Source organism: Callospermophilus lateralis, unplaced genomic scaffold, assembly GCF_048772815.1.
Source record: "Callospermophilus lateralis isolate mCalLat2 unplaced genomic scaffold, mCalLat2.hap1 Scaffold_112, whole genome shotgun sequence".
NCBI classification, from domain to species: domain Eukaryota; kingdom Metazoa; phylum Chordata; class Mammalia; order Rodentia; family Sciuridae; genus Callospermophilus; species Callospermophilus lateralis.
In genome coordinates, this window is record NW_027511460.1 from 3965756 (window position 1) to 4109934 (window position 144179).

Below are 144179 nucleotides of genomic sequence, written 5' to 3' on the forward strand. Positions count from 1 at the left end.
AGTCCCCAAATAAAAGAAGCTTGGGTTTCCAGTTATTTACCTGGATATGAACATAGGAGAAACACCCTCCTGCATAGTCACTTGGGTGCTTGGATCCCTCCCCTGCAGTTAGATAAGGAATGCTGGCTGAGGGGGACACTGCGTTAGACTGAAAGGGACTCAAAAGAGAAATTTTGTCCTGGGCCCGACACTGCCCACATCGCGCCCTCCAACCAGGAGACACGATGGGCTTCTTTGCCCTGGAAAGACTGCAGTGGGGCCCCACATCATGAAAATGAGGCTACTCCTGATACTGGTTGCTGGAGAAGTCAGTCTGGGTGAACTTCCTAAGCAGAAAGCCTCATGCTCGCTGCTCCAGCGGACTCTCTCTGGCACCCCCATCCACACACGCAGGATCTACTACATCCTGATGTCTACTTCTGCCAGCACCAGGTGTGGCCTGTGACCCTGAGGGCCACATTTCCTGGAATGACAGTGAGGACACATTAAAGGAAATGTGCCGATGTAGGGGGAGACAGCACTCAGCTGCCCCTGAGCTATTTTCCACATTACTGGTAATATTGTGTGGTCCCAGGAGGCTCATAGCGCTGCTGAACATCTCCAGGTCCCCCAGACCTGCCCAGACCCATCAGAAAAGCCAAAGGGTGACATCCATCAGCTCAGGAGCAGGGCTTCCAGACAGGATCCACACAAATGAAATGCAGAAGGAAGGGCCAGACCCAGCTTGTCCCTCAGACAGTCTGAAACAGAAACATGGAGCAACAGGGACACACAGGCCTCCCTGTCTGGTTTGAGAGGTTCTAGCAAAGTGCCCCTGTACCAATCAACATCCACTGAAATGCCACAATTGTCACGTTGCTTCTTTGGGTCAAGTGGGATGCTGTCTTTCAACAACCTGTGTCCCCCTTTATCACCTCTGTTTCCTTGTGACTAGGGGACTCTGTGGGAGAGCAGAAAAGGAGAGGAAGGAGGAAAGGGTACCAACCGCAAGGTCCCCACTGATGTACCTGGATACTTAGTGTGACTTAGGGAATGCTGTGCCTTCTTGTCAACCAGATCTTGGTGGAAGAAAAAGGCAACATTCTCCTGAGCAAAGAGATGTAACAAGGCTTGGCCAAGGGACAAGGGCGGGATGTCAGCTCTTACTTGCCCCTGGGTCACTGGTATGCCAACCACAGTATAGAGCACTGGAGGTTCTGTCTAAAGAAAGAAGGACAGAGGTAGAAGGGAGACATCTAAAGTGGTTCTTACAGCAAAATTTAACTGCCTCTCAGTTTTTTTTCCAAATGGACCCTTTTGAATAGAGATTGGAGATAGATAGATATATAGGCATTGATGTAGACAAAAGTACAGATATGATGACTATTTTCAAACCAAAAATATCAGGACACGTACTCCAGGAATGGTGTGGAATATCCGGGATGTGGGCTTTCCTAGGGTGTATTGGCCTGTGATCATTCCAGATGTGAGGAAGAGTAGAGTGGCTGGGCAAGGATCCCAGGGAGAGACAGTGAGCTAGTGAGATGCCTCCTTTCCTTTGGAGACAAAGAAGACCATCTTATTCAAGGCCGGCTGACTCTGTTCACAGAGGCTCCATCATCTTCAAAATATTCAAAGCTCCCAGCCTTTGTTTCCTCTCCACAGTGGCTAATCACCTTTCTCGATAGTCAACCAATGGTTCCTTCCTCTCTTAACCAGAATGTTGCTGGAATAACGCAATATTTCAAGCTTAATAGCTTGTCCTTATGCAGAGATTTCACCGATTTCAGAGCTGAGGTACCTGGAAAAATGGAGATGCTCTGAAAACCAGGGTGTCTTGGGGCAAAGGATTCTGATTGGACAGCAGGACACACAGTGAAGACCAAGAAGAAAAATCTCAGAGGCCCTTACCATGTAGTTTGGGGCTAACTTGCCAGTCAATCTGGGCCTGGGGCTGGAGACCCTGTATCCAACTCCTATACACCCCCTGTTGGGTGCAGGTGAGCATATCCAAGTATGTGGATATACTGGGCACACTGAACACACCCCTCTGGTCTCTGATGGACCACTTCAGCTTTATAACTCTGTTACAGGCACACATTAGCAGATGTCTCATCCTGCAATGCTTGGCAAAAAGATCAAGTAGACTCCAAGCAATAATTACCCATTCGTTATGAGCCAAGAGTCTCCTATCTGCTCTGTCCTAAATCAAATTTAGTCTTGAGTGGCAAAACTGAAGAAAAAAAGGAACCAGATCATGGCCTGGAAAGAAAAACACATTATCTAAGATGTCTCTCTCGGTCCTATAAAAATAATGTACATCTACATGTGTGCACTGACAAATGGATGGGGAAATTGAGCACACATATAAACATGGCTGCTAAATCTGGACTCTGGGGAAATTCTGGGTCTTCCAAAAGTGAAGGAATTCCTGTAAATATTTTTAACTCTTTTTAAAGAGGTCATTCTGAGAGGGAGAGCCAGGATTGATGTAATAGGAGTAGCCACCTGCTCTTCCTCTCTTCCCATTTGCTGGTAGAACCTCAAGGCAGTAGGTTCGTTGGAACCCAGTTTTAGAAAGAGATGTGACTATTTATAAACCCAGAAAATTGAAGTGTCTTAATCCAATGCAGGGGGGTGAGAAGAAGAACTAACAAGGTTTAGAAACCTACAGAGCAGAAAATAGCTTCCCACAATATAATGCCTCCATTAATGAAGCATTTAATATGTGCCAGCAGTGTACAAACTAGTTCCCATTTTTCTATCTTTTAATTGTCACAGTAGTCCTTAAGTTTATTTTACCCTCTTAATGATAAAGAAACAATATCATGGTCATGGTCACAGAGTTAAAGGACTAACACTTGATGATATCTGTACATTACAGTAGTGCCCTGCTTATTCACAGGTGTTTCATTTAAATACCCTAAGTAGATGCTTGAAACTGCATATTGTTCTGATCCCAACATGTACTATGTTTATTCCTATACAAATAGACCTATGATAAAGTTTAATTTAAAAACTGGGCACAGCCAGGCACAGTGGCACATGCCTGTAAATCCCTGCTGGGATTAATCCCAAGCTCAAGAGGCTGAGGTAGGAGTATCACAAGTTCAAAGCCAGCCTCAGCAACTTAGCAAGGTGCTAAGCAACTCAGTGAGACCATGTCTCTAAATAAAATACAAAAAGGGGCTTGGGATGTGGCTTAGTGGTTAAGGTTTATAAAAATAAAAATTGGGCACAGTAAGAGATTAAATATAATTATTGATAATAAGATAGAATAAGTATAATGAGATACTGTCGTAAAAGTAGTATAAATGTGGAAATGTGTGTGTGTTCTCTCTCTTAAAATATTTATGTACTGTTCTCATTCTTCTTCTTGCGATGACATGAGATGATACAATGCCTATACAATAAGATGAAGTGAGGCAAATGTTATAAGCATTACAACATAGCATTAGGCTACCACATAAGAATTACTTACACACAAGCACTACAATACCATAACCATCAATCTGATAAATGAGATGGCTGCTAAGTGATTAATGGGCAGGTAGCATATACACTGTGGATACTATGGGCCATCCAGGAGGTCATGAGATTTACCATGCTACTCAGAATGGGGCACAATTTTAAACTTTTGAATCATTTATTTCTGTAATTTTCCATTTAATATTTTTTTGGATGACCACTGATACAAGTAACAGAAACAGTAAAAAGTGAAACTGTAGATAAGGGGGATCACTACTATACTTAAAAATTACTACATTGTGACATGATAAGTTAGTTTTAGTCCACGCCCAAGGATGTTGTAATGAGAAATGAATACCCCAGCCAGGTGTGGTGGCACGTGCCTATAATCCCAGCAATGCAGGAGGCTTAGGCAAGAGGATCACAACTTTGAGGTCATCCTGAGCAACTTAGTGAGACCCTGTCTCAAAATAAAAAAAAAAAATGAAAAGAACTGGGAATGTGGCTAAGTGGTAAAGTGCCCTTGGGTCCAATGCCCAGTACCATATGCACACACACAAATTTAAAAAAAGAAAGAAAGAAAAAGATATCCAAGGTGGTAAGTTGGCTTTTGAAAGTGTTCCTTCTGCATCTACTCTGTTTCAACCACACTTTCCCCAAAAGGCACTACTGGGTTTGTTAAAGAGCATAAGAGAGGCTAGCAATAATTTTCACTGGGAAGTTAAATGGTGCCAAAGACAAATGATTGTTTAGAAATACTGTCCTGGAATCTCTGCCTATGGACATGAGAATCTGGCAAACCCAGAGACTATTGGGGCTCCGTTTTTACGTAGGGCTCTATTAGTTCTGGGTTCTAGCTCTCAAAGTCCTCTGCCCTATGATCCTAGTAGAAGGAGAACTGAAACTTGCACCCAAAGTACGGTTGTAGCTGCCTCCGAAGCCTTCCCTCCCATGGCCTCTGCAGAGTCAGAGATGGTGTTTCACTTCTTTCACTTGCAGAAAATGGTAATAGTGTTGCCACACTCAAGGGTCTCTGCCTGCCACATGCCCTATGGGCCCTCTGTCCAGCAGGGAGAGGGTGGGTTAAGGTGACCCACCACCTCAGCAGACTAGCTGGGGCAGACAGGAGGACCCTCTCTGAGCTTCCAGAACAGGCTGAGTGGCTGTTGTGCCTGTAGACTGACGAAGACCCGTAGGAGTGGGAGAACTGAGTCTGCAGGGACCAGAATGCAGCAGAAGAGAGTGGAGGATGGGGAGACATTTCGCTGCCACCTACCTGTAATCACTGGAAGCTGAGCCCCCAAATGATCTGACCACGGGGCATGGCCAAGCTGGCACAGGTCAGGTGGCGCTGCCAGGTCTGTCTGACTCCAAGGTCTATCCTGGGTCTTCAGGGCTCCTCTGCTTCTTGGGCCCAAAGAAGGTGAATCAATGGTTACTTGTCAAGCCCAGAAGCAACACTCTCCAGAAAATGCCATGCCAAAAGGTTCTGTCCTTGGTGGCTATGCTGTTTCATATTTTTATCAGTAATTTGAATGGAGACAGGTAGTCACATTTATCAAATTTGCAGATGACAAATCCCAGGGCTTGTGAAGGTCAAATGATATAATATGAGAGCAGTCGTGTGGCATTACGGGAAGGCTCAACCCTCTGAAAGGAATAACAAAGTTTAAAGATATCTTGGCAGCCAGGAACAGGGTCCAAACCAGACCCCAGAAAGAAATTTTATGTGATTAAAAAAAAAAAGTTCAAAATTTAAATTTCAAAAATGAATCGATAAAGTACCAGACAGATGACACAAGTTCACGTAAGACATGTACAAAATGGGAGTGAGGTAGGACTGCCCCTAGTTCCTGGGGAAGCTTCTGACCAAGAACCCAGACATACCGTGACTTGACTTTGGACTTGGCGCTCTCTGCACAGCGCAGACTGTGACCTGCCAGGTAGATGTGGAGCCAGCCCCAACTGCAACGTGGAAATGCAATAAAAGAGAGAATCCTCCGTGGGTGCCACCAAAGTTGGGTTGTTCCCATTCCCTACAAATGTTCCAAACTTGCCAGCCCAGCCAGGATATTTGGCTCAGAGACAATGGGTGGGAAGAGAGTTGGTAAGAGCCTGAAATTGAAGATCTTCTTCACAGACGATGGTAGAGTGGGGGAGGGAGAACATGAAAATAGAGCATCTACTGCCAAGCCACAGCAGTATGTGCCCTTAAAGAAAAATCTCTTTATTTCCATGAATTTCATTTTGATGTTTTCCTTTATTTTTAATTTTTCACCTTTGTGGAATCTGAGTAACTTTCTGCCCAACACAACAGGAAGTCAGTCAAATTTAGTGAAGTTTTCGTATGGATAGAAAGTATCAGGAGCTCCTATGTGCCTATCAGGAAATGGGGTAAGTCTGTAGTCAGGACCCCAACTCATTGGATGCTCCACTCCCCATGCATTAGGGAGCAATAATAGTTAAAAGCAAGAATAAAAGCCACAGCATAGCCATCACCACATGCAGACTTCTCCATGAAACTACTTCCGGCTTCCTGAATTCTCAGGGTTGCTACAGGATATGTAATGCCCTCTACTGTCCCGACATTCTAATATTCCTCTTTGCAAGTACAGAAAACCCAGCTGAAGGTGAAAAGGGAGAGAAGAAAATCAAACAACTTTATATTGGGTCCAAAGGGAGCTGTAACTCTTTGTGAGGCAATGACTGCTTTTGAGAAATTTGCAATTAAGTAGATGAAAATCCCATAAATATGAGTCAATAAATTACAAATTACCAGGAAAATCTTGGCAGTCTGAATTTTTCAACAGTCTCTAAGTAAACTATTGTCTTTTTACAAAAGCACTCAGACTTGGCTAATGCCTGGAATGTGGAGAAGGCTACTTGCAAAATTGATTAGTGGGTTAAAAACTCTTCCACGTCTAGCAATATTTTAAAGTTTGCAAATATAATTTTTAGGTGAAATGTCATTCTTTCAAAACAATATGTGCCAGGGAAATGTTATTTGACATTTCTAGAAAATTAGTTTCTATTTTTGGCCATGTGATATTCCTTAGGCTTTTTACTCTAGTTCTCGTGAACACTCCAAAAATGGGCCTCATCAAATTAAAGTGGGAACTCTTACATCACTTTAAATCCTAGAAGCAAATAAAATACCATTTCACTTGTTAATGATAGTAATATAAATACAGTGTATACCAAGTACTTCATGAGTTTCAGTATCTGCCAAGAATGGCCGGTCTTGCTAATATTTACAAGAGGAGGATGGACGGCAGCGAGTTCCTCATGTGTCAGGGCTGGGATGGCAATGCTGGCTCTCTCCCACTACCCCCGCACCCAGATGGGGCTCACCAACAGCCCAGATTCTCTGTCCATTTACCCCTGTGCCTGGTCACCATCCTATGTCAGAGCATTAGACTCATTTCTAGGATCTTCACATCTGACCATAGAAGCTGTCACCCGCCGAAGGCATCTAATAACCTCCCAGTCAATAAGAAGTCTTCAAATGAAAAATAAGAAGAGGATTCAAGGAAAGCAGGAATAATAGAGATTCCCTACCTTTTTTCAGGCTTGGGGACAGCCTTGGAGAGGACTCAGCTACCCAGGCCTGGAGGCCCCACCACACTGGAGAGTGCGCAGGGACTATAACCAGGACGCCCAGGGTGGTGTCCACTGCTCCAGCTCAGTCCTACCCACATGTCATTATGGTTAGGTTGCTTCCTTTCTTGGGGTCCCAGGTCCTGCCCTCTGTCCCCCTGTAAGGAAATGCTGTACCACCAGATAAACTGGGGGAAACTGCAGAGATTCCTGAGATCAGAAGTGCAGTTACACCAATATCCCACATGCTGAGAACAGTTGAGAAATGAATAAGGCTGGAGACAGAGGTGTGAGCAAGGAGGAACAGACATCCTGCCACCTCTGTGGGGATCTTGAAAGGTTAATACCCCCAAAACGCCCCAGTCCCTGCTCCTACCCACAAGAGAGCTCCCAGAACAGCCATGTTCCTTAGACATTCACAAATGATCCAGAGGACAGAGCAGATCCATCGTCCCATTTGCAACTGTATAGACATATTGCAGCTAAAGTTTTTTGATTCATTGTACATAAATGGAGCAGAATTTTTCACTTCTTTGGTTGTGCATGAAGTAGAGTCACACCATTTGTGCAATGATACATGTGCCTAGGGTCATGATATCTGTCTCGATCCACCATCTTTCCTACCTCTTTGCCCCCTCCCAAGTTCCTCCACTCATCCCATGCCCCTCCCATTATGAATTAGCATCCACTTACAAGAGAAAACATTCAGCACCAAAACAACAAACAACCCAATCAATAAATGGGCTAAGGAGCTGAACATACACTTCCCAGAAGACTACACACACACACACACACACACACACACACACACACACACACAAACATACAATCAATCAACAAATATATGAAAAAAAATGTTCAACATCTCTATTAATTAGAGAAATGTAAATCAAAACTTCTCTAAGATTTCATCTTACTCCAGTCAGAATGACAGTTATCAAGAACATAAGAAACAATAAGTGTTGGCAAGGATGTGGAGGAAGAGGCACACTCATACACTGCTAGTTGGATTGCAAATTGATGCAGCCAATCTGGAAAGGAGTATGGAGATTCCTTAGAAAACTTGGAATGGAACCATCATTTGACCCAGCTATTCCACTCCTCAGTCTATCGCCAAAGGACTTGACTCTAATATGTTAACCCATCAATTTTTCCCCACATATTGGAAAGAGAAGGAATAAAAACTAGTCGAGTGTCTACTAGCACTAGGCTGTGTTTGGTATTTTAATTCAAATGTCTTCACCATAGATGTGCAAAACAAAAGTACAAGACTATAGTGTAGATCCTGTGACACCTTGGAAAGACCATCCCTCCTAAATTTAGGCAGTAAAATAATAACTCTTTATACCAAGCCACAGCTGTCTAGTGGCTAGATCCTTCCCAAGGGCCTTGGGTACGCAGACTGACTCCTACTACCCAGGATGTGGAATTAGACAAACTAAACATCATTCCTCAGGAGTAAGGTCAAAATTTTAATCACCATCTCTTAGCTCATGGTGGAGGTTATTTCACTAGATCATGCCAATTACAGTGAGTGCTCAGTGAACTGGGGGCACGTACCAAGAAAGGGAACAAGCTCAGGTGCAGATAAAGGTTGGTCATTTGCCATTGACGTCCTTATTAGAGTTTGCTCTGTGATAGCCAAAGTAGTATTCAGCCTCCTGGGACCTTTTCTTTTCCATTGGAAAATAGCAGGGCTCTCACAGGGGCACCCTGGAGTGCTATCAGAGTAATCTCAAGTAAATCGTTCAAGATGGTATGTTTAATTCAAAACACGGACCACTTGAAAATGTAAAAATCCACCTGTGGGTCTTCTTGCTTCTTTACCAAGCTTCTGCCAGATCGCAGAGGGAACTGCTAAAGTCTACAACTGGGATCGGAAGCAAACAGCAGGGTAAGCACGAAAGGCAGCTGCTAGAAACACAAGAGCCTCACATTTGCCGGCCTGCAGTCACCTCCAACTGCAAATTCCATATGGGCCTCAAGCCACCATGTCCAGAGAAGAAAGCACCACCCCTCACCTGACATGCACCCCCAAACCTGGTCTCACTCTAGAAATTTCTACCTCCATAAACCTTCCACTAGCTACCCAAGCTGGACACCTGCAGGGCATCCCCAACTCCCTCTCCCTTGTTCCCACCACCTGCACCACCATATACAACATCTGTTACGGTAGAGCCTCTGTACCTCTCAAATATGACCTTCGATCAGCCCCCCTCTTGGGTCTCCCCTGGGTTGCTAGAGTCGCTTCACTGCCAACTCTTGTCCACATGAACCCCATCGAGGTCTGTCCACTACGTGAATCTGACTGTGTTAATTGTTTTACTTGGAAATCTTAGAGCCCAGCCACTGCCTGCCAGATAAATCCCTTGGCTGGACACTTACACAGGTCTTGGCACAGCCTCTGATACACATCACACTCAGCTTTGAACTACTGCAGGTGGCCCAAGGGCTGTGTTTTTTCACCTCTTCTTACCTGTCTGTGTTGCTTCCTCCACCTGAAACCTCTTCTCCTGATTAGATGCTCCCTGCTTCTGCAGGAGGTCTTCTCAATGCTCTGCTTTTCATATCTGACAGGTGCCAATCTTACAATTACCAGGGTACTCTCCTCATGCCCCCATCTCATGCCGCATTGCCCCTAAATTCTCTATTCACCTTTGTGCTGGGGCTACACTGCACTATAAGCTCCTTATTGACAGGAACCATATCTCTCATCTGTGTCCCACCAACTCTAGCATGCACAGTACCTAGCACACAGTGGGCCTCAACAAATACTGCCCAAACTCACTGATTGATCAATTAGGTGGTTAAGCATTCCATCACATCCCATCTAACCTCCCTATCTAAATTAGATGGAGCACAGTGAAAGGCGGACATAGAGGGAGGTCATGACCTCTTTCCTTTCTCCAAAGTCCCTGGTTTAACCTACTACTATCAGTACTGGGATCCACCCTCACCCCCCAACACGCAGGTCTTTTCTTCTGTGCTAACCCTTCCCTCCCCCATTGTCTCCTGATACCCCAATTACACTCTCCTTTCTGATCCTCAGCAAGTGACTTTTGCCCCTTATAGCTCTTCCCCAAAGCAGCAAACACAGGAGCTGGTAAAGGTCTCAGGTGAGAGGCCCAGTTCCGTCTTCATTCTCTCTCTCTTGATCTTCCCTGACTCTGTGTGCAAATACAATCTGCGTGTAAACAGAATCTAGTGACTCTCACCAGGTCCTTGAATATGTATGACCACATTCATGTTCACCTCCAGGCTGCAGATGGGGGACAGCAAGGGCTTATTTCCAGCCTTCAAGAAAGAGAAATTGAGGCCTAGGCCAGAAAAAACTCGCTGGAAGATATTCAGCAGATCTGGGATTAGAAGCTAGGTCTCCCTATTCCCTGGCCAGGACATAATACTTCTTCAATTGCTCTGAAAATGAAAACCTCAGGATTATTCTGCAGGAGGAAAAGGCGGGACGCCTGGAGGAGCTGGAGCCACATATCCCACAAGCTACATTCAGAGGACACCATAACTTACATAAACGATTTCCTATTACACCACAATTTCACTGCAACATTACAGTCTTTGCCGCTTCCTTGAAGTGCTCTCTTTGTTGTTCTCCTGTGCAGATTCCCCAGAAAGGAGAATCAAATATGGTCCGAGCAGGAAAACAAACCACATGACACCGGCAGCCCCAGATTCTCCTTCCACGTGATCCAACTAAGCAAGACCAAAGAGAATGCGAAGAATAGTCACCCATGGACCAGAGCCCTTTCCCACCTGCCCTCTTCCCAAGACTCTGCTGTGTCCCTGCAAATAGGATTCCTTTTCTAAAAGAAAGAAAGAAAGAAAGAAAGCCAACAGTTTATGAAGAAGAAATGAAGTGGCAATTTCCCAGCATGGCTGGGAATCAATACAAGCTGTTGTCAGGATTTTCCAAAGTCAAGAGCGACAGAGCTCCAGTGCTTGACTTACAACTGCTTCATCATAGCAAGATATTTTTAATTTAAAACTCACTGCAGTTGGGTTTGAACTCAGCTGGGACTTGATTTACTGCTAATTCATTTCTCCAATTCCTATAATTCTAAACTCAGTCACCAAACAGTTTAATGCTGATAGAATCACCAGTGCAATGCTTTATGAATGGGCACCAGGGGAATTTTGTTAGTAAGTGTGTGTTAGCAACTGTTATTCACTTTGGAATGGAGCGCAGTGCTTGGGCAAAGCATGGCAGAGGCCCTACAATTGGGCAAGTGAGTTATTAGAGGGTGTTCCCAGATGATCCAAACCCAGACATCTCTGAAGTGATACCCTCCTTTACCCCAACTCTTTCTCTCTCACAGACACATCATTACCTATGTAAAATGGTCCCAGGCAGTGACAGTGATCCCCATGGGAAATGCCTAACTTTACTCTCTGGGTCACTACCTAATGATGAAAAACAGGAACATACTCTCTAATCAGAAACCTTCAGCCCTCTCTAGAGCAGCAAAATCTACCCACCCCACCACCAGGAGAAAATTTGTTTCAACCATCCAAAATTTACATCTTAATAACTCAACCCTCCTTTGTTAATTTGATCAAGAACATTTATCCTTGTCAGTTATATTGAAGCCTCTTATTCAATAAGTGTAGCTGGAAAAAAATGGAGAAGGTGAATGTCATTACTCACATATTTTGCAAACATCCATCTTGATCTGTAATGAATAATAATAATAATAATAATAATAATAATAATAATAATAAAAGTGCTACTTGTTGGAAACAAGTCCAGAATCTGTCAGCCGCATTCACACTTCTTGAAACAATCCCTTTAGAAAATGGATACCTGAAGGCAGATCACAGAGCCACGGTCACTGAAGTTATATGGGATTTCACAGTCATCTCTGGGATTCTCAAAAGCAAATGACAAGAATAGGAGGCAGGCAGCACCTATGAAAGTTGGGCCTCACGGGTCTCCATTACACCACCTCAGTGAATTCATTTTCCTGTTTTTCTTTTCTTCCTTCAAACTGAACTTGAACTTGAAAGCTTCCAGTTGAAGGCCAGCATCTTCCAAAATGCTTTCTGTCAAACACTTGTTCCAGGATGTCATCAGGTTGAAATACACCCACACAGAGGGACCCTCCACCCCTAAATAAACTAAAAACAGCCAGCTAAGAATTAGCAGGCTTCCCAAGGGCAGGTGTCCTTCCCATTATTCAATGCCTACTGGGCATTTCAAGTCTCCACAAGGAAGACACAACTCAAGGTAACTGCAGAACGTACTTGGCCCTGGAATGTTTTCCGGGAGAGGTGCCTTGTGGACTGATCTTTGGAATACCCTGGGAAATGCAGCTGGATCATCCCTCTCAATCCACTGACACCCAACCCATAGTAAGTTTCACACAGAAAGCAAGACCAATTCCATGCCCATCCATGCGAAAACACCACTGTGCCCTCCCTCCCCTCAAGCCACCCTCACCCGGGACATGGTAGGGTGACTGATGAGCTCAGCCTGAACTGATCTCCAGCTTAATCCTCTGAAATAGGTCAGTGGGTCTGCCTTGATATGCTCCAATCCAAGCCAGCTGCACAGCAGGGTCCCGCCATGTCCTTGCCTAGTTTTGCCTTTTTAATGTGTTCTTCTCCACCTTGTCTACTGCAATGTACAGAGTCAGCAAATATTTATTAATCACTTCCAGGAGGATAGGATCTGGGTTGAGCATAAAGTACAAAAAAACCTAAGAAATGGTCCCTCTCAATCTAAGACGTAAAGATACACAGTCATCTTTGTCATTAACAGGAAATTGGTTGCAGGACTCCCCATAGAAACCAAAACCTGAAGATACTCAGGACCCTTGAATAAAATGGTATAGTATTTGCACATAACCTATGCATACCTTCTTGTATACTTTAAATTATCTCTTGATTACTTAAAATACTCAGTTCAATGGAAATGCTATGTAAACAGTTGTTATATGGCATTGTTTAGGGAATAATGAAAAGAACAAAAGTCCATACACATTCAATACAGACGCAGTTGTTTATTATTTTCAGTCCACAGTTCATTGAATCCTCAGGTGTGGAATTCACTAATATGGAGGGTCAGCTATACATAATTTCAATTGTCATCACTACCCGTTCAGCAGCAGCTTCTTTGCCATTATGAAAAAGTATGAAGTGAGTTCCTGATTGCACAAGAGCTTGCTTCAGGTAGGGGCTGGCCCTACTGCCTGCCCTCAGGAGCCAGAATGGTCAGGGAGACCCAGGTCTCTCCAGGTCAGCGTGTTGCTCACATTGGTCAGCAGTTAAGGGCAAGTGCATTTAGGGGAGGAAGAACAGGGGTCGGTATCTAAAGGGGAAGACAGCTGAGACAGAGGTCTTGAGCATAGTGCAACCATCAGTCCTTTGCCCAGCCTGACCTTCAAGGGGCTTCATAGCATAAAAGTTAGTTTTTGTTATTGTTATTTTTAATGCAGGGAAGGGCAGACCTGGCTAGAAGCAATGACTTTTGGAAAAATATTCATGCATAAATTTACTCTGTTTGATTTTATTTCAATGCTTAGAATATTTCTTAACACCAGGAGAGTAGCAGAGGTCATTTGCCCTCTTTATGCAGAACCAGCTCCTTTATGCAGAACCAGCTCCTTATCCCTGGTTCCCAGTTGATGCACCTGCCCCTGATTTGTCCCCATGTCGGGCATCATGCCCCCCACCTCTTTGGTCTGCTTCTCGCGAAGGTGGCCCCAGTGATGCTCTTGTCTTCCTACAGCTCCTGCTGCTTCTCCACTTGCAGAGGTAAAGGCGGATCTCCTATAAGGGCCCCCCTTTCAGGCAACACTAGGAAGAACCCCACCTTATGGACCTGAGCTTGGTGCTTATCTTGACCTTGTATAACAAGGTCAAGTTGAAGGGGTTGGTTCCTCGTGGGGTGGCCTCTGACTAGTGAGTGGCAGCAGATTGGAAGGACCCACAGATGAATGCCTGGCTGTGCCTACCCTCCACTCTGTTCTGAGACCATGTGTTTCCATCAGACCTCTTCTTCTACATCCTGAGTGATCAAGCCTACAGCTGGGTTCCCACTAAGCTTGACTAGCTCAGGAGTGTTTGTTTGCCTTCCTTCCCCTCTCTGTCCATTCCCTTTCACTAGTGCCCCCCCTGCAGCCCCACCCCTCAGTAAAGTGATATTATATGAGCTTCCAGGGAAGCCAAGCTGAGACTGGGGTGAGGGACAGACAGGCCTGGGTGCAAGCCCAGCCCCCAGCTTTACCCAGAACATCTGCTGTATTTGAGAATCCCATGCAGAATCTCACTTGACAAGAGGACATACAGATTTAAATGTTTTTTTTTTTTTTTAAATCACTTACCTAGAACGACCTCCTCATTTCATAACTAGTAATGCTGAAACCCAAAGTGACGCCTTAGCTGCTAAGGGACAGAGCTGGGATTCCTACATTTTCCTGTGTCCAGAGACTACCTCTTCCTACAACATCAGTGCTTTGCAAGCAAGAGAACTTATAGAACAGGATTCTTCTATGAACCTAAGAAAATGTGCACATGCTTGAGAAAGTCTACTGCCTGCAAAGGTCAAGGGGAAGAGTAGGGCATGGAGACAGCTGAGCAATGTGGAGGCTGGAGGTAGATGGCTGCTTACCTGACACAATTCAGCTTGAGAACCTAGGGCCCGCACAATCCCCCAAACCCAAAGTCAAGAATGAAGGTGTGTGGACATTCGTATGTGCAGCTATGAAACTCCTTAATCCAGTGTTTCTCAGTAGATGCCATAGTATGTCTACTTGGGTGGTTTCACAATCCCTTCTAATGTGTTAAAGGCTCTGAGAAGTCCTGCAACAAGGAACTGCTTTAGGTTTGCTTTACCCCCAAGGTTTTTTTTTTTTTTTTTTTTAACTTATTAGACATGGAAACTTTTGTGTGTTACACCAATTCACATCGCACAGAATAACTTTGGGAAGGTTTGCTCTCTTATAGACATCACCTTCAGGACGAAAGGCTGAGGAGATGGCAAGAGAGAAAATGGATACCACTGATCCCTGCAGTGTGAGTGACATTGAGCACAGGCTGATGCAAGTGCCATCCCACCCCCATGCCCTCCTCTCTTTCTCTACTCCCTCCATCTGAAGAAGCACAACCAGCTCTGCTTTGCTTAGTTTCCCTCCTCTTGACCTCGGGCTGAATCCAAGGTCCACTTGTCCACCCTCTAGGTCTAGGCTCACATGGCTCCAGGGAAAAAGAGCTGGGCTCACACAAGAGCTTCATGAGTGTCAGACAGGAACAGTTTGAAGAAATGACCAGGAACGCTTTGGAGTGGCTGTGATCTTCCTTCCTAAATTCCCAGGACCTCTTCCTCCATTGCTTCTCTTCTCACACTCCCTAATGAAAAGATTCTTCCCTGTAAAACCTGGGGAATTGATTGTGCTAGGCCATGGTGAGTGCGCTGACTGCAGAGACAAGATCCTCTTAACTGGTGATCTGTTTTGTGTCGGAGTGACAAAACATCCTAAAATCCAATTTGCTGTTGAGAATCCTGGTTCGTGGAGAAGACATGGTGTAGAGGAGGGGATTGCCCATGCTTAGCAGCCCAGAGAGGATGCCCGACAGTTCAAAAACCCCTGTTGGTTTAAGAAGGTGTAGTTTCTGCCACTCTGTGGCCTCTGAAGAGGTGATGAAATTCTAAATGCACCCCTTCTAGCCACTCCAAGTTTGGCAGAACTTTCACTCACTTTAGAGCAGAGAGGAGAAGCCAAATAAATAATGCATGGAATGAAAATTTATCTTTTGAAGAAAAGAAAAAACAAAACAAAACAAAAAAAACTAACTAAACACCAGGACCTTACTTGTGACTACTCCCTAAAATGTGCAGAGAAGAGGGGCTGAGCTTTCACCCTCACTTTGGGGTAGGACAGCACCCAACCTGGTCTACGGTGATCTCAGGACCTTATTGCCCACATCTCTCAGCATCGAGGTGTGATTCCTCAGGCCTCACCCCAGCCTGTGTCATTGCAGGTCCTGATTCTTTTCTCTACACTTCTGGGTCTCTGACAAAATTCTGCTGGACTCTATAGGCCATTAGCACAGATTTCTAATGAGCCCTGCCCCAGCTACCATCAGGTTTGGGCACCCAGCCTGGCATGACATCCATGACAGAGATTCTTTCCTGCCTCTGGATTCCAAATTCTAGAATCCTAGAGTTAGTGAATGAGTAGCACAACGGTAAGAATCCTTGCCCAAGAGTGAACCAGCCATGGGAAGCTTTGAAACCTGGGGCCTGCAGCATCTCACTGAAGCCCTTTCCCAGCCTACATTCTACAACCCCTACCTCACACAGTCACTTTCAGGATTCAATGAGAAAGCACCATTTCCACAGCACCAGGATTTCCAAGCAGTCAGTAAGGAGAGCCAGACTCCCACTACACTTAGAGCATTCAAGAAAGAAAACCAGAGATGGGGACTTCACTCATTTCCTCCCCCTTAATTTTTTCCAGGAGAAAACTGGAGATGCCAAACAGAGTAACACTCACCCTCAGGAAGAGAACATTCTTCTGGAAAGATGCTTACAACTTTACACCACAGCCAAGGATAACACTCATCTCCCTTTGAGAATGGGGTTGGGGACATTGAGGCTCAAAGAAAAAATCTGGTCAGAGATAATCCAAGGGCAAAACTAGGGCCAGATATTCTCACCTGGACCCCGCACTCTCACCCAACACTGGGAAGCATCTTGCTGAGAGCATACATTGTCAGGTGGCCAGCAGCAGAGTGACCAGGGGCCATGGCCAGGTCAGACTACTTAGGGCTGAGCTGTGGCTCCACCACTTGGTGGCCGTGTGACTTTGGACAAAGTCCTTAGCCTCCCTCATCTCAGTGTCATCCTGGAAAACATGGAGATAGCATTAGCAACTGTCTTTCTGGACAGTTCTGAGGAATAAATGAGCCAACCTGTGTGAATTACTTGAATGATGTCTCTCCCATCGCTGCATAAATACTGGCCACTGTTATCATTATTAATTCATATTATTTTCCATTCCCTTGTGTTCATAAGGACTAACACCAACACTAATGTCCTCACAGCCTCTTCCCCAGAGAAACTGATGCCCCATGATGGTAGGACAGGGATCCTCCTGTAGACTCCAGGAGCTTTTCCTGGAAGCTGCTTCATACCAGTCAGAGAAGCAGCTTGCTCCTTCTAGGACAAGCCTCTGCTGAGGAGCCCATCCGCCTGGTCCACCTTCCCTTGAAGGTCCGTCCCTTACCACCTGGCAGCAAAGCCCCTTCCAGTCTTCCCACTGGCTCCACCTTCCTGCCACAACTAGAATGCTGCAGCCTGGGCAGCAAGGACAGGAGACCCAAGACTAAGTCTGGACCCTGAGAGGGGATCAGGTGGGCTTTCTGGGGGAGGGAGTGGTGAGACTCACAGCTTTTAAAGAGACAGTGTCCGCAGGGCTCTGTGTGGACTGAGCCATGCTCAATGGAGCCTCCAGGGCAATTACCCTAATCACGTGCCTCTCCCAAACAGCCTTTTGATTTATTAACGCGACATCTTTTTAAAATGCCGCTCTTAAATATAAATAACACTTAATCATCCAGCTGTCATTAAATTCATGTTATATTGATTTCTTGGAGTGCCTCAAATTTGAAGGCAAATGGGCAGGCGGAAATGCTTACAAAGCCAAGAGGTGGATTAGCAAGGGGGCAGCAGGAAACCAGGAAGAAGAAAAAAGGGATGTCATGGGAGAGAAATCAACCCTGTTCAGAAGCCCAGGGTCAGAACCAGTTTCAATATGGGTAGCACCGGACACAAATCAGAGGAGCGGAGAGGATGGTACATCTGTTGCACAGACTAATAATCGCAGTTAAGATCATGATCGGCTGTCGGTAATGGGTAATGTTGCCGCCCCGTCATGGCCAGTCACAGAGCCACTCCAACAGGTCTCTGATGTGCATTGTCTGTGCGGTGCCTTCTCAGGGTGAGAATGGGGAGAAGCAGCTAAGAAATGCCCCCTAGCTGACTATGAGGAGACAGGCTTGCTGCAATTTCTTTGCATCAAAGCCAGGTGATAACTATGAGCTAAGAGTAGTTACTAAGCCATCCCCCCAGTCCCCACCCCCAGGACTGCTGCTGCCCTAGAAAGCCCCCCACTCAATTCCCAGCAGCCCTCATTGTGATTAAAAGGATCCGGAGGCCAAGTGTAGGCAGAGTCTGCCTTTGCAGATTTCCCTGTCTGCAGGGAGCTGGAGCTGGGGCTGCAAGAATAGGAGAGGCACGGAGAAGCAGAAAGGAAGCAAGTTGGCTGCCTCGATTCCTCCGGAAATGTTTGCAGAGCGTCAGTGAGCATCCAGGATGAAGTCCGGGAGGACAGAGGGAGCCCTGGGATTCCGGGAAGGAGCTGCTATGGGGGTCCCACACCTCGTGTTCTTGGGTGAGCAGCGGGAACACAATCCAGCAACAGTGAGGGGCGTGGAGAGGATCCTTTGTGCCTGGGGCTTTTCCAGGGTGGCTAACTCCCTTCCTAGTGAGGAAGACCCTGGAGAACTTGGAGGGAAGGCGTCAGAAGAGGTATGGAGGGAGAGTGACCCTGCAGCATATCCAGGGCTGGGCAATGAAGCCAGGAAAAAAAAAATTAGAAGATGTATATCCAGCTTTACAGAGATGTTAATTAATGCCTGACTTGGCCTAGAAACCAAACTGGTACCCTTTGAATAGTGCAGAAAGTGTGGGGGATTTTTGGACCCTGGTATTCAGCTTATAAGCAGCATAATGAGTGTTGACTTGGCATTAAAATGACAGCTCCTGAGACTGCAAATACGCAAGAAAGGAAAGACAGGATGTCGGGAAGCAGAGAAAGGAGCTGAGGTCTGGGAGGGACAAATCAGGAAGATCTGCACCTTAACTTTTGCCCCTTCCATGTCCCATGAGGATGTTACACTGTTACTGGAACTCACTATTCCTACCGTAAACCATGTGCTGCCCTGCCCTATGTGTTGGTGGGATCTCCCTGTCCACGAACTCAAGGGTATGCATGTGGAGACTGCTGGTTTTCCACAGCCCAGAAAACAGAGATGGACCCCACTATCACACATGGTGGGACTGATTGAACACATTTGACTAGACTCCAAGAACACGTATGTCTATCTGCATGCGTGTGCACACACCCACCATTCTTAAAAAGAAAATAATATTTCTTCCTCCATGGACTGAGCTCTCCCCAGCCTGAGAGCTCTGCTTTATTCCATCTACCCTTTTCAATCAATCAAAGGGCAGCTCACACTGCACAGCAGGAATACAATCTCCCTCCTGGGGCGTCTGCTCTTCTTCCCAGCCTAGCCAGAAACATTTGCAGGAACTGAAAACTTTGAAAATAGAGCTGGGGGTATAGAAAAAGCCCTCTATTTCCACATCCATCTTCAGGATTTTTAAAAGCAACCCCAATTCTGTGCCCAGCACTGAGGCCTTCTTGTTCAAAAGAATATTTGCTCCCTGCCCCTCGTGTTCCAGAAGGCTTCTAACCTATTTCTCCCATTAGTGGGCTTGTGGGACACTCTGACCACATGACTTATATAGAGGGTGAAAGCTTATTCCTTTCTTGGAGGGGACAGGTTGCCCAAAAAGCCATCCCAGAGAGACAGCTATAGAAATATAGAAGTTTGTTATATGGATATTCAACCCTGAAATAATGAAATACTGTTTTATTTGACTCTCCCACTCTTCTTACAATAACTGAACCCCTAAATGAGTTACTCTTAGGCAGCTAAGATGGGAACTAAGAAAATGCCCCTCTAGAACCTCAACTACCTTCTTCCTCCTCCTGGAAAAGTTTGAAAATGAGCAGCTGTGAAACTCCAACCTGAGAGAAAAGGAAAAGGAAAGTTTCTGGGAAATAAAACCTGGAAGCACTGGCTTCTGGAGAGATTTCTATTCTCAGGAGCAGCCAGGGCTCTGGGGGACACTGCCAGACCCGAGAATACCTCATGGGGGGGGCATTGTTCACGTGGTCATGAGAGAGAGGACCTTCCCTTGAAGACTACTCCCCTCTGGTTCTGGCTCCTAGGTCTTTTTCTCAAACCTACACCTCCAAAGGCATGTGACAGGTGTTGGCCAGAGACAGGGGAAAGGGTAGGGAGGTGAGAGGGAGACCCAAGTCCGGAGTCCCAAGCTCTGCCTGCTTATGTCTCCTAGCGACTGGGGATGTGGATAAGGTCAAACCTTTTAAGGAGGCTCTGACCCAGGCACCTTCCCTAGACAAGCCACACACACCCCAGCGACACGATGCTGAAACCCCTTCCTGCCTGAAATCCCGGCGCATTCCCGGGAAGCAGTGCCACGCTTTGGAAAGGCGTTTGTGCTGCCTCTTACTGGGGAAACGCAGTGTCTTTTCCATATGCACCGCCCTACAGAACTGCAGCCCCATCCGCCTATGTGGCCTCCTCCTGGTGAGCGGGGCTACCACACTCTCCAAAATTCTGTCCGAATATCTGTCAGTCTGCCTCTCATTAAAACCTCAGGGTGTCCAAAGGTCACAGAGCAGCGATCGCGTTGGGCGGGTCTCCCAAGACCTCCCATGACTTCTCCCGTTTTAAAAACCAGCTAGAGATAAAAGGGGCTGGAAACTGAAATATCGCTCCCTCATCCTACCCGGGTGGGAGGGAGAGCCATTCATACACCGAATCCCACCCTGAAAGTCCTGGGTAAGAGAAGTCTGAGCCCCGGAGCTTAAGAGGAGAAAGAACCCGGGAAATCCCTGCTCTGGCCGCACTGCACCTATGCCAGTGTCCAGGTGGGACGTGGGCAGGTGCGTGAGCGCAGTGTGTGCCTGTGTGTATTTGTGTGTGCGCGTGTTTGTGTGTGTGCAACGGGATGGCTCCGGGGCAGGGAGGACTCCCGGACCAGACCCGGTATCTTCGCCTGTGCTACCTTCGCAGCCCGCCCGGCCCCGCATCCCAGCCAATCGGTTCCTTACCTGGAAGCACCGCATTGACACTGCAGATGGTGCCTGTGCCGCTGCCTCTCGCCCTCCTCTGAACGTGTGCGTGTGCGCGCGTGTGGCTGCCTCCTCCAGCCCCAGCCCCGAACGCAAATACTCCACCTAGGCACAGGGAAGCCGGGAGCAGCCAAAGAAAGCGGAGGGGGCCAAATCAGAGCCTGCGGGGTTTGACAGTTCCTCTTGCAGCGTCCAAGGTGGGCGTAATGTCCAACAAAAAGGTCGGAAAATGTGGATGAATTCCAAGCACCCCTTTCCTCCACCTAGCCCCTGAGCCCAAGCAGCAGCGGCGGCTCTCGGGGGCTGCAATGGTGACACGGGGCTGCCCCCCTTCGTCCCCACCCCCGCGGGCTGAATGTCCTTGATGCCAAGCGGGCACAGCAGCGTCACTCCGCACCGCCCATGCTCGCCTGGTCGGGCCGCTGCCCGGGCGCGGCGAGTGCACTGGGGATCACTCTCAGCGCCTCTGGGTGCCTGACTGGGCAGCGGCTGCCGCCCCGCCCCGGCAGTCCGCTGGCGATTGCGCCACTGCTGCCCCCGCCCCTGCCGAGGGACTCGTGGGGGAGTTCCCAGGGGCTGGGGCTGGGGCTGGGGGGCCGCGGGAGCCACCGGCTGCTCCCCTGGGAGGCGCGGGGCTGCAGGGGTGGTGGCAGCTGCAGCTGCGGCTGGCGCTGCGGCGGCCGAGAGTGCGGCCGCGGTCCGAGCCCGGCCTCCCGGGCGCGCCCCCGGCCCCCCGGGCGGGCTGCTCGCAAAGTTTGCAGGGGGCAGGGAGCCAGGCCACCGCCGGCTCTGCTGCCGCCGGAGCTCCAGGGCTGCCTGCTGCCGCCGCGGCTCGCTGCTGCTGTGCATTGAAGCCCGGCCAAGCGCTGCAAATACTCCAGCTGCCTGGCGCTCTCTGCGTCCTCCTCTCCTCCCTCCCGCCCTCCCTGCTTCCCTTCCTCCCTCCCTCTCCTCGCCTCCTCCCCTCTCCGCCTCCCGCCGCCGCTCCCTCTCTGGCTCCCTCTCGCTGGCTCGGAGCTCGCGGCTGACATCTAGACCGAGGGAGAACGGCGGGCAGAGGGGGCAGGGGGCGCCTCCCCATAGGCACACACCCGCCGCCGCGGGTTTGCCCGCTCCCCCCAGCGCGGATGTGTGCAGACACCCTCCTGGGTCCCCTTGGCTTGACCCGAGACATCCTGACCATGGTGATGTGGGATAGAGGGGTGCAGACACAGAAACACCCGCGCATGATGCGCACTCGGGGCAAGGCACATTCAGCCACCTCCAAAGGCGGTGATGTGGGAGTGGACAATCTCATCCGAGGGACCGAGGGTCAGAGATGACATAAGGCACTCCCCAACACCAAAGTATACACACATATCTAATCAGAACCCCCCTAGCCCCCCCCCCAACGAAGGCACCCCTGTGTGGCACCCGAAGTCACCCCGGACCAAGGACTGAAGACCTGGGAGAGAGAGCATGAATGCCAGGTGCCCCAGAGCTTGCTGGTTACCTGACTTGTCCAATGATGTCTACATGATGAGGCTGGACTGGCTGTTCTTTGAAACCCTAGATCCTAGACTACATCCTAAACAATGATGGTATCAGGGTAGTTTCAGAAAGCCCCCAGAAAGAAATCAGAGGTGCTCTGGTTTAAAAAGCTTTCGGACAGGGAGGAAATAGAGGAGAACAGGAAGTGAAACCCTTGCATAGACCCCCCCCCATGAGCCCCATCCACCAAAAGAAATCTCAGGGGTGCCCACCTTGTTTACTCAACTCTGGAAGTGCATCCCTCACCCCTGCTCCTACCATAGTTCCAGAGAAGTGGCATAGTCTTCCCCGGATGGACACCCATCAAAGATGTCCATGGTTTCATCTCCTCCCCACATGTCCTTTCTCCCACCTAACTTTTCCTCACACCCAGAACTTCCTGCCCACTATTCTCCCTCCCATCCAAACATCTCAAAACCTTCTTATTAGGTGGGAATGACTGACAACAGCATAAAATCCAACACCTTCCCATAGAGGTTATATTTTCACAGAAATCAAAGTTGTAAACTAGGGAGACTTTGAAACGAGCTGTGAGATGAGAGGTTATACAAGTCCCGAAGTGGGCAACACATGTGGGTCAGGCTGGACTTACCCACACAGGACTTTGCTGAAACTGCTCTCACCGAGAAGGTGATGAATCAAACCCGAGCAGGAGGAATCCAATGTTTGATTCTTTGGTTCAAGGGTATTCCAGGAGACAGCGTGGAGCCCTGTTACTCTCCAGTTCTCCTCTGAGTATTACATGACCCAGAGGCGGCAAGGAGTCATCTTATTAGCTTACGTTAATACATTGATCTGACTCCTCTCTTCTCAGAAACACTGGATCCCAGACTCTAGATAAAGCACACAATATCAAGTTAGTTTCAGAAGTACATAGAAACATATTACAAAATAACTCAATGCTGCTGCTTCTTTCACATCATTCTGGGGCTGAGGAAGCCTGCGGCCAAATGTCTGTCTATGCAGGACGGAGACCAGCATGAGTCCAGCAAGACATCTTGGATAAAGAATCTAAGGGGCCCCCCTCTCAGGGCTTGTAAACCAGGCCTCTGTGGGTCCTGGCCCCATGTCCAGGGGTCTCCTCTAATTTTGCTGCATGGCACTATTATAGGCCATGCCCAGAGATGACATCAAGATAGTCCTACAGAAAACCCTATTGGGTTTCTTAAGGAATATATATATCAATCAATGTGTGTGCAATGGAGTCTTTTCAAATGCCTGTTTGCCTCGGAGCTTTCAGGATATGCTATAAAAACATTGAAAGGAGAGGGAAGTAGGAAAACAGCCCTTGCTCCCTTCTCAGTCATTCCAGTGTGTAGTTTTAATACCATCTGATTGTTTTTTCTGCCTGTTGTAACTCTATGTGTGTGTGTGTGTGTGTGTAAGAATATAGCTGCAAGTTCCAGACCCATTTCCTGATGGATGGACGGGAAGTCACGGACTGTTTTTCAGAGGTGGCAAATAAAATGTGTTTATTATTCTTTATCTGCCGTCTAGCATGTGGTGTCATTTATTTTCATTGAGAGAAATGAATGTCATGAGGTGTCTGAAGAGTCATATCAGAGCTGAATAATGGGGAAGAAGTGTGCAGAAAGCGGGGTGACAATGGGCAGGTGAGGGACACCCCCCCGCATACCCAGTTCTCCTGTTCTTAATGGGGGCCCTACCTCACACTGCCTTTCCTGTCCTTCCATTGAATGACACAGGTGAAAGGCACGGGAAGGGGCAGTGACAGTGTAATGGAAGAGCAGGAAGGGTCAAACTAACTCCCTCCTGCAGCTTGTTAGTGGACTATTGGACTTGCTCCCTCAACTCTGGAGAAAGGGATGAGGGGGCTGAAGGTCTCTGTGCTGCAGGTAAAACCCCTGTGTCCTGTTCCTGGCTCTGCAACTGCCCAGCGCTCTCATTTGGAGAAGGCCATGTGCTTCCAGTGAGACTCCATCCCTCACCTGCCACATTTACCCCTAGCAGTGACAGTCAAGGAAAGCACTATCTATTGGTGTTTTTTGAGACCCTAAGGTAAGGACACTGCCCACGTGAGGATTTAGTATCTCTTTTCAGGTGAACATGGCTTTTTTTTTTAAATTTCAAAGGGCACATCACAATGAGGGCAGGCCCTCTGCTATTTTGACCCATCTCTGAATAAAAGCATTTCGAAAAGAAGAGCCACACGACCTTTTGGGTGTATTGGTACAAGCCCTCCAGCTCCCACACCTCTGCCACCCACGGCAGCTGGTGAGGGGGAAGGGAGACCCTCCAGGGCAGTCTAGCTGCTCCCTGAGGGCACTGTTCTGTGAGTCACCTGCTCTACCTCTAGCCTGTCATTGCCTGGCCCCATGGTCACAAGAGGGAGAAGTAAATGGCATTTTGCTCCACAGACTCCTATTTTCTAAAAAGCCTATTTTTTGTGTGAGATTTTGGTTGTGGTTTATTGCCATGTTTGGGGAGAAAAGTACTGGCTCATCTCTCACAGCTGAATAAAAAGGGCCAGATTTAATAGGATGGAGAAGAAATGCTCATTTTCCCTCACTTAACTAGTCCCATTTTATTAGCGTAGAAACAGCAACACTGTTTTAAACCCAGATTTGCCCGTTAAACAAATCGCCAGAGCCTGGTGGTGCTAGAGAGGAATGTTTTCTCCAAGAGCTGCCCCATGACTGGGCCTGCAGGGCTCGGGATGAAACCTCAGGCCGGCTGCAGCTTGAAAACCTACATTGTGGCGCCACCTGCAGGAGAGCAGAAATATCAACATTATCCCAAATCTCAGCCAGGAATGGGAGGGAAGAGGAGCCTGGCACAGTGGTGTTTCCCTGCTCACGCTAGGCCAGAGTTATGGACAGAAAGAAGGATCCCGACTGCCCACTGACCCCTATGTCCTGCATGAGTCACCAGATGGCTTCCCTATAGCCAGTACCGTTCAATTAGCATCCTCCTTGGAAGCTGCCATTTCTAGGGATCCATCCTTGGCAGCTCTAGAGATTGTCAATTGATTCAAACTTATTCTTTCCTTGGTTTACTAAGAGGCTAAGTTCCCAATCCAGGAGTTCTGTCTTCAGGATTTCAGGCCACATGATAGGAACCCAGAAGTAACCCTTGGAAATAGGCAGGGAGAGGAACATCCCCTGGCCACCCCAGTCCCTAGCTGTGGATTGAACTCTGTGGTCGAACTGCTTCAGGATTAACCAGCCACTGGATGTAAATAGGATCAGATATTGACATCTGTATCTCAACCCCAGTATTCTCTGCTCTTCTAAGGCTTTGGCCCCCGGTGATGTCCCCCTTACCAGTCAGAGACTCCCAGTGGTAATAGTGCTTAGGAGTCCATCATGTTAGTCTCCATAGGTCTCCTCACTGTGTCCACTGCCCACGAGCCATTTGATGGGAGGACATCTCGATATTGTCAGCAATGCTGTGTCCTTCTAAGGACACCATGTGGCTATAGTGCTGTATGTGGTCAGCTCTGCAGCTCTGCTGTGGCTTTCTGGGCCACATGGGGGTGGATACCAAGATAAGGAGGGTCCCCCATTCCCAAAAAGAGAGGGAGAGAAAGAGAGTGTGCATAAGTCTTCGTCCTCCAGGCCTCAAACAGCTCCTGCCTCCCATGGCCCAAATCTTATTCCCTTTCTCCCCACAACCCTTCCTCCACTACCACCTCTACACAATCATTCCTTCTTTTTCATCTAAGAAGCAAATTGATCTTTTCAATGGCAGAAGTCAAAAGTTAGAGGAAGCAGTGGGGTGAAGGGAGATGGGAGAGGAAATGATCTGACCTAATTCCAGTGGCCAGAATTAACAGTGTCCCAGATCTGGCCAGATCCATGTCTTGCTACAACAAAAACCATAAATATAAATACTTTAGCGTGACCCTTCTTGTAGGTTTAATCCTAGAAGGCACAAAGTCCCACAGTAGGCCTGAATTCCAAGGACTGCAGGAAGCTTCAGGCTCTTTCAGAAAACCTCCATCTTGGCATCACCATTTCATTTGCCAAGTGGTTTAAGTGAGACACTTGGCCTCCCTGGGATACAAATAGCACAAAGGCCCCCAGTTGTTTCCTGGTAGTGAAGATGGATTTATATTGGTGGATTGGACGCTCTTGTCTGGTAGCAGAGGGAACATGGGTGACTGGGTGTTCTGACTATATCTATCTAAGGCACTATGGTACACAGCCTCCAAAATGGCCCCAGTGAGCCTCACCCATTGCTATATTCATGCCTTCATGCAGACCCCTCCCACACTGAATCAGAGCTGATGTAAATGACCAAGAAATTACTGCAGAAGGGACAGTGTGTTCAAAGCTAGGTTGAAAGACATTTCAGTGCCCAGCTCTGTATTTTGCAACACTTAGGGGTGGCTGTGGGGTAAGAAAGTGAGGCCACCAACAAGAACCAGCACCAACTTGTCGGGCCCAAGAGGGAGCCACCTTGTAAACAAATCCTCCAGCCCCAAAATCTTCAGATGTTTCCAGCCTTCAAAATCTTTCAAACGAGGCCCAAGACATTGTGAAATACAAACAATATATTGTTTTAGGATGAATTTTTATGCAGCAGAACTTGGTGAATACAATGGCTTGCAGAGAGAAATCATTCCCCTGGCTTTATTTGCCTCTTTATCTTATTATTTGAGCCCATTTGGCTACAGAATAAGAAGGACAAAAGGGGGCATGTCTGACATGTCATATTCCCATATGAGGCAGGACTGGAGCAGGTAGTTGGACTGTCAGGACCTCCCTTCGGGGCTCCAGGGTTAAGCCTCTTAGCACATTTCAGTCTGCTCCATGAAAATGAGAGAACCCAGCCCCCAGGGCTGGAAGGCATCTGCCTATAGAGTGCTGGAGTCCAGTGCTCCTGTGAAGTGTTCTATCTTCAGGTCCGGGGTGTGAGTGATCAGAGATATCCAAGAATGGTGTGGAAAGCATTCTGTGTGCCCTGTGCATTTCAGCAAGCTGTCTGGCTCCTGCCCCTGATAGACAGCTTTCCGGGGGCCAGGTTGCTTGGACCCTAGTGTGATACCTTGTGTCTGCTGAGCACCAGTCCCCTTGGGGCTAAAAACATTTCCTGCACATGATCCTGACCCTCACCATACTGCAGGGCAGGAGAGAGGTCCAAGGACACTATGGTTGACAGAAAGTACCGCAAACAGAAACCAAGCAAGACTGGAAGCTGATAGTCCACATTTTCTTCCCCCAATTTCAATGAGGACCTTCTTGCATAGCCTTCTCTCCTCAGTCCTCAGCAGAGACTGAGAGTTAGTAGGACCAAGGCCAACACAAGGGTTGGGAGGCAGGGGAAGTAAAGAGGAAGAGGAAGAAGGGGGGACGTTCTTGTCCCGAGTCAGAATAGAAAGAGAGCCAAGACGTTCCTCAGGGAGGTCGTGGGCACAATTCTCAGGCCTAAGGTGACCTCTTCCCTCTTAAATGTCTCCACAGGCCTCTGTACTGTTCCCATTCTCCTTCTGGCTCTATTTTCCTAGCCAGACCACATTCGTGTACCTCTGTTTTTAAAGTGCTTCCTCCCCAAACACAGGGGCTGACTGTAGACTTTGCAAGTATGAGGTGCCCTTGGGAAGTTCAGAGGGAGCAGTGGCCACCAAAATCCCAAGGCCACTATGGTGTGCAGTGGCAAATGAGGGTTTGGGAGAGCCAACTATGCACATCTCTCCTTAGCTCCTCTTTCAGTGGAACCCTGCTGGCGGTCAGAAACCAGCCACTATGGAAGTGTTTACATCGTGGCAATCAGGTACTCTTATTTTTGTGGAGACCCAGTTATTTACCACTTGCCAGCACACCACTGGTGAGGGCCAAGGACAAACCAGGTATAGCGGGTCAATCCCCAACAAGCCTTCACAACCGGTCAGGAAAGTTTTCACAGGAAAAAATTATTAATTTTTTGTTATTATAATAAAATACCAGAGACTGGGTAACTTTATAAAGAAAAGAGGTTTATTTAGGTCACAGTTCTAGAGATTACAGTGCATGGTGTCTGCCTTAGCTCAGCCCTGGTGAGGACCTGGTGATGTGTGGCATACAATCCCAATAAGAGTATACAATAGGGAGAGATCACATTGCCAGACAGGAAGCCAAAGAGACTAGCGAGTGGTCAGGCTGATTCTCTTTTAACAACCCTCTTGCAAAAATTAACTCAGGGATCTCAAGAAAACAACCATAATCCCTTTCCAGGGCAGTGCTGCCAATGACCTTAGAGTCTCCCACTCAGCTCCACTTCTTAAAGATCTTCCCAACTCTACACTGCATGCTGAGAACTAAGCCTCCAACACAGGAATACTTGGAAGATGTCCTCAAGCCATATCCAAATCAGAGCCCCATCAGGGACACCAATACATCAGTCTAGATCACTATTGTTACAACCAAAGTTAGGGTTCTCTTCTGCCTACACGCCACATTTTCAATATAAGAAAATGTAAAAAGGTAAATATATACTGTTTCTATTTGCTGTTTTCCCTAAGTTCTATATTCAAGGAGCCTAACTCTCATTTTTTTTCACACTAGAATCAAGAAGGAACATGATTCCCTTTCATTGATAAATAAACTGAGGCAAAGATGTTGATCTGACCTGGCTCAGGTTATACAGGAAGCTCAAAATGTACACGTGTTAATGCCTCTCGTTCCCTTCCTCCACTTCAAACTTAAGAGTAACACCCTGGGTTTGGCATAAATTCTGTTTTCATTCCTTCCAAGCCCAGCTGTTATAATTATGGTCCACCCCTAAGGTAGAACCCAGTACAGATTTACAAGATGAGCCAAATCCACATATACCCCTCTGAACAACAGCAGCAAGAAGTGCAGAAGAGTGTCTTGGGATAGACACTTGCCTATTTCTAAGTATACAGAAGGGTGTGCTCATATCTACATAGGCTTACATATGCAGAACATTTTTGGAAGGGTGCAAAAAGAAGCTCAACAGCGGAAACCTCAGTGCTGGAGGCAGAGTGATATATATTTTATTGTTTTATGGTATCCTTTGTTCTTTTTGACATTTTATCATGTGCAAGTACTACATTCTCCATTTTTTGAAACGGCTCGTTAAAATATGAACAACAACAAAAAAATACTGCTGCTAAAAGGATTTTCATCCATCTTCATGCCAGTCCCCTGTTCTCTCGAATCTCAAACCCAGCCAACCACTCCTCCATCCCATCTGTATCGGATTCAGACTTGCCTTTGTTCTAGATTACTATTCTGTGATCCACAGTGCTCCTCTTTTGTCGGGTGCTACGGGGGTCACACAGCAGCCTGCCTGCTCTGGTGTGATGTGGTTAATGCCCCAGAGAGAACACCCTCATCTCTCATCTCCCAGAGACCAGCCAAAGCCTGTTTGGCCCGAGGACCCCTGACTGGCACAGGAGATTCCAGGGCATCCTTCCTATGCTAAAGCAAGTAAATTTAGATCAAGTCAAAGTAAATATTCTTCTGCACTAGGGTCTGTCCACTCATGACAACCAACACCCAGAGACAGTACAGGCTCAAAATAGGATAAGGGCAGGAAACACTTAGATGACAACAGGAGAAAGCTTGGTATTGTTATTCTTCTTATCAGGAACTGCGTAGGGAGAGGCAAAGAAAGGCTAGAGATGGGTAAATGTTATTTGAGTTTTGCAAAACAGGAAAAAAAATCAAGTTCTGAAAACTACAAACAAATGAACATGGCCAGAAATTGATGTTGAATCCGTAAAAGGAAGGAAACTGATTCTTTAGAAACTGATGTGGTCGATTACTTGGAGTAAGCCTGAAATCTATAAGCTATGATGAGATGTACACTGGGTGGCTTGAACAGCATATGTTTATTTTTTTAGTTTTGGAAGCTGGAAATTGGAGATCTGGGGGCGAGCATGGAGGGGTTCTTGGTGAAGACTCTCTTCCTGGTTATGTTCTCACATGTTCATGCGGGTGGGGTAGGGGGTGCATCTTAATTGTCTCTTCCTCTTTTCTAAGGTCATCAACCTATTATAGGTGGGCGCTCCAACCTCAAGACCTCATCTAAACCTCATCCCAAGACTTCATCTACAAATACCATCCACAATGGGGGATGAGGCTTCAACATATGTATTTAGGGGAAACACTAACCTTTAGTTCATAGCAGTCATGTCTCATTCAGTACCCCCAAAAAACTGTGAGGCTTTTAGGTTCAGGAAACATAAGAGAGATTATATATATTTAAAATGCATTGATTTAACTGGGGATTTAACCTAGAGTTGCTCTTTGTATTTTTTTTTAATATTTTTCAGAGACAAGGTTTTGCTAAGTTGCTTTTTAAAATATTTTATTCAGAGACAAGGTTTTGCCAAGTTGCTTTTTTAAATATTTTGTTCAGAGACAAGGTTTTGCTAAGTTGCTGAGACTGGCTTTGAAGTTGTGATCCTCCTGGCTCAGGCACCCAAGTCGCTGGGATTACAGGCATGTGTCTCCATGCCCAGCTTGATAGCCTTTTAAATAAAATTCTCATAGAACATGAAGCAACATGGGATGGTAAATTAATTGACTCAATGGTTAAACCCCAAGGATGTTCATTAATGCATCAAAGACAACATGAGGAAAGGTTTATTTCGAGATGTGTGTCAGAGCTCTCCCAAACTAATCCTCTTCTACACATTTACTGATAACTTGGATAAAGGTAAAGGAAACATGATCATCAAATTTATCTATGACTATAGTAAAATGAAAACATTAAGCATCAATATTTACAATGTTTCTCCCTCCTAACGATAAAGGAAGCTTTGTTCGATATTGGGTATTTGGTGGGGAGGTTCTAGAGCATTGTGGCATTGGCTTGGGGTATCATATTAAGGAGCGCAAAAGGTCAAAGAAGGTAAACAGAGCTATGTTTGAAAATATATGGAGCTTTCCAGAAAAAAAAGCATTTGGTAATGGAGAGGAGTATACAACAGGAGCCAGGGAGGGAAGCAGGAGAAAGAATGGGAACTGCCAGGCAGGGCAAGCTGTGAGGACAAGGAACCCAAGGAGAGCTGAGCTGCAGCCGAGAAGGTTTGTAGGAAGTCTTCCAGAGCATACAACACACTCCCCCTCTTAGGTGCTTCCTTCGTCTTTCCAAGAGGACATAGTAAAGAAACGGTCACTTTTCAATGCTTTGAAGGGGTTGATTTTGCATTTCTTCTGGATACCTCATCAGGTTGCAGGGGTTCTTAAGTCAGCAGCAAACTTCTTGCTCTTCCTTATTCAGACTCCAAATTCAGGATCAGCAATGAAAAATCAACTGTAATCAACTGTGCTTGCTCCTACCTATGGGAAAGCTTTAACAAAATGCAGTGTGATCTGGATCTAACCAAAGTCCTATATGTGACTGTAGAGAAAAACTTTGCAAGTATAGGACCAAAGAGACATGACCACAGGTTTTTTTTTTTTTTTTTTTTTTTTTTTTAGTACAAGCTAAAGTTGCAATAAGCTCAATATGAATCAACAGTGAGATGCTGCCAAAATCAATGGGCTCATAATCTACATTAATAGAGAGTGGAGTCCCAAAGGGAGCCATGATGGTACGACTTCACTTTGAGATAGACCATAATTGTGTTATTGTATCCTGCCCAATGTCCCTCACTTGATGATAAATTTGAGCAGATTAAGATGACAATGGCCAAACTCAAAAAGAAAGGAAGCAATCAAGAGAACTGGAGATGTTCATCTTGCGTTAGCATCAAATATTTGGGGATCTGCCAAGGGCAAGCATTGCTTTGTGAGTCCTACATAACTTCGACATGGAAGGAGGACCAATGAATGGCATTTATCTTATGTAGAGACATTTTGGCCCTGTATGAGGAATATCTTTCTAATAAAGTTCTCTGAGGACAGAACATATTTCTTTGGGTGGTAGTGAGATCTCCACAATTTGATGTGTTTAGGAAAGAACAAGGTAGTGCTTCCATGAAGATGGGAATTTGAATTAAATGACTTCAGATGTCCTGAAGGGTCTGAAATGTTGGTTGTGTCTATGGTCATATCCATCTCAGTACCAGAAGCTTTGCATGGTTTAATTTTGCATCTTCATTGATTTGAACTGAAATGTTTTTGAGGTAATGCCTAGGCAAGATAACTGATATCCCACCCAAGGCCACCATGAAGGAGGGAGGTCAAGGATGAAGTCAGAACCACTGAGTCAAAGAGTGAGAGGAAGCCAATGAGTGGGCGCAGAGCCCCATGAGACCCCACTCTTCCCTGCTCTTTCACAGACACAATTCACCAGGCACAGGTCCCCCGCCAGCACTAGCCAATGTGGAGCAATCATCCGATTACTTCCCCAGGATGCACATGTAATTCCCTTTAGTTTTCAATCCTGCCCTCTATCCCATGTCCCCACGGTCCCAAGTCTTTCTCCTTTGTGGGCCCTGATTGCTTCTGTCTTCCTTTTTATGAGGTGGTGTGTCCCTTCCCTGGAGTGGGGGTGTGTCTTTCTATTCCTCCATTCCTGCTCCCCTTTAGCCTCAGAAGCTTTCTATAGCTAATAAGGGCCTAAGAGGCTGGGGATCTCAGTGACTCAGGGCGTCTCAGTTAATTGGTGTCACATCAGGTAGCTTCATCTTATCCACTGATCATAAACCTAGAGTCAGGGTGGGCATTTGTCCTACCCCTGCCCACACTGTGGACACTTGACACACTTTAAATAGTGACTGTTACTTCCTCCTCTGGTTTGTCTCGAATGGCCTGAGCGATGATATCCTCACCTCTCCCCTGGGGGAAGTGATTCCATCATCAAGCTCTCGTCTCTGGGAGGGACTGTGCTTGCTCCTACTGCAGAAGCTCCAGACATTCAGTCTAAGTGTCCCTTGGTCATTCCCAACCATGCTTCCTCCATGCTACCAGCAGTTTCAACACCCACATCATTTTCTGCGGCCAACAAACGTCCCCAGTGATGTTATCAACACCTTTCAGGAGTGGAATCATTTTACCTCCTGATAACTCATGCTTAAATTCAGGCAAATAAACTAAATGAAGAGAGAACACATCTTGAAAGAGAAAGGAAAAGAAGAGAGAGACACAGAAGGAAGAAAGGATAAGATAGTGACAATGACAAGGACATCTTCCAGATACCACAGATTTTCATGGGTCTATAAAGGCTTTTAAATTTTTTATTTTTTTACATTTCATTGTAATTGTACAGAAAAACATGCCAACAGGATATTATGTATAACTCATATCATGTTTAGAAGCATCCGTTAAGAAAACAAATACATTATGGTATGCCTACCAGATGGCACTGTGCTGCAGATCAAAGCTGTTTCAGCCCCAGTTGCTCCCCTCAGGGGTTTCCAGGTGAGGGGGGATGTAAACATAAGCATGGGCATGGTGCTTATGTGAGATACAAGTGTTCACCTGTGGCATGAAGTTGTAAGGGAGAGTGTGTCATCCAGAGAGCAATTCTTCTTAACTCAGACCACAATACCATATTCAAATTATAACTATATTTTTTATTAATAGTGTCTCTGCTGTTTCAATATTTTAAAACTCATCTCAATGAAAAATAGTAACAGTAATATATGTTCTTCTAAGTTAGGGTTTTAAACTGTAAAAGTTGATGATGGCACAATATTTAATTAGCACATTACACAGAAAGCTGATGGCGCTGCCTTTTATTATCCCCAGTTCATAAATATTGAAGTATTTCCTTGGGGAACAAATCCAAGGACTCAGATGAGCTGGTACCTCAGACTCACTCACTCTTTTTTATGTCCTGGTCATGTGAACATTCTGAGCTCCTAGGATACGCCAGGCGCTGCATTAGGTGCTGGGGACAAAGTGGAGCTCATGGCCGATGAGGTCCTTGCTCAAGTGCAATGTGCATTCTGGGGAGAAGCAAGAATTAACGAGTTAAATGAAGGAGCAAGATCACTTCTGGTTGTGGTGAGTCCTAGGAAGAAAACGAGAATTTGGTACAGTGATAAGTGGAGCCTCGCAGGTGAGGAGAGACTCCAAGGCGATGACATAGGAGGACTTAGAGGCCGGAAGGAGCCAGACAGGTGAAGAGAATAGCAAAGAGAGGAAGGAGGGGGTTCAAAGGTCCCAACAGAGGGGGCTGTGCAGGAAGAATAATATTTGATTCTAAGGAAAGCTTGTATTGAGAACCATCAAAGGGTCATTTTGGGTGGGAAGAACCACACAGAGGAAAAAGATGGGAGGAACCATCAACACTCAAGTGCACACAGAGTGATATGTCATGGAAGGTGATGCAAAAGTGTTCGAAAATCAGTCATAGCTCTAGGAAGATCTTTAGGTCACATGACTTCTTATGCCATATGGGATTGAGCCTGGTCCCATAAAAATTAGTGTGTAGACGAGGCACCAAAGGAAACCGAGGAGAAGAGTAAAGATGGACAATATGAATGAGAAATAGAGGCTGGGTCCGTTGGGAAGGCTTTTTTGTCTGCATTCATCTCATGGAAGCAGCATGGAGGTAGGTGATTTCTGGTTCAGTACAGGGATTAGGGAGGTTGGCAGCAGCCTGTTTCCTTTAGCAAAGGAGCCATGTCTCATTCTTGGCAAGTTGGCTATTTACCCTCGGACTTAGTTCCTCATGGCCAGAAGAGGACTGGTCTCAGCTTTGGGGATCCCCCACCACATCATCATATTTAGGATACACAGAGAGGAGAAAAAGGGTTTTACTAACATTGATTTGGACAAGCCAAGAGTGGGAGTCATCCCCTGCAGACACAATCAACATGGGAGCCTTGGGATGGAAGTCAGAGGGAATGGTGGGCCAGGGAACCCCAGGGCTGTGCCTCAGGACCCACGTGGAAGGCAGAGGGTAGGAGCAAGAAGAGAGGCTCTGGAATGGGAAGAGCCAGGATCTGCAGTCCAAAGACATGGGTCACAACCCCAGCTCTGAGCAAATCACTAAAGCCATGTCAGCCACCATTCTTCCTCTATAACACAAGAGCGACAACAGCTACGTGTCAAGCAGACTGTGAGGATTGGAAATTGCCAGAGTGGGTGGGCTATGAGCACCTAGCATCTGCCCACAACTTCATGGGGATGCAGGGAGAAAATAACTTCTGTCTCTATTTATTTTTCTCAGCTTTTAAAATTACATACAGTTATGCATATATTATAGTATACATAATACATTACAATAGCATATACATAACTCATAAATAAATACATGTACATATGTTGGGAGTGCTCAAAAAAATTTACTCATAAAGACCCAAAGTTTTTAGGTTTGGAACATGTTTTTAAAATGAAATGACATAAAGTACTTAGTACGGGAGTGGGTACCTATTGGGCCCTTCAAAAAGGCTGTCTGTGTTCTCCCTTTCAACTGTACACATAATTTCTAATGGCAAGGACAGGCATCTGTCACACTCCTTTCTAACTCCACTCACAAAAACTGTATATAATGTGCTTCTTTGGGCACCTCAGATCCCTCTCCCATGAAAGAGGATTACAAGCACCATCCAATAAAACAGTCCCAAGGGCTTTATCCTTTAGCATCCCAGTCCCTAGTGTCCCCTCTTTCCACTGCTGTCCATCTTTGGAATTTTCTTTGACTGGTGGGCACTTTCAGGAAGGGATACATGAAGGAAGGAGAGGAGGGGAAATAAAACCAGGCAGGGAGCTGACCCGCTAGCTCAGGAAGGAAAAGTCCCCTCCAGGAGGGGAGGATTGAAACTCGAGATCTAGGCATTAACAGTGCAAGTCAGTTCTCCCTGGGAACCCTGCCTCCTATTAGCAGAAAAATGAGAATTTCTGGCCTCTACTCTCCATCTGCCTCATCTTTCTCTGTAAGTACTCCAGGCACTTCTTGTTCTTCCTCCTAGGATCACCTTAATGGCAGGCAAGAGACAGAAATGGGGGGCACACACTGGAGAAACTGAATTACAAGGTCACTTGGTGGCTCCACTAGGATATGCCCAGGAGACCTAATTTGTGATTCAAATCACTTTTCTTATTAAAAGCACAAAGATAGCCAGGGATGGTGTCCCATGCCTTTAATCCCAGTGGCTTGGGAGCCTGAGGCAGAAGGATCACAAGTTCAAAGCCAGCTTTGGTAATTTAGCAAGGCCCTAAGCAACTTAGCGAGACCCTGTTTCTAAATAAAATATAAAAAATTGTCTGGGGAGGTGGCTCAGTGGTTAAGTGTCCCCTGAGTTCAATCCCAGGATCCAACAAAAGACAAAAATGCACACACACACACACACACACACACACACACACAAAGATAAAACCCCTTTTATAAATCTGAGGCCCTTCCATAGTATCCTTCAGATATACCTGCTGCATGGACACTGTTCACTTATGCACATTCATCCCTACCCCACAAAAGCTTTGGGGTTTGCCATGAAAAATCCACATTAAATTCTCAAGGAACAATTTGATTGGGTCCCCTTTAAAGGAGCTGCTGATAAAGAAATGGACTTGCTGAAGAAACAGGGAAAGAAGCCTCCAGAACAGCACGGTCTTTCATACTGTGGTTGTCCAGCTGAAGCCCCCTCAAATGAACTGAGAGAAAATTCTAATGGAATTACACATGGGACTAGATCAGGGGCTGCCACAGAAAGATAAACATCAAGGCAAGGCTAAGGCAGTTAATCAAAAATAAACCTCCTACATGTCTAGTTTTATTTTTTTCCTGAAAAGGGGGAAAAAAATTAAAGCCAAGACCTTCCTTAGTTTGCCACAGATACCACTTCACTTGCCTTGATGCTATTTTTTCCAAAAAATTTGGTGGAGAGGTTCCCCCGCCCACACACACACACATCTCTGAAAGTGAATTAAATTAGGAAGAGTGACCCACCCACCTATGTTTACGGTGACATAAATGGCACCATGGCAAACGTCTCAGAAGATAAACCACACACGGATTAATTCCTGGAAATGATATAGTGCTTATCTGTTTTGTTTAGGCTCAATTTTAACAAGATAAAATCACTGGGCCCTGTGATCTGCCACGGGTGAAGCTGTTTCCCTGCACAATTGACATGCAATGTGGGCTGTAGGGGAATATGAATTAGCATGTGGCAGCTGGCAGTCGCCTGCTTTCCCTACCCAGCTCCAACCTGGCTGGGTTAGTCACGCCTTCAGAGAACAGCTCTCAAGTCTCAAGCAGGGAAAAAAGAAATCCATATCATAATAATTTGTTACCTTTTAGGCCTCGTGATATGTTCTGACTCATTCTAAAATTAAATAAATGTAGTGACACCTCCCCTGATGGCTGGGGACACCTTGGGTGCATCTATCAGAGCTTGCTTCTACAAGTAGAAGAGATGGATTCCTCTCTTGGGCAAAAATGGAGTTTAACTGGAAAAACATCAGGACTCAGAAAAGCAGAACGTCAGGAAGTTCGGAAGAGGGACCAGTGAGACCACCAGCAACCACCCTGCAGGGACAAGCTGGTCTAGTGATGCTACAGCGCAGGAAAGCAGAGTGGCTTCCGTGGGCGGCTGCACTCACCCAGGAGACAGAGCCCAGGAGGACACGGTCTAAGGCACATGTCCAGCACTGCCTCACTGGAGACAGAAGGAGTTGGTAGAGAAAGAGAATAGAGTGCTTTCTGCCAAGGAAGTACCACCCAATGGGGGAGTTCCCAAAAGAGAGATTAGGTGCTCATCAAAACAGGTTGGAAGAAGAGACACCCCAAAACTGATCAGAGGCTGATATACTATGCCTACAAAGAGTAAGTTTGAGAACCCATGGTGTCTGAGCATCAGGTGGGAGGCAGTCTGCAGTATGGAAAGAGACTGAAGGATGAATCTGGAGGTGTAGACCTACCTTGGGTGTCACTACTAGTTAAACTGATTTTCTTTAAGCTCATTGTTATGGATTTAGCTGTATCCCCCCACCCCCCAAATTTGTATGCCAAAGTTCTCATACCCCACTACCTTAGAACGTGACTTATTTGGAAATAGGATCACTGCAGATGTAATTAGTTAAGATGATGTCATACTGGAGTAGGCGGGCTCCTAATCCAATTTGACTGGTGTCCTCATAAACCGGAAATTTAGACCCTGATACACAGAGGGAGATTGCTGTGCTCTCCCTAATTGAAGTTATTTTGTCATAAGTCAAGGAAACAAGAGAAAAGCTTGGTAGCATGACCCTGCCAACAACCTGAGCTTGGTCTCTCTGCCTCCTGACTGTGTGACCGTAAATTTCTACTCACAAAAGCTACTCAGTTTGTGTGTGGTACTTGGTTATAAGCACCACTGGGAAACTCAGACATTCTCTATCATCAGGTGATGCTGTTAGAATAGATCTGTAGCTTTCAAACTATTTGAGTCTTAACTTGACTTTGATATTGGGTCTCAGAGTCCTAAAGCTTCTTGGCAGCACCCTTTGAAAACCATGGGGCCAGGTGATCTCTAAGGTCCCTTTAGCTGTCATTCTTTATATCAAAGACCCTTTCAATTTTGACAAATGATTGTTCAAAAATTTGGAAAGAATGTTCAAACACAAAGAGTGTTCTCCAGCTGTGTGGAAAATTAGGCCCCTGCTTGGCCCCCTGTAGACCACCATCCACACCCATCCCATCAGTTTCATCAGGCACAGATTCCTGGAAGGAGGAGTTTACTCCATCCATGAGCCAGAAAGTATAGAAATTTCTTGGTCTGCTCCTGTGACACTTCCACTCAGACATTTATATCTTTTCTGGGCTTGGATATCAGAGATTGGTGTCTCATTTTAGATCATGGTCATCTGCTCAAGCTCCCCAGTGGTACAGTCAGTTGAAAGGCTCTGTCACCTACCATTCCCCTACCTCCCTGCATGACTCCCAGCGTCCAGTGGTGAAGTCCAGTACCTCAAAGAACAATAGACACCACTTTGAAATTATTACTGTGTCCTATTTTTCCATCTTTAAACAGAGAAAGAAAGATCATGGTATCATCGATATTGGGGCTGGGGGATACTAGGCATCATACCATCCTTGATTACAAGTCTATCAGAATCCTCCAGATGGGAAGATTTCATTGTGGAGACTGGATTACTAATTATTCATATGTCTCCCAGGCTACACTGGAGGGCCATGAGAATGGGGACCATTGTGCTCATCAGTTTTGAATCCTCAGATACAAATGAATAAACCGTAAGTACTGGGAAGACCTGAACAGCTATCTTCCTCCTGAGGCTCACATTATTTTATAAGCTGGAAAGGCATACATTCACAACATTCAGACACAAAGTCACAAAGGGAGGGACCTTGTCCAGATAGACTTGCCCAAGTTGAGTCAGTCACAATCTTAATAAATAGGTGATCCTGACACAAAGATAGAGGTTGCTGATCTCTTTCCTGCCCCAAGTATTGTTATAAAATTGATTCATCCCTCCACAAAAAGTTTAAAAAGGAGCAAAATGAACTGATTAATGTGCTCCATCTAGACCCCAAAATTATCTTTTCCACGTTCATAGATGTCATGAAATTCCACTCAATTCTAGTTATATCAGTATGCCTCTCCTGATAATAAAACATATATACCTATAGTACCATCATCACATGTATAAAATTAATAACTCCATAGATATTACCTAACACTCAATTTTCCCTTGTTTTATAGTTGTGTTGCATATTTCTTTTATTCAGAATGTGTTTTATAGTTGTTGCTGTTGCTTTGTCCAATCAAGATTCCAAATTCACAGATTATACTTGGTTGTAGCATCTTTGTCTTCCAGTACAGTCCTTCAATTTCTTTCTTCATGACTATGGCTTTGTGAAGAACCCAACCTAATGGTTTTATGGGATGCTTTACATTTCTGACTTGTTTAATTGTCTCCCCCATGATGCTCTTTAACTTGTCCCTCAATCCTCTTGAGATGGCTACCATCTTGACCTACCAAAAACTCTTGAGTGTGGACTTTGGTTAAGAGAAAAATAGGAACACTAATCACTAGGATATATAAAAAACTAAAAAAATCTTCTCTCTCACACACACACAAAACAAATAACCCAATCAATAAATGGGTCAAGGAACTGAACAGATACTTCTCAGAAGATGATATACAATCAGTCAACAAATATATGAAAAAATGTTCAACATCGCTAGCAATTAGAGAAATGCAAATCAAAACTAAGATCTCATCTCACTCCAGTCAGAATGGCAGCTATTAAGAATACAAACAACAATAAGTGCTAGTGAGGATGTGAGGAGAAGGGTATACTCATACATTGCTGGTGGGACTGCAAATTGGAGTAACCAAACAGGGAAGCAGTATGGAGGTTCCTTGGAAAACTTGGAATGGACCCACAATTTGACCCAGCTATCCCACTCCCCAAAGGACTTAAAAACAGCATACTATAGTAACAAAACCACATCAATGTTTATAGCAGCACAATTCATAAGAGCTAAATTGTGGAGCCAACCTAGATACCCTTCAGTAAATTAATGGATAAAGAAACTGTGGGTATATATAAACAATGAAATATTACTCAGCATTAAAAAAGAATAAAATCTTTTATGCTAAGTGAAATAAGCCAAACCTAAATGACAAAATGCTGAATGTTTTATGAGGATGCGATCCATAAGGGGAATGGGGAGAGGGGGAGCATGGGAGAAATGGAGGAACTTTAGATAGGGCAAAGGGGAGGGAGGGAAATGGAGGGGACAGGGGAGTAGGACAGATGGCGGAATGAAATGGACATCATTACCCCAAGTACATGTATGAAGACACAAATGGTGTGAGTCTACTTTGTTTATGACCAGAGACATGAAAATTTGTGCTGTATGTGTACTATGAATTGAAATGCATTCTGCTGTAATATATTGCAAATTAGAATAAATAAATATTTTTTTAAAAAAAAAAGAGAAATGGGACTGAACGTTCCCAGGATCCCTCTCCACAAAAATGCAGGCTCCATGCCAGCAGTTCCCCATGACACAGCCATCCAATGTCCAGTCTTGCTGAGCCACTGCTCCAGGACACTGGGAAGAAGTGCCTGGTGCCTTTGAGGTTGGAGTGAACACAGCTGGAAACATACATAATACCCCATAAAAGACCATGAAGATTTAAAAGTTTCTCAGTGATTTATGTCTCTTTAATTAAGAGCTTTTAAGCTTTAATTAAAAAGTTACAGAAGTTGTCTTTACTTCTGAAAAATGTGTTTATGGTTGACTGCTTTAGAGAATTATGCCTTCAGAACCCTGGGTTGGTTCTATGCTAGAGTCCTTGAGCTCATTGTCAGGGTAGGGGGAAGGAGGTCAGTGAGAAATGCCATTAAAATGGGAAGCTGTGACAACTTTCATTACTTTTTGATGATTGTGCAATAATTTTTCATGATAAATCATCTCATTAAATCTACAAACTTGGAGGCAGAATCTAAATGCCATGGTCCTGAAAAACAGAACACATATACACACATACATTGGAACCTGGTCTTACAGGGATCTGTCTTCTCTCTGAGGATACAGGAAAAAAAAAGTTTATATTTTATTACTAAACTTCCAGTTGGTTCTCAGGTCACTCACTTTGGTGCACCATTGTGAAGAGCTTTAATGTGGACTTCCACACACTGTCCACCAACACCAGCTTCCACTTCTGAAACCAGATGTAACCCCTGACTGGCCGATTGTCACTTGCCCAGTACCCTGAATCCTGGAATCCCTATTTGGCATTATAATCTCTTTCCTTTGAATTCTGTGGTATTTATTTTAATAATAATTCACTTTAACTTTTCCCTCTCCTCCTTTGCATTATATTATTTATGCCCATGCCTATCTCTCCTGTCTTGGCTTCTCTACAAGACCACACCTCATCTCTCTGGACCCCAGCCAGATAGAAATGGCTACAGCAACCTTTGTATCTCTATTCTATCATGAACAAAATCATTTCAAAATATCTAAATAATTCTATTCCATTTTCTAAGCAAACTATGTCCCTCTCCTTTATTGAATTGTAAATCCTGATGACAACAATTTGGTCATCTCTTTTTTCTTTTCTGTTCTGCCTAACATTAGGTCAAAGAATTGATTCAGCCAGACTCCTAACTCATGACACATTCAATCCTGCATGGTCTATATATTTATGTGTTCCTGTTTCTCCCCTTTCCCAATCCTGTTATCTTGATCACTGACAACCATTCTAAGGAAGCGAATGAAATTCTTTTATTTATTTGCATTCTTATAAAATGTGTAGACCTTTTGTGCATTTAGAATTTTAATTTGCTCCATTCTGTTTATTATTCCTTTTACTCAATGTTATGCTTTGGAGACCCATCCATGTCTCTACATGTATATACACTCTGTAACTTTTAACTTCTACTAGGATTCCATATTCTGCTTTTAGTGCATTGTACATTTTTCACTCCCCATTAAGAGACACTCAGATTGCTTTTAACTACCCTCAGGTACCTGTAAAATGGAATTTCTGGATTATAGGGTTAACAAGTATTTATGACTAAGCTGTGCTATGTTACCCTTAAAAACATCTTCCCTTAAAAACACTGAGGTGCCATGGCACCTGTGACCCCAGTGACTTGGGAGCCCCAGATAGGAGGATTGCATGTTTGAGGCCAGCCAAAGCAACTTTAGTGATAGCTTGTCTCAAAATAAAATAAATAAATGAAAAGGGCTGGAGGTGTACCTTAGTGGTAAAGCACCTTGAGTTAAATCTCCAATACTTACTAAATAAATAAATAAATATCGGCAATGCTATACATCCTTACTGGTGGAGAAGGAGAATTTTCCTTATTTCTCCACACCCTAAAAAGCATTATCTGACTTTCTAATTTTTGTCAGTTTCATAGACTAAAGTGATATTTTAATTCTCATTAAAAAATTAGATTTGGATTTCCTCTACATACACCGGGTTTCATTTTGGGTTAACATTTTGGGTTTCCTCTTCTATAATTTACTGTTCCTAACTTATTCCCATGTTTTCTTTGGAGTTCTTATCTTTTGCTTGTTGACTTGTAAGAATTTCCTATGAATTCTAGACAGTAGGTTTTGTTCATTTTAGTCACAGAAAAACATCGTCTCCCAATTGTCATCTGTGAGTTAATTGTCCATGGTACCTTCCATTCAATAGAAATTAAAATTTTTATATGAATATGATTAAATGCAACAGTTTCTGCCTAATATTTTAAATTTTGCTGAAGAAGTCTTGTCTTAGCCTAGCTCTCAAAAGTAGTCTTCTAAACCTTACAGTTTAAACTTACGCTTTTTTACTTAGGTCCTTAATTCAATTCACTCTTGTTCAGGGCATTACCTAAGAATCTAGCTTAATGCTCTGCTGTAGTAAGTAGATGTACCCAAGTACATTAATTGACCCATCTTTCTCCTCATTCATTTGAGAGCCACCTACACTGTATTTGAGTTCTCACCTCAACACAGGGCTCTTTCTGGGCCACACTGATCCACCGATCTTTGTCCTTGTCCAACTACTCCACTGTGTCTTTCTAATGTGTCTTGATGTCTGGTAGGTATTCCTACTTACCCTTCCATTTCAAAGTTGATCTAGCTTTGTGGTTGGGCCACTACCTTCCATATACACTTGAGAGTAGATTATTAAGTTCCTTAAATAAATTGAAATTTAGATTCAAAATTGCAATAAATTGGTTAATTGGACATAAATTCACATCTTTAATATGCTGAAATTTCATATTTGGGCAATGCATTTGTTTTTTATTCAGACTAAATTTTCTGGACCTTGTGACAGTATTAACTTTTTCTCTGAAAATGACTCAGATATTGTTAATTCCTGGTTACTTTTCATGCTAATAAGAATATCCTGTTTTTAAAATATTTTGTATTTTATTATTGTTGTAGAAAAATGCTATTTTAATACAGTAGATCTGTGGTCCAAAAATCTTTTGTTTATTATAACAGTTTTTCTTGTATTGTCAAGGTAAATGATCATGACATCTGCAAATGATAACACTTTTCTCTCTTACTTTCAGCTCTTAGACCTCTAATTTATTTTCTTGATTTATAGCTGTATTGTCTTAAACAGTGACAGTGATAATTTGGAACTCTTATTCTATCCTCAGTCTTAAAAGAAATGTATCCAAAATTTCTCCAATAAAGATTTTTACTATATACTTTAAGTGTAAGACTTTCACCAGTGTAAAGAGTTCTATTCCATCCCAGTTTGCTAAGAATTTTGTCATGAATAGTCATTGAACCTTATCAAATAATTTTTCTGCATCAATTAAGATAATGGCATGAACTTTCTCCTTAATCTATTGATTCGGTAAATTACATTGATAGATTTTTCTAATGTTAAGCCATCCTGCTTTCCTAGAATAAAATCTACTTGATCATGATATATTTTAATATACTGATGAATTTAGTTGGCCAGTATTTTAGTTGGCATTTTTGTACTTACATTCCTAAATGAAATATGCCTACATTTTTCTTGTTTTTTATATTGGGCTTATCTCATTTGAAACAAAGATTACACTAATCTCAGAAATCAGGCTGTATAGTTTTATTCTTTTTCTCTTCCCTGGAATAGCATATACATGCCCAGCAAGGTGGTGCACACCTGTAACCCTAGCTGATCAGGAGGCTAAGAGAGGAGAATTGCAAGTTCAAAGCCAGCCTAAGCAATGGTGAAGCGCTAAGTAACTCAGTGAGACTGTGTTTCTAAATAAAATACAAAATAGGGCTGGGAATGTGGCTCAGAGGTCGAGTGCCCCTGAGTTCAATCCCCAGTAGCTCCCCCCACCCCTGAAAAAAGAATAGCATATACATAAGGTTGGAATTCCCAGTTACTTGAATGGGAATTACCAGTTACTAGAATGAAGCATAATGAAACATAAAACTATCTGGGACAGGATTTTGAAAGAATAAGAGGTCTTTGGCTACCATTCTAATTTCTTTTTATTATTTTAATTACATTCTCTAATTTTTTTTATCTTGAGTCAATTTTGGCATTTCATATTTTCTAAAAATGTATCCATTATATCTTGCCTGTAATTATTCACAGTACTTTTATTATTTTGATCCCTGCTTTATCTCTAGTAATTCCTTTTTTATTCCATATTTTATTTATTTGTATCTTCTTTTTTTGTCTTAAATAGTCTGTTCAGAAGACTATGATCTGGGAGTGTAGCTCTATGATAGAGTGTTTGCCTAGCTTTTGCAAGGCCCTGAGTTCAATCCCAACACTCTCAACACACACACACACACACACACACACACACACACACACACACATAATTTCAGAGGTCTAGCTATTTTACTATTAATATCAAAGAAACAGCATTTCATTTTATTGATTAATATATAAAATATACAATTATAATTTTTCTCTTGTTCTCAGTCTTATTGATGTATGCCCTTTTGTTTTTTATTTACTTTTTGTTTCTTTGGTTCAACTCCATAGTATGCTCTTTTTTTTGATGTTATCATCTCCAGATCTCAGCATACACTTAGTGTTCAGAAGCTTTTTATCAAATATTTATTTAAAAAATGAATAAATTATAAATACCTTGAGATCAGATAATATGTCTTGTCCATCTTCCTTGAGATTGGGAAATGTCTTATCCACCTTCAAAGTCCTCCAAATACCTACTGTACTCCCTAGTAATAGGAAACCTCAGTACTTTTGAGAATATTTACGAAGGGAATATTTAATATAAATAAATACACTTCTGTCTAAAGGAACCCCCAGGGGTCATCTAATAAAATTTTCTGAGTCAAAAGCAAAAAAAAAAAACAAAAAACAAAAAAACAAATAGCCACATATGATGGTGATCCTCCATTCTTTTCCTCCTCGTTGGTGATAATGCCCCTAATTTCAGTCAGATATACAAACATTTGGAAGAAAGACTAAGGGACCAGATTCTGGCCAATGGGATATAAGTGAAAATGCCGGGTATGACCGGGGAAAATGTAAAGGGGAAGACATGTGTCCTTTTTCTTCCTCTTTTCTCATCTTGCTTTCTGGAATCTGTGTATAATGATTAGGGTTCTAGTAGTTCCAGGGAATTAGGTGACGCCCTTGGCAATAAAAGCCCTCTACATGATAGAGCAACAAGGCAAAGTGCCCAGCTTCTGTGTTTCTGGAAGCTTCCATGGTAGCCCCAGATGATCATTTTTAAGAGTGCTCCTATTTAAGATCCCATTTTGGTTCTTTTGGTGGGGAAGTAAGCAAAGCATCTTTGACCTGTAGCTGAACAACGTGACTAATTAGAGTAAATTAGATTAGTAACTGACTCAGTGTGTGCATGTCAATCTTTCCCGAAAAATGTTCTTCCTCATATAACAAAGACCTAAGAGAAGCTGATGTTATAACCACATTTCATACATGGGAAAAGCAATGAGGGAGCTGAGAGTAAGATCATTCCTTGATCTCACTCAGACCTCAATTTGCTAGATAACTTTATTGCTTCTCAACTAAATCAATGAGAAGAAGGCTGGTCCCAAAGGTTCTCACCATAGAAGAGTCCAGGGTTTCTCATGGAAACTCCCAATAATCGGTAGCTCTAGTGATTGCCAGGGCAAAGTTCAAGTGAACCTCAATTTTTCAGTCTGAAATTTCTGAATCTGAAATGATTTTTCTCTGGTTGAACTCTCTGACTAACTAGATAATTAGGTTCCCAGTTCTTAAGAAAGTCAAAGACACTTAAATAAAAATATGAAAACCTAGCTCAACCTTTGTGGCTAATGAGCTTGACTCTCAAAGGGCTACTCCACCTCCTTTTATATGATCTGGGGTTTGGAGTTCACCATCAGTCATGGTTTTGCAGGGAGATTTTGAAGTTCAAATCAGAACAAGCTCCCTTCCTGGATGACATCTAATGCTCCGTAATCTATACAATCAATAGGCCATGTTGCCTCTGTCACTCCATCAACTTCTTCAAGACCCTGTGGCCTCCTTGGGTGCTTCTTAGAATGCCTTCTCAAAACCAACATCAAAATCAGCTGAGATTCAGAGTTAAACAGGACTTAAATGGGAATGAAATCATGGCTTTTATTTTAGCAGGAGGCAAGTTTAAATGCAAGACCAAAGCAAGCATTATTTGGCAGATCATAATTCTACTCTTTCTTCCCAAGTCCCAGAGCTGGTCCTCAGGCACAGGGAGGTTTGGGCCTGCAGAACAGATGTTTACCTGACTAAAAAGACAGTTACTCAGGATCCAAAAGGGCCTGACCACCTTCTCAGCCAGGGAAAGGAGTGCAAGAGAGACCAGAACCATGAGAATTAGCCTTGGATGCAGATCTTACACCATGGAGAGACACGGCCAAAGAGATGTCAGACTGTTACCACTTTACCTGTTAGTGGAAGCCCCCTTTGCCCATGGAGAAGCCAGCAAGAGGTAAAAAGGTATTTCTGACACTGACAGGAAGTGTTTGTACAATCCTGTGAACCAGAAGAGTCATTGAGAAATAAAGAGAATTTCTCCCCTCCCATAACCCCAAATTCCCAATACATATGCTCATCAATCATTTACAATTGATTAATTAATACAAAAATAAAATAGGGCTGGGGGTGTAGCTTAATGGTTGAGCACTCACCTAGCATGCATGAGGCCCTGGGTCCACTTCCTAGCACCACAAAAAAAATAAAATAAAAAATAAAGACAAATTCTCAAATACCCAGAAAAGGGGTCTTAGCCTGGAAATGAAGGTGTTAAAAAACTTGAACCAGCTCTCTTTCTTTTCCATGCCATGTTTCTATACTTCTCATAGCCAGTTTGCTGGTTTAAATTTTCCTTCAAGTAGTTCCCACACTATTGCGGCTGGTAGTTTAAATATCTAAAAGAAACGGCATAGACTGCTGGGATCTGTATTCGCTTTCTTGAAAAAAAAATATCAAATGGACTGCAGAGAATTAGGTGGAATTAATTCACCCTGGGAAGAGAGGAGCCGAGCTGCTTCTGTCTCGTGGTTTATAAGGTCACCAGAATCCCTTGTTGGGAATTATTCTTCCGTAAATCACTTCTGCCCAGCTACTTCGGCAGCCCTGAGTTGCAGATAATCCAGACAGTGTCTGGTCTCAGATCAGAAGCTCCCCTGACCTCCCCTACAAGGATTCTGACACCAGCTTTGGCTGCAGGAAGAAGTGGGGGCCCCTAATATGCACCAACTTTTTTGATCACCTTCAGACCAGAATTCAGCTTCACAGATAAATGCTTTGGGTAGAAGTCACTGCTAAAAATACAGACTCCAAGGTAGGCAAGGACCCCTGCACCCCAGGATCAATTTCGACGGCATGCCGGAGGGTGGAGTGTACATTAGGACTTGGGAGCTTGGGTGGCCAACTCCAATCAAGGATGCTACGCTCCCACTGCTGAGGGCTGGTGAGCATTTGTAGGTTTTCTGTGCATATGTTTTTGCATTTAAAAAAATATGTCACACTGATTAATCCATCTTTAACTGAAAATTATTTGGCATTGGACAAATGACTTTATTCTGAGTGGGGGACTTAGTTTCAAGTAGATATAAATTAAAACCCTACATCTGCTACATGTCAATAATGCCTTTGAGCAAAAGATACAATCACACTGAACCTGTTTCTCTACAAGTATATGGAGAATGCTAATTCACACTTCACAAGGTTGTGATGAGAATTGTAAAAATAACACAGAGCCAGGTACAGTGTCACACACCTGTAATCCCAGAGGCTTGGGAGGCTGAGGCAGGAGGATATCAAGTTCAAAGCCAGCACTCAGCAAAAGCGAGGCACTAAGCAACTCAGTGAGACCCTGTTTCTAAATAAAATACAAAAGGGCCTGGGGATGTGTCTCAGTGGTTGAGGGCCCCTGAGTTAAATCCCCAGTACCAAATAAAATAAAATAAAATAACACAAAGTGCATAGCAGACCACCTAGCTGTATTAGGCTCTAGTTGAGGTTATTTGACCAGCTATTTCTATCTGAGAAGTCTCCGTGTCTCCTCTCCAGAGATATAGGGTGGGTGCTGGGGTTCTATGGTCTAGGGTGGGCACACACACCATGCCAGGCCAATAAGAGTGCCCTCCCACCACCAGATTTAGCACTGGATGGGTGCTGAGAGAGATGAGCCTCCCTCTGGATAGTGGGCTACAAAAATCCACTAGCTCAGGAGATGATGGGGACCCCATGCTCTTCCAAGAACCTGGGGCAGAGGGAGAAGTCAGTCTTCATATATAGAGAGGAGGATCACAGATCTATGGAGAGGACAGGGGAGATGGAGAGCAGGTCACCTTCAAGTCCCTGCCTTCTAATTTAACTTTATCTGTGGGCTCCAGGAAGCCCACACCTGTGTGTCCTCATAAGAAAGTTGTCTCCCTTGTTAGCTTGTGGTGGCTCTTATTACAGGGAATAGAACACTGGTCTATCTCATTATTCAATAAACAGTAAATATCAACTATGTAAAATGAGAGAATTGGCCAAGAAGAGAGGCTATCTGTTTTCCACCCAGCCTCCCCCGCACCCCACCTCTAACTGAATATAACTGGTTCCTGGGAGCCCTTCACCATCTACATCTTCTACAGCTACCTCAACCTAAACTTGCTATTCACTGATTCATGCATGTGATAAGCCATTTCTCTGTGGGCAGGAACCATGACATACCTCTAGTTCCACATGCAAATGGCTGCACCTCTCAGCCCTGTCCCTGCACCAGACTCTGTCCCTGGCCACAACCCCTTGCTGGGACCTCACCCATGTGCTCCTGCACTTCTCTCTTTATCCCAGCCATGGCTGTCCCTTCTTTTTTGACTCCTGTTCTAGTGGTACAGAGCAGCCCAGCCTTGGCACCACCCAAGAAAGGGGAACTTTTAAAAGCCAAACATCCTCAGTACTCACAGTAAAATTCACAAATCTGTGGCTCCCTGATGAGCATTCCCCAGGACTCATCTCATATAACTCCTGTGATAACTTGCAACATTGACAGTTATTGGCCACATTTTGTTGATATAGAACCTGAGGTGCAGAGAGGATAAGTAATTTATTCAAGATCACACAGGTAGGAAATGGCAAAGCTAAGATCCAAACCCATGGCTGTGTCATGCCAAAACCACTCACAGTTTTGGAGGCTCGAGTTCATGGCTGGTCAGCCCCAATTTTAGGGGACCTGTGGCAAGGCACACATCATGGCAGAAACATGTGGCAGAATAAAACTGCTCCTTTTATGTCCAGGAAGCAGAGAGAAAGAGGAAGTAGCCAGGGACCCACTATCCCCTCTGAGGTCCTGCCCTCCTGTCTCCCACCCTGTGACATAAGGGCCTCCCATTAGGTCTCACCTCTCAAAGATTCCACAATCTCCCAATAGAACTACCCTGGGGACCAAGCTCTTGGGAGACTTTCCAGATCCAAACTAGAGCAGAAGGTAATCTAAAGTCAGACAGGTGGTTGTGACATCAGATGGGACAGTTGTGGCTTATGACATACTCAGGGAACTGAGGTAGCCCACTGCTGCTTGAGGGATGGTCCATGTGCATTTTATACCTTCTTAGAATGCTCAGTTCTGCCACAGCCATTTTCTGCATTCACATAGTGCTTCTAGAGGCTAAATCACATGTAAGTAAATGTGAAATTCATGTTATGCTCAAATCATTCCTTAATCCATCAATTGCGTTGGAACAGATTTGCGTTTCCAAAACAAGCATGATTGCAGAGCCGGGTGAACATTCAAACTCACACAGGGAGTCAGTGCTAGAGCCCGGTGCAGCGGACATGTAACTCTCCTGAATTGCAGGGTCCAATCCACTTTTAGCCCAGAATCAATGAGGAGGTTCTGATAGTGTGGCAAAAGTTTCATTAGTCATAAAGCAACTCAAACCTTCATAGATGGAGAATTATCTGCCTTCAACATAAGAAGAAATAAATCCCAAGAAACAAGCAATATCTGAAATTGAGCCAAACAGCATCAAGCACATGTCCCCAAATGAATTCACCCCATCCCTGAGCCTTCCACACCTAAGTGTTAAGCGGGATAAAAATTGGCATTCTGCAATGGGATTTCTGAATCGTGATCCTGGATGCACTTTTGAGTCACCAAATCAAGGGTAAACAGTGTTCAACATTGAAATGGCCGAGGAAGGAAAATAGACTGATAACTTTTAAAAAGGAGTTGTAACAAGCCTGACCCAAACAAGGATTTTAGACAATCCACAGTAAACCAGTAAACCTACACCCGGAACATCCCTGTTCTAGGAGGCTAGCTGGCACCTGTCCACGGCAGGTATGACTTCTGAGCACACAAGGTGTCTCAGCTTAGAGTTCTGGAGAAATCTCCTGTGTATTCAACTGGTCTAAAGTGAAGCTTCCTCTCTCTCCCTTCCTCATTCTCCCCCACAAACCTGGTGCCACTGGCTTCCCTGGAGGCAGACAGGGCTTTTCCCACCTCCCCAGGAGCAGCAGAGTTTACAACAGAATAGCAGCCACAGTCTGTACTGAGCAGACAAGGAATCAAGGGGATGTTTCATAGATGGAGAGATGAGCGGTTCTGAAGTGTAATAAGCAGGCTAAGAGGATGGGAGCTTTCTACCTTTGATGAAGAGCCATAAGAGGGCCCCACGTGAGCTCTGATAGCAGTGATTACTGTGTAATGGGACCGTTCCCGAGCTGATGGCTTCTTCCAACCTAGAAGTTCCAATCAGGGCACTTTACTCACATTAACTAATTAAGCCTCCTGTGTTCCCAGAGAAGCTCAGAAGCATTATGTTCTGGAAAGAGGAAGGTCCCCAGCAGCACCTCATCACCATCGATACCATCATCACCATCATCATCATCATCCCTCAGGGGCCATGCTGGGGGCTATAAAAAGCCAACTGGACACATATAGTCCTCCAGGGGTTTAAGTGTTTTAGAGACAGAATAATAGCTCACTCCTACATGCATTTATTTACCTATCAACATATTATTACTGTGGTCATTAACCCTGTTCTGGATTAGCGTAAGGGCTACAGGTGGAATGCTAAGACAGAGTCCCCACACTCAAGGAGCACCCAGTCTAACAGCAAAGGCAAAATAAACTGCAAGGGTGACAACTGAAGTGCCCAAGAGAAAGTTGCCCCAAGATTCTAGTTACCTGAGAAAGAAATAAGGTAAGGGCCCTCAGCCTCCTGTCACTCACCCCATGTTCAGTTCATCATCAAAACTGCCCTGGCTTGAGGAGAGTGAAGGGGAGGGTAGGAATGAAAGTACCATGAATCGGACTTTATTTCCGTATGTGCATATATGATTGTGTGACCTGTGTATCTCTACATCAGGTACAACCAGGCGAATGAGAAGGTATACTCCATTTATGTATGATGGGTCAAAATGCATTCTACTGTCATGTATAACTAATTAGAACAAATTTAAAAATATTTTTTTTAAAAATTGCCCTGTCTTTCCTCTCAAAGTGACTCACATCTGCCCCTCATGCCACTGCCTTGGTTTTAGGCCCTCGGGGACCTTGGAATAGCTTCAAAACTAGACTATCCCAGTGCAATCTGATGGAGGCCAAAACCTGAAGGAGTCACTCAGTCCACTGGCCAAAATTTTTCCTTGTCCCCAGGCCCACAGTCAGGGTGGACCTTCCTCTGGGAATTCCATGGGTCTCACTGCTCCCTGGAAGAGCTGGGCACGGCCACACTCCAAGGCCTTGCTTCAGCCTGTCCCGCCTGCCTGGGTGACCCTTCCTCCCCTCGTCAACCTGCTGCAATGCTACTTGTGCCTGAAGGCCCAGCTCAATGCCTGCATGAGTGACATCTCCACACTGCTCCTTCCCACTCCAAGCAGGGTTCAGCACATCTTGATTATTCATTTTAAAAGTTTTATCATAATTATTTGTTTGAATGTATATTTAGACTCCAAAGTCCTTGAAGGCAGAGCCAGTCTCCCAATGCTGGGTCAGTGACTGACACAGAGGAGGGATTGGTGGGTGGAAGGAATGGTCAGGGACAAACTGCCTGCTTCCAGAATTTGTGCCCAAGGCCCCTCCCAGCACATGAACTGCTCTATCACATGACCATAAGCCCCACAGTATAAAGAACCATCCTTCCTTCACATATGGCTGACTACATCAGCCTGTGGTTTGTGGGAAATATTCTAGCAAGAGGTGGTCCCTCTGCCAACCCTCTGGTCACCACTGTCCTTTGTAGCTGAAGGTTGGATGGGGTCAGAGTGGGGTTGGCAGCCATTACTAATAAGCAATGGTTACAGAAGTCCTACCACATAGGGCTCCTTTACCCTCATTTACTTAGATTAATAAATACTGTCATCACATTTTATAAGTGAATGAGCAGCCTCTCTCGAGGTACCACAGCTGGGATTTGAACCCGTGGCTGCTGACTCAGAGCTGGGGTTCATTCTGCCACTCTAAGTTGCCTCCCAGCAGCAATGGAAGGGGGCAGCCTGTGGCCTGTGGAGGGCAGTTTGGACAGCATTGCCTCTGTATCCTGTAAGCCCCAAACTCCATGAAAACTGGTTTTTATTTACCTTATATGGTGAAAAGAGAGGTGCCCATTTTTTTTTCCCATTTCTGCAGACTCTAACAGACGGGTGCTAATTTGTAAGTGCAAATTGTCTGGCTTCAGTTCTATCTACCATCTGCCTGCGTGAACTAGTGAAACCAGGGTGACTTGTAATTCTGCCAGTTCTCTTCCCAAGGTCCTTCCATCCCTTCAGATGAGTTCACCCTCTTCCTATTTTAAGACAGAGCTTTGCAGAGCAGGGCACTTATGGAACTCTTCCAAGGACCAGAGCAGAAAGTGATAAGATGAAACCAAAGCAGTCATGCAGACAAAACCCTCCAGCGAGATGCCAGGACACCCAGGCTGGCTGCGTTCCTCCTAGGGAATTTCTGGAGGAGGGGCAATGAGTCACTACAACTCTCTGGGCCTCAGTTTCTCTGCCAAACCACTAGCACTTGGAGTCCCTGAAAATAGAATGTGGAGCGGTGCTGTGCCTGTGGTCTGACTGCCCTGCTGTTGCTGCTGATCTGTGCACAGGTGTTTGCAGGGACCATCCCCCAAACTTTTCATTCTCATAGTCCTAAAGGAGCCCTCTAAACTCCTCTGGAAGATTCTCTCTACTCCCCCAACCCCTGCTAAAAATAAAGGGCTGGGTTTCATCTCATTCAGAACACAGCTAGGACACAGCTGCTGGAGGTTCTACCTCACTGCTCTCAGCAGCACCTTCCCCAATAGCCAGCCTCCAAAATGGTAAGAGGGTCCTAAGGCTCAGAGAAGCAATTTGCCCTACCAAAGCACAGCCTTTAAACCCCAGGTGTCATTCATTATAATCTGAAGGAAGACTTTTCATTCCTTCACCTAAGCTCTTCCTTTCCTGCTGGTTTCCACTTTCTTTTCTGCATCTTGTAGGAAATAATCACCCATATGATAAAGGCCTGGATTCCCCCTTCAGTGTGCTGATTCTGTTTCTCAAAGAGACAAGTGTCTGGATACCTGCAAGGTGGGTGAGCAGACATGTGGGTGGCCCATGGAAGTGGTTTCCTACCTGATTCCACAAGGAAAGGAGACTTTCTCACATGCTCAGGAACCTCCTTTCCTCCCTCCTCCTGTGCTGGACTCCCCAGCCCCAGCCACATGCCCCCCCCCCCCCCGAATTCCCAAATCTCTGAGACTGGCAAATGAGCCAGTCCCTCCACCAGCCGCCAAGTTAATTTTATAAAGTCTCTCTTTTACAAACTAAGAGGGAAAGTTGGCTGTTTCATTTGGTGGTTTTCTTTAGCAACACTGAAATGTCTAACATCTAAATGTGTGGTGTTTGCGAACTTAAATATGTCGCCTCTGGATGAGCCATTCCTGAGGAACATCTGCTCTCCAGAGGAGCAGTAGTGAGAAACCACAAAGTTGCATGTCTTGTCTTTCCGTAAAGAAACGAAAGGTGTTTCTCTCCCCCTCAAAGTAACAGCTCCTTCTCACTGCACATCAAAACTCCAGCCTTTGGCAAACACGCCTGAACACTTCCAAATCTAAGTGCGGGTGCAGAACTTCAGGCTTCTTAAGTGACATTCCTCAGTCCCGGGCTCCATCATAACTTCCAACCATCTCTTAGGAATCTCTGAGTTCAAGGAGGCTACTGCACTGTGCCTGCACCATAGCTTCCCCCACAAGGCATTAAGCATGGTGACCTGGAAGATGGGCTCCATGCAAATCTCCTCATCCATAGCATCTGGCCTAGAACTTGAAAATTCTGTCTAAGGCTGCCGACAAGTTAGCATGGAAGGGATACCAGTTCAAAGAGAAGTGCAGATGGTTACAGTGAGGACAGAGCCCTCAAGAAGAGACATGGGGCAATAGAACAGACCCTAGAATTTTAACCTTCTTGATGATACTTCAGCTAGACATAGATTCAATGGCATGTTACAGGCAACTCAAGTAAGAGATGTCAACATGCAGGGTACATTCTTTCATGTAAAAAAAAATCTGAAGGCAGAGAGATAACGAGTCCAGAGTAATCATGAAACCATCAGAAACCAAAGCTGCTCCTGACTTTGTGCTGTCATGTTCAAGGTAACCTCAAGGTCATTGGCATTCAAAGATGGCTCTTTTGAGCAACTGCTATTGCACAGTATTCTAGGGAGCAAGAAGATAGGAACACAAGAGCAAATGTCCCCTTGACATATCTGCAAGCCAAGTCGACTCTATTTTGGCAACTGGACCCCAAAGATGAGACATTTCTGCTTATATCTCAGCAGCTAGAACTTAGTCACTAGCCACTCCTAACTGCATGGGCACTAGGAAATAGCCTCTTAGCTGGATGCATTGTGACCTTGAAGAACTTGGGCTTCTCCTCTAAAGAAAGAGGAACAATGGATAAGAGAGGCCACCTGGCAGCCTCTGTGACAGCTCAGCTTTCCATCTACAAAATATGTTCATCCTGACTCTTACTCAATGTCACCACTATTGACATTTGGGGATAGATACATCTTTATTGTAAGTGTGTGTGTTGGAGACTATCCTGTGTATTATGTTTGGCAGCATCCCTGGCCACTAACCACTAGATGCGAGTAGCCACACCACTGTTCCAGAAGTTGGGGCATCAAATAATATCTCTAGACATTGCTCAATGTCCCAGGATGACAAAAATCACTCCTGGGTGAGAAACCCTGATTTATATCAAAAGGACATTATAATGAGATTATAGACATGGTATCCATAAGAAATAGTGTGTGTGTGTGTGTGTGTGTGTGTATACACTTTAAAATAGTATTCAAATATATTAATAGATACCTATTTACCTAGATATAGTAATGCATGAGAATGGAATTAATCTTTATGCTTTATTGGAAAGGACCTTGAGAGATGTTAAATCAGATGTTCTCTATGATGCACCCAAAGTTCCAAAGAGTCAACACAGAGGGCACACAGGAAACTGACCTGATAGCCATTCTTCTCAAGAGGTTGCAGCTAAGTACAGTGATGCATGCCTATAATCCCAACAACTCAGGAGGCTGAGGCAGGAGGATCCCAATTTTGAGGTCAGCCTCAGCAACTTAGTGAGACCCTAAGCACCCTTGAGAGATCTTGTCTCAAAAATAAAAAATAGAAAGTATAGGGCTATAGCTCACTGGTAAAGCACCTCTGGGTTCAATTTCTAACACTGCATCTCCCCTCACCCCCAGGGAAAAAAAAAGACTCCAGAGGTTGTCCTAAAGAGAAAATGACCTTGGACCTCATATAATATTCTCCCTCCCTGGACTCCAGCACACCTTGGGCTGTCCCATCTCAGGCCTCCAGATCAGCTACCCCTGCCTGGGCCCCTTTTCCTCTGCTCTGTGCATAGCTGAGTCCTCATCCTGCCAGGATCTGCTTCAAAGTCATTGCCTAAAATTGACCACAAATCTAAATAAACCTGCTCCCCCCTCTGAATCACCCACGTCACAGTTCATACATGTGTATTCATCAACTCACTTTTTATTATGCCTCTCCTCATTATATTGTGGCTTCTATTAAGGTAGAGACCATGTCTCTTCAGTCACCGGCATGCACCTATATTTATCAGCACCTGGCACCTGCCAGGAAACATTTGATGAACAAATGAGTGTGGTAATGAGGGCGAGTAAGAGGGCATGTGTGGTGTGGGAGGGAGAGGGCAAGTGGGAATGGGAGGACCTGGGATATAGACCAGGACAAAGGCCTCAGCTAAGTCCAGGATGACCAATCAGTAGCAAGGGTGAGGTTCACTCAGACTTCTTAATTCCAAGTCATAGTAGATATTTGTGCATATGTATACCTAGAATAGAAAAACAAAACATGATTACCAGAGCCTACAATATGATACAGGCAATAAAGCATGCATTTTCATAATAATAATTAATATAAAAAGTGCTAAAGTGTACATTTATATATATATATATATTTTTTTTTTCTTTTCTTTTTTTTTCCTTCATTTTGGTGCTGGGGATCAATCCCAAGGCCTTGTAAATCTACCACTGAGCTACATCTCCAATCCCTAAAGTTGGAAAATGTATAATATTTTAAGATTTATTTTTATTAGTGCATTATAGTTACACATAATATTGGGGCTCATTTTGACAAAATTACACAGGTACAGAAAATAATTTTCTCCAATTCATCCTCCACTCCTTCCTCTTTCCCTCCCCTCTTCCTTCCTCCTGTCCTCCTTCCTCTACTCTGCTGATCTTTCTTCTATTTGTTTATAGTTTTTTAAATTAGTGCATTGTGAATACATATAAAGGTGAAAGTCACTCTGGCATATTCACGTGCCACCATTCATGTGCATCACATATGTGCATAGGAACGTTTGGTCAGATTCATTTCACCATTCCTCCCTCTTCCCACCCTTTCTCCCTCCCCCTCAATCCCCTTTCTCTACTCCACTGATTTGGCTTCCAATTTCGTGAGATTCCTAGCCCCCCCCCCTTATTTAACTCTAGCTTTCACATAGGAGAGAATGCTTCAACACCTGACTATCTGAGTCTGCTTATCTCGCTTAGCATGATGTTCTCAGGTTTCCATCCATTTACCAGCAAATGCCATAATTTCATTCTTCTTTACGCGTGAGTAAAAAAAAACTCCATTGTGTATATTTTAAATATAAAACAAGTAAAATAAAAAGAGAAAAAAGCACAACATTTCTGAAGGTGGAGCGTTTACTTTTAACTATGGGCATGCAACTTCAACGGCAATGTTGGCGGGGGTGTTCTAGGATGCGTAGGAGCTGGGTAGGTGAAAGATGGGGATACCTCCTAAAAGGAAGACCAACTTAGGTAAGGCAACCTGTGTGCGAAAGCTCAGGCCTTTCCTGAGCATGTAGTTATCCCAGCAGTGTCCAGTAGAAATGTAATATGAGTCACCAGGTAATGTCAAATTTTCTAGTAGCCACATTAAGAAAGTAAAAAGAGGGACTGGAGGTGTAGCTCAGTGCCAGAACTCTTGCTTAGCATGATTGAGGCCCTGGGTTCAATCCCCAGCACGTGCGGGGCGGGGGAGAGAGGGCGTGGAAGAGGGAGAGAGAGAGAGATAAGTGAGTAAAGCCAGCTAACTTCAATGCTATAATTTACTTAACATATCCAAAATAGAACCATTCCAACATGTAAAAAGTTACTGAGATGCATACTAGCCACATTTCAAGTGCTGAGTAGCTATATGTGGTAGAGTAACTATATGCAGCCATGTATTGAACCTGCTAGTCCACGTGGCCCAGGCCCACCCTGGGAAGACAACAGAATGAGGCAGATGGAGAGGGAGTTGGAACAGGCTTTTCCAATACTTTTTTCATGATGCAAGTTACCAGAAATGAAGCTCAAAGATGGGGAGGCACACAAGACTGAGGGAACATCCTCCAGAGCAGAGGTTTATAAATGCAAGACTCACAGGGATGGTGCCCAGGCCCGGCTGAGAGGATGCAGACAAGCAGCCTCAACTGTGGGTAATGATTTGACTGCCTGCCACAACTGACAGACAGAGGGATCTGGCCCAATTGGGCTAATGAGAAATTTCCAAGGAACTTGGGACTCATTCAGTTTAGTTGGATCTCTTCAATGGAGGAGATGTAAATACCAGGGAGATGCAGGAGGTACCTCCCACCACAGAAATGAGCAGCAGAAAAACAAGTGGCAGAGAAAGAGAAGGAAGCAGATGTGCAGGGAGAGGCTAAGATGGCTGTAAGAAGGCCTTGTATCCCCATCAGTTTTCAAGGTCAAGCTTCTGAGCATCCCCTGAACTTCTGAGCATCCCCTGAACTTCTGATCTTTGGTTTTATGATATGTCCCTTACCCTTGAGTTAAAATCAGACTAACTTCCTCTCCCTCTCTCTCTCTCTCTCTCTCTCTCTCTCTCTCTCTCTCTCTGTGTGTGTGTGTGTGTGTGTGTGTGTGTGTGTGTGTGTGTTCTCCCTCCGCTGTTTCTTTTAGCTGCCCACTTCTTTACTCATTTCAGAATATTGGTTTCTGTTCTTGCAATTAAAGATTTAGAAAGTCCTGAAAGACTGTCAGCACAGTCTTCTCATCCTGAGCTGGGCAGCTCATCCTGAGCTGGGCAGAAGGCAGAAGGTAGAAGGAATCCACATGAGAGATGAAATTGCCAGGATTTGACAATGGACAGGAGAGAAAGGGGTGCTACATCAGCCTGGGTGACTGGAAAATAGATGGTGTCCATCGTGGAGGAGAGGGAGGAAGCCAGTCTCTGAGGGGAAATGGTGCTGTGTTCTGTAAAAGATGTGGACACTCAACCTTCTGCCTTGCCTGCAGCTGTAGAGATCCTGGGAGCCTGTGCCCTGGATGAGGGGGACATATGGGGCTGGACTCCTCCTGCTCATCCCCAGGCTCACCGGAACCCAGGCCCGGCAGTTTCCAGGGCCTTGGGATCACAGGCTTTCATCTCCATGGCTTTGGATACAGTGAAGTGTCATTTCTGGTCCTTACTCTAGGATCTGTCTCCTGATCCACATAGCTACCACTGACATCTGCTCCTTTTTCCTGCACCTTCTCCCCTCCTTGATCTTCCTCTCTGTTTATGGTTTAGAAATGAAGCATCCCCAAAACTCATGTGTGAGACAATGGGAAAATATTCAGAAGTGAAATGATTAGATCACGAGAGTTGTAACCTATTTAGTGAATTAACCCACTGCTGGATTAACTGGGTGGTAACTGCAGGCAGCCAGGGGTGTGGCCAGAGGAAGTAGGGCACTGGAGATGTGACTTTGGGTTATATTTTGTCTCTCTCTCTCTCTCTGTTTCCCGGTTGCTATGTGCTCTTTCCTTCACCCCATTCTTCTGCCACGATGCTCTGCCTCACCTCGAGCCCAGAGCTATGCAGTTAGCCAACCATGAACTGAACCTCTGAAAATGTAAACTAAAATAAACTTCTCCTCCTCTATTTTTTTTCAAGCATTTTTGTCACAGTGACAAAAAGCTAACTGAAACACTTCTCTTCAGCAGCTATGGACAGGAAATAACTGTCTTTCTTGTCCCAAATGTAGAGAGCTCATTGTAACCAGAATAAAAACAGACAGACTCTGTGGTGTCAGCTTCTAACAATTTGTACAACCACACATGCACACACACACACATGCACACACACACATTCACTCTCTCTCCTCCCTCCTTCAATCCCTCCACCTCTTCCCTCCCTTCATGTAATCGAATTAGCCATAAGGCACTTCTCCCTCACTTTATCCTTCTGTCTGTCTCTCCCCCTTTTCCTTCCCTCCTTCATTACTCTCTCCATCAGCTAGATTTATACAGTAACCCTCTTTCCTTGGAGTGAATCTTTCAAAGACTCTGGCCACTACAGGAAAAGCAATGGCAGGTGACATCTGAATTCCCTGGCTCTGCTGCCCTTGGGTCTCCAGACTGAGGCAGAATTCTCTCCCTGACCTCACACTGCACCCACACCATGCAACTGCTTGCTTACAAATGCACTCCACCTCTTTGCAGTGTTTCTGCAAAGTGCTCAGCTGCTTTTGCATTTGCTACAGAAAAAGAGAGGAGAAAAGACATTTACCCTAATTCTACCCTGTCTCAGCCTCCAAGGACTTTCTGGGTATTGAGTTTATAAGCTGATGAAAAGTGAATGATGATCATGATCAGAATTTCATGGCCAAGGAAACCAAGTCAATGTGCTCTCTGGGTTAAGGATTTTCAAAGAGCTCTCAGCATTCACAACCTAAGGTTCTCTGGGTTCTCTTCTCCGCCCAGTGGACTCTAAACATTTTTGATTGCTTGCCCCATCTGTAGAACTTTTTTGAGCATCCACCTCCAGTATATACATATTTATTTATTTATAATTATAATCACGTACAACCACATGTCCAAAATTATGTATATTATAAATAGACATACTCATTATAATGGAAGTAACAGACACACTCAGAAAATAGAAATTGTAAAAGAAGATAAAGAATGAACATAAGTAGACATTTCATTATGTTCTCTCTGCACCCTGTGGATCATCTCATGCACCTCCTGGGCACGTGCTTGATCATCTTGTGCACCTCCTAGGCACACATCTGCTTTGAAGCCTCTCTGGAATTGCCCATCAACCTCTTCACAGCTCCTTCACAGATAATCTCTATTTCAGTTCCCTTCCTGCACACACACTTCCCCTTGAAGTCCAGAGTGGCTGCATGAATTTCTTTGTCCAATCAATGGGTCAATTCCGACTGGGCATCAAGAACTATGACTTTTCTTCTTTTTTAATGGCACAACAGAGCCTGAAACCTCCTGTTGGAATATGTCTCATAAGAGGATCATCCCAAATGTCTTGAGTGGCTAAAATGAGCAGACATTGCCACCCATTTTGGATTGGAAGATTGGAAGCTTTTGTTACTGCAGCACAAACTAACTTATCTTAACTAATCCTATTTTGAAGAACATAAGCACCATTGTGATTGTGGTCATGGGCTTGTTCTCTGAGATCTGATCTCTCCTAGCAGTCTCACTGAGATGATACTCCTTGGTAGTGATGATAAGCCACTGCACCATGGAGGAGGAAGAGCAGGGAACATGGGATGAAGATGAAGAAATAGCTCAGAGTCAGAAGACGAAAAACAGAGATCGAGAAGGCACCATCTGGGAAGATTTAGCCCAGGAATTGATGGGCATTTTCCACTGTGGTCCAAAAGCTATGAGGATCCCTGGCTAATAAGCTCCAAGCCACAGAGTGAAAGATGACACTGTAATCCTGGTTTCTGCATGTTGTGTGCCTTCCTAATAAAAAGAAGTTCGATTTCAGGCCAAAACAGGAATTTCTCCCTTTTAAGGCTATTCTTTCAACTCTCAAGACAGTGGATCTCTGTCACTTAGAAGTTTCCAGGAGAATTAAGTAGAAAAATACCTAGTTAACTGAGGTTACCTCTCCATGGAATCTAGAACACTGACAGCCCATTTCCCAAATGCCTCCCAGATTATTGACCCAAGCTATTGAATTTCACTGTGGAGTCCCAAGTGGTTAGAAAGAGGAGATTAGGAATTTGGAATTGTCTTTTAAATCTAATAAGATTTAACATATTGGTCCAAATACCCTAACTGAAACTAAATAGCAATAGAACTTTTTTTTTTCCTATCTCAAATAAACAGACTGCAGGTCTTGGGCTGGTAGGGCAACTCCACTGCATAAAATTATTCCAAATGTGTTCTTTTTCCTCTGCCACCTTTACAATTGAGCTTCTATCACCTGGGTCTAAAATGGCTGTTCCAGTTACCACCTCCATGCCTACATTCTATTCAATAGGAATAGCAGAAGAAAGGTATACCCTTCATGTTACAGGCATAAACTAGAAGTTATATACATTACTTCTGCTCACATATCATGAACCAGGATTTAGTCATATGGCCAAACTTAGCTGCAAGGAATCCTGGGAAATGTAAGTCTCCTGCTATTATTTAAAAAAGAAGAGGAGAAGGGATACCTATGGCTGGCTGGTATGCTGTGTGGCCTTCTTCAGGAAGCCTTTCTCCGACCTCCTCCTAGCCCCTGAGCTTTCATGGTGCCCAGAGCATTCATTGCAATTCACTGAGTTTTATTTACTCCTCTATGTCCACTAGATGAAGCTCCATAAAGGCAGAGCTGCACTCATCCTGTTTATCCTTGTATCCCAGGCACTTTGTAAGGACTTGATGAATGTGCATGGGAGTCCTTCCTTATCCTCACCCATGGTTTTGTTTTCCCTGGCTTCAGTTATCCCTGGCTATTGAACCCTACATATACAGTACAATAAGATATTTTGAAAAAGAAAACCCATGTTCATATAAAGTTTTTATTGCAATATATTATTTTTTAAGACCTTTATTAACAGATGCTTGCAGTTTGTTGACTTTTTTGAAAAAAAAATCAAGTTGTAAATTTTTATTACAAATTAAAAATGAAGTTCTTAAAAATCTCAACTTGGCCAGATATGAAGCAATATATTATTATAATTGGTCTAGCTTATTATTTTTAATCTCAGTATTACTGTGTTTAATTTGTAAATTAAACTTTATCATAGATATGTATGTATAGGATAAAGCATGTATAGGGTTCGAACTATCTACAGTTTCAGATATCCACTGGGGATTCTAGAATTTAATCCCCCTTCCCACTCCTGAAAAGGGGGACAACTGTATTGACTAAGTGAATTATTATGCAAATGAGTATGTGAAAATTCAATCCTGAGGAACCTCTGACTGTTTCTCTTTCTCTCCCTTCTTCCCCGGTTCTGTCAAGCTTCACCTACCCTATCTCTCCATCTTTCCTTCCCCTTCTCCAGGCCTGGCATCTTGTGGTGTTAATGTATGTGGAAAGGAGGAGGAGAGAGACAAGAAGCAGAAGATGAAAGTTGGGGGACAGTGTTCAACTAATCAGGCTTCATGAGGGAAGTGGATAGGAAAGAAAAGTGGACTTATGAAGTATCAGCATGGACTTCTGGGCATTAGAAAACCATGCAGAGGATGTAAACTATTTGGGAAATGTTTAAATTTATTCACCTGTGTTTACAGGATCCAGACATCACTTGGTGAGTGGACAGGCTATGGCTCAGAGGGAAGGAAAATGTCAGCAAAGTAGAAATCCCAGAAAGCCTTCTTCACAAAGATTTCTGCCCACTGAAATCTTAGGAGAAATAAACAAATCTGCAAAACACTGTCAGTGGTTCTCAACTGTTTTCAGGTTGGCTGAGCTTGGAAAGTGTGCTTGTCTCTGCAGAGCCCCCTGAGATGTTTGTATCCTTAATTCCATTTACAAATCAACAATTTTAGTTAAAGACAACAGGATTATATCATAATACAAATCACAATATCATGCCCATGCATACATGTCCAAAAAGGTCAGTCATCAAAATTAAACTAAAAAACTATTTCTGAAGTTTACTGTTAGTATTCATTTGCTCCTGGTCATTGACTTTATTGATGTTTTCTGTCTGTGCTTCCTGGTTTGTGAGCAAAAATTTCAAAAATCAAAGGAAAAGTACATGGAGAAACACAAAAATTGGAGAATATTAATTCACTAATTTTTTGGCAATTAAGAAAATATGTCTAGAGTATAAGCTCTAAAAACAAAATGGCAATAACTGTCTTATCCATTGCTACTGCAGCTCCTAGTAGAGTGTCCAGAATATTCTAGATACTAAACAATTATGCGTGGCCAACGACTTTATTTTAGGTATGGAACCTCACTCCAAGTGCTGAAGCATTTGAGAACTCCTGCACAATAGCAGCAGTCCTTGACAGTTTTCTTGATGAACTCTTCCTTATGGTTAGTAAATTCAAGACTATAAGGCCACATTATCCCTTAAGACAAAAGGACACTCCCAATATGCATGATTTTTTTTAACTCCAACTACTCCTGTGACTTTTGAAGTGACCTTGGATAAGTGGTCTACTGCTGAGCAGTTAGGTGGATCCCTGATTTGGGGGTCCAACCATTAGAATGTCAGTGGAGGGAGGTGTGCACTGCACACATGAAAACCTTCCACACACCATCTTCTACGTTCTTTTCCCCTCCACTGCTCTGATACAAATAGGTGAGCTAAACTTGGAAGCCATACATTGAAGATGGCAAAAACACAGAGAAAAGATGCCTGAGTGCTGGAAAAACAACTTGGAAGAGAGAGACTCACAATCCAAAACACCTGTTTAGATTTAATGTGAGCATGAGACAAACTTCTCTCATGTTTGAGCATTTGAGGGCCTGTTTGTCTACCTAGTCATCATATACAGTGGAAATTTCTTCATAAAAAGTTTGCAAAAAAAACATCAAGGCCCAGTTTTCTAACATTTTAGGTATATCTCCCAGGACAGAACATTCCACCTTAGGAACCATATAAATATTTATGAGCTATCTGAAGTCAGAAACCCTTGGATTTTTTTTTTTTCTTAGTTTGGCTAAGAAAGGAATTTAATCCATTTTCCAGTCTCTACTGTAACCTGTAAAGGACCATTTAATGGAAGACTGGTTGTGGATCAGTGCTTCAGGCTTGGGGACTGTTCCTTGAAAATGTCCTGTGAGCCATCAGGGTCAATTACTGCAGAAAGTCTGGATGCTACAAAATTGTTTCATCTGAGGTCAAAGATTCACAGAATGGCATTTGCTGTTATAATGCCGCCCACGAGCTCCGGGCCAGGGCTGAAGCTACCACATGGTTATCTGTTGAGATTGACTTTCTGTGGAGCAGAGAAAGTGCCTTAGGTAGAGTCATGGCCAGCATTTCTGAAGAGGCACAGCTGCCTAGCTGGGTAGCTACCAAAAGCTATTTGTGTAGGCTGTTGCCCTGTGGCTATCAAAGGAAACCAGCCCTCCCCTCCAGATGACCTGCCACCCACCCAGCTCCTTTCCTATTATGTGTAAGAACTAGAATTAAGGTCACCATACCCTGGTTGCATTCCAATAACAGCAACAAGCTGTCTATGCCTCTGGTTGCCACTGGGAAGGGTGAACCTTTAGAGAGTCTCACCCAAAAGTCAACTGCAAAAGTTAGAAAAGATCAAGTAGCCAAGTGATTTCACTCCTTCCACCAAAGCAGCAGTTTTCAGACAATCAAATAAAGCATAGAGAAGCAAACCCATCTGGAGGCAGTGAGGAAGACCCAGGATCACTCACTCCCTTATGAGCTTCAAATTGGTACCCTTGGACCCTGCAGAGTATAGTTTTTAAATGGCACATCCAAAGACTCTTCCTAGTGGATGGGCCTAGTGGCCCATCCAAAGTTCTAGCAAGAAGCAACCTCCAGTGTACACAGCTCTGTCCCCAGAAGTGGCAGCCAAGCAAATCTGAATGTGGAAATCTTACTGGACTACAAAGACATTCTTCTTATCTGCTTTCTGCCTCTTGGATTCGCAGCATCTGCTGAGCATCCCACACATGGCTGGTACTTCATATCCAGGGAATGAAAGAATAAAAAAAGCTTCCCTTTTATATTGCAATTGGAAACATTCACAGGAAATTGGCTACATAACACTTCACAGTTGATAGGACATTTCTCACTATATTGTCTCATTCAGTCCCCAGACCCCATTGTGAGAGAGGAAAGACAGAGATCATCATCCTGTTAGTAGAAACTGAATTTCAGAGAGAAAGAGATGACGTACTCAAGACCACACAGTCAAGGGCAGTTGTAGGTATGGGGTCACATCTTCAGGCTCTGAGTACTGAATGATCTTTCTACTACCTTCACCATTGAGATTCTTTGATGGTAACAAATCATTAGGTAGGGGTGCTAGTAGCCTCTTATTCATTAAGATCTCAGCAACAGGCAAAGCTCAGATGGACTCCAATCTTTGGCCAATAAGGATATGCCTGGCTGGTTATCTCATTAGCTGCAGGTTCTGTCTCTTTACACTGAGAAAAGTGACCCCAGCTCCACAAGCATAGATCATAGACCCCACAACAGAGTCTAAATGCTCATGGCGGAGGTCACTGTGGGTATAGAATAGGAGCAGATCAGAACCGCCTCACCCTCCTGACATAGAAACCAACACAAAACCCAAGTCAAACTGTACATGGAAAGTCACATCTGGGTGTTACTCAATCTTGGAAAAGGAAGCATTAAGCTTGAAAGCTACAATTCCTGGGTCCTGGTGTAAGTCATGAACTTGGTCCATAAAACTCACAAGTTGCTAATTTAGTGTTTAGTGTCTAAGATTTAAACAACAGCCCCATCAGCAAATTTTGCAAAGGCTGACCTATCTAGACTCCCCATAGCCTGCCTGCTAAGAGTGTAGAATCAAATTCACCATAAACCCTACATCTAAGTCAGTCCTCAAGCATGAGCAGGAGGTGTGAGTACAGGGGGGTCTTGTGTACTAGACAATAAAAGCTCAAGTCATGGGACTTTCATTAAAGTCTCATACTTTTAGATTGCCCAGGGTCTTCTCCTCATCTAAAGTAGAGCATATAACTCCTTCTCCATGAATGACCAATGCTATGAATGCATTTTTGCCAACAGAAAACTGAGCCCCAATAATACAAAAATATATTTGACCCTCAAGGTCCTTCTTTCTTTTATTCTTCAAATTTCTCCTCTATTTGCTTTTTTCATCTCAAAAGTGAGAGCCAATTTCCAAGAAACTAAATCCCTCATGATGGGGCACAGACCAATGATTTAAGATTGGGAGGATTAGAGGATGCTGAATCCTCCCTCTCTGGGTTGAGGGTTGTACAATCACATAATGAAGGACACCCCCACCCCACCCCCCACACAGACACCTCCTGAGCCCAGCACAATTCTGGAGCTTGAAGGAACACGGTTAGGATGATCAGGGGGTCACTAGCTTTTTCTTTCTGAATTTTGTGGCCCTAAAATGCAACTATCTCCCTATCCTGCTAAGGTATATGATCTGAGCTCATCTCTCACAAAACTGACTACACAATAATTTAAATGTTTTAAATTTCCCCCTCTTTCTGGGCACCCAGTTCTCACACAATTGACACAGACACTGCAGATCACTTGGCATATCCAGCACCAGAGAAGAACCTCACAGAATATGGGAACAGGTAAGAGAGGCAGAATGGCTGTGTGGAGTTCTAGATGACTAAGGGCCTGAGATTCCCCTGGCCACTCATCAATTGCTTGGCTCACGTGCACGTGGCATGTTGTATTCTGTGCCCAACACTATGCTGGACACTGTGGGATGCACAGAAGTAAAACAATTTATAACAACAGCAACAAAAGGCCTGTTATTGAAGAGGCCAGACAAACAGAGAGAGGATACTGAGGTCAGAATCCCAGATCAACAAAACGTGTTCATATATGCTACATACTGAATACAGGATCTGCTCCAGGTACTGAGACACAGCGAAGCCCAAGACAGACAAAAACCTCCTCCCTCATGAAGCTTACATTCTAGCAGGATATGTATTTCAGGGTTTGATTGTGGAGTTCAGAAAATAAAAAAAAAAAAAACATCAATACTGTAGAGAAGAGATCCAGATGGCTAAGGTAAAAGTTTCAAGCAGATCTTCTCCCCACAGTCTTTTTTTTCAAGCCCATCTCAAACTGAATTCATCACTATGTCCTCCACCCATGAACCCAGTCTCATCACTATCTACCCAGTCTTAGTAGCAAGAAACCTGAAGCATACCAGATAATTTACAATCAGGCTTGTCATGTAGCTCTTGCCTCCTAAATGCCTCTGAAATCTGTTTCCTCTGCGACAACCCAGTTCAAGCCATCATCATTTCATACCTACTATGGTGGATTCTGTCACACACAGCCTAGGTCCCTCTTTAATGAAAGATTTGCTGCCTCGGCTCTGGGAGTGCTGTTGGCACCCAGCCTCCAGCTGTCAGACCCTTCAGATTTTGCTGCTGCTGCAGAAATTTAGCTTCTCCAAGGTTCGTGAATTTCAGTTTTCATGCAGAGAACTATTTGATCCAAGGTTGGTGCCTTCAACCCAGGACTGTTCCCAAGAGCCGCTATTCTAGTTCCAGAGCTTCCTTTGGGGCTAGCTGAGGCTGCAGTTGGTCCTTCATCACAGCAGGGCACGTTCTTCTGCCTCCTCCCTTCTACAGGTGCTGATCTCAAGGGTCCTCCTGAAATGAGCACCCTGCCTGGTGGAATCCAACTTGTGATTCCAAGAAAATTGCAGAGCCGCCTCCGGACTTTTATGCTTCTGCTCAATGCTTCACCAATCTTTATCTCTGATTACCTACAAAAACATGATATTTCTAACTTTTAAGATTTAACTTTTACTTTTATTGAAGTACTACAGAGATAATGAAATCAAATATAACTTAAGGATTAGACAGAAGAATGGTGCTCCCTTCCCCGACCCACACCTTCACCTTTTGCCATTCGTTTTCACATTTCTGAATAATGCTTATGCTTTTACTTGTTGACATTTTTTAGTTTTAGATATCTGTTGACTTCCTACTCTGGAAGATGACAGTTTAGATCATTTAAACACACACACACATTTTTTTTTTCTCTCTTCATTCTCCTGAAATTGTGAAGTCGCAGTTTTAATTGTTTTTTTTTCTTGTTTTGACTCTGTCTTTTCACAGCTGACCCATGTTTTATACTGTGATTTACTTCTTTTCCTGTACATTTTTGCTTGTTTGTTTTCCTGGGTTACTTTATTTGCTTAGGTATTGTGTACTTTTCAGTATTAGAATCTGAATGTATGTGTCCTCGCGAAATTCACATGTTGGAATTAAGACTCACTGTGCGAGGATTAAGAGGTGGGACCTTTGAGAGTTGTTTAGGCAACAAGGATTCGGCATTCATGAGTGGGATCAGTGCCCTTGTAAAAGGGTTTGAGGAAATTGCCCTTAGTCAGTTCTACCATATAAGACTCAGTGTTCATCCCTTCCACTCTGTGAGGATTCAGCAAGGAGGCGCCACCTTTGAACAGAGAACAGCACTCACCACCCAACAAATCTGCTGGTGCCTTGATCTTGGATTTTCCTGACTTCAGAACTGTGAGAAAATAAATTTCAATTCTTTATAAATTATCCAGCTAAGGTATTTTGTTTTACCAGCAAGAATGGAGTAAGAGGCCTTTACTAATTCCTCTCTAAACTCTCTGCCAGAATACTTCTCAATATGCCCAAACACACCTGGTAATCAGTCTACTGAATGTCTTTCTTTTTGGAGGGCTGGGGATGTGGCCCAGTGGTAGACTGCCTGCCTAGCAGGCACAAGCTGCCATCCTGGGGAAAAATATTCTTCTTTTTGGAAACATCCTTCCTGGAGATCTCCCCTCTTTTTTTCAATATGGGCTAAAGCCCTCTGATGCCACTCAATAGTCCTCATTCTTGTAGAACACATTTTCTGGCAGTTACCTGATAAAGGGTACCTAGGAGGTCATTTTTGAGACTTGCATTTCAGAACACTGACTCTAGCTGCATACTTTAGGTAGTTTGGCTGGATATAGAATTCTAGGGTCTACACCATATTGCTTCAGAATGCTGAAAATATGGCTCATATCTTAACTTTCAATATTGTTGATGAGAAAACTGTTGACTCCTATACTTTAATGTTTCTCTCTCTCTCTCTCTCTCTCTCTCTCTCTCTCTCTCTCTCTCTCTCTCTCTGTGTGTGCGTGTGTGTGTGTGTGTGTGTCCTCTCTTCATCTCTCTCATTTCCTCTTCTACTTTTCTAAATATATTTTATCCAGATTCGGGATGTCCTGAAATTTCTTTTTATCTTTCACTTCTTGTTTGGACTTAATTTCTTGAAGGGTTTCCTCAATTTTATCTTATGATTTTTTTGTTAGATTTATTTCTGTTCTCTTATTTTTAATTTCTGAGAGCTTATTCTCTGCAATGTCTTGTTTTAATGTTTTCTGTTCTTTTTTTTCTTAAATACAGTGTCTTGTCTTACATCTCAAAGTATTTTAATAATAGGAATACTTTTGTTTTTCTTCTATACTAAGCCTTAAATTTGTTTCTTCTGAATTCTTTCTAGTTTACTGAGTTCAAATTTTGTCTGTTAAAATTTTTCATCCAATGTCTGATGGCCTCGCCTACTTATTTACATTCAAAAGTGAGGTAATCAGATGCTAACTGGAAGTTCCATTATTGGATTTCCCATTGACTTTAGCATACGGTGATTATTTGGGGAGTAGGCCTTTTGGTTTGGAGACCCCAAATGTTGATACCTTTAGATCCTTTATCTTGGATGGATTGCTTTACTCAGAGAAGAATCCTTGGAACTCCTCTTTGGGGCAGATAAGCCTAATTACTGGTTTTATGGAAAGCTAAATGGGAGCAAGAGGATGAGGTTGTCTTTAAGTCCCCCTATGGCTTTAAGACCACAGACTCTCCAGAGACTAAAGCTATATTCCTGTGCTGGGAATGTAGACAACAACCTGGCGTGCAGAGTTGGAAAGAGAATCTGGTTGGAATTATTCCATAAACCTAATGCTGAGTGTACATTAGGATCACCTGGGGAACATTTTTAAAACTGCTATTTCTGGACCCTCTGCTGAACCAATTAAATTTGAGTCTCTCCTTGGCTGGGATTTAGCTCAGTGGTAGAGTGTTTGCCTAGTATGTGTGAGGCACTGGGTTCGATTCTCAGCACTGCATATAAATAAATTTAAAAAGGCCCATTGATAATATATATATATATATATATATATATATATATATATATATATATATATATATATATATATATATATTTGATTCTCTCAGGGTAAGGTTCTGACAAGTATATTTTGAAACTCTCCCAGGAAAATCATGCATTCTGAGGACTGCAAACCCTGGCTCTATCTACTGATCTTTATAAATATGTTCAACCATTTCTTCCATTACTGGTCACAATGTATTTTTCTTTTTTTTTTTGGCAGGGGGTAAGGTGCAGTACTGGGGATTGAGCTCAGGGGCACTTGACCACTGAGCCACATCCCCAACCCTATTTTATGTATTTAGAGAAGGGTCTCATTGGGTTGCTTAGGGCCTCACCATTGCTGAGGCTGGCTTTGAACTCAAAATCATTCTGTCTCAGCCTCCCGAGCCACTGGGACTGGCCACAATATCTTAGCTAATATAATCAAATAAAATAGAATGGGTGGTATAAACAATGGAAGGTTACTCTCTCACAGTTCTGAAGGCTAGAAGTCCAAGATTAAGATTCTAGATAATTTGATTTCTGGTAAAAGTTATCTTCCTGGCTTGCAGATGGCCTTATGTGGCCTTTCTTCTGTGCATGCATGGACAGAGTTGTCTAGTGTCTCTTTTTATAAGGAAATTAAGCATATCAGGTTAGGAGTCCACCTTCATGATCTCAATTCATCTTAATTATCTCCTAAATGTCCTATCTTCAAATACAGTCACTTTTGGGATAGGGCTTCACCATATGAATGGGAGGACACAATTCATTCAATAGCACACAGTCTATAAAAAGACAACTTCAGAGGAAATCATTACCTTTGATCCCTGGTTGTTTCTGCAAATCAATTTGCTTCTTCTTGACTTCTCCCTAACATAGTTTAAGCTTTATCTGCACTGATAAGTCATTTGTGCCCATTACTTTTCCCCTTAACAATTTTGTACGCATTGCTTGCCCTTTTAAAATATCCTTTATAGTCATTTCAGTGAAGTTTGGGGAAAGAGTAGAAATAAATGCAAGTGTTCAATCTGTAACTTTACCTATTATTTCTTAAGAATGACATTTCTAAACCTCAATCTTTATTATGACTCATTTCTAACTAAAACCTTTCAATATCTCCCTGTGACATACAGAAAGAACTTTCAAACTTTTTAACCAATTCACCCATAGTGGCAGAAAAGAATTAACATGTGTATTCCGAAGTTTCTGGGATGCAGTCCAAAAAAGTCAACCACTTGCATGAAATTTCTTTGAAATCTCAAGTTTTATTTTTTTAAGTATATGTAAATTTTGCCCCTATTCCATAATAGAACTGTTTATTTTAATATAAGAATATTATTTTAAATTACTTGACACTCAACTTGCTTTGCTTTCCTTGCTTTCCCCAATCTTCAAGTAAAATTGATGCTTTGGAAGACTGATTGTGTTTATCTCATTGCTTTGTGTATCCATGAGACACATGCCTCAACTTGAGTCTCAACCCTTAATCTTAAAGTGTCTTATTCTTATTGTGTTCCCAACACCAACCAGAGTCTATGGCCCTCAGGAAATACTTAACAGGTATTTGATTCATGAACTGAATGAAATGAACATGAAAGAAGGATATTATTTGGATGGGGAATGGTGATATATGGCACATCTGGTAGATTTTAACTATGCCACATTCAAAAGGGAGGAATGAATACATGATCTAGCATGTGCTCTGGATAGCACCCTGGGCTGGAAGCTTTTCCAAATTTTCTTACATCCAAACTTTTGCCCTGAGATCCCAGGGTAGCTGTATCTCTGGCTGAGCCTCATAACTGAAGGGTCTTACCCTATCTCCTAACCTAGAGAACCTCCCCCACTGCACTCTTCCCTGCTCTCACTTGCCCCTCCTCATTATCCTTGGGAAGATTAAACCTATGCTACATGTCCAGGCCCATATGAAGCTGTGTTCTCGGAAGCAGGGCTCATCTTACACTGAGGGATTAGACAGATGCTCCAACTTTAGTACCGCAGAGATAGCCCCCTAACCTAGAGCAATCTCCTGCTGAAGTCAGAAATTCTTCCTCTGAATCACTACACCTTCCCTCTACAAAATGTCCTGGGAGGGATGCCTTGGGAAGTCCTTCACATTCCAGGGTGAAGAAACATGAAAGTAAGCTACCTGTCTTCCAGGAACAAGAGAGAGATTAGAGGCCATGGAAGGGAGGGATTCTTACTGGGGTTAGTACAGATTTCTTCAGCTTTCCCCTTAGCTAAGAACCAGGTCTAGTGGGGAGGAAGAGAAGGAAGGGAAGAAGGAGAAAGAGAAGAAAGAGGAAGAGGAAGAGAAGAAGGAGGAGGAGGAAGAGGAGGAGGAGGAAAAGAAGAAGGGGGAAAAGGAAGAGGAGGAAGAACAAAAGGAAGAGGAGGAGAAGGAAGAGGAGGAAAAAGAGAGGGAGGAGGAGGAGGAAGGGAAGAGGAGGAGAGGAGAAAACAAAACAGCTTCTAGGTTCTAGGGAGTGGAGGCAGCTATTGGAGAGACCCTTTCCTTCTGAGTCTTTTATGTTGGCCATAATAGTGACACAGTCATCCCTCTATACAGTATGATTGATCCTCATATTCAACAAACCGTGGATCAAAAGTATTTAGAAAAAAAAAAGTATGAATACTAAATATTCAATCTTCTTTGTCATTAGTCCCTTAACAGTTCAGCATAACAACTATTTACAGAGTTTTTCCTTTGTATTAGGTATTATAAGTGATAATTTAAAGCATACCATGTGCACAGGTCATACACAAATATTATGCCATCTTTGGAGGGACTTCATATCCACAGATTGTACTACCTGTGGGGCATCCTGATACCAAAGGATAACCAGATAGGTATGTGGCTCTACAGCACTGTCTTAGCTTTTTCTTCTTTCAGTCCCCCTCCATCCTTTCCTTTCACCAAAACCCTGAATGCCAGAGAGAGGTCAGATTAATCAGCTGGGGAGGGGGGATGTTCTAAGTTTCCTATGTAGAATTTGTAGATTACAACTTATGATAGAAAAGGAAAGTATATCTTTAATGGAACTCTTTAGAAGCAATAATAATAGAGAACAGGAACTCATTCAACCCTCCCAACCCTATAGGTAGGTTCTACATTAGTCCCACTTTACAGATGGGGCACCTGAAGCCCAGAAGTTTCACAGCTCGTGGCTGTGGTCTGAGCATGAACCCTGTCTGTGCCTCGCTCCAGAGTGGCCTTCTCCTCACTCTATACTTTCTGAAGCAGAAATGTAGCATCTACCTCAACAGCTCCCAGGCTCGAACGTTTTACATGCCAAGAAAATTTCAAAATAATTTGGGGGAAGGTAGATCAACACAGGATTGCCAAGTTTATAGTGCCAAATAAGCACATTAAAAATAAATCCTATTATCACTGTCGTTTCATTTTTTTTTAATGACTTGTTAACACCACCAAATAGGAAGAAAATAATCTCAGGATAAAAGCAGAAACTTCAGCAGAATAAATTTAGACTTATGAAAATCAGTACTTTCCCGTTCTCTTCCCTATTTTGCTGAAGACCTCCAGGAACTATCCAGGACCTGCTGTGATCTTTTTGCAGCCTCTGGAGCCACAAATCAGCTTGCTGGGTCTCTGTTTTCTCAAGACACAGAGCCGAATCTCTAGGCCCACTTGGAACCAGGGGTGGGCGTATACAGACCCCGGGCTTCAATCCTAGGACCATTCCCAGGAGGGAAAGCCTGTATCTGTCCCTCACCAAGGCATCCTCCATGCAACAAGACTTCCTACACTTCCATCAACTCAACATCTTCCCAGGCCAAGAGCAAGCAGCGTGGTGGGGGAGGTGGGAGAGGCGACAGAGAGGGAGAAACCAAATCAATGAAGCCAGTGTGCAAGTGGGCGGCAGAGACCAAAGGTCTAAACATGAAATGGGAGAGTTAATTGCCCAAGACAGGGGAGAACCAACAAAATTTGCTCAAAGTGATTGAGACAACTGGGGCTTGATGTCTCAATCTTGGGAATTATTCCTTCTTTGTTTCTACTGCCATCAACCAGCATTTATTCAGTCACTGAATAGCTAAAGGTGAGGCTCTGGTCCTGTTTTGCTTCCTAAATCTTTTTCACATTTTCCCACACAGCTTCCCTGACTCTGCCCCTCATCAGTTTTTTTTTTTTTTTTTGGGTTGACTATTGAAATAGTTTTGCCCAGTGTCCCCACGGCCTGTCCATCCTCTCCTGGACTGAGCTTTCTAAAATGCAAATCTGACCATAGCATCCCCTGTGATTTAATTCCTCCTTTCATGTCTCCTTACCTGTCACCAAGTGAATCAAGTCAGAGCCCTCCAGCACAACACTCCTGGTAGCTCCATCACACACACACACACACACACACACACACACACACACACACACACACACAGCCACAACATTCTATGCCACTCCCTGCCTGGCATTCTGTTCTTCAGGGACATGAACTTCCCTCTCAATCTCTATATAGTGCCTCTGAGCCTTTGCCTGAAACTGTCCTCTGTCTAGACTGCCCTTGTCTCTTTCCACCTAATTCCTCTCTGCTCTTTCCAATCTCTCTGAGGTCCCTGCTTCTCCAGGAAGCACTGTGAGATCTTGGCCCAGCCCCTGCCTCTCACCTGGCTTGGTCACATGAGTGTGTGTGCATACGCCTGATGATGGTCACCGTGATGCAATGAAATCATGCTTCCCTCTTGGAAACAAGGTCGTATCATATTTATGTTTGCATTCTCTTTGCCAGCAATACACTGGGCACAGAGCAGAACTTAAATAGGTTCTCTTACCTGTGTTCTTGCCCATAGGGAGCCAGATGAAAAGTGGTCTCTGCCCTTAAGAGCTTGTAAGTTAGCTGGAGAGATGGTACCCATAGGCATAAGACTACCTAGAGCTGGAATGCATGGTAAAGTACATTCCCAGCAACTGGGGAAAAAATAATATGAGTTGGGGCTGGGGTTGTGGCTCAGTGGTAGAAGGCACCTTGCATGTGTGAGGCCCTGGGCTCAATCCTCAGAACAACATAAAAATAAATAAAGGTATTATGTTCATCTACAACTAAAAAAAATATTTTAAAAATAATATGAGTTAACATTGCTCAAAAAGGTTTTGTGGAGAACTGAGGAGGAGGAAAACAGATACCTTCCCTCACCTGAGGATTGGCTTTCTTACTCCACTGGACTATACCTTGCCCCAGGCCTTTGCCAAGCTAGTCTCAAATGTTCAACCAGGTCTGGAAGATGCAAAACCCAACAGGGACAGCATTGGGAAGCCTTTTTGTACAATTAATAGCACAAGTATTTTCTGGGGACTGGGTTAGGCAAGGGTAAATTCTTTCCATCACTGTCTTGGGCAACTTTTAAAGAGAGGTACAATATGTGCTTATCTGCAGGCAGCCATGAGGGAATGTGACTCTGCTCCAGGCAGCCTGGGGATGAAGTGGGGCCCCAAGGTCTTGTAAGAAGAAGCCCTTTGGACTGAACTTTGAGGATCAGGAGCTTCAGTAGCTGACATCCCCTCTAAAGGGGTTGCAGAGTAGAGGAGGAGCATCCACCATGTCTTGCCGTAAGAATGGTGTTGTGGTTTGGATGTGGTTTGAGGGTGTCCCCCAAGTCTTCTTGTGTTTTGATTTGGTCCCTGTTGTGAGGAATTTCAAGGATGAAAACTTATTTCAACTATCGTTTTTACAGGTGGGGCTTGGGAAGTGATTAGGATTAGATAAGGTCGTTAGGGTGGCCCCATGATCATATCCTGGTGGCTTTATAAGAAGAAAGACCACACATACACACACACACACACACACACACACACACACACACACACATTGTGTCTCCTCCTCCTTCCTCCCTCCCTGTCTTCTGCTATGGGGTACCCTGCTCCACTGTGGAAGTCTGTCGGCAAGAAAGCCATCATTGCATGAGAAATTCCAACCTTGGACCAGAACCATGAGCCAAAATGAACCTAATTTTTTATAATGCACTCAGTCAGAAAATGAACTAGTAATGATAGGAAATGGAGCAATAAGCCTCTGTCACTGCACAGAAATTCCAAGAACACTGACACCTTTGTGGCCAGAAAGCAGGGGAGCTCTTTGGAAATGGTCACTAAGAGCTGTCAGGCTTCTGGGAGTCTGAGGAACCAGAGAAACCAGGCAGCACAGAAATGACAGGGGATGCACAGGGTCAGGGAGTGAAGCTGAGGTGCCAGCAACCTGGGATGGGAGATTCCCCTCCAGACCGATGCACTAGGTGTGGCACTTTGGGGAATGGGTTTTCCGGGATTGGTGAGCTTCAGGGACCCATAAGTAGGACTCACTCCCCAGTGGTGATGGTCAGGTGCTGTCCCACAGGCTCACCTCCATCTCATTCTTGTCATGTAAATGTCCAAATGTCCTGGTGCAGGGGGCTTCATGGCAGCGCCATATGTGGCTGAGGGAGCAGTGAAGTTGCCTACAAAACCTGCTCTGGCTGTTGCTCTCCTGGATTTGCTTCAAGCCTTAACTGGCATCTGATTTGATGGGGTGTCACCACACATGCTTTCTTTTTTTTACCGCACCCCAAAAAGGGCACCCTCTTTGAGCAGAGAAAGGCCTTCTCAGCCTACCAGATCCCTGTGGTCTATCCTCTTTCAGAAATGCAACTGGCCTCGGGCACTAAATCATTCAGTCCCCTTTGGAGACACCCAAGCCATCCCATGGCCTTTGGCATTTGAATATGGTTACAGAAGCCACAACTCACTGAACCCAAAGGATGCAGGAGGTGGGACTGGAAAAAACTCTGCTCCATCCAGCATGTGCAACAAGTACCTCCTCCCTCCCAGAAACCTGTCCCCTCAAGCCTTCTTGGTCCTGTGTGATGCAGGAAAGCAGTCCTCTGTAGGAACGTCTGCAAAGCAGGAACGAGTGAGAGAGCGCAGACATAGATGGTCCCACCAGTCCATTTCCAAAGAGCTGTTTGATCATTTGCTTGGCTCTTAGCTTCTCTCTCTCTCTCTGGCCAGGGCCACAATCTGTATGCACAATCCTTCTGCAGCCCTGCGTGTAAAAAGGATAAATTGCCTCCTTGATCTCAAAGTGATGGCCCCTGTCCAAGCACCCCTCACCTACTGGGTACATAATTGAAGTGTGGTCTCTGAGTCTGCAGCTGTCACAGAGGAATTGACAAAGAGACGAGAAGCTCCCGTGCATGCCAGGCTCTCTCCAGCTGCTGAAAGCACAGGAGAAGGCAATTTTCCACACGTTGCACAAGGGGACAGCTACACAGTGTTCTCAGACACTGGGGGTGCCCTTCATCTAGAGTAAAAAAAAATTAACAAAGATGCCCCTAGACTTTCTTTCAGTTTCTCTTTGCCTCTGCTCATGCCTAAGAAGATTCTGGAAGGCTGCCAATCATAGATCAGGAATGCCTTTCAGTCTAAAAGAAACCCTCAGAAACCTTAGCATTGGACTGACCCGTACCTCAGTTTTCTAACCTGTGTTGCAGTTAATTGAGCAGCAAATAAATAAAAGAGTAAATAAACAGAAATGAGAAACGGACCTCCATGTACCATGAGTTCAGGGCCTTCCTTCATATCCCCCACATCTACCTTCCCTTTTCTTACAGGCTGAGTACCAGGCCTTCCCTTTCGGCACCTCTGCCCAGCTCCCCAACCAATCCTCAGAGAGGCAGGAAGTTTATAAAATGGCTCAGTCTCTATTTTCAAATGGAAAGTTTTCTACTTCAGTCCCAGCTTCTAAATCTGAAATGAGGAAAACCAAGCAGGGGTCTGCCTGGTCTCTTTCAGTCCTGGAGACTGCCTGGAGCCCCAGCCCTGGTCAGCTGGTGTCTGTGGTCATCCACAGCAGGGCTTCCTGACTCCAGTTGACCAGGGCCAAGCCTGCGGCCCATCCCCCCACAGGCAGCCTCTGCTCTAGAGCCTTTTCCCTGCAGAGCTGTGCCCTGAAGGGAGACTGCAGCTTAGTATTCACATCTCTTACCCTGAACAGGAGTAGCTCTCGTGCCAGGCATGATTCTGTCCCCCTCCCTGACTGCCCCATGGCACCAGGATATTCACAGTTGTCATGTCAAGTGTAGGCCTAGCACAGCTGTTTGACTAACTGAGAAGGCTTTGTAAAACTGTAAAGGAGAATAGTACTACCCGAGGTTACTGGGCTATGGTCACTCCACTGTCTTTAACCTTTCTGCTTTTTTTAACCCCCATAATATGAAAGGAGAAAAAGAGATGATCTTAAGAGGAAGCAAGAGATGCTCTGGTGTGTGTGTGATGGGAATGCCTCAGCCCGGGGGATAGATGTGCATGGACATTCAATGCACAGATAGCAAGGCCTCAGAGTTCCAGTCTGTTAACTACAGAATATCTCACTCTTTTCCAGGTCCCCAAATATCCCTAAAGTCCTCAAAAATTGCTTAATGTGTCCATTACTTCCCATCTCCAGGGGCACCCCTCATACCGTGGTCTAGGGGGTTGATGTCCAGAGTAGCAACCTTGCTACACCTTGGGTCTTTGTCAAGGCTCACCATGGAGGGTAAACGAAGTGTCATACCCACATGGTGCCACATCTGGGCACCCTCGATGTTATCCAAGGAGGGGGAAACTAGAATATCATGTTGGTGCCGAGACTCACTTCTATCCACCCTCCAAATCCTGGAGCCCATGCCAGGGCTTCCCCTGCTGAATGGGCTGGGATGGTTCTGAGCCCCGGGACATTCGGGCTCATTTTCTATGGCACAGTAGTCCATGCCTCCCTCAGTTTCCATTTCCATCAAATCTCATGTTTCTTCTTCCATTTTCTTGAAAACAACTCCCAACCTCTCCTGCCTGCTTATCAACATGTTTAGAGACACTTTCTACACAGTACTTGTATAAACCAAAGCAAGAATTCAGGAGAAGCGAAATAAAATGTTTACATTCAGCCTCTCCCATGCCCCATAAAGCTCCCCAAGTTCCACTCCCCGCTCCATTACTGACATAAAATGCTCCTAAGATGAATGTTTATCCTTTCAGGCTTTATCTCTGCATTAAGCCAAGCCTGCCCTCCCAGGTTCCACAGCACAGGGGGATGCTGCTCTACATAACAAAGTGCCCATTCAGGAGGTCTTGCAAAACAAAAGACTAAACTTCCCAAATATAATATTAAAGTTTTCATCTCTAGCTAAGAAAAAAAATGCATGCAATTTTCCAATGACCAATTTTCTGGCTTCTACATATCAAATAGCAAAAGTCTCAGAGCCAGGGCATTCAGTTCCACATGACACTTCAGAGTTTCCAGGCTAGGGATCAGAGTCATGGCTTTGGGGCATTATAGAGGAGACCCAAGACCAAGATCTAGTTCTGCCTCTGACTAGCTGAGTAAGAACTTTGCCCAGCTTTCTTATCTGTGAGTTGAGAGTATCTGGCTAGATTTATAAGGATCACCCAGCTCTGACATTCTTGCATTGCACTGTCAGTCACAATTAGTAAATTATGACTGAGACAGGATTGGGTCCTGACACCAGTGTCTGAAGCACATATGGGAGATCTCTGGCATTCTTTTCCAAAGCGGAAACTGTGCACAGTTCTTGGAGAAGATCACTAAAAGATGCCAGTGAGCCAACAAACATTCATGGAGCATCTACTGCATGCCAGACCATATGCTAGGTGCTAGGGTGCAATGGTGACTCTCTTTTAGTTTTCTATCACTATAATAAAATACCTGAGATAATTAATTTATAAAGAGAAAAGGTTCATTTGAACTTACAGTTTCAGAGATTTTAGCTCATGATTGGGTAAACCCATTGCTTTTAGGCCCGTGTTGAGGCGCACATCATGCAGGAGTGCGTGGTAGAGCAAAATCACTTATATCACAAGTGAGAGAACAAAGAGAAAGGAAGAGTCTGTGGTCCTACAATCCTCTTCAAGAACCTTCCCCCAATGACCTAAAGGCCTCTCACTAGGCCTCACTTTTAAAAGTCCCATCACTTCCCAATAGCACAGATCCAGGACCAAGACCTTAACATACAGGTCTTTGGGGGATATTCAAGACCCAAACTATAGTGTGACCAAAAAAGATGTGGTCCTCATAGAACTGACTGGCAGCTAAGGCTCCCTAATAAAATGTCACAGCCTGAGTGGCATCAACAACAGAGCCTTATGTTTTCACGATTCTGGAGGCTGAAAGTTCAAGGACAGGCGAGGACAGTTCAGTTGCTGCTGAGGACTCCCTCCTGGCTTCTAGATCATCACTGTCTTGCTGTGTCCTTAGGTGGCCTTTCCTCTGAGATGCACATCCTTTGTGTCTATTTGTCTTCTTATAAGGCCATTAGTCCTGGGACAGAATTCTTTTCAGAGCAGTCCTGTAAAACATTTTATTGCTACTTTACAAGAAAATATTGAAGTAATGTTGACTTTAAAATGAAAATTTGCTTTGCTTGCTAACGTCAAATGGACACTCAGTGCTGGGCACAGTGGTTCACGGCTCGAAAGACTGAGGCTGGAGGATCGTGAGTTCAAAGCCAGCCTCAACAAAAGCAAAGCTCCAAGCAACTCAGTAAGACCCTATCTCTAGATAAAATACAAAACGAGGCTGGGGTTATGGCTTAGTGGTCAAGTGCCCTCAGAAGTTCAATCCCTGGTACTCTGCTGCCCCCCAAGAAACAGAAAAATTCATGCTCAGCTATTCCTTCCTGTACGCATGAATTTTTTGTTTCAACCAGAGTGACACCATTTTGAAGGTATTTTAAATACAAATTATACCTCACACATATAATGTCAACCAGGTACCTAACCTATTTAAAGGAATGCAGTGTGGATGAAGATGACCGAGACGGTGGCTGCTTAGACAGTAGCAGTAGCAGCAGCAGCTGGGACTGCCACCCAGCCCATAGTGTAAGGTCAGAAATGCTTCTAAATATGAAAAAGAGTGGCAAGTGTTATATACAATGTGGTAAAATAAATTTGATTAGGATATCAATGTAGTTACTGTGCATTTTGAGTTTTTAATAAATTCATTTCTATATAATATATACACACTTTGCAAAACGCAATAGAAAAGGAATTTAATCAAGATTTCGAGGAAAATTTTAATGATTTATTTACTGTAATTTCTTTCTTTAATTTTCTAGGTAATAAACCTTTTGCTATATAGAATGCTTATATCCCAGTGTATCTCAAATGATGCTGGATATGTCAAAAGCCAACATTTCTATAATTAAATAGAGTACATTATGATTAAATTCTGTTTAATCAGATTGTTAGTATAATGTATAGGAGTGAAGTTACCAAAATCCCAAGCTGCTTGCGGACTTAGGGCCTCCCTGTACAGTGCTGATTGGTTCCAAGCCTGCAAAGTTCTGTGAAGGGGAAGGGAACCCTTCTGAGAAAGGACTCTCAAGCTGAGACCAGGAAAGGCAGGCAGGGAAGAACATTCTAGAAGAAACAGCATGCACAGAGGCCAAGGAGGAGGAGGAGACTAAAAACTTGATGCTGAGGGTGGGATCAGAAGGACAGGTCAGGATGCAGTGTGGGATGCAGGAGGAGGTCTGCTTGGTCTCTTGGGCCATGATGGGACACATCACGGAGTGTGGGGAAGTCATTCATTGCTTCATTTATTGTAATAGCAAAAGATTTATGAATTATCTAACTCTTTTGTCAATAAGAGACTGGTAAATAAACTTTGGATCCAGCCAAAAGATAATTCCTAGAAAGTTTCTGAAAAAGGAACTTTGAACTCTCTCCCTGGGGTTATGAAATAATCTCCAGGATAAAATCAGTGTATATTCAGTGCTAGATGCAAGACGAGTTTTTTAATATAATGTATTTTTTTTCCAAAAGAAAAAAAAAAGGTTTATATTTGCTTATATTTATTTGACTATTTCTGGGATGATACCCAAGAAACTAGAAAACTGGGTTACCTCCAGAGAGAGACATCAGGTGGCTAGGGACGGGGGGCAGGAGGGACAATTTCAGTGGTCAGACCTTTGGAGTCATTTAAGTCTGAAATCTTGCCAATTTACTGCCTATTAGAAGGAGGAAGGAAAAAGGAAGAGAACAAAAGGAAGAAGGAAAAGAGGGGGCCAGGAGGTAGCGGAGCTGGGGGGCAGGGCTAGGAGTAAGGGCACTTCATCCAGGACTGTGGCTCTTTGGGGAAAGAGTTTTATCTGGACAAATAGCACTGGAGGTCCTCCACGTTCCCTCAGGTCTGCGCTTGCCAAATACCATTCTTCTGGTATTTCACATGGGGATGTTGTGGAGAAAGATCATAAACTCCTCAAGGGCAGGAACCTTCAGGTGCAAGTTCAGAATCCCCACAGTGCCCAGCACATGCTAGACTAAGCAAATAGCAAGCGGTGTCTTAATTCCATCTGCCAGACTTGCTGGCTCATCTCCCTACCACAAGTCAACCTCTGGAGTCTGCCCCAAAGACAAACGCAGCCTGGGGAGCTCAGGGATAGCTCCAGTTATATCCGCCCAGTCTCAGAGCCAGAGACACACATCCTTCTCAGAATTGGGGTTTTTTTGGGGTAAAACAACTCTCAAGAGGCACCCAGAGAAGGATCCACAAACTGAAAACTCACAATCCATTAGTGAGTCATGAGATCAATTTAGTGGGTCCAAGTAGCCTTTTTAAAAGAGAATGGAATTTTATTAAAATCAGAGTGCATCACATTAATAAGGATAAAATATAATTTTTCACTGTGGGTTGCAGCCAGAAGTGTTGGAAAACCAGTGGTTCAGAGAAAGAAGGAAAAGACCCTGGAGTCAAGCCAGTTGGGTTCAAATGCTACCTCTCTGATTTGTCCTCCCTGGTGAGTCACTTAACCTCCCAGCTTGGCAAAACAGAGACGGTGGCCATGTGTATCCCATGGGTGGATGTTAGCAGCTTGACCCAAAACTTGAGAAATGGGCACTAACACTGTCTCAACCACAGAACACTCCCTTGAGCTCACTCAAGCTCCTTGACCCTCGTGCAGACCACAAAGCACCCAGTGGCTTGTGTTCTGAGCAAGGGCCACCATCCCGGTTGCCTCTGCTGTCCCCTGACTAGCTGCTGTTCCTTGGCCTCCTACCATCGCTGCCCAGGCAGCAATGGGCTCCACGGCTTCCTGCCTCTACTCCACCAACAGGGGTGTGTGGCCACAGAGGCACATCTCAACTCAGCAGAGAATGTCACTTTTCTCTAAAAGGACATTTGTTATCCTGGCTCCCTTTTAGCATCAGTGCCAGGGACATAGGTGGTCCCCCATCACTCTGATTCCTTCATGACAGATCAAAAGAGGAAGATGATGAAGAAGAAGGTGGCTGTGCATCTGTGACTTGAAAGAATATACGCTATGCATGTCCCACCCAAAATTAAAGATGACAAATCAACATCTGAGGGGCAGGCGGGCTTCCTACTGGGACTTTGGGCCATGTGACTCTCCTCCCCCTGCCTCCCAGTTTCAGTCTTTGAACGAGAGTAAGGGTTGATTTCGAGTCTCTTCACCTGAAAAAAATCCCCAAACTCACTTCCCTCCCTCTCACACTTCCCAGACCAGCTGCCAACCCTGCATGCCCACCCAGGACACAGGGAAGAAGAGGTGGGCATAGCAGCCAAGAGCCTGAGAATCTGGGGGACCACTAGATCCTCCTTGTTGACCACACTGAATGCCTTCCATATTAAATCCTCTGTGGTCTATGCAACATTCTCTCAGCCATGTGTGGCCTGGCTTGCAGAACTGAGTGGGGAAGCTATGAGCTATGAGCTAAGGAAGCTCATAAGGGACCCCCATCAGGACCAGGCACCAGATCTCAAAGCAGTTGCTTCCTTTCCTGTTGTTTCATGTCCCCCTCTTGTACAAATTCTAGCAGAGTATCTTAGGATGCTTGGGATGCGGTCACAGAATCCCATAAACTGGGTGGCTTCAATGACACAGTTCCAGAGGGTGAGAAGTGTAAGATCAAAGTGTCCATAGATTCGGTTCCTAGTGAGGGTCCACTTCCTGGGTTACAGATGGCTCCCTTCTTGCTGCATCCTCCCATAGTGGATTGAGAGTTTTGGTGTCTTTTCTTGTCCTTGTAAGATCATTAATTTCATCGTGGGACCTCACTGTCGTGACTTCATCTAAACCAAATTAACTCCTAGAGGACCTACCTCAAAATTCCACCTCGCTGGAGGTTGAGGCTTTGATAGGTGAATTCTGAGGGGCACACAAACACTTAACCCCTAACAGGGAAGACGTAGAAAACTTCCCATGTGCCTGGGATCCGTGAGTGTGGAAGGAGCTGGGTCAGTCCGATCCCTTGGCTACCTCCTCACATGACTCAGCCCAAGAGACTTCTTACTTTTCCTGGGAGAAAAACACTAAGCGAGCTGGCAGAGAGGACACACTGTGCTCTATGAAGCTTGTCACCTTAATGGCCTGATGAAAGGAAGTGACAGAGATAGATCAGGATAATATTGCAGATTACTTACTGGATTGCCATTATCATTAACAGCCTTAATTAGTCTATAATATACTGTACCTCTGCCGCAAGAGCCATGGTTAGAAATGGAAATCAGGCCAGCAAGAGGGAAGATGGGCAGCAAGAACACCAAGTCCACAGCTCCTCAGATCTACACAGAAGGCGAGCCTGACCTTGGGATTCAAAGCCCTCACCCACGTACAAAATTGAGTCTTGAGTTTCTAGGCAGGACTGTGACTCTAGATCCCCACTCTCTTCTCAGGTCCAGTTCTCTCCCCTCTCTGACCAGTAACTCCAGCTCCTACTCCTCTACTTGCCTTGAGGGTGACTCCACCCTGCATGTGCACAACACTTTACATTTTCCCAAAGCATGTTCATATTTATTTTCTCCTGCAGTGACCATGTGGGACTGGAGCCACTCAGGTTATGGACTGAGAAATTGAGAGGCAGAATCACTGAATAAACCAAGCTTAGGACACAACTCCAACCCACTATCTGTCCGGTAGTCACACTCCCACACTCACACAGTTATACACCCATATACACACTCTCACACAAATACACTCACATGCATATGCCCACTCACCCACTAAGACACTCATGTAACACATGCACACAGTCATGCAAACACTCACACATATACTCATGTGCACACTCACATATACATCAAGACTCTCCCTCTAACAGACTTATTTCCATTTCCATTAGTATCAAATTATTAAGATGAGTAACTTCTTATCCAACTCTTACCAATTTTTTCAGTGAATCAAAAGATAGGATTTTTCCATTTCCCCTGGGGACTTGGCCAAGAGACATCATTACAAGCTGTTACTCATGCCTTTCTCTATCACCATGCTTTCAACAGCAACCATGCTCAGTACCCCAGTGATTCTTACTAGAATGTTCCGCCACCCCATCCTTTTTCTATATTTTGGGAAATGAAAGCATAACATCAAGGTTTGGGTGCCTAATTTAATCCCCCCTTGATCTTGTTCAAGAGGAAGAAATGCTAACCTGATTGGTTGTGTCCCCAAACACTGACCAGGCCGTGGCTACTAGTGGGCAAGATCCCTGTGCACAAACACAGTGGGTCCACGTGGTTTGCATCCCCAAATCCCATAACCCCAACCTAATCAGAAGAAAACATCAGACACTCCCAAGTTGAGCTGATTCCACCAATGATGTGACCAGTACTCTTCGAAAGGGACAACTCAGAAAACTTGACAACTATATGTCATGCGGGACCCTGGAGTGGGTCCTAAGACAGAAAAGGATGCCAGTAGAAAAGCCGGGAAATCTGAATAAAGTCTCTACTCTGGGTAATGTGATTGTACTAGTGTTAATTTCCCTGTTCTGACAACAGCATGTTGGGTATGTAGGAGGATTAGGGATGCTGGAGGGAGGGTAGATGGGAATTTTCTGTACTATCTTGGCAGCTTTTCTTTAAATCCAAAATTATTTCCAAATAAAGTGTTTATCTAGAAACAGGCAGGCCCAGACTGCAGGAACACAAAGCAGCATATTACATGTTCCCTAGGCCCTGTGAAACTGATGATTATGGATGCCAGGAACACATACATCTGAGCCTTGCCTGGTGGTTAATTGCTCAGAGAGGGTGTGTGTTTTACACTAATGCACTTGCTGGTACTATTTCTTGGAATGGAGGCCTGCTAAATAAGTGCAGGGCTACATTCTTCCAAATCAATGGCATGTTAATAAATAGTTTATACATACACACACGGAAAGAAACATACACATACACATATCTACACAGATGGTAGGTAGAGCTTTGTTCTAAGATCTGGATAAAAAAATGAGTTCCCTTAGCAAACAAAAAAAAATTGGCATGTTGGGTTTTAATATGTTGATATTTGGCATATAACTCATTGGAGCTATGCTTTTCTACTTCATCGACAAAAAAGTTTTTGAATAGAATCTAAATAACTGGAAGAGAGGGAAGACCTGGGTCCCACAGCACAGTATGAGGCTCCCTGTGCAATCGTTGACTCTTGTGGGTGCACATCTGGATGATCTTCACCAGGATCACGTGGCAAGTTGCAGCGAGGACACAGGACTCTGTGTCCCAGGCTCTTTGCATCACAGATGGGTCAAGGGCAGGCCCAGGGCTGGAGAGAGTCTGGTGCATCGTGGCCAAACAGGGAAGGCCAGGTTGGCGAGATAGCAAAGAGCATGAGACCTGTGGCTCATGCCAAGGGGCTGCTTCTAGAAGAACACAGTGTCCAAAAAGGAGTGGACACTCTCTAAGGAAGCCATCACAGACCAGAGGAGGGTGTTGGATGGGGAGACAAGGTGTGAGGCAGCTAGAGAGTGAAAGGCCACCTGCACGAGTGTAGAAGAAACGCCAGGCCTCCCCAGGATGAGCGCACAGAGGGGCTCCCATCTGGGCCCAGCTGCTCCTTTGACCGGCCCGTGTTGATGGACTGGGTGGTACAGGCTTTGTCATCAGCTGCTGTATGACCGCATCCAGGAGAAAGGCAGAAACCTCAATGGCCGGGAAAATCCGAGGTCCTGGAGGGATGGCCCCAATGTTGGAGGAGGATAGTCAGGGATGAGCAGCCCTCCACACCCCAGGTTCTCTACAAAATTGAACCCTTCTCTGATACATTTCCCAGCTGATTCCAATACCATCGGTGAAAGCTAGGTATGAAGGAGTGCAGGCAGACCTAGGTCCACCTGCACCTGAAGCGCTCAGGGCCGTGGCCCCAAACCCTCGCTGACAGACAGTCAGCACCACTCAGAGCGTCAGCCCTAATCCAGGCTGTCAGAGTCTGGACCAGAAATGACCCCTGGCAGTCTCATGTGGAACAGGCTTTGTCACCAGCCCATGGGGTTATTAGGTGGTAGTGGAATCTTTAGGAAGTGGGACCTAGTGGAAGAAGATAGGTCACTGGGGGAGTGAGTGCCCTTGAAGGACCCATTGGGATATCCACAACAGACCCCTTCTCTTCCCTCTGCTTCCTGGCTGCCCTGAGGTGACGTCTTCCTGAACCATGCTCTCCTGCCGCCATGATATAATGGACTGCCACAGGCCCGAAGAACTGGGCCCAGTGACTGCGAACTGAAACCCCCAAGCCATGAGTCCAAACAACCCTCCATTTAAGTTCACTTTGTCAGGTATCTTGCCACAGTGACAGACAGCTGACCAATACCCAGGAGAAGGACAGACTGACAGCCAAGAGAAGGATCCTGAAGCACAGGCCAAGCACTGGGCTGGGGGCCACGTGTGGTGCTGCTGCTGCTCAGCTGAGTGGCCTCCGTTTGGTCCTTCACCATGTGACCAAGAGACCTGACAGAAACAATTCTCAGGAGGAAAAGCACATAGTAGTGCTCACGGTTTCAGAGGTCTGAGTTCATGGGCAGCCGGCTCCGTTCCTCAAGGCAGAATGTCAGGGGAAGAGTGTGGCAGAGTGAATCAGCTCCCAGGAGATCAGGCAGCAGAGAAACTCCATCCTACAAACACACGCCAACGGCACATCCCCAGTGACCCACCTCCTGCCACACCCCACCTGCCCTCAGTGGCCACTCAGCTAATCCTGCCAGGGGACGAGTTCACTGATGGGGTCTAACCCAATCATTTCACCTCTAAATCTTCTTGCATTGTCCCAAACATGAGCCTTTGTGGGGACACCTCACATCCAATCCATAGCACAGTCCCCACAGAACTTCTTCCTTGTCTTACAGAACTTGTTCCTCACCTTTTGAACAAGACGATCCCTTTCTGATTCTCAGCCAGAGCACCTTACTTCCTGATGAATACCCTCCAGTTCCTTCCCGTTCCATCAAAGGAAAATCCGAACTCCTGACCATGGCACGTACGTCACCATGGGACCTGGCTGATGCCTGCCTTCTCAACGTCACATGGCACCGCCTGATCCTTATACCCCAGCCTCAGAGAGGTTCTCCCTGTCCCCCAAAGCACCTCAAGTTGTTCACTTACTGTCCCCAACTAGAGCATTAATATTCCAACACTCCCCAGGCTTTCTATTCCTGTCATTCATCTTTCCTCATGGAAACCTCTCCTGAGCAACACGAATTTCTTTCTAGATTAGCGTGACTCATATGTAAGATCATCTTGATCACTTGTGATGATATTTATTCCCCTCCACCACCCTGCCACCACTAGAATGTCAGCTGTCTGTCTTGCTCAGGGATGTATTCCCTGGGTCCCAGAATAATGCCTGGCACATAGTAGGTGCTCAGTAAATAGCTAGCATATGGATGAATCGATAGATTCTCCCCATATCTGATGATCCTTTGATTTTAGATTTTCTACATCAGAGATATTCCCCAGATGCATTTCAGAGACAGTTTGTCAAGAGGCGGAAGCTTTGATGGAAAAGCACTTTGCTGAGACTGTCTCCGGCAGTGGCTATTTTTCTGTCTCATTTTCTCCTCCTAATGTGTGACAGCACAGCACCACGGTCTGCAAGTCATCCTGAGACCAGGCTGAGTCTCTCCGGGGACTGTCACGTCCACTGCTTCTGGTTTATAAGCCAAATGCTGGCATTTTTCGTGTCCTTGGATAAACTCTAACATTTGTGTCAGATGGTTCCTGTGTCTTAGGAATTCAGGACTTAGAAAGATATTGAAAGTACAGCCCAAGGCTAAAAGACATTCAGAATTTCCCACACTGAAAAGGGAACTTCACCATCCCCGACAGATGGTTTTGGCATCATGTGCTTGATGCAGGCCTCATAAGCAAGCTTCACACACAAATTGTCAACATTGTACATCCAGGGGATTCATGGTCTAGGGCACCAGCGCCACCATTTTTACTGCGGATTCTCAAGAACGGAAGAAAGATCTTCCTTAAGAAGAAGGAAGGAGGGCGTTTGCCCCAGCAGATATCAAGATTCACTATGTAGAGCCACATCCTGGAAGCTGAAGGGGCATTTCAGGTCTCTGAGGAAGAGATGAGTTTACAGTAAACGGTCCCAAGACTATTGGCTAGCCATGAAAGGATGGGGAGAAGGAGGGGAATGTGTGAATTCCTAAATCTGGTCTCGCATAAAAATCAATTCCACGTGCACTGAAGACTTAGTAGGAAATGCAAACATGAAAACATTTGCAAGATGGAATAGGGGAGCATTTTGTAAGATCAAGATAAGAAAGAGATTCACACACACACACACACACACACACACACACACACACACACAAGACTGACAAATGTGGACCACTCTAAAATCAAGAATTTCTGTCCAAAAATAAAAAAGAAATTTGAGTTCTCAAAAGATATCATTAAATAAGTAAAATAAGTAAGTAGAAACTGGGAGAAAACATTGAAAGGATGTATAATCAGCAAAGGATTGGTGTCTAAAACACAGAGCAAAGACATGAAAAGGGATGTCACTGAAGAGGAAATATGGAAAAAAATGTGAAAAGACGGTCGGTCTCAGTAATTAGAATGTATGTTACAAGCCGAGAGAGACACAAGATGCACTCACCAACCTAACAGAGAAGAAGAAATCTGAGAATAATAAGAGGGAGTTGGGGGATGCAGCAGTAGGAGCTCTGCTTTCAGGGGAGTAGGCTAATTCAGTTATTTCAGAAAATATAATTAAAACATCTTGAAAGCTAAAACTGCACCTACCACAGGCCATGTGATGTTACTCTAGGTATACACAGTAGAGAAATTCATACCTGTGTGTACCAGGAAAAATACATACATTCCCAGCTGTAATGTTCTCAAAACTATGAAACAACCCCAATGTCCACCAACAGAAAAAGCAAATATGCAAATTCTGGTATATTCACACACTGGAATATTAGACAGCAATGAAAATGAATGTAATACCATTACACACAGTTACAAGGATTATCTTAGAAATGTAACATTGAATAAAAAAAATGAGTCTTGAAGAACAATCATTAATATATCTTTTAGAAACTCAAAAGCAAGCAGAATAAACCAATCAACATATTGTTTGATTCACAGAAATGAGGAAGTGAAACCATCTTCTAAAAATCCATGAAATGCTGGTGGGATTCCAAATTGGTGCAACTGTTATGGAAGGCAATATGGAGATTCCTCAGAAAACTTGAAATGGAACCACCATTTGACCTAGTTCTCCCACTCCTAGGTTTACACACAAAGGTCTTAAAATCTGCACACTACAGTGACATAGCCACATCGATGTTTATAACAGCTCAACTCACAATAGCTAAACTATGGAAACAATCTAGGTGTCCTTCAACAGATGAATGGATAAAGAAAGTGTGGCATATATACATGATGGACTGTTACTCAGCCTTAAAGAAGAATGAAATTATGGCATTTTCAGGTAAATGGATGGAGCTGGAGAACATCATGCTAAGTGAAACAAGCCAATCCCCCCAAACCAAAGGCTGAATGTTTTCTCTGATATGTGGGTGCTAATTCACAATGGATTTGTGGGGTGGCTAGGAAAGAATAGAGTTATTTGGATTAGATAGAGGGTAGTGAAGGGAGGAAAGTGGATATGGGGGTAGGAAGGTAGGAGAATAAATCTGACGTTATGACCCTTTATGCATATATTATTATACAACTGGTGTGATTCTACATCATGTACAACCAGAAGAATGAGAAATTGTACTCCATTTACATATGATGTATCAAAGTGCATTCTAATGTCAGGTATAACTAATTAGAACAAAAAATAATTGATGACATGATAACCACAAACTTCAGAATTTTTTTTTATAAAAAAAAATCAAAATAGTGGGCCTTGCTGATCCATAAAGATTTGTAGGGAGAATACAGGTAGCATATTGGTAAAACTTTAATTCTTAATTCAAGTGGTGCAGTTCATCATCATGCTTTACTACTCTACTATACAGACACTACATACGTTTTGTATATATTAAATATCATATAGTAAAAATTAGAATATTGAGAAAGAATATGAAGCAAACCTGTGTCTGGTTCCAAATATCATCTTCCCTAAAAGACACTTGACATTTGAGGGTATGTTTGGGCCAGGTAAGGCCAGATGAATTAGAGCTGTAAAATCATTGCTGATTATTTATTCAACAAAAATTAGGGAGCACCTGCCCTGTGCCCACAGGGATTGGTCACTAAGCAGAACAAACTTGGCCTTTGCTTTTGCTCTTACAGAACTAGGGGTCCACTGCTGACCAGAGGCCTAGAGAGCCAAGATGCCTACCCCACGTCCTCCTTCCTGGGTGAAAGAACTCCACTTTCTCCCTCCTCTGGGCTAATGTCTTCTAGGAAGAGTAGAAAAGAATGAGGGGTTTTGGAAAGGGGTCTAGAATATTCCTCTAAGACAAAGACCACCCTGGAGGGAGAACTTCTTTGGCCACCAGACTGTCTCCCAACATCACTGAAGCCCTGAGGCCTCTCTATGTACCTGGCTGGTATCGTTTGTTTGGAACAAAGCAGTTTGATCCTGGATGCTGATACTATGGTTGAAATGTGAATCAACGGTTTCGAGCTGTGTTTTTACTAGTGTCATGTGTAGTGTGTCCCAGACTCTGTCTTTCTCAATGCCCTGGTGTATTTAAGTCACTTACCCCATAATACCTGGTCTCCCTTGAAGTGCCAGTTCTCCCTATCCTGACCTGCCTGCCACTCACGGTCAGAGTCTGTTGACACTGAGAAAGTTCTCCATGAAGGGAAGTGATGTCTGATAGTCTCACTCGCCAGACAGCACTAAATATTATATTTTATTCTTCTTTAAGGCTGAGTAAGATTCCACATTTTCTTTATCCATTCATCTGTTGAAGGACACCTAGGTTGTTTCCATAGTTTAGCTATTGTGAGTTGAGTTGTTATAAACATCGATGTGGCTACATCATTGTAGTGTGCTGATTTTAAGACCTTTGGGTGTAAACCTAGGAGTGGGCTAGCTAGGTCAATGGTGCTGTCAAACCTGCTGGGACATACTGAGAGGAATTCTACCCTCCCCTGTGCTGAGGGGGAGGGTCAACTCTCATAGACCAGTGACTGTGGGAACAATACCCACTCCTTCTTTCAGCTGAACCGTCCCCACCTGGAGAGGTGATCTAACTGCTGCGTTCTCTCCTCTGAGGCTCATCACCATTCAGGTCTGTTCAGTCAGCTTTTCACCACTGTGGCCAAAAGACCTGACAAAAACCATTTTTGAGGGGGAAAAGCTTATTTGGCTTATGATTCCAGAGGTCATAGGCCATAGATAGCCAGCTCCACTGCTCTGGGCCCAAGGTGAGCAAAACCTCATGGCGGAGGAGTGTGTGGTTAATAGCAAATTGGTGAACACAGACCAGTGGGATCTATTAGACAGCATTAAAAATAATGTTTTTAAAAATTATTTCATCAAATAAGTGGAAAAAGCAGAACCCCAAATTATATATATTTCATTATTGAAATTTCCTGGAACAATAATCCATGCTCTATGTACATGCACATACACTTTGCTTAGAAAAAAGCTAGAATGACTGTTTTAGTCAGCTTTCTCACTGTGTGACTAAAGGATCTGAGCAGAACAGATGTAAGGAGGAAAAGGTTACTTGAGGGCTCACACTTCCAGAGGCCTTAGTCCATAGAAGGCCGGCTCCATTGCTCGGGGCTCGAGGTGAGGCTGAACATCATGGCAGGGGAGTGTGGCAGAGTGTGGCAGAGTGTGGCAGAGTGTGGCAGCTCACACCAGGAAGCAGAGAGAAACTCCACTCTCCAGATAGAAATATATACCCAAAGCCACGCCCCCAATTCCCACCCCCTCCCACCACACGCCACCACTTCAGTTAACCCCATCAGGGATCAACGCTGTGATTAGGCTAAGACGATAACCCTCCAGACCTTCTTGCTTTGTCTCACAGGTGAATTTTCAGGGGACACCTCACATCCAAACCGTAACAATGACGTACACTAAAATATCAACAGGAGTTTCATTTCTAGGGGATAAATTCTGAATATTTTTACTTCTTTTTTTATACTCATTGGTTTTATTTTCCCAATGTTTTTTATAATGATGATTTGTTATTTATACCAAAAAAAAAAAAGAATCTTGCTTAAAAGATGCTCGGAAGAACTTAAAATAATATGGAAAATGTGCTTTGTTGATAAGGAAAAGAAGCAAGATATTATATCATCCCACAAACCATATTTAGAAATCAGTGATTGGAATGGTTGCAAAACTCTAGTGAAATTATATATTTTTCTAATATATTACTCATTTCCACCATGAGTAATTTAGACATGCATTATTTTCTAAAATAGGTGAAAACTGGGAGGAAAATAGTTCTGATGCCTCTCTGTGCGACTCAGCCCTCTGGCCCCTCCCCACCAAGCTGGGGAGCCTTGAGCCTTGTTCCCTCCATACCCTCTCAGGGCCACAGGGGCAGGCTCGACCTCCGTGGCCTCATGGAACTCCCACTGCCCCCCAGATGGCTTCTCACCTGCCCTTTGAGGTTGACCCTTTCTCCTCCTCTCCCTCCCATTCCATTACCACTGTGATTCATGGAAGGCGATCAATAAATGTGAAAAACAATTGACCTTCTTCTCCCCTCCACCCTCTTCTTTCTCTCACCTGCTAACGGGAATCCAACCAGAGAGGAAGTGCAGCCACTTTTCTGGTGGGGCCTGGGGCCCCTTCTCCCCCCTGCAACATGCAGCAATCCAGGGCTCTCCATCAACTTAGCAGATATGAGAACCTCTCCTGGCTCACAAGCATCTGTGCTGGGTTCCTCTCGTCTACTTCTTCTGCAAAAATCCCAACCCAAGCTTCTCACCCAGAGCCAGCTGAGGCTCAGGCTGCAGCTGCCTCTCCATGTCCTGGGAGAAGAGACCACAGCAGCTGGTTCAACAGTCTCCATGGTGCACTCACAGCTTCAGCTTAAGAAAGGAGGATGCTCAGATAGACTCGCACTTCACTTTAGAGCCCTGGTCCCTTTATCTCAAAACACAGCAGCTCAGAGCATTAATGGGACCAGAATTGTGTGGGAACCCCCACCAAACCACCTCCCTCTGGATTTTACTTCCATACAAGGCAGAGCCTTAGCATTTACAGGTTTAATATTTGCTTTTTTTCAAAGGTATGAAATATGATATGTCAAGAGCTATGTAATGTTTTGAACAACTAATAAAAAAAAAGGAAAAAAATATGCTTTTTTGACTCAGGAGGACTATTACTCAAAGTAATTTTCTATTTTATGAAGGCATAGATTTGAATTGTTTGTGCTTAATGGTGGACAAGGCCAAACAAAATCACAGTGGTAAATTATGTAATGCTCATTTAGAAGGGAAACTGAAGGACCAAGAGTTGAAGTATGTGCCCTTAAAGAGTCTGGTCCAGATGTGTAGAGAAGCTGTCTTAATCTGCTTTGTATTGCTATAACAAAATGCCTGAGACTGGTATTTTGAAAGAAAAGAGGTTCAGTGAGCTCAGTTTTAGAGACAGGAATCTCAAGATCAAGTGGCCTCATTTGCTAACTCTGGTGAAGGCTCTCTGGCTGCATTAAAACATGGTGGAACATTTTTTCATTTATTTGTTGGTTTACTGTATATCTTCTTCTGAGAAGTGTCTGTTCAGCTCCTTAGTCCATTTATTGATTGAGTTATTTGTTTGTGGGGTTTTATTTGGTGTTAAGTTTTTTTGAGTTCTTTATATATCCTGGAGATTAGTGCTCTATCTGACATGCATGTGGCAAAAATTTGGTCCCAAAATGTAGGCTCTCTCTTCACCTCATTGATTGTTTCTTTTGCTGAGAAGAAGATTTTTAGTTTGAATCTATTCCATTTATTGATTCTTGATTTTTATTTCTTGTGCTTTAGGAATCTTGTTAAGAAAGTGAGGGCCTAATCCAAAGTGATGGAGATTTGTGCCTCCTTTTTCCACTATTAGGCACATGGCCTATGGTCTAATTCCTAGGTCCTTGATCCACTTGGAATTGAGTTTTGTGCATGATGAGAGATAGGGGTTTAATCTCATCTCGTTGCATATGGATTTCCAGTTTTCCCAGCACCATTTGTTGAAGAGGCTATCTTTTCTCCAATGTATGTTTTTGGCACCTTTGTCTACTATAAGATAACTGCATTTATATGGGCTTGTCTCTGTGTCTTCTATTCTGTAGCATGGGTCTACATGCTTAATTTGGTGCCAATACCATGCTGTTTTTGTTACTATGGCTCTGTAGTATAATTTAAGGTCTAGTATTGTGATGCCTCCCTTTTCACTCTTTTTGTTAAGGATTGCTTTGGTGATTCTAGTTCTCTTATTTTTCCAAATGAATTTCATGATTGCTTTTTCTATTTCTATAAAGAATGACTTTGGGATTTTAACTGGAATTTCATTGAATCTGTAGAGTGCTTTGGGTAGTACGGCCATTTTGACAATATTAATTTTGCCTATCCAAGAGCATGGTAATTAGAGAAATGCAAATCAGGACTGGGGTTGTAGCTCAGAGGTAACATACTTGCCTGGCATGTGTGAGGCACTGGGTTCAATTCTCAGCACTGCATATAAATAAATAAAATAAAGGCCCATCAACAACTAAAAAAGAAAAAAAAAGACAAAAAAGAGACACAGAGAGAGATTCAAATCAAAACTACTCTTAAGATTTCATCTCTCTCCACTCAGAATGCCAGTTATCAAAAATACAAGCAAGAATAAGTGTTGGGAAAGATGTGGGGGAAAAGGCACATTCATAAGTTGCTGGTGGGACTGCAAATTGGTGCAACCAATATGGAAAACAGAATGGAGATTCCTTAGAAATCTTGGAATGGAACCACCAATTGACCCAGCTATCCCACTCCTTGGTCTATACCCACAGGACTTAAAATCAACATACTATAGTAATTCAGCCACATCAATGTTTATGGAGCTCAATTCACAATAGATAAATTGTGGAACCAACCTAGGTGCCCTCTAATAGATGAATGGATAAAGAAACTGTGGTATATGTACACAATGGAATGTTATTCAGCAATAAAAGAGAATGAAATCATGGCATTTGCAGGTAAATGGATGGAGTTAGAGAATATCATGCTAAGCGAAGTAAACTAATCCCAAAAAACCAAAGGCTGAATATTCTCTCTGATAAGTGGATGCTGATCCACAATGGGGGGGGGAGGAAGGAATAGAGGAACTGTAATTGGCAAAGGGGAGGGAGGGGTGGGGTGGGGACATGGGGGCAGGAAAGTGGTGGAATGAGATGGACATCATTACCCTAGGTACATGTATGACTGCACACATGGTGTGCTGCTACATGGTGTACAACCAGAGAAATGAAAAATTGTGCTGCAATTGTGTACAATGAATCAAAATGCATTCTGCTGTCATAGATACCTCATTAAAATAAATAAACTTAAAAAAAATACATGGTGGAGAAACACAAAGGAACCAGCCACATCTGTACGGGCCAAGAACATGGAGTCTTCTGTATAACAACTCACTCTTGTAGTCCTAATCTAGCCCACAAGAGCTAGAACTCCGGAGGACATCATTAATCATTCATGAGGGTGATGCCCCCATGATCCAGTTCCCCCCCCCAAGACTCCCTCCATGTTGTCAAGGGCCCATCAGCTCCACACTGCCTCACTAGGCACCCAGTTTCCAGCACAGGAACCCCATCCACACCCCAGGAGGAGCATTAGCCATGTTGGAACAGAAGATGATCTTTATTTTTCTTTTTCATTTTTCAATGTCATAGTTTCTTGCCCCTCACCAATTTCCAGTGCACATCATAGTTCATTTGTGCCTTTAAACTACAAATCTTACCTTGGCACTCTCCACTCCATGATCGTATTCTGTAGAATTCAAATTACTCACATGGTAGAATAATCCCAGACCATCATAGGGTGGATCCTGCAGGCAACACTGCCCCTGGAAAGCATCTGCAAGTGGCATCTAACCGCTATGGTCAGGTGGACCTGTACTCACCCCATTCGTTTTATTTTCTTCTGATCCCACCTGCCTCCATCTAGCCCCATATTTCCCTCTCTTGCCCTTCAGACCTAAGCTTCCCTCTCATATCTCAGGTTGGCCTCTGTTATTGATAAGCATGAAGCACAAGGAGGGAAGACATGCCACCCTGGGCCCCAGCACACTTCACTCACCTAAGAGCGGCCCCGTTGACCCTGGGAGGAGGAAACCCTCACATTCTGCATGAATAGTACACACCTCCTTTTGAATGGAGAGCACAATTCCTTCTCTGTGTGTATGAGATGAGAATTTCTTAATGCTTAGTTTCCCAGTCAAGTAGTAAGTGGAGGAAGCCAAACAGATGGACGGCAAGTCATGCCCAGGTGTATGGGGGAGGATGAGTCAGAAAGTAGAATGAGGAAGAACATTTGGGAATGAAGCAGGAAGAGACTAGTCACTCGATGAGATTGAGCCAAACTTGGCCAGTCCCTGGCTGGTCATGGAAATTCCGTCATTACAAAGTCTTCCCTGTAGCCCAGATCGGCTAAAACACAAGTGTCTTGGTAATGCTGTCAGAGAGGTCAGTGTTTCATTGTCCATGAGGATGTCACCACTTCCTGGAGGCCAGCTTAGGATGGAACCGAGGGGAGTGGGCACCTTGAGCAAGGAGGGGCTGTTGAGCCAGGTGGAGGCGAGAGCCCCATAGTGAGGAAGCGGCCGGCCTTCAACAGACCCTGTGCATATTCTCCAGGGTCAACCTCTACCTTCTCCTCTTTTGCTTTCTTTGGATATCTTCTTTTCCCTCCTCCCCTGTCCTGCTCTGCATCTCTTCCCTTTCCCCAGAAACTAGTCCCCATTCCAGGCACAGGGCCTGGGGTTTCTAATTTGTCTGCCTCCTAAGTTCACCAGGACACAGGACTTGGTGGAATAGTTTCCGTATAGGCCTCCTCTAGTGTTGTCAAGTTCAACAGCCCTGTCTTTCTGCCCTCCTTCCTGTCTCCCCTCTTGGCTCCCCCACGCCTCCCTTCTTTCCTCCATCCTTCCTTCAGTATTTATTAAATACCTATTTATGTGCCAGGCCTGGGGAGTCACATAGACTTTCTCCTTTCATTCAAAATACACTTCAAAAGTGACTCCCAACCTTAAAGAGCAGAAAACACAGGAGGGTTGATTCTGGCTCATTGGCATGGTTTGGGAAAGTGTCCCCCATGTGTTAAAGGCTTGATCCCCAACATCATGCTAATGGGAGGTGGTAGCACTTTAAGATCTGGAAGTCTTCCGGTCACATGGGGTGTGCCCTAGAGAGGGATATTGAATCTCTGGCCTCTCCCCTTTCTCCTTTGCTCCTCAGCTGCTATGAGGTGAGCAGTTTTCTGCACCATGTGCTCCCCACTGTGATGTGCTACTACCACAGACCCATAAGCAACGGGCCAACTGACCACAGACAGAAACCACCAAATCTTCCAGCCAGAATCAATCTTTCCTCTTTTTAAGTTTGTTATCTCAAGTATTTTTGTTACAGTAAGGGAGTCTGATCTGGCTAATATATTTATTTCTTGGCTCCTCCTCATTTACCCTCATTATAGCCATTAAGCTACAAGCTGCTTCCACCAAAAAATTCTGTGTAAGACAATGCAGTAATAGTCAGAGGTGAAATGATTAGATTATGAGACCTTTGACCTAATCAGTGGATTAATCCTTTGATATGGATTAACTAGGTGGTAACTATAGGCAGATAGTGTATCACTGGAGGAAGCAGGTCACTGGGGCCATGACTTCAGGGTTTATATTTTGTACCTGGTGAGTAGAAGTCTGTCTGTCTCTGTCTCTGTCTCTGTCTCTGTCTCTGTCTCTCTCTCTCTCTCTCTCTCTCTCTCTCTCTCTCTCTCTTTCTCTCTCCACCCCCCGCCCCCGGCTGTCATGTCCTGAGCTACTTTCCTCTGCCATACAGTTCCATCATGGGGCCCAGAGCTATGGGTTTGGCCAACTTCAGCTATGGACTGAACTTCTGAAACCATGAACCAAACTAAACATTTCCCCTCTAAGCTATTTTTATCAGATATTTAGACATAGCAACACAAAGCTGACTAAAATAGTTGTGATTTTGTGGAACTGCTGAAATTTGAGCCCAGATTCCTGACTTCAGGTCTGGGACCCCTTCTGTACGTCCTCCAAGAGGAGGCTGCAGGCAATAGCCAAAGGTGAAATGTTGCTATTTTGCAGAAAGAAAAGAATCAAGTGACTTGTCCAAGGTCATATATTGTGTAAGCTAAAGTGGGACCAAAACCAGAAACAAGGTCCCCTGAGTCTGTGGTCCTCACTCCTTTTCCATGACTTGGCCTTGCCATATGGATGAGAATTCACATTTGAGAAGAAAATCATCACTGAGAGGCTGAGCACCTGACTGACTCCCCAGAGTCCAGACTCAGCACTCATAGAAGGATTCATCTGTCCTTGGTCTCTCACAAAACAGGTTCCCTCTGGCTTCAGGGTAGTAGCTGGGCCACAGGCTTTGGCAAACCAACTAGAATATGAGTCCCAGCTCTGATATTTACTCTCCATGAGCGTTGGGACAAATGACTTAATTATTCCAGTCTTTGGTCCCCTCTTCTGTAAGATGGGATGATAATAGTGACCATGTCACAGGGATATCATGAAGAAATGCAATGAAATATATAGAACATTAAATAAATTAAAACTACTATTATCATTCATGAAGTGAGGAGTTGGTAGAAGGTAAGAGGTCCCAGGGGTAAAAGAGAGGGAAGATAAATACAATTGGTGACTCTGACAATGAGGCTTGCCCTAAGTGTCCTCAGCCACAATGTCCAGAGCATTTGCTGAGAACAGAAATGGGAATACCATCCTCAGTTGTCTGGGAAGCCCTGGCCCCTGACTTACCAGAGCTGGCTTAGCTGCCAGGAAATGGTATGGCTCTGGGAAGCGGCCATGAGTCAACCTGATCTCTCCGCTGCCTCTGCCTCTGCCTCTGGGATCCCTTTAACATGGCAGCAGTGCTCAGCCAGTCTGGCAAGCGACAGGGCCCCAAACCAGCTTCAGCCTCCATCACCAGAAGAAAGCCCCATTTTCTGTTGGTTGGGGAAATCAGCAGAGCCCAGGAGAGACACGAGACAGGTGGACTAGCTTACTTCAGTGGACACTCTGCTCACCTGGGCTCAAGGCATGCAACCATCTCAAAGAAGCCTGGGGGAGAATGTTTACAGACACAGAAAATAGAGTCTTGATCCTTCTCCAAACCATCCAGCTCATCTAATGCACCATTTCCATGACTTTTATAGAAAAAAAAAAACAGTGGAAAATATTAGCTGTTAGATCCTTTGTTGAAAAGAATTTCTTTCTTTCTTTCTTTTATTGCTTAAAGCTTACAGGGACTTGTTATTTGTCTGCAAGAGGAGCTCAGACCTTAGACAGGTTCTTTCACCTACCGGATGACCAGATGGAGAGGAACCCTGCAAAACACTGCAGTCCCCAGGTGACCTGAAAGGCTTGGAGCAATCTACTTCAAATATGAGCTTTTAGCACAGGAGAAAGATACCCATCAGAGGTCAAATGCCATAAACAGCACCATGGAAATGGGTCACACCTTTCAGAACCAAAAGAGATTATGCTACTGCAGCATGCTTGGGCCTGACCACCCCCATACATTCATTATACACCAGCCCCCACCCCCCCAAAACATCCTCTTTCTCATGTGCGTTCCCCCATCATTTCATCTTGGCGGTTCCATTCAAGTCTCATTTGTCCCATCTGATTCTCCAACAGTCACCAGTATCCCTCATCCCAGTCATCCAAACTGGGCTGTCTGTCATTCCTCTAAGGGGCTCTTGACTCATAAAAGTCAGAGCTAGAGAGGACTTTTAGAAAAAAAATTGCTCTATTTTCTTCATCTTATAGACAGGGATGTGGAGACCCAGAGAGACACAGGACTTTCCTAAGCTTACCCACCTAGGGTTGGAGAACTGGACCAAGGAGGCCGGTGTCCTAAATACAGATAAACTCAGTGTTCTTCGTAGCACAGCCCCCTGGGAAGGCCTCCCGCAGAGGGCTAAAAAAGGGGCTATGCTTCCCCCAAGCCCCTTCTTTAAGGGAAAGGAACGTGCCTCATCTTTAAGGGAAGGGAAAAACAAAATGAAGTTAATGTCCATCCACCTACTTCTCTGGAAGGAAGTCTCAGAGAACAAAAACCTCTCTCTAAAGTAGGCAGTTCAACCCCCAGGGCCACATGAACCATTAGAAATAGCAGCTTATCTCCCACATTCTAAAAATCTTGCAGAGAAATCAGGCAGGATCTAAAAGAACTCACTCATCTGTATAAATAGAGGACAACAAAGTCAAGCTGAGGAGGGTTGGTGACAGAAATCCTTCCTGCTCTCAAGTTCCCTGATTCCAGGACTCTCGGAATGGACAGGATTTGGCTTGGAGAACAGAAGGCAGAGGAAGCAGGAGTTTCATAATGGGGCTTTTCAAAGGGTTATAGACAGACAAGACCAGAAAAAGACGAATGTAAAAGAAATAGGCTCCCGTTACATAAGGAAGATCCAGATCAGACATCCCTGAGAACCCCTAAACTGTGAGAAGCATGAGGCAGGAAATTAAGGAAGAATACCAGGCACAGAAAGCCAATGTCTTGACCTTGGGAGCTTCTTTCAACATGGGAGGGCAGTGCAGCTGAAAACCTTCTTCCACCATGGAGTTAAATTATGAATTTCCTGGGAGTGAGCCGTCCTTAACAATAAGACACAGGTTCTCCACGGAAATCCAGGCCCCCTGGAGTGGTCTGCTGGCTGTCTACAGGGGTCAGTCTGTGCAGCAGAACTGAGGGATAAGTTAGTGGTGAGGATCAGAGAATGTTCCAGCAACCAAGGGCTCCCTTTTGTTCTTTTCTCTCCCCCTCTCCCTTTTCAGTGTCCATGTTAATGAAAATAAGCCTGCACAGCTTCTTCTTCAGCCCAAGAATTCGTTCAGAGCAATTTGAAGCCAATTGAATGAACAGGAATAAACGAGCCAATATTGCAGTTTATGGCTGGCTGCTCCAAGACCCCAGGCAGCGATTAGAGGCCCTCTGTTCTTTTTATGCCCACAGCAAGAAGACGCATGAAAGCTGGTCCACTTAGGAGCTCTAAACAGGAGGTGCCTTGGCAAGGAATAAGATGGGTAATTATAGTCTGTGTTAATACCAGAATGATGGCTTTGCTACCTGGACCTGAGAAATCATTAAGTGATTGAGTAAAAGATTGAAACAGTGGGAGGCAGTGATTGCTTTGTTAGGCCCATGGACAGACAGGAACGAAGAGTCCCCATGGGAGGGAAAGACAATTGGTACTTCTGGTCATCCCTGGCTACTGCTGGACGGACGCTGGCCCAACACTGATTCACTCTCCCTAAGCAGCAGGGGAGATAAGTGTGACTCACAGGCACACACACACACACACACACACACACACACAGGCACACACACATTTCCTTGAAATGTCGTTTGCTCACTGTTCCCCTTCCTTCCCCACTACCGTTGTACACGTTCTCTCTTCCCCAGGACAGAGAGAAGGGACAGGTGTACAGCGCTCTTTCTATGATGTGTCACCAGCTCATTCTTGTGGCCAAGGATATCCTGTCCAGGATTCTGGGAATGTAAGTGGCTTTGGAATTAGGTTTTTTCCTAAGGTTATCAGCTCCCTTTGAGAGGTGGAATCCACAGTCTTGAACTCAGAACTAGAGGAAAGCGTTACACAGTTATGGTTGACCTTGACTGAGCACCTGAACATCAGTGAAACATTTTATTTTTTATTTTTTTAATTAATTTTTATTGTAGGTTGTTCAAAACATTACACAGTTCTTGATATATCATATTTCACACTTTGATTCAAGTGGAATATGAACTCCCATTTTTACCCCATATACAGATTGCAGAATCACATCAGTTGCACAACCATTGATTTACATATTGCCATTCTGGTGTCTGTTGTATTCTGCTGCTTTTCCTATCCTCTACTATCCCCCCTCCCCTCCCCTCTTCTCTCTCTACCCCCTCTACTGTAATTCATTTCTCCCCCTTATATTTTTCCCCCTTTCCCCTCACTTCCTCTTGTATGTAGTTTTGTATACCCCTGAGGGTCTCCTTCCATTTACATGCAATTTCCCTTCTCTCTCCCTTTCCCTCTCACCTCTCATGCCTGTTTAATGTTCATCATCTTCTCATGCTCTTCGTCCCTACTCTGTTCTTAGTTACTCTCCTTATATCAAAGAAGACATTTGGCATTTGTTTTTAAGGGATTGGCTAGCTTCACTTAGCATAATCTGCTCTAATGCCATCCATTTCCCTGCAAATTCTATGATTTTGTCATTTTTGAATGCAGAGTAATACTCCATTGTGTATAAATGCCACATTTTTTTTTATCCATTCGTCTATTGAAGGGCATCTAGGTTGGTTCCACAGTCTTGCTATTGTGAATTGTGCTGCTATGAACATGGATGTAGCAGTGTCCCTATAGTATGCTCTTTTTAGGTCTTTAGGGAATAGACCGAATAGGGGAATAGCTGGATCAAATGGTGGTTCCATTCCGAGCTTTCCAAGAAATCTCCATACTGCTTTCCAAATTGGTCGCACCAATTTGCAGTCCCACCAGCAATGTACAAGAGTACCCTTTTCCCCACATCCTCGCCAGCACTTGTTGCTGTTTGACTTCCTAATGGCTGCCAATCTTACTGGAGTGAGATGGTATCTTAGGGTGGTTTTGATTTGCATTTCTCTGACTGCTAGAGATGGTGAGCATTTTTTCATGTACTTGTTGATTGATTGTATGTCCTCCTCTGAGAAATTTCTGTTCAGGTCCTTGGCCCATTTGTTGATTGGGTTATTTGTTATCTTATTGTCTAATTTTTTTAGTTCTTTGTATATTCTGAATATTAGGGCTCTGTCTGAAGTGTGAGGAGTAAAGATTTGTTCCCAGGAAGTAGGCTCCCTATTTACCTCTCTTATTGTTTCTTTTGCTGAGAAAAAAACTTTTTAGTTTGAGTAAGTCCCATTTGTTGATTCTAGTTATTAACACTTGTGCTATGGGTGTCCTATTGAGGAATTTGGAGCTCGACCCCACAGTATGTAGATCATAGACAACTTTTTCTTCTATCAGATGCCATGTCTCTGATTTGATATCAAGTTCCTTGATCCACTTTGAGTTAACTTTTGTGCACAGTGAAACATTTTAGAAAGAGGCCCTTGGGATCCATACAAAAAGAAGAAATGCAATCTTTATCAGGACCCTTAGGCATTTTGTTCCCCTCCACTATTCTAAGAATAAAATCAAAGATAGTGTTTTCTCTAAAACTCCCACCACTTACCTACTTTGTTCTGCTTTGTAGCAGCTGCACTGAGGCTATAAAAATGAATAAGGTTTAGTTTCCTGATCTCAAGAAACTAAAGGCTTTTAATGGAGACAGATAAGTAAACATATCATTTCTATCAATACCCCAGAAAATCCCGTGTTGGAAGTGGGTACACCGTGTTACAGGAACACAGAAGAATGCACTGAATCTAGCCACAGGCTTGATGTGTTTCTCAAAGGCAAGGAGGAGCAGTGAGTCTAAAAGAGGAGACCAGACTGTGCTGGTTGCTCTGGCAGAGAAAACAGCACCAGCAAAAGCAAGAAGCGGAAAATTGCAAGGTTCATGTGGGGGGAGAACTGTTGGCCCAGCTCTAAGAAAACAGAACTGGTGCAGATCGACAGGCAACATGGGATCCGCAGCAGGATTTTTCAGTAAAGATGAAGAGCCATTGAAGGGTTTCACACTGGTGGGTGAGGGGTAGGGGAAGAGGTGAGGTGTAACCAGATTTCAATTTTTAAACCATGGATTTGAGGAAGTCTTGGGACAAGGAGACCAGTTAGGAAGCTATGGCCAGAGTGCAGTCCCGAGGAGGCATGATGAGGTCTGCCCTCAGTCTGACTTCAGGATGGAGATAAGGGGAAGGAATTGGGGGATCCTCAGGACAGTGAGTGGGTGCTTGATTGGATATGGGTCATGATGAGTTCACAAGAGTAAGGATGGCCATCAGACTCCTGACCTGGATGAGACTAGCTGGATCTGACCAAGAGGAAGACAAGGCTTGGGAGAGAAGGGGCTGGTTCCATTTGAGGAAGCCTGAGGGCCTGGAGATATCCTATAGGAGAAATTCTACAGAAATGTTAAAGCCTAGATCCCTGTTGCAGTGCAGCTCAGTGGCTTAAGAAAGGCATTCGATGCCTGGCTGCTTCAACTTCCCTATATGTAAACTGGAATACTCACTCTCCTCGACTCACCTTCTGCAAATAGACTGTGGAAACCAAATATGAAAATGTATTTCAAGCACTTTAGAAATAAAGTTGCTATATAAATACAATGGATTTAAAGTCTCTGTGCGAGCATTCCCTGGTATCCTGTTGCTGCAAATAATTTAAGATGCTGAACTCATTTTGTGATTGTTCTGCTTTTCATGAGTTTTAATATGTGTTTGAAAGATATACAAGTTCAAAAGTGCCATTTGCTTGACATTTACTCGTTCACCCTTTGGTGTGGTGGAAGAATACGGATGCATACGGGACAGAATATATATGTACCTTAGAGGGAGCTGGGAGGCCTCTTGGAGCAATGTCCTCACTTTAAAAATGAGGACACCAGGACCAGACAGAGAAAATAATGCACTGGAAGAGCATGGGTCACTAGGGGCCAAGCAGGTCCTGCATGCAGACCCTCTGACCTTTACTCTAGGCCTCCCCACCTGGCAGGGTAGGTATCAACCGCAATGCCATTGCCAAGGCACTCCCACCTCAGCCTAGGTGGCCTCCTGTGTGCCTCTGTTCTTCTGCATGAAGAAAGAGTTCTCTGGAATAATGGTTGCAAAGCCCTCTGAAGTTCCAAAGAATTAAATATATATATATATATATATATATATATATATATATATATATATATATATATATATATCCCAGACTAATGAGTCTCTCTCTCTCCTCATTTCAGGGCCAGAACATTTCTAGAGTTAAATAATGCAAGACTGAATATGGATGGGATCAATGACTGAGAGCAGCAGGGTGGAGATGTGGAACTGTGAATAAATTATGGCACTTGAGCCAGAGTGGGGTGCAAAAGGGAACCGGAGAAGCGCAAAAGATAAATGAGCCTTCAGATGGGAAGGATGGAAATGAGAAGATGAGGCTGAGCTGGGAATGGACAGAGCTCACAGTCACAGCCCCAGCTCAGGAAAGGCCAAGAGAGCCAGAAGCACCCACCCAGGTAGGTAAGAAACCAGGTATACCCAAGACTCTTCTATGTTCCTCCAAGGCCTGGACCCTAAGTAAGGGTATGTATGAATCCCTCAGTCTTCTACGTGAAGCCCACCCACATAGGAGGTTCCCCAAGACTAAGCCATGAAACCTAGCTCCTGGGAGATGATTCCCTCACAAGGGATTGCAGAGTGCATCATGTGGAAGCAACATACATCAAAACCCATGTGCACACTTGTGTTTTAAAGGATCTTAGGAATCTAAAAGAATCTAAACTAAAAGAAATAGTTTAAGTTAAGTTATAACATTTCCCAAAGCTACCCAACCACAGAAGCCCCCTGCTCAGCTTCACCTGGTGAGAAAGTTGGAAACAACTTCCTGGCTCTTGGTCCTGTATCCAGATGGCCCCTTCTCCTGAAATGACACCATTTTTGCCTCCTACATGATGGCTCTGAGTTCTGGGGCTCCAGGACCCCTAATTCATCCAGTTTTATCAAAGTTTAGTTTACCCCAATCACCCGAGCGAAAACCTTATCTTCTAAGGATGCAGACCACAATCCAAGTTCATCCAATAAAGCCAAGTACATCCTGAACACTAAGTAGTCAGCTCTGGGGTAAAGACGAAGATAAGAAGAGCCTCCAATATGAGCACCATCCAGAGACAGGGGCAAGGCCACACAAAACTGGTGGATTCAACATGTGCCAAGTTCAAGTACATGCTAAAATTAGGGGTCTGGGGTGAGTTCTGTAGATGTTCCAGAGAATGGAAAAATAAACTGAGAGCTTCCTTTTTTATTTATTAAAATATAAATTGACAAAATTACCCCTTTTTAAGCATACAGCTCAAGGCTGTTGAATATATCAGCGTCGTGTAACTGTCACCACCACACATCCTCAGGACTCTGGATCTGGTAAAGCTGAAGTTCTATACTTGATAAATAGCAATTTTCCGTTGCCCTCTCCCCAGCCTCTGGACACCACTCTTCTACCTTCTGTCTCTGAATTTGACTACTCTAGGTCTCCGTATTGGTGTAATGGCACAGTATTCGTCCTTTTGTGACTGACTGGCTTCTTTCACTCAACGCGTCTCAAGGTTTATCCATTTTGTAACATGTCAGAAATTCCTTCTTTTTTAAGGATGAATAATACTCCACGACCTGTATATACTGCAATTTGTTTATTCAAGTAGCTTTCTTGCAGAATGTGGGAGGCAAGTTTTCAAGGGTGGAGGAAGGAGGGCGTATCGATCCAGGTGTGAGAGTCACCGTGGAGACTGGGGAAGCCTGATGTCTCCATGCAGACTCCATGTCAGGCTCTGGCAAATTGCTGGTGGAGGGTGCTGCTTGTGGTCAGGTGTGTGAAGGTGTCCACAGGAACATGGACTGTGGTGACTAAGGAGCTGCCAGTGGCTCCCTGACTAGGGGACTGTGGCCTGGCAAGGATACCCATCCCTATTGTAAGGTAGGTTCTAGAAGGGGAATTGCTCAATTGAGAGTAATCACAACATATTCTAAGAGAAGATAGAGTGACCTGGTGTCCAGGACAATCCCCTGCAAATGAAATGGCTTCTATGTGACCTGCCCCTGCAAGAAGTCACCCTCCTGGTTAACAAAGTCCCCCAGCCACCCAGGACTGAGTTCTTTCTGACCGGTCACACTCCCAGCGAAATCCTGGAACTCTGTCACATCACAGCAGTCCCCAGGCTCAAGGCATTAAAAATGAAAGTTAAATACTACCCCTGCAAGGCCCTCCCCACCAGCCCCAGCCAAGTGACCCAATGGACTGTCCTCTCTTCCCTCCAGGGAGCGCAGCTCCAGGACCACGGGCCTGTCTCCTCTCTCACTTCCCTCCTTCACTTAACAATGGCCCTCTCATTAGTCGGCCACCTTCCCTGTCCACAGGCCTTTATTACAGTAACTATGGAATCAGTCACTGCACTTTCCAACAAGAAGGAAAAGAGCAATTAGGGGCTTTTGTCTCTGCCTTGTGGCCTGGCTGACATCATCCTCCATTCTCCCATGTGCAGGGCTCATCATTAACCCCCTTCTCTCCCTGCTGCCTCCTGTCAGGAAGTCAAGCCCAGGGACACATAAAGGAGCAGTATAATGAGTTGCAGCCCCCATGTCTGGTAAGGCCAGGGCCTTGGAGACACTGGTAAAAGGAAGAAATATACTGGGCAGCCCAGAAGCTACAAAGAGACCCAGATAATCACTGAGGTCATTGGGGCAGCTCGCAACCCTGCGCTGGCTGGTCCTGGCTCCAGCAGCCGTCCCTTGCCTAATTTCTAACTCAGTGGAGAAGACTACAGGCTGATTGTTTTGGCTATTTGCACAGCACCAAGATCATCCCTAGATGTTAGATATTGCAAAGCCTTTCTTGAGGGCCTTCTGTATGATAGTCAATGAGGAAAGGGCAGAATATAAGAAAGACCCAGGCCCTGTTCTCAGGAAACCTCAGATTAATTCTGAGCTGGCCAGAATAAGCATGCTTGGAAACTCTACAAAAGGGACCCATAATCCAATGTCAAGTGTCAGGAAACACTTCCTGCATAAAGTAACACTTGGTTAAAGCCAGAAAGATGGGCAGTAGTTCATTCTGGGGAAATGGGCATTGGGGTGATGTGTGAAATTTCCCTAGCATGGGCCAGAAGATGGCCCACCTGCAGAATGCCAGGGCCATGTGGTTGAAATGTGGCAGATGAAACCAAAAATGAAGGCACAGAGTCTGCGACATTAAGCTTGCCTTCCTATCCCACGGGTACCAATGGAGAAACCCCTTAGGGGAGACCCCAGGGGTCTCCAGCTTCTGACAAAACACTCCTCGTACAAGCACACTATGTCCACTTATGTGGAGCTGCAGTTTCTTGAATCCTTAAATGCTGATGAAATTGGTCAGGGTGGTGAATAGGAAAGAATATGAAACTTTGAATTCAGGCAGGTGGGATTCACATCCTAGCTCACCTGCTTGCCAGCTCTATGAATTGTCCACATCATGCTATCCTCTCTGAGCCTTTGTTTCCTCATCTGATATAGAGAAATAATGTCTCCCTCAGTTGGGAGGGCTAACTGAAAGGACAAGAATACAGTATCTAGCCCAAATTTCACTCACCTCTTCTTAGCCATTGGTCCTCTTTCTCCTTCTGAAATGTAGGTCATTTTTCAGAAAATATGACACTTCATCTTTATGAAGCTTCACTACATCTCATTATTCCTAGTTTCTTGGACTATTCTCCATATCACATGATTTCTAAGTTCTTTACCTTGTGGTTGCAGATCCCAGGATAATTCCATCCCTAAATGTCAGCTGCATGAAGGCAGGGTTCAAATGCCTTACCTCTAATACCCAGCACAATGCCCAGCACATAGCAAGCAATTGACATACACTAGATGAATGGATGAACACAGTCTGGACATGATGCTTTTATTAATGCAACCCATGGTGTTCTCCATTTATAAACCATCTGTCATTGTCTTGACTCCTGTCAGTCTAACAGACGAGAACCCCAGGACTTTCATCTATGAGCAGCTATTGTATGAAGCCTTTCTCATCCTATCCACATTCAGTTGGTTTTTAAACTAAAGCAGGACTTTGATTTATACCTTCTACATTTTATCTTGTTAGTTTCAGTTCATTGTTCTGCCCTGCCCAGACCTTTTTTGAATCTTCACTCTGTCATCCAACACATTAGCTTTCCCATCTCACTTTGCTTCATCTATCAATTTGCTAAGCAGGCCTCCTACGTCTCCATGTATCAGAGGATAAAATGTCAAAAAAGACAGACACATTGTATGGTTCTTGAGGGAAATGGACAAGCCTCCAGTGACCTAGCAATATGGACTTTCTGATGGACACCAATTCATTCATCAACACTCCTTGGGGACAATTGTTCAATCAGTGAGGAAGCCACCATTCAACACACAGAAATATATATACAAATCCTAACATCATGTATAGGATAGTGGCTACCAAGTGTCAGGCCTACTGTAATGGTCAGTTTGAATTGTTAACTTGATTTGATTAAGAGATGCCTAAGATTGAGCATCTCTGGGTGTGTCAATGAGGGTGTGCCTAGAATGACTGGCAAGCGGGATAGCAAACTGAAGTGGAGACCCTCCCTAAGTGTGGGCAGCACTGTCCAATAGGAAGATGGCTTGGATGGAATAAAGTTGGAAAAACAAGGAAGCGGCAGCAGATGCAAGCTCCATTCTTGAATGTGTTCTTGATTGCTGCTGCAGTTGCCTGAGGACATCAGACTCTCCCTCCCTTGATCTTCCAAAGTAGACTCTACCAGTGATTCTCCAGGGAGTTTCCAGAAGCCTTTGGTGTAGGACTGGAGTAGCATCATTGATCCCTCTTGTTCTGAAGCTTCAGCCTATTGGACTGTGCTGCTACTGCTGCCTCCAACTCTCCAGCCTGCAGACGGTCATTGTGGACTATCCAACTTCTGGTTGTGTAAGCCAATCTAATGAATCCCCTTCTTATAATCATACCTCCTATTGTCTCTGTTCCTCTAGAGAACCCTGACTAATGTACCTCCTATGCACTATCTCATTTAACTACCCTACCACCACCACAAGGCAGATGTGGCATGGAGAAATGTAGTAGGTAATAGGTAAGCAAGACAGATTGCCTGGGTTTTAGCCCTGACTCTGTCCCCTGCTGGTTGGGTAACTTCAGACAATAAATTGTCAGAGTGGGCCATTTGCTGCAACAAATTACTTCAAAATTTAAGTGACAGAATACTATAAAAGTTTATTTCTTATGTGTGTCAAGCCCAATCCCATGAGAGTGGCCTTCCACAGGAGGGTTTGGGGTCTAAGCTTCCTTATATCTAATGGCTTCTTCTCGAGTCTCCACTGGGTCTATTCTATTTAGCCAAAGTACAAAGCGTGTAGGAAATTCCAAGACAAGTATAGTTCTGATATGTCCTTGTGTCTACAATCCAGTAGCCAAAATTATTCACAGGACCAATCTCGAAGCACTGGAGGCTGGGAAATGTGGAGCATGTGGATTGAGGAGTGCTGTCATCTTGGTTTCAGGTGCAAGAGCCTGCCCGTCTTACTCATGTAAGCCATGGACATGATCATGTTGCCTGCTCCACATGTCTGCCTTAGTCGGAGGTCTCCAGACAAATAGGAGAGAGAAAGGAAGAGAGAGAAAAAGAAAAGAGATTTTCTTTAAGGGATTGGCTCACATGACTATGGTGTCTAGATGTTGGAAATGTGCAGGGCAGACTGGAAATTACAGCAGGAATTCATGATGCAGATTTGTGTTCAAGGCCAGTTTGGAGGCAGAATCCCTTCCCATTGGGAGACCTCGGTCCTTTCTCTTAATGCCTGCAACTGATTGAATGAGGCCAACCCACATCACGTAGGGTAATCTGCTTTCCTCAAAGTATATAAAAATGAGTCCCACTTATATATGTAATTATAATACACTAATTAAAATAAAACTAATAGCAATGAAGGGAGATCAATAGAGTAGAGCCAGGAGGAAAAGAAAGAAAGGGAAGGTATTAGAGAATGAAACCAATCAAATTATGTGCATGTATGAGTATGGCATGAAGAATCCCACTATTATGTATAATTATAATGCATAAATTTTTAAAAAAGAGTTTTTTAGTTTTTTCAGGTTAGACCAGGTAAATTGCTTGAGAATTTTTCTTATGCCAAATGTTTTCAATTTTTTATTGCATCAAGCTCTTTAGGAAAATAAAAAGCCTATATAATAATAACTCAAAATTTTTCCATTAAATTGGGTTAATTTCTAGGAAAACATGAGACGTGCTTTTAGAAATTTAGGATAATAAGTAAACTATGCATTTTAATTGGTAAGGAAATATTTTCACTGGAGAAGTGTTTTCAAAGAGTTTTAATTTTTATAATTACTATAAAATAGACTTGATATCATAGGGAATTGTATAAAGAAAAAAATAGAGATATTATTGAAAATTAGTTATTCTATGTAAACATAAAGATATTCGCAACGAACTGAATTATACTCGCTAAGAATTTCCACATGCGGATACGTGGTAATATAATTTGATATTGTGAGAATTTTTATACTCTTTCTGAAAAAAATGTTAGTCACATCTTTAAAACATACTTTTACAGCAACATATAAATGGTTGTTTGCCCAAACAAGGGAGCACCATGATCTCACCAAGTTGACACAAAATTAACTATCACCATGCCTGAAAACCATAAAACCCCAAATAGACAAGTTCCTGATTCATAACACTCAGTAAATACTTGCAATTATTGTTGTTCCATTTTACAGATGAAGAAATTATCACTGAAACAATTAAAGTAACTTGCCTAAAACCCCAACTGCCAGACTTTAGTGCCAGTTCCTCTCGACTCCTTCCCAGGGCTCTTCCAGGCCCATTAGTTATGAGAAACGCTGGCCTGTGGGCAGAGAGTAGGACAGAGGATAAGCCTGTGGTATAAGCTAGTCAGATGGCAGGCTTTGTGCAGGCAGAGTGCCCACCATTGAGTATGTCATGGGTACTCTGAAATACTTGCCAACTAAAACATTAGTGCACCTATAAAGTAATAGATGTGATACCGGAGATAAAACTGGCTCCTCCCCAGAAGAAATGCCCAGGTAATGGGTTTTCTTTCTTGTGATCTTTTATGCCCCTGTGTTTACATCATTAGTCTAAGTTAGAGTGAGTCGGTCCAAAGTATTCATAGTGGTAAGACAGCCTGCTCACAAAGTTCCTCTCTGCTGCATGAACATTGGTCAAGAGTCATGTGGTCAGAGGATGGCAAAGGTGAGCCTTTGCCATCTGAATGTAATTCCCAGGCTGATGACAACAGAAACCTGTAAAACTAGCCTAACAGTGACCCACAGACACCTGTGAGTCATCATAGACTGCAAGACCCAGCAAGAAGGGTGATTCCCTGCCAGCGAGTAACTGAAACCGACCAGAAGCGCAGACAGCAGAGAACTTCCTGTGATGGGAGTCTGAGTCAGATGCTGTTTCCTGCCCTCTGCTGCTCCATGAAGCCCCTGGCTGGCCTGTTGTGACCTCATCCAAGCTGATCCATTAGCACCAACTCTAGATACTTCCTTCAGCTGAACAGAGCCCTGGTCTAGACATTAAAAGCCTCACATATGGTCATAAAGCCATCAATGGCTCGGAGGACATTCTGACCCATGTTGAGCCTCAGGTTTTCCCTCTGCAATGTGAGTCTAATATCCACAAGTCTGACCAGCTGCATGCGAGGCTGTTTCAGTGTGGCTTTGGAAACCACAAGGCATCATCCATGGGCATCACCATTGGCATTACTGTTTTCAGGAACGAGACTTGAGACAGCTCCCATCCAATAGGGCTCTCTCTCCCCATTCCAGCTGGTGCAGACTTTGGCAGGGATGCACACAGACATCAGTTCCTCAGTGACTTTGCCCATGGCCATGGCATCTCCGCCTGTGAAAGCTGATTGCATCTGGCTCCATCCCGATCACCAGGCATTTCAGCCAAATTAAAGGAACTGGAGCAGCGAGGCTTCAGGTTATGCATTCTGTGTAGGCAAATGATGGCGTTCCCAGAAGATCTCCTCTCATTAAGCCCCAGAACCTGTGAATACGTCACCCTTTGATGTAGCAAAAGGGACTTCCCAGGTGTGATTAAAGGTAAAGCCTTTGGATTGGGAGAGAACACTTGATTACCCAGGTAGACCTAATCTAACCATTTCAGTCCTTAAAAATGGGAAGCTTTCCCAGACACAGTCAGGGGTAGACATGACTACAGGAGAGTCAGGGAGATGGGGCCATGCTGGCCACAAGGATGGAGGAAGGAGCCAAGAGCCAAGCACTGAAGGTGAGCTGCAGAAGCTGAGAAAGCAAAGAAGCCATTCTCCCTTCTGCCTCCAGAAAGGAATGCAACCCTGTCCCCATCTTGATCTTCCCCTGGTGAGCCCCCTGGGAGACTTCAGACTCAAGAGTGGTGAGATCAGCAGTCAGAGAAATGCAAATCAAAACCACCCTAAGATACCATCTCACTCCAGTAAGATTGGCAGCCATTAGGAAGTCAAACAACAACAAGTGCTGGCGAGGATGTGGGGAAAGTGGTACACTTGTACATTGCTGGTGGGACTGCAAATTGGTGCGGCCAATATGGAAAGCAGTATGGAGATTTCTTGGAAAGCTCGGAATGGAACCACCATTTGACCCAGCTATTCCCCTTCTCAGTCTATTCCCTAAAGACCTAAAAAGAGCATACTACAGGGACACTGCTATATCCATGTTCATAGCAGCACAATTCACAATAGCAAGACTGTGGAACCAACCTAGATGCCCTTCAATAGACGAATGGATAAAAAAAATGTGGCATTTATACACAATGGAGTATTACTCTGCATTCAAAAATGACAAAATCATAGAATTTGCAGGGAAATGGATGGCATTAGAGCACATTATGCTAAGTGAAGCTAGCCAATCCCTTAAAAACAAATGCCAAATGTCTTCTTTGATATAAGGAGAGTAACTAAGAACAGAGTAGGGACGAAGAGCATGAGAAGAAGATTAACATTAAACAGGGATGAGAGGTGGGAGGGAAAGGGAGAGAGAAGGGAAATTGCATGGAAATGGAAGGAGACCCTCAGGGGTATACAAAACTATATACAAGAGGAAGTGAGGGGAAAGGGAAAAAAAATATATATATATATAAGGGGGAGAAATGAATTACAGTAGAGGGGGTAGAGAGAGAAGAGGGGAGGGGAGTGGGGGAGGGGGGATAGTAGAGGATAGGAAAGGCAGCAGAATACAACAGACACTAGTATGGCAATATGTAAATCAGTGAATGTGTAACTGATGTGATTCTGCAATCTGTATATGGGGTAAAAATGGGAGTTCATATCCCACTTGAATCAAAGTGTGAAATATGATATATCAAGAACTATGTAATGTTTTGAACAACCAACAATAAAAAAAATTAAAAATAAAAGAGTGGTGAGATCATAAATCAGGGCTATTTTCAGCCACTAAATGTGTGGCAATTTGTTACAGCAGCCACAGAAAACTCCAAAGATGGAGATGGGAACATAAAATGAGAGACCCCCAGACAAGTCCCAGACCAACTCTCCCATCTTTCCTCCTCTGAAGCAATTACTGTTCAGGCCTGAGGAAGGGCCGGCTGGGGTGGGGCATGATGGATTTGAAGTGAGCCACAGCCACACGATCTCCATGGGTTTCCTGGGTTTTGTATGTATATGAAATAGACAGGAAGACATCAATGCCCTTCCTACACCCAGCCCCATTCTAAGAATGGAGGACGATCCCCTGCCTCCTCATCCCTTCCTCCTCCAGCAGGCATCCACCAAGGGGCAGTCCATCACCCTCCCTGGTGCCTCCTTCCCACCCCAGCAACAGCCAGCAGCCATGCATTCTCAGCTCCTAGCCATCTCTTCAGAGCGATGAACGCCATCGTTAGAAGGCTTTCATTATCAGCGGATTGCACACAGCTGATGTTGATTTGATAGAATCCAATTTAGCATCCCACTCTGGGCTCTGCTCCATAAGCATTTGGGTTTAGCATGTACAGGCAGTTTGATGCCGTCTTGATGGCCTTTTAAGCGGCTGAGAAAATTGCTGGCATGGCAATTTGGTGGCAGGCAGGCTCCTGAAGGGTGGGGCTGAAGGAACGGGAGAAGGAGCAAGAGACCACGGGGACATTTTAGCCCCTATCTGTAAAAGGCAGCTAAGAGTCTGAGAATCATACATTAAAGTGGAAAGAGAACAGACACCCCAAGGGTATCAGGATGGGGAGCCAGGGGGCTCCACACAATGAAAACATGGTGCCTCTTTCTGATGGGCCCAGCACTACCCCCACACCAAGTCAAAGTACCTGCACAAGGCACATCACTATTCCCCAAAACCCTTCTCCACATTATCTGTCCATTGCTTGCAGAATGGATGACATTTGCAGAGGGCAGTGATGTGCTGGTTTATGTCTAACCCCTGGATCCATAAGTTAAAAAGCCCTGAGTTGTAGCATTTGCCCATTAACCTGGTGTTAATATTCTCACTGTCAACTTTAAGCCACCAATGAGATGTCGCCGAATGTAAATTTGGGAAGAGGTGTCCTTGGCGGGTTGTATGGATTTGAGTGAGCTTCACCTCACCAGTGCTACAAGGCTATGTGATATTCTGAATTTGAGCCCATTTTACAACTGAACAAACTGAGGCTCAAAGTAGTTCTGACTTAGTCATGAGCTAAATGCTAAAGCCCTTCCCCAAACCAGGGGCCACAGATGCCGAGGATGCTACGGCTCCTTCAAGTGGACAGACGTGTTGCCTGAGGTCCAATAGAACCCAGCCTGGGTCAGAGTGTGACATGGTAGACAGGCAGCCCTGTCCTTTCCCCCACCCTCATCCACAATCCTCATCAGAATGTGCTTGTCCTTCTTGGGTAGCAAGTGAGGCATGGGTGTTGGGCGAGGGCAGGGCCACCGGCTACTAGAAGGCAGCTCTTCTCACCAGTGCAGCTCTATTTCACTTCAGGAGGCTGAGTGGCTCTGAAGTCTCACTATCTCTTTGCCATGTCACCTGGCTCTTTCCTCTGTCTAGTCAAAGACTAGGCTTGAAATCGTGGTGTGTGTGTGTGTGTGTGTGTGTGTGACGGTCTCTGCATCCTTCTCTGTGTACTAGGCTTTCACCCGAGAGGCCTTTTATGGAATGTAGCAGAAGCCCATGGTCCTATGTCACATCCCTGTGCCCACTTCTAATTTTAGTCCCAGCTGTAGTGCCAAGTCACCCCACAGACACAGCGTCCTGCTTCAGGAACACACAGGCCAGCTCACCTTCTTTGGCCCCCCAACTCCTTCTCTGTCACTGTGGCTTTGACCTGCACACAGCACAGCAGAAGCACAGAGGTCACCCCTCCAGGGGCAGTTCTCAACCAACAAGGGCACGAGCTGGTTTGAAAATGCCCCATCATCCTCAGGCAGATCCTTCTGGGGGTCTTCACTAAGCTGCTCAAGAAACCCTAGCGGCACAGAGATTCCATAGCCTTCCTTCCCTCTGCTGCCTCCTCCTGCCTCATGGATCACTCCCAAATAAACCACCTGCACCCAAGTCCTTGTCTCTGGCTTTGCTTGCAGATATAATGCAAGCCCTCAAGTTTGTACTATTCATATTCTCATTTTACAGATGAAGAAATTGAGGCTGTGTATCTGCTGGACTTCAGTGAAACAGGCCCAGGAATGATAGCCTACCCTCCCAGACTGCCCATGAAGATGTTGGTTCTTGGGGTCGCAGCCACAGCCCACATTCACTGAGATGGCTGGGACAGGCCCACCCCATCCCTGCAGGTTGGGCACACAGGTTTTGGCCATAAAGAGCACCCTATGAGTAGCAGGTGGATTTTTCGATTAGTTCTTGACTGAATCTCTTTGAAAAGAAACCCTTTTAAGGCTTGGCCTCATTTTGGTTTTGCCTTTTTAAATAGGTGTGTACACACAAACACACAACATATAAAGAGGTATAGACAAGCCATGCATCTTTCACCCAAAAATCTGAAACTTTTTGAGTGCTGACATGATGCTCAAAATGTTTTAGATTTTGGAATCTTGGATTTCAAATTTTGAAATTAGGGGAAGCTCAACTGCAATTGAGCTTCATAAACCTGAAAATGTAATATGTCACTTAATGAAGACAGGATACATTCTGAGAAATGTGTTATTAGGTGATTTCAACATTGTGCAAACTTCACAGAGGGCACTTACAAAATGGAAACAGCTTCCTATCACTAAGGGACAAGAAGTTTCAGCTCAGTTATAATCATAGGGGAACACCATGATACAGGTAGTCTGTAGTTGACCAAGACATCATTATGCAAATAGTGAGCATTATTTTCTCAATTCCAAAAAAACCTGAAATCTGAAGTATACCTGGCTCCAACCATTTTGGATAAGAGATAATTAACCTGTATATCTGTATAAATATATTGCATGTGTATATATTGCTTTTATATATATATATATTTTTTTTTTCTCATATACATACATATATATATGGGGTGTGTGTGTATGTGTGTGTGTGTGTGTGTGTGTGTGTGTGTGTGTGTAGTTAAAAGGGTGGAAAGAAACTCACCAAAATGTTAACAATACTTATTCCTAGATACTAGCAGAAGATATTCCTATTTTGTGCACTTTTCTATCTTTTAAATTTTTTCCACAATGAGATATTATCATGATAAGATGAAAAAGTATTGTTTTTTAGAAAAAGAAAGATCAAACCTTTGAGGGAATTCGTCATTACCCTAAGACACTGGGAAGGTCAGCAGAGTGCTCAGCACACAGAAGCTGTGCCCTGGCAGTGGGTTCTGTCACCTCCTAGGACAACAGACATGGAGAAGGCAGGGAGGAGAGAGAACAGGGGAAGGTGGGGGAAAGGAAGACTTAAAAGTCAGACATGGTGCCCTCCCCCAGGGCACACTGGTGTGTTGGGGTGAGGAAGGGAGCCGGGAGAAGAGACATGGGGACCCCAGGTCCATAGCAGGGACAAGGGAGAACAGACTGTGCAATAGTGACTATGATTTGAGGATGGAAAGGCCTCCAGTCTGGATAAGATGCCAAGAAAGAGCTCCGGAGAGAAGGGGCAGGACCTCAGCCTTCATGGGGCTACAGTAAATGTGCTAGGTGATACTCATCACCATCCCAGTGGGGCCGGGGGCGCCAGCTCCCCTTTGCTCATTCATTTCATCAGTTTGGATGGAGCACTCCTGTTCCAGACACTGCCCCTCAGCTCAACAAGTCCCCACACTGTGATGGCCTTTACTTACCGTATTCCCCCACCACCCATCAGCACGCTCACTGGTAGACATCCAATAAACACAAATTATGAGCAAATCCAAGGGGAATTCCCCTAAAGACGGAAGAGGCTGTTGATCTGGGTAGAAAGAAAATTGACCAGAAGACCAAGTCTTTTTCTTCCTACTTTCCAGTGGCCCACCTCATGACTTTTGGCAAAGATCATGTATTTACTTAGTGATCCAGTGTCCCCAAAAGAGTTTATCCTAGAAGAAAATGCAGAGAAGAAATACACATCATCCATTAAGTATACCTCTATTACCTCTAACATGCTATCTACTATTCCTTGGGATAAAGAGCTGGCATAAATAGTGAGCATGAATCAATTCTGTCTCAACTCCTAGAGCCACAGGATGTCTAAAGGGGTCAGCAAGGTGGGTCCATGAGCAATGAGACTACTAAGACCAACGTGGGGCTGGGACACTGCTTGGGTGGGTGTGGATCTTTGTGCTTCTCTTCAGTGGTCTCTCCCCTGGGACCCTATGGTCTTAATGGAGGCTGCATTAGCTAATCTAGTGATTCAATTAGTTCTAAATGCTCCTGGCCTGAGAAGCAGGGAAGGCAAGGTGGGGATCTGCTGACTTCTATTTGCCAGAAAGGGTTTCCCAAGACAATGGAGATGCAATTTGAATTCCCAAGCCCCCCACTTCCTTCTCCATTCAAGAGCCCCTGGGTCATCAACTCCAATGAGATCATGCCTGTGAAAGCACTTTGTGAACTATTTTTATTACTCATTCCCTACTAGGGGAAGGGCCCCCACCTCACCCAGAGGTGAGGGGCTGCAGTGGGGCACAAGGACCAGGAAGTTTTTGAGGGGAGGGTCCAGGCCTAACCTTGAGGGATCCCAGGCCAATGGTCTTTCTGACAACGCAGAACGTAAACAGTATTTCAACTCTCTGCAGAAAACATGGATCCTGTGTGGTGGCAGCACACTCAGCTCAGGGCCACACTGCTCAGAGAAACCCCCTGCACCGCTGATTAAGGACACAACCACACACTGTCCCTACCACTTCTGGTTCTGGTTTTTTGTTTTGTTTTTGAGTGACCTAATTCCCCAAAAGAGACCTTACTTGGAGGACAAGGACCACATAATAGGTGTCAGTTCCTGGGGAGCCATGCTCAGTACCTGGCAGAAAGGGGTGGTTTATTAAGGAAAATGTGAGTGAAGACAGGACAAAGTGGACTGGAGGTGGGTCTACCATCTGCAGGTCCTTTTTCTCTCTGGAGGAAGGTACACTTTCCAAAGTCCAGGAATTGCTCCTAACTCCCTGGAAGATGTTGGCATTGGGAGGAGTCACTTTACTCCTCTGATTCCAATTCCTCGAACGTAAAATGGGAGGTTAGATTGGAAAAGTGATTCCAACTTTGGCTGGGCATTGGAATTGCCTAGGAAGCCTCGAAAACTGCCCATGCCCAGGATAGGGGTGTAGCTAAGTGGTAAGATCTCTTGCCTATCATGTGAACGGCCCTGGGTTCAATCCTCATTACTGCAAATAAAATAAAAACTACCATGTCTTAGCCCCCATGCACAAAGAATCTAATTTAATTGGTCTGGGAATGCATACCCCACCCAGACTCCCTGCTTTCCCAGAGCAAGGGAGACCTTCTTCTCACTCATTCCCCTCCCCATTGGCACCCCATGGTGGTTTATGAAGTGTATCATCCTTAAAGCAAAATAAGACCTCTTCTCCTGAATGGCTCCTCCCTGTTCCCCAAAATCTAGCCAAGTCGAGGGAACATGGATATTACTGTCCAGACACATATTATCTTAAAGACACTGGCTTTCTCATACATACGCTGAGATGTTAAGAGCAAGTTCATGTTCCATAGAAAATCACTTTCTTGCATGAATGTTAGGTGGGCCTTGGGATGCTGGTCACATATGCAAACTAAGCAAGCTAACACTGATGACGTCACTGCTTCTGCAGCTTCTCTGAGTGGGGATGGGTGCGGAGCTGAGACCCTGTAAAAGAATGCGTGTCCATTGTCCAGCTGGCTGCCCCTGGACAAAACACCATGAGGGAGAGGAGGTGCTACTTGAAAGCGCCTTGAGGGACAGAGGTGTTATCTCTTCAGACTGTCACCACCAAATTCTTCTTGGAGCAGTCACTGATCTCTTGTAAGCTTTCCCCAATAAATCACATGCCTCCCATGCTGTCTCTGGGCACTTCCTCTGGCCTCTCTGCCACCTACTCACCACCTTGGCAAAACCAGGCTGTGGTTGTGACATGGAGATAAAAAAAGAAAAGGAAAGAAAGTCCAAGTGACTGCCAGATGCTGTCACGGCCCCTCCAGGAAACAGCCTCTTATCTGTTCATCTCCCTTCTTATTCATCCAGAAAACTTCTTCAATACTGAAAGCAGTCGGCCAGATACATGAGAGGTCAATTTTTAGCACATTATCCACTTTCGCTGGCAGTAAGATCAAGAACTGTTTCCCCAGAAGACACTCAGAACCTGAGTTGGAGCCAGGGAGGGGCACCCAGGAAGAAGGGGCACAGCTGCTTCTCCTGGCAAGGCTGGGCTCTCGGGGTCCCACCTAGGGCCACCTTTCTCCTCACAGGATTTGTTAAAGCACACTGAGATCCATCTCCGTGTTAACCACCTTGACGATTTGGTTTTTTAAATGGAAACCACTGCCCTGGGTGGTACTTAACAACTCACAGGAACAGAGTCAAGACTCAGGAAGGAAATGAGCTTAGGAATGAGAAGTCAGGTGGAAACCAGCGTGAGAGCTGGGTGCAGCCTTAATATGAGGGTTACTGGACATTCAGAGTGTGTTCCATGAATTTTCCATGCCCCCATCATTTTCTAAAACAGAGAAAAAGTGGATGGCATCCAGAAAAAGACAAAGGCCAGTGCAGGTCCCAAGTGGAAGTCCACTTTGTGGGGAGAGCTATGGTGATGCATAAGGCCATCAGGTGGTCCCACAGCGAGTTGAGTTCAATTCCTCTAGGACTCTGGAAAGAAAGGGAACTTGGTTGTCTCAGGCAGTGACAAAATGGCAGATGTTGGTCAGCCTTCTCTTACAGGGTCATCGGGCAGACTTACAATGCCATGAATAATGGGTGTATCCAACTCAAAGGGGCACCTTTATCTAAGTTGCCCAAAAGCAACCAACTGGCCATCAGGAGCCCCAACCTGCCACACCACAGACCCAGGCTTGCCTCATCAATGTCCAATCAGATCTCAAGGGTGGGTCCTAGTCTACACTCTAGGATGAAAAAATGTTACAGCTAATATTCAAGGATCCCCTAAAAGTGAGCAAAACATACACCTGGATAACAAACCAGATAATTGATAAACACTTAGTACTTGGATCTCTGGTCACTGTTATCTTGGACTTACCTTAGCTTAGGTCAATATTTTATATTCCCCAAACCCACTGACTTGGTGGTGTAAGGACGCCTGGGAAAATTATCAAGAAATACAAAATCAGATGCAGGGATTCTCTGTGTAGGTAGTTAGGAGTAGACCACTTCTATAGTTTGGATCTCAAGTGTCCCCATTGGTCCATGTGTGTCAAAGGCTTCATGGCTTTGGTGGCACTAATAGGAGATGGTAGAAACTTTAGGAGGTGGGTCCTGGTGAGAAGTCCTTAGATCACTGGGGGGCATTCCCTTGAAGAAGACTGTGGAAAATTAACTCCTTCTTCTTTCTCTCTTTTTCTTCCTGACCATGAGCTAAGCAGTTCGTTCTCCCATGTGCTCCTCACCATTGCCATCTGCCATCCTCACTGGAGGCTCAAAGCTAGGGGCCAGCCCAGTCTTCACTGGAACCTCCAAAACTGACCTAAAGAAACCTTTTCTCTTACAAGTTAAATATCTCAGGCATTTTATTATAGTAACATAAAACTGACCAATACCACTGCTTTCCTGGGTATTAAAACATAGTGATTATCTGCCATCAGGCAAATCCCCTGAACCACAGAACCAACCAATAATAGAGCTAAAGGGGAACTTAGAGACGATCAGCTCAGATGATCCAATTTTACAAATGAATAAACAAGAGTAAAGAAGGAAAGGGCCAGATTGGGTCACATGGCTCCATAGATGTGGACCTTGAGGACACCGCAGGAGCAATCATGAGCATTCACAAGCCCATGAGCTTGGCCTGCAGGGATATGACAGGGGAAGAAAAGGCTGAAGAAAAGAAAAGGAATATAGAAGTGGACAGTAACATTGACACAATTCAATGGCCAATTGGAGGGCAGGGAGGGGAAAAAATTAGATTTTAGAACGAGGCAAGGGCCAGATCAGTCAAGGGTGAACAAAGAGAACTGTGAATGGAAGATGAACGGGTGCGGAGCCACCGAGGGAGATGGATCAGTGAAGTGTGAAATCAGCCCTCCTTCAGCCACACTGTACAGGGCAGCCTCGAGAGACTCCACTCGCTGCATGTCACTGGGCGCAGAGGCGAGGGTGGCAGTGAGGTAGGCCGTGTATGGTCAGGACACAGCTGAGGGTCTGTGGGGAAGAACTTGGTGGAAATGATGGGACTCCTGGAGACAAAGGGCGTAAGTCATCAGGACAGATGAGGCAAGTCTTCTCTACCGACCAGGAGGCATGGTGTCTGCCCTTTCTCACTCCCTGCTGAGCCCCTTCCAGCAGCCACCCATTTCTTCTCTGACGGGTTTTTGGCAGCCTAAGAACTGGATTTGAGAGTCAGATCAAGAGCACAGGGCAAACCCTGCCCCTTCCTGCACAGAGCTTACACCCCGGCCCAGATTGGACTCCAGAGTGTCTTAGAAGGAGCTCCTGGTGACTCTCCAGGGCGGCTGCCTTCCTCCCTCACTGGCCCTGGCCTCTGCAGCCCCTCATTGCTCGGGTGTGAGCTCCAGGGAGGCAGAGCAGGAGTCCTGCTGTCCTGCAGGCAAACTCCATTCCAAGAGTGAAAATCTCTTTCATCCCTGGATGGGGCAAGACACACACCTGCACAAGTCTTCCCCTGGGGGACAAAGATACAGACTTAAAAACTAGAGTGACAGTCAGCTAAAAGACCAAAGTGGAGGGTGCAGGGGGCTGTGGTCACCAGCAGAACCTCAAAGGACCCAGGCTGCCCCCGACAGTGTGAGGGAAGGACACAGAGGAGGCAGAGCGCTCCCCTGAAGGGGGAGACAGCCTGTGCCAAGGTTTCCAAAGTCTGCCAGGCACCTGCAGAAACCAGACAAATGGACACGAACGTCCACTTGCTTCCTTTAGCCTCCCTTCCCCAAGTCCCAAAACAGAGAAAGTGGGTGCTCTGCAAATGAGTTAGAAGAAGGACCCCAAGAACAGGCTTCAAGAATCATCCATGGAGCAGGTTGATATGCAAATTCCTGGGCTCCGGGGTCCCCCAGCTCCTGTTTCAGAAGTTCTCTAATGTAGTTGGTCCCTGGACCACCCTTTGTAAAGCCCTGGTGAGTGTATCATCTAAGAAACTACCAGAAGGTGAGGTTGTCAGGAAGGAAATAGGAACTATGAGGTTAAAAATTGAATTGTTCATCTAAGCACATGCATGGTTGCTTTCCTACTCACTTGAGTTGGTCTCCCAGACCCCAGGATGTAGCCCAAGCACATGTTCATCATCTCTGTTGCACAAAGAAGAAACGGGCTCTGAACATGGTTAGATGGTTGCCTGGGACCATAATTTTATAGCTATACAACAGTGGGGACTTGAAATTAGGGCTGATGTAGCTCTCTTCTGATTTCAACCATGTCTTCCCTCCCCCAGAAAAACAACAGTCAGGTTGGCACTCAGACCCAGATGGAGGTGAATTATTGGAAAGGGATTGTCCTCCGAGGCTTTTGTCCCCAGGGGCCACTTCCAGTGTCATTGTGACACCCCCCACACACGTGCACCTGAAGGCTAGTGGGGTGCAGCTGTCCTGACAGGCACCCTACGAGGCATCTGCCCTGTAGCTTCTTCTGTGCCACCATGCTGTCCTGCCTAACCACTCCCAAAGAGGGCCAACTCAATGCCAGAGTCACAAAGGGGTAGGTGGAGTGGTGCAAGCCCGGCAAGTCAAAATCCTCGACTCTGCAAATTAATCTGTGTGACCTCGAACAAGGATTTCACCTCTTAGGGTCCTGCTAACTCACAGTGGATGGGGACCTGGCTCAGGCCACATGGGTTTATTATGAAGAATAAATGTCAGAGTGAATGAAGGCCTCAGTGCATAGAAATCTGTGTTGTCCCTTCTATCCTCCTCACTCTCATGAAGGGACACCATGTGAGATGTCTCAGTATTTCCCTAAAATCAGGACTGGTGTTGCCCTAAAGGACAGAGGCCAGAGCGGCTCTGCAGGACCGTGCTGATGCACAGATTGGCCTCCTGCTTAGGAAAGCTTTCTCCCCATTTACCCATAGCCTCCTCCCCACCACCAAACAGGATAATTGGGAATCTGTGCAGCAGGATGCTGGCTCAGCAGAAGTACCACACATAAAAATTATTCTTGATGGCTTCAATGGACTTTGCACTGTCCAGGCCACAATGAAATATGAAGGCGGGGCAGTGGAGGATGACTCGGTGACACCTGGGAGCTGTGATTGAATGCATCCCATGAGTTACATTCAATACTTACTGAAGTATGGAGATGAGGTGATGTGCCGTTGGCCTATTTCTACTTGGATCTTCCAGATATTGTCTCCAGTGTCACATTATGCCATTTCCCTTTTCTCTGGCACTCCCTCCCTCGCAGGGACTGAAATAGGTTTAGATGCTTCCCCAGGAATAACAATCTCCTCCTGGTTCTAGTTTGGGTTCTGCCTGAGGGTAGGGGGCCTTTGAGGGAAGGCTAGAGGAGTTCTTGAAGGTTGGGAGACCTGAGTCCCCTTGTCCATCTCGTACCTGGCCATGGGACCTTGAGGAGGCCACTCAATGTCACTGGATCTCAGTTTCTTCATCTGAAAAATAAACAGACTACTGCTTGCTCCAGTTAAATCCCAGAGGTGAGCAGATAAAAGTTTCTTAATTCATCTACTGAAGCAAAAGTTGATTGAGACACCTGGAAAAAAAAAACCTAATTGGTCCCACAATGGTTAATTTGGTGTTTCTGTAAAGAGACAGCTCTAGAGGCAGGGGCGAGGCCTGGGAGGGCTTTCCAAGAGGGAGACTCTTTTTACCCAGCATGTCGTGGAAAAGTAATAAGTAAGTGGGGCTCACGCTATGTTCTCCCTGCCCAGTGACAGATCAAAGGTGAATATCATTAATTTTGGAGGCTTTTGTTCACTCAAAACTGAGAAGCCTTTTGCCTGATGAAGAACTCTTAATCAGTGTTGTTTTTCCTAAATTAACATATTAACCGCCGATAATTAACAAGCGTATCCTTAATGCTGCAGGATACTGACAAACCCACTGAACGCATCTCCTTGCCTATAAATCATCCTGCCGTCCTTCCAGGCAGCTGTTTAATTACTCTTCATTGGGGAGGAGCAACATTGATACTCTCTAAATTTGGTTGCCCGTGAAAATAAAGTCAGCAACATCTCAGCTCTTGATCGTGACTGTGGCATCTTAAGATGTCGCTGCCAGTTCTATTTATAAGGGCGAGAAACTGGAAATGACCCAAATGTCCAGCAATGGGGGAATAGCTGGGCTAAACCACATTAAAGGGTATAAATTTAATGGGTTATGCACACAGCTACTCACATGGCGAGACTCAAACTATGTCAATACGTGGGAAACACGCCTCCTAAATCATGTTAAGTGGGAAAGCAACATAAAATACTGTGTACACAGTGATTACAATGATATAAAAAGGTGTATAATTATTGACAAATAATGGGTGAGAATTTAGAGGGGTATAAAGTGTTGTGTTTAATGCTTGTTTTCTATTATAGAGTGAAATGCGTTCATTTTTTTTCTCCCAAAACAGAACAGTGGCAGTTGGCACTTTGGGTTTGACTCCAGCCAGCAGTGCTTAGGGCCCTGAAATCCACAAGAGTAGCCCAGCCCCCTTCAGCAGCCACTCCCAAGTTTGGGCCCCCACTCTGACGTGTGCTGGGAGTTCACGGTCCTTGCGATGTTGGAATGGAGTTTAGGAGGGCAGGCAGCTGTGTGGGCTTTAAACTTTGCTGTTCTTGGCATCTAGGGACTTGGAACGTGAAGGAACCTGCTTCTTAGCAGGAACATGTACTCTGCGGTCTCTGGCCAGAATCCCCTCCCTTGAGCTCAGCTGCAACTGGAACTGCCCAGCTCTCACGTCCAGCAGAGATCCCAACCTGGGGTCTGACTATGAACTGGGCACAGCAAGGGGAGTGAGGAAACAGGGATAAGTGCTCTGTGCTCCCCCACCAGCACTCAGCAGCGCTCAGATTGGGGGTTAAGTCATGGAATCAAGGGCAAGTGAACCTGATGATTTTTTGTATTGGAGATTCAATCTGGGGGCGCTTTACCACTGAGATAAGGGCTTTCCCAGCCCTTTTCTTTATTTCTTTCTTTTTCCTTCCTTCCTTTCTTACTTGTAGACAGGGCCTGACTAAGTTATCCAGGCTGGCCTTGAACTTGTAATCCTCGAGCCTCAGCCTCCTGAGTTGCAGGGTTTGTAGGCATGCACCACCATGCTCATCTGGGGGCACCCTATTCTTACCTCTGAATTTGGTGAAGCGCTTCCTTCTTGAGGTACACAGTCCTTCTCTAGCACTTCCGCCATCCCCAATCTAAGGGAATTTTTCCCCTCAAAAGAAGACAGGCTGGTGAAGAAGGCAGCGAGGGACACAGGGAAGGCCCACTTTAGTTAAAATCTGGCTTTAAAAGATGCAGGGCCAGCCAGCAGGCAGCCTAGATTCCCTGTCCACTTTCTTGATGTCCCTGCACAATCCCTTTGGCTTTCTGGTCAGGTCACTGGAACATGCAAGAAAAAGATCAGAGCCGAAGCCTCCGCCTGCCCCAGGATCCCAGGACTTGCCCAGGAGCACTCTGGTCCCCTTCTCTGCAGCTTTGTATCTTAAAGGGAGCAAGTTTGCTCACCGCTGCAGCCCTGCTGGGGACTCAGCCTGGGCTGATGCTTGGCGTGGAGCCGGGACATGTGCCCCTCTGTGGAGACAGATGGAGGACGGTGCCTTCCCCTCCCACCAGCTCGGGTGTTTGGGAGAGGTCTCCATCTCCTCTCCCACTCACAGCTGTTTGAGTACATTATCTCATTGGCCCTATCTCCTGCTTGCCGCCTCCTACTTTGAGTTAAGGTTTTATTTCTGGTTCCTATTAGCATATGTAAGCAAAGTTAGGGATGAAGTCCTGAGGCGACCTGAACCACTACATTGTGTTCACTTCTGTTCCTTTGGGTGCCTGGGGAAGCCTTTAACCAAAGCACTTGGACAAATGCTTCAAACCAAAAGGACCACCAACAAGCACAGTTATCAAGGGGAGGGCAGGACCACAACAACATTGATAGGGAGGATGGTGGGGAACTGCATGGATAGAGACCTCCTTTGGGTAGGAAGCCAGGTCATGAACATGCAGCATTCCCAAAGCACTTGTATCCCATTTTACACACCAAGAATCTGATGCTCAAGTAACTTTTCCAAATTCACCCAGCCAGTAGGTAATGAAGCCAAGATGTAAAGCCAGGAGAACTCCTGGTGCATGAGCCTATAAAATGCAATATTCTCTCTTACTGGTGACCACTGCAGGAAGTAGGCAGGGTGAGGGAAAGACACATAGGAAAATACTATTAAAATCTATCCAAAGAGAGGGAACACTGACTGGTCAAATCTATAACCCCCTCAGCATGGAATCTATGAAATTATCATTATTTTCTTTACCATATGATTTATTTTTATTTTTTTTAGTCATACATGACAGCAGAATGAATTTTGACATATAATACATACATGGAATGTACATGCATCAATCATATTGTCTATTCTATTCTGCTGCCCTTCCTATCCTCCTTACCCCTCCCCTCCTCTCCCATCCTTTCTCTCTATCCAATCTAATGTGACACACTTTTTTTTTCTTTTTCGCCTCACAACATCATATATGTATTCTGTATAACAATGAGGTTCTCCTTCCATCTTCCGTACAACACCCCTCTTTTTCCCTCCCACCTCTCTTCCCTATTTAGTGGTAGTCTTCTTCTCATGCTCTTCCTCCCTATCCCATTTTGAGTCAGCCCCCTTATATCAGAGAAGACATTCGGCATTTGTTATTTAGGGATTGGCTAACTTCACTTAGCATGATCTGCTCTAATGCCATCCATTTGCCTGCAAATGCCATGATCTTGTTATTTTTAGTCCTGAGTAATAATCCATTGTGTATAAATGCCACATTTTTTAATCCATTTATCTATTGAAGGGCATCTAGGTTGGTTCCACATTCTAGCTATTGTGAATTGTGCTTCTATAAACATTGATGTGGCTGTGTCCCTGTTGTATGCTATTTTAGGTCTTTTGGGTATAATCCAAAAAGGGGAATAGCTGGGTCAAATGGTGGTTCCATTCCCAGCTTTCCAAGGAATCTCCATACTGCTTTCTAAATTGGCTGCACCAATTTGCAGTCCCACCAGCAATGTATAAATGTATCTTTTTTCCCACATCCTCACCAACACTTGTTGTTGTTTAACTTCATAATGGCTGCCATTCTTATTGGAGTGAGATGGTATCTTAGAGTAGTTTTAATTTGCATTTCTCTGATTGCTAGAGATGGTGAGCATTTTTTCATGTATTTGTTGATTGATTAAATTCAAACTAAAAAGTGTTTTCTCAGCAAGAGAAATCATATGTGAGGTGAATAGGGAGCCTACATCCTGGGAACAAATTTTTACCCCTCACACATCAGATAGAGGTCTAATCTCTAGGGTATATAAAGAACTCAAAAAGTTAAACAACAAAAAGGCAAATAACCCAATCAACAAATGGGCCCCACCAGGCACCATTAAGAATCCCCACACCAGGGCCACATAAAACCCCTTGAACTGAGAACTTCCGGTGGTGCATGAAAAAAAAAATCTATCTTAAACAATGGGAGAGCAAGTGGTCTGACACTTCATTGAGTTTGGGATCTTCTGGACTAGAAGGGACTGGAGATTTTCAGTGGGAAGCTTGGTTGTGTTCCAGGCTTTTCCGTTAACTTCCTGTGTTTCCTGTGTGATTCTAGGCAAAGCACTTTCCTCCAGGCCTGTCTCTGAAGACTAGAATCAGTGAATTCTCACTTGTGTCCCAGGAGTCCGCCTTGGGTTTTCCTAGAAGGCTCCAGAAATTTCTAAAGGGAGAATGGTTTGAAGACTTTAGGTTGGGCTCTGGCTTCCTGGATCAAGCAGTCACAGAGGCTGCTAAGAATTTGTTTACGATCAATGCTCCCGATCAATTCATCTTAGTGCCTGGATTGTGCCATATACACAGCCCTGAACTAGTTGAAGGTGGCATCCATGGGCCTGGTTATTCAAAATCTCATACTCTTAAAAGTTAACCCCTGAGGGAGTCAAGGACTAGGACTGTGGCATCTAGAGATACCACATTATTTCTGTGAGTTATGATTTTCTCATTCTTGAATGGAAGAAGTAATCGGGACCCTGCGTAGGAGTCTAACAGTCAGCCACTCATTGGTCTGCATGTTTCCACACCCCAGGACCTGCCAGCAGACCTGGGTGCAGTTCTCTGTGCCTTGAGCCAGGGTAGGAAGCTGAACCTTGGGAACACAATGCTGTGCAGCCTTGGTCTTGCTCCCATCTGCTGTGGAGTGAATCGTGTTCCCCAAATTCATATGTTGAAGTCCCAACCCCAATGTGACATACTTGGAGATAGGGACTTTACAGAGGGAGGAAGGAAGGGAATTGGCAGGGCAAAAGGGGAGAAAGAGACAGAGAAAAAAGAGAGAGACTGTTCCTCCACATGTCCAGGAAAGGCCGTGTGAGGTCATAATCTGGAAAGGAGACCCACCAGAACCCAGCCATGCTGGCACCTACATCCTGGTCTTCCAGGTACAGCTAGGAAACACCACCTCCACAGTTCAAGGCACCCAGTCTATGGGACTTTGCTATGGCAATCTGAGTCGTCACACTATAACCAGTTAGATTCCTCAGCCATGGCCAGCGGGGGCAGCCACACAGCTGGGTGTGGATGTCACACCCTGTGTCATGCTGGCTTTCAACCTTAAGAAAGGCTCTGCTGCCATTGAGACTGTGTGTCTTGTCTCCCAAACTCAAATACAAGCCCCTTGATGTGGGAGGTCAGCGACCTTTTTCTGGCTTGTCTGCCACTCTCTCATGAGGTTGGCATCGCCAGACTTTTTACTAGATGAGAGAATGGAGACTCTGAAGTTGGCAGTTCATGCCCAGCCCCACAGCATGGAGAGGGGACCCCATGAGAAGAGTACTGGGCTTTCCAGCTCTGCGCGTTTGTGTTTCCTTCGGGCCTGGGCTCTGACAGCACTCAAGGAAGACCTCTCGATCAGGGTCATTGGGGAAGGAAGCAAGGTGCCTCTGGCTGCTTCTAATCTTCTGGGACCAATGCAGGTGAGGTGGCAGCTCCCATGACTGGTGGTTGGGCGTCCTTGTGCAGTAGGACCCCCAACATGATTGAGAGTATGTCCCATGGTGGGATAGGGAGGGGCTGGGCACTGTGGAGCAGGTACATCCATGCTCCTCCCCAGGTGCTCCTACAGAGTGCAGATGGGACTGGATTCTGGAACTCCAGGGCTGAGCCATGTCATTAAAACACAGTGTTAACAAGGTTACAGAGTTCGAGTCTGCTCCTGTACTAATAAACACCTTCAAATTACTTGTCCCGAGCATTTATATTGAACTAAGTATTTTCCTAAGTGATACTGATCCCTTCACAAGCACCCTAGGAAGCAGATCTGATTCCCCATTTGTAGGAAAGGAAATATCCTCAGTTGTGAGTGACCAAATTTACCCCATTAATGGGCAGCATCCTACTTCATCCTTTATTTCCATCAGAAATCAGTCATAGCTACAAGCTGCTCCTCCATTCAGCTGGATGCCTCAGAAGCCCGTACTATTGGTTTTAGGGTGTTCATGGCTCAATGCAGAGCAGTGTTTCCCAAATGGGGAAACCCTAACTCCTAGCAAGATACTAAAACATACTTTTTTCTTTTCTTCTTAAGTAAGGAGTTGTTCTACAGTAAAGCTTGGGTCATACTATAGTCTTTCCTTCTTAGGTCAGCTCTGTTAGCAATTAAGAAGTTTCTGTAAATTTAATTCCACTAAGTTTCTAGCAACATTTTGGTCCAGGGAGAAGGTGATGCAGGATGTAGATACGTCAGTGGCTAAGAGCACAACAGACACCTGTTTGCCATGCCGGAAGAAAAAGATCATTGCGGTACAAGGAATTAAAACCATAATAATTGTCAAATAACCACATTTAACTCCTTTTTAAAAATGTGTCACTAAAAATGTTCTATTAAATAAGTCTCTCTAAAGTACTTTGTTGTTCATGTGTAAATGTATATGTACTTTCACTTGTAAACAAAACATCGATTACTTGAATCTCTTGTGTATTTTCCAAGTTTCCAAATAGCTATCATTTACTTACATGAAAAAGTAATTTGAAATCACCTGCCAGCCCACAGTCAAGACTTTAAAAGTGATTGGGGGATGGAGGAAATGCAGAAGACAGGCCATAGAAGAGACTCATGCAATCTCTCGTGCGTAACTTGGTACACTACTAATTTTTAAAACCATAAACTACAGTGTGATTTTGTAGGTCTGGAAGTTTTGGTTTTAGAAAAGTGGACTTTTGGGCTGGTTAAGTGCTCAGATCCCAGATCTAATCATGTCCTTGTGGGGACTGTGGACACAGGAAGAAGGACAGAAACCAACAAAGTTATACAAATGGCTAATACACCCATAAAAAAGTTCAGCATCATTAGTCACCCACCTGATGTAAATCACAATGTAAGACCACTTCGTACCAACAAGTACTGTGTTCGTGAAGAGTAAAACTCTAAAACACTGCAGATGAGAATATAAAATGGTACCACCACTTTGGAACATGCTTGGAGGTGCCTCAGAACCTTAAACACAAGTACCATACAATCCAGAAATCCCATTCCCAAGTAGATACCCAAGAGAAACTAAAACCAAACTTGCACATGTTTACTGTAGTATTATTCCTAATAATCAAAAAGTGAAAACCTTTTTGATTTTTTTTGCTATGTAAAAAAGTGCATATCCCAGAACAAAAGAGGGTATATCCACACAGTAATATATCTGACAATAAAATGAAGTTCTGACAAATGCTACAACATGGATAAACCTTGAAAATATCATGCTAAGCAAAAGAAATCAGTCTCTGAAAGACCACATACTGCACAATCCATTTATATGAAATATTCAGGATAGGCAAATTAAAAGAGTCAGAAAGTGAATTCATGGTTGTCAGGGCATGAGGACTTGGGGGAAAGGATCTGATTGATAATGACCTTAGGGCTTCTTCCTAGGTGATGAAAATATTTTAAAGCTAGATTATGGTGGTGGTTGTACAATCCTGATTATACTCAAAGATACTGAAATGTCCAGTTGAATGGTACAAATTGTACCAAATAGACAATCCAAACTACGTGGTAGGTGAATTATATTTCAATAAAATTGGTTAAAGAAATGAATGAAACTGACATAACCCCATCATAAAACTGAATAGGCCCACTTCAATTCAAATTTTGCTTTTATCTAGAATCCCTCAGTTCTGAACTACTGAAGGTCTCCTATTGACCCCATTTTGATCAGTAGGACTGGATACTTTCCAAACATTTGAGTATTCTTATTTTTACATTCTGCCAAACTTTGTGTTAACATCAGTCAATTGAAGTGATAAAGGAATCCACTCAGATGCAAGGGGTTGTCAGACAACATCAAAAATAAAAAACCCCAGGGCCATTATGAAGCCATCAGGGTGGAAAAGCTTTTATCTGGTAGGACTCTCTGGGCCAGCAGGACACGTGGCCTCTCACTTCATTGACAGGAGTGGGGGGAAGCTATGATGCCTCTTGGCCCCCACTTGAGGCCTGGAGGGACAAGGAGACGCTTGTTCCTTCTCGTGATTCTGTGTCTCCCAACCAGCTTCTAAAGAGCTCCGAGGTTTTCTTCTTCCTGAGCAGTCACCAGCTCCTCTCAGCCAATGCTTACAGCTCTTGGCACTGGGTGAAGCCCCCCTTGGAGCTCATGGCAGCTGGGCTCTCTCCCTTGCCATGATGGAGAGAGAGTGTCTTCCACTTCCATCCCTGTTAATGCGCCAGGGGAAGTGCAGTAAACAGCCAGCGATGAAATTCACAGATGATACCAATTTGGGAGGTGCGGGAAGCACCGGCTCTAAGAGGGAAAGCAAACCCTTTCTCGGAGGGAGGGTTAGCAACCCAGGCAAGTGCTAAGGAGCAAGGCAGCTCAGGGCTCAGTGCATGTCCATCAACACCGCTGCAGCAGAAAGGAGCAGAAGCCAGGTCCCTTGGGCCTGGGAGGCACCAGTGCTGACTTAGGTCATGACAATAACCCTCAGCAAATTGGATAGGGAGGTACTGTTGGGAAGGACCGCACACTTTGGAGCCGTTTGCTCAGCCAATCAAGCACAGCCAGGACGCTGTTCCAGCAAAGGCCTTGGTGTGGCCGTGGTGGGAGCCAAGCCCTGGTTTTTCAAAGCTATTTCAATGTCTGCTGCTGGGAGTCTCCTGGGTGGCATTTACAGAACTTCTGAGAACATAAAGATTAGCTGGGACCTGAGGCTGCTCACATGTTGTGCACTGCAGGTGGCCCTAGATAACCCTGTGCCCAGTAGGGCAAGGCATTGATGACCAGCATCAACAGACCTTGTAAGATGAAGAAAGGCAGACCAGGGCTGGAGTGGAGACACTCGAAGGTGCTCAGGAGGGCAGAAGAGAAAGAAGCAGGTTGAGCTGGGCCTGGAGGACGCAGGTCAGGTGCTGTAGACTCATCTGCATCCCCTCGAAATTCACCTATCAATCAAAGCCCTAACTCTGATGTGATGATAAATCAACTCTGTACCCTTCAGCAGTCACTCCCCATTTCCCCTGGCAACCACTGAGCCACTTTGTTTGTGGATTTGTCTATTTTGACATTTCATATAAAAGGAATCACACAATTCTGCATGTGACCTTCGGTGACTGGCTTCTTTAGCATGTTGTTGTCAGGGCTCATCCACGTTGTCCCTTGCATCAGAACTGCTTTCCCTTTTATTAAATAAGATTCCATTGTGTGGAAATACCACGTTTTATTTATTCATAAGCAGGTAGGGATTTGGGGGGTTTTCTATTTTTTGGCTATCATGGATTTGGTTTTGTTGTTGTTGTGCTGGGGATTGAACCCAAGGCCTTGCACCTACTAAGCAAGGGATGTCTCACTGAGCTACATCCCAGCCCATGGCTATTAATATAATTTCTACAAACAACTGTGCACACGTTTTTATATGAACCTATGTTTTCCATTCTCCTATGTATATCCCTGAGGGTAGGATTGCTGGGTCATATGGTAACTCCATATTTAACCAGTTGAGGAATTTCCAGTTTGTTTTCCAAAGTAGTCACACCATTTTACTTTCCCAACAGCAATCTATGAGAGCTCTGATTTCTCTGTACTCTCACCTGTTCTTGTCCTCTTTAGCAATCATAGACATCTTGGTGAAGGGTGGTGTGCTGTGGTTTAATTTGCATGCCTTTACCTGTTTTCCATGTGGGTTCTGATGTGTCTAATTGGGGGTTTCATTTAACACTGTTTTCTTCCACGACTAGAGATTAAAAATCCAATCTTGACCAAGCATTTAATGAGAAGGAGAATCAGGTGGGAGATCATGATGCAATCAGTAAAAACCCAAACCTGTGCTAAGGACAAAGCCTGAAGTTGGTGTCCTGATAGTGGAAAGGGAACCAGGAGAGGAGACTCCATCTTTGTCAAAGGCAGGTCACAGGGTTTTCAGCTAACAGTCACAACAAACCCAATCCAACCCCATAAAGCAAATTCAACTGCCTCTTGTAACAAGAAGCCCAAGGGTACATGCTTTAGATGATTAATGCAGTGGCACAATATTATCAAACAATGGGTTTTTCCCATCTTTTACCTCTCCTGTCTTCTCTGCCTTAGTTTCTGTCTTCAGGACCATCACTCCATGATGACAAGGGGGCCAGCCAAGTTCCAGGTCTCATACACTCACACAACACCAAAGGCCATCAGAGGACCTAGGATCCAGCCTTACTAGTGCTCCTTTTAAAGTTTTGCAGAAGCACCCTGCAGACACCTCATTGGCCAGGATCATGTCATATGCACATTCCTAAACCAATCACTGGCAAGGGACGTGGGATTACTATGATTGGCTTAGACAAACCACACTCCACCCCTGAGTGGGGGCATGGGGGTTGTTTACCCAGAAAGACTTGTCTGCCCTCTGATTGAACGAACTCAAGTTGTGTCAGGAAGGAAGGCATTAACTCTGGGCAGGCACAGTGAGCACTATTTATTACACTCTGGACTGAGAAATTATGGAAAAGAGAAGTGGAAGAGACTTGACCCTTTTCCGCCACCCTCTGCAGGTTTATGGAGATTTCCTGAAGGCTATTATAGACCATCTGTAACCTTTTTAGGGCCTAGTAATCCTCGTTCTCAAGACATTATTTATGTGGCTTCAACTGTCTATAAAACAAAGGATTGACTCAAGTTCTCCAGCTCTAAAAGGCTACAGGGACCAAGTGGATAGTACTTGAAGCCTGGGAGGATTAGGTGGATAAGGGAGGAGTCCACGGCTCCTAGACCTCAGGCCCTGGGTGAGGGGGACACAGAATGATGGGTGGAATTTCATGAAGTCAAAAGGATGAGGACTCGGTTTGAGAGAAGTGAGGGACAGGTGGGAGAATCGTAGATCATTATTGATTTTGGACAGTTGGAGATTGTGGTCCAAATTATCTAGGAAAATGTGTCAAGTTTTGAAACCTTAATTTCCTATTTTTTTTTCTTTTTCTTTCTTTTTTTTTGTATGTGTGTGTGTGTGTGTGTGTGTGTGTGTGTGTGTGTGTGGTTGCTGCTTATATCTAATCTCCTACCAAGAGAAAAGGGCACATGGTGAAGGCAGGTGGCAAGGGCCATGCTGGTGCTGGTTCACGGAGCCCCACTCAGCGGCTCTGGATCTGCATTGTGTAGCAGCCTCTGCTTCAAAGCCTACGGAGTAGGGCCAAAAAGTTCCAGACCAACTGTCACTTTCCTTCCAATCTTTGTGCCTCAGATGAACTTGGGTACCCAGCAGCCATGTGCACCTGGGGGTTCTACTTAGAATGGCTGCACCCTGATGGCCCACCTGGGGCCGCCTGAGCGGTTGCACCTGGGACCCCCCTCAGGAGGCAGAAGCAGTGGGTACACATTTAGCCTGGATGGGTCCCTCCATTTCCCACTTCCTGGGAGGCAGGCTGAGGGAAGGAAAGTGATGTTGTTAGGCAGATGTCTTGGAGCTCAGGGAAAGTAAAAAAAGGAAGTAGGGGATTTGTCTGACAGACCCCAGTGAGCGAAATTAGCATCAGCCACAGGCAGAAGGCTCTCCAGTTACTTTTCCTCTGCTTGAAACTTCTGTAACTTTGCAAAGAAAAGATATTTTGTGTGACTGCATGCAATCCATAAGGGGAAGTCAGTGAAAAATGGGGGCTTTTATCCATTGTTTATTCAGCTCAACATTTATTGAAGGCTTATTCTGTACAAATGCACTGTGGTCAGCACTAGGGGAATGGTTTGGAGGTTAGCCGGGGAGTGCCCTACAAATCCAGTACCAGGATGGGGCTTGTGCAGAGAGGAGCCCATGCAGCAGGTAAGGGTTAGATTTCTGGGGAGGGCAGGACAGAGTTGCTGCTCTCTAGCTGTTGGACACTTGGTGAGTTACTTAACCTCTCAGCCTCCATTTTCTTATCTGCAAAGTTGAGATAATAAAGGAACCTAATTTATAGGATCATTGCAATAGAAGGTAATGTGTACAAAATGTTCCATACATTGCCTGGCTCAGAACACCCCTCAATTAATGTCACTTACTGGAAGCTATCATCAAGGGAATGGAAATGACTTTGTCATAGGGATGATAGAACCTGTTTGCATTTATTGCTAACCCTTTTTATTATGAAGAATAAGATACACAGTGAAGTGCACACAAATGTGTAGCTCAATGAATTATCAAAAATTTAACACACCATCTGACTGTGGTAGCACACGCCTGTAGTCCCAGCTACTCTGGAGGCTGGGGCAAGAGGCTCATTGAGCCATGAGTTTGAGGCCAGTCTGGGAACCATAGTGAGACCCTGTCTTAGAACAAACAAACAAACAAAAAATTAAATACACCCACTAAGCACTCAAACAAAGAACAGACCATTAGCAGGACCCTAATCCCATTTGAGTTCCCTCCCAGTAGAGAAACTGATGTCCATTTATGATAACACTTCCTAACTTTTCTTAATAGTTTTGCTGCAAATATATCCATTCTGGAACATTATTTTAATAAATCTGTATGAATAAAAGTATACAATGTGCAGTCTTTAGTATTTAGCATATTTTACTCTACATTGTAAGAATCCTCCATGTTTATATGTATAGCCATAATTCATTAATTTGAATTATTATATAATATTCCAAATGCCTCCATCTATTTGGCCTTTTAACTGTGATGCACATTTGATTTTTCTCCTTGTAGCTACTGTGAATAATGTTACTGGACATTGTCTAGGTGTGTACCTAGGAATGGTCTTGCTGGGTCATAATGTATGTACGTGTTCAGCTTTAATAGAGTGCCGAATCATTTCCCAAAGTGGTTGTACCAATTGACACGCTCACCATAGATGGAACAGACTAGCTACTTCACATCCTTGTCAACACTCAATATTTTCTATCTTTTTAATTTTTGCCATGCTGGGAGATAACTGGGAACTGCTTGCGAGTTTAATTCGCAATTCCCTAATTAGCAGTACTGTTGATACATTTCATATGCTTATTGGTCACTTATTTACACTTTGTAAAGTGCCTATTTCAGTCTCTTGTCCATTTTTCTTCTTAGTTGTCTTTTCCTTGTATATTCAGGACATGAGCCTGTGGTGGTCAGCTTTTATTGCTGTGATGAAAATGCCAGACAAGAACAACTTACAGGAGGAATGGTTTATTTTGGGGCTTCCACTTTCAGAGGTTCAGTCCGTGGTCAGCAGACTCCAGTGCTGTGGGCCTGAGTGAGGTCGAACCTCATGGCCAAGGTCGGGCTGGAGACAGGCTGCTCAGCTCATGGCAGCCACAAAGCAGGGAAGGAGGAAGTGCTCGCAGGGAAGATGCCCCCTTCCAGGGCAGGCCCCCCGGTGACTCACCTGCCCTAGCCCTGCCCCACCTGCCCGGTTACCACCCAATCCGTCCATTCAAACTAGGATGGACCAGTTAGGTCACAGCTCTCACGATCGAATCATTTCGCTCTGAAAATGTCTGAATTGACACAGGAGCTTCTGGGGGACACCTCATGTCCACAGCATCAGAGAGCCCCGAGTCGGCTGATCCACAAGCATCTTCTTTTCTGAGGACTGCCTTTTCATGCTCTTCACAGTCTCTCAATGGACAAAAATCTTAGATTTTATAAGGTTTTCAATTTATGAACCTTCCCCCTCACGGCTAGTGTTTCTTTTACCTTTTAAAAGGAATATTTCTTTATACTGAGGTCAAGGAATTATGCTTCCATAATATTTTCTAGAAGCTCTGGCATTTTACTCATTTAAATGATGCTCCAGTTGAAACTGACTTTTGAGTTTGGAGGGAGGTAGGGTTCGGCTGACCCAGCATCAATTTTATTTATTTCTTTATTTATTTTATTAAGATCATTCTTCCCTGTGCACCATGAACTCGGTCATGAATTACCTGTCCACCCATGCAGGGGTCCGTTTCTGGACTCCGCAATCTGTCCCTTTCATCTATTCCATGTCATACTCGTTCATTACTGGATTTCTAATGGTTCTTGTAGAAAAAGCCCTCCCACATATTTGTTCATGGAGAATGTCTTCCCTCTTCCTTAATTTACTTCTTCAAGTAAATTTCCTTTACCCTTCTTTATTTTCATGCAAATACAATTCTTCTCAAATTCAAAACACTTTCAAACTTACAGAAAAGTTTCAGGAAGAGTACCAATAATGTTTCTTTTTTCCCTAAACCATTTGAGTGAGATGCCCCATCTCCTCCACTGCCCCAAACAAGAGCAGCTTCCTCTGTGCCCATGATGAATCACGAAAATGAGAAACACAGCCAGGCACACTGTGTCTGACCACAGGCCCGGAGATGTCCTTCCACAGCAAAGGATCCAGTCTGGGGCCATATACTGTGTAGTTATTAGGTCTTTTTGTTGCCTTCAACTTGCACAGTTCTTCAGGATTTTCTTTGTGTGAATGTGCTTTTTTCTCAACTTTCATGATTTTGACATTCCAGAAGGTTCCAGACCAGCCATTCCCTCACTTACGTGTGCCTGATGTTTCTTTGTGATTAGATTAAGACTATACATTTTGGGGAGGGGGGTTAGAATATCACAGAAGCAAAGCTGTTGGATTCTTCTCCCTGGACCTGATCAGATTTTAATGTGACCCATGGTGGTAGTTGTTAGGTTTATCACTTGACTTGGGTGATGCCTGGCAGGGTTCTCCACTGTAACGTTAAAATCTGTCACACACTTTTGTAGATCCTACATTGGGAGGTTCTGTGGTTGTGTGTGTTCCCCAAGTTTATGTTAGAAATGTAGTCCCTAATGTGGCAATGTTGAGAGGTGAGGGGCTTTTAAGGGGTGGGGCCAAGTGGAAGGTTATTAGATCACAGGGGACCCTGTATTAAGAAGGGATTAAGGCAGTTTTCATGGAACCCTGGTTAGTTCTCGTGAGAGGATTACTATCAAAAAGCAAGATTGACCCCTCTGGCTTCCTATCTTGCCATGTGACGGCTCTCGTATGTGCTCCCACTGTGATACCATCTGCCACAAGACCTGTCATTGGAGCTGGCAACATGCTGTTTGGATTTTTTGCCTCCAAGACTGTGAGCTAAATAAGCCTGTTTGTTTTATAAATGACTTAGCCTCAGGTATTTTGTTGTAGCAACAGAAAATAGACTGATATAGAAAGTGATTTGAGAAACATCCTGTTTCTCAAAAAAAACGAACCCTCCTGGAATCAATATCCATTGCCCAAAGTACTATGATGGGGGCCATTTAATGATTTCATAATTCATCATTCCTTTTATGTATATTCGTTTGCATTCTACCTATCCTAATTAAACACTTTCTCCTTTCTCCAATCATTTATTTATCTGTTAGTATGAACCCACAGTATCAGTATGGGATCTGATTATGTTATTCACTAGATTGTTATCACTATAAATTTTAACACTTAAATGGTCTCAGATTTGGCACTACTCTTCTGATGTGTTTTCATGTGTATTTTCCCTGGGGTTAGCCATTTCCTCAGAGGCCATGGCTCCTTTTAGGGAGTGCTATGGGTTAAATATAAGATAACTCCACAAAAGCTCATGTGTCAAAAAATGCAGAAATGTCCAAAGGTGAAATAGATTATGAGAATTATAACCTACTCAGTGAATCAACCCATCTGATGGGTCAATCATCTGGATGCATTACTAGTTGGTAACTGTAGGCAGGTGGGGAGGGGCTGGAGGGAGTAGGTCCCTGGGGCATGACCTTATCCCTAGCTCCTCTCTCTCTCTCTCTCTCTCTCTCTCTCTCTCTCTCTCTCCTTCCTGGGTGCCAGGAGCTGAGCAGCTTCCCTCTTCTGCCTCACCTCACCTCCGCAGCAATGGAGTCAGTTGTCCATGGATTAAGACCTCTGAAACCATGAGCTCAAACTACACTTTTCCTCCTCTACATTGTTTGTTTGGGGTTTTTTGGTCATAGAGGTGGAACGTGGACTAGCACAGGGAGAATGGTATCTAGAAACCAAGGACTGTGCCGTGGGTGTGCTCGTCTATGTGGGAGTGTGAGTATGTATATGAATATCATGCACAGTTATACCTGCACTTCA